Genomic DNA, 119,581 nt, shown 5'->3' with positions numbered 1-119,581 from the left:
ATCTCTCACCGGAAAGAAAATCTAGCACCACCAACAGGAAATATACACCAGCCGTCACTGGAAATATCCCGTGAACGACTTAACTGGCCCCTCTCCAGGAATACACATCATCAACCACCATCAACCGAAAATCAACTCCAGCCGTCATCACCACGCCTATGGAGTAACCTATCAGAGATGGCCGGAACAGGATGGGGGTATCGGCGGTTACCCAAGAGGATGGTGGGTGTTGGCTATCGAAGGTGATGTGATGGGCGGGTGATGTATACCAACGGATCTTAGACAGAGAAAAAGAAGAAAAGAAGAAGAAGAGTAGAAGAAATGATTACCCCACCCTTCAATTTGTCGAGTAATGCTTCATTAACCACTTCTAGGTATTGATTATCTTACCTTACTCCTACCAAACATTGGTATTCATTGCCTTTGCCATTCCCCACCCCAAAAAACCCCAACCAGGCACCCCTTCAGTTATTGCCCTTATTTTCAGTTATTGCCCTTAAATGAATTAATTACAGAAAAACCTCTAAAGTTGATCAATTTTTTCACTTTTCACTCTGTGACTAACAACCGTCTATTAAGTCCGTTAAGTAAGGGGTAGATTCGTCATTTCACCATGATCCCTTCTTCTTCTTCTTCTTCTTCTTCTTCCAAACTCAGATAAAAACCCATATTTTGAAAATCTCAACAGTCGAAAAACGAAATGTCTAATGAAAAACACACACTAAGCGCGCGCGCACACGCGCGCACACACACACACGTATGCATACACAAACACACACTCAAAACACATACGTCTGAGATCGGAAACAAGGGTTTTTGGATCCAAAATTGCTTTGATCGGGATCAGTTTTGGCTAGATTTGGTTGGATTCGAAGTTCAATTGCTTTGTTTTGTCTTTCTTTTCGATTTAAACAAGTTTTTTAGGCATGTCAAGTTTTTCCGGCGAAGTCTAGATTGGATTTATTTTGGCTAAAGTTCGTGCGCGACTGATTTCTAAGTTAAAAGCAACATGTTTCGAGTTCTAATTCGAATAAACATGAGATAAATCTAGATTTGAATTTTTCCGGCGTGATTTTCAAATTTCGGTCGCAGTGATTTCAGTTGATATTTCGTTTTTCTACAAACCTAACGAATCTGAGTTTGTGTTTGAGTTTGGAAGAAGAAGAGAAGAAATGATCATAGTGAAATGACGAATTTGCCCCTCATTTAACGAACCTAATAGACGGTCGTTAGTCACTGAGTGAAAAGTGAAAAAATTGACCAACTTCAGAGTTTTTTCTATAATTAATTCACTTAAGGGTAATAACTGAAAATTCTGCCAACTTAAGGGACCAAAAATGTATTTTTCTTTATTATATAGTTTGTGATTTGGTCTTTCTCTTAATTTTTGGTAAGTGGTAATACCAAAGTCGCAAATATGAATAGATATATGTTTATTGATTATATTTACATAATGATATGGCTTGGATAAATCATTAAATCAACTATTATTGTATTCAAACAATATAATAAGATTAAATATTATTTTAAATAATAACACAAGATGTAAAATATAAAAGACAAAACAATTAAGCTATTTTATTATAAATCGATGGTGATCATTGACCAATGGTTTTTCATAGTAGTCATAAAATTGCGTATAAGGTTTAATAGTAGTCATAAAATTGCGTATAAGATTTAATAGTGTTAAAGATTTCATTCTTCAATCAACTCGCTCTTCGATTATTGTAAATGGCTGCCCCACACAAGAATTCAATTGTGAACGGGGCATGCCTCAGGGAGACCCCCTTTCTCCGTTCCTATTTATTATTGCCATGGAAGCTTTATCCAACGTGATCCAAAGGGCTTCAAATTTGGGCCTGATTGCCGGCATTCAACTTCCAAATTACGGCCCATCCATTTCCCACTTTCTTTTTGCTGACGATGCAATTGTTATTGGAGCATGGTCACCCACTCATGTGTTGAATATCTCCAGAATATTGAGGGTTTTTTACATTGTGTCTAGACTTAAAGTTAATTTCCAAAAATCCAGCTTTTTTGGCTTGACCATCAACCCTGAAACCATTACCTTAGCTACCCGAATCTTAAACTGCAAAAGCGACCAACTTCCAATGTCCTACCTCGGTTTAATTGTTGGAACAAACATGAATCTATCTAAGAATTGGAATTCTGTGATTCGTACTTTTGAGAACCGATTGTCACAATGGAAGGCATCTTCTCAATCACTAGGTGGTTGTATCACTCTCATACGCTCCGTGCTTGACAACCTCCCAACCTACTTCTTCTCTCTGTAAAAGGCCCCGGTATGTGTTTTATCTAAACTTGAATCCATTCGTACATCCTTTTTCTGGGGGCTCTATTTCTCATAAGATAATCCCTTGGGTGGCATGGGAAAATGTCATTGCCTCTGTGGAGTCGGGTGGTTTAGGGTTGGGTTGTTTAGCTTCAAAAAACCTTTCTTTACTTGCAAAATGGTGGTGGCGGTATCGCAAGTCCCCCTACTGTCTTTGGGCTCGGGTTATCTCTTCCATAAACTCATCAAAACGTAATTGTATGCCCGTCCCTGTAAAATCTGGTTTGGTGAGAGTTTGGAAATCCATTGCCAAACTAAACTCCCACCTTGAACCGTTTGATCTTTGCTTGGAAAATATGTTCACAGGTACTATTGGTAATGGAAGCACACTCCGATTTTGGCTTGGCAATTGGTTAGATGCTGCTCCTTTCTATCGAACCTACCCAGACCTTTACAAACTCGAGAAGAACAAATGTTGCCTCATCAGTGAAAGATGCACTGGTAATGGGCGATTTTCGCAATGGGAATGGAACTGGGTGAAGCCTCCTTCATCTAACGAAGAAATACACCAGCTATAGGCACTTTTATCTCAAATCTCACACGTTTCTCTTACAAGCTTGGAAGACAAATGGTCATGGAATCATGATCCCTCGGGTAATTTCACTGTCAAATCAATGCGACGCATGATTCTGAATTCAGCCAAAGGCCCTCACAACTGGATCTTTCCTTGGAATCGTATTGCCCCCCTAAAAGTAAATATATATTGGGGTGAAGAATCCAACTAAACCGGCAGCCAACCAAGGACTGTCTTCTTCTACGAAACATTCAAGTTGGATCCCCGTTGTGTCCCTTCTGCAACAATGTTGCTGAAACCGCAACTCACCTTTTCCTTCACTGCTCTTTTGCTGATACCCTTTGGAATTTCATATTATCATGGTGTAAGCTCCCCATTATGAAGCCAGGCAACATCAGGGAGCTTTTCAACTTGCATAAGGACCCCATTTTCAATATGGAAACCAACAAACTCCTTGGTCTAATCATTTGGACTCATTGTTGGGTTTTATGGAAGATTAGGAATGATATTATCTTTTCAAACAAGACTTCTTCACTTCGTTATGCTGCAAGAGAACTCAAGTCTGTCTCCTTCCGGTGGATCACAAATATATGCCCAAAGCTCGACATTGATTGGCAAAGTGGTGCCAATTTAACCTTTAATACTCGTTTTTTTTTTTCCACTTTGTATGTGATGTTATATCTCTTCTTTCTTTGTATTGTACTTCCTTCAAACTCTCTTGTATCACTAGCATTTTGCTAGTTCGTTTTTTCTTTCCCCCAATTAATTATAAAGTTGAACGTTCAAAAAAAAAATGTCATAAAATTGCCCTTGGGGCATGTTTGGTAGAGGGAATTCAAGCAAGAGAAATGGAAATAATATAATTTCCTTTATTTGGTACAACAAATAAATATGGAAGAAATTGGTACACGGAGAAATTAATTTACACTAGCTTGATTTTTTTACTTTTTGTGAAGAAATCATTTTCTTACCCTTTTAGTTATATATTAGAACACGGAAAAATCTATTTCTCAAGGCGGAACTGTTCCGATGAATTAAAATGTTGTATTAATAAACGAATTCATTCACAACTTAAGTTATGCATAACTTATTTGTTGCTCAATTTAACAAATAGAACGATCAAATGGGAAAAATGACCCTTTTCACAATTCTTGCATACTCCTGTTTACTTTAATTCAACATTCATTTAACAACTATATAGAAGTTTAAAGAGCTAATTTACTTCAAAATGGGACATGACTATACTTGTTTTGACAGAATTACGAAAAGGCCCGTACAAGCCTAGACCGCTTAGCAATTACTAATTAATAGGGTCTTAATATGTTTGAAAACTAATGAAAACATACTTTTAGTTTTGTATGTGAATAATCGCATCGAAAAGTAATTTTGTACATCTAGCTTTGCTATCATTCATCATTCGTAAAATATCGTTAAAAGTGGCGACAAACAAGGGGAAGATGGGTTTGTAGGGCCCGGTCGATGTGGAGGAAAGGGGACATAACTTTATCTTTAGGATTTCATGGAAGTATCTTGGGTTTACATTACATTCATAACTCAATCATGGGCGTAATTCCGGGTTATAAACTTAAAAAAGAAAAGTGGGTCAACATTGAAGAAATGTTTGAACTTTGAATATTGAACACTATACAGTATACACTATGTAACAAGTACATATATGACATTATTTTTGGGCCCAACATAAAGTAAGAATATATCTTTTTATATTAATTTGTGATTTAAGTTTCGTGTAATTTTCTTTTTTAATCTCAAAAAGTATATTTTTGATAGGGGTGAGTATGGGTGCGGTTTTTAGTTAAAACCAAACACCAAACCATTATTTTTGATTTTTAAAATTTCAAACCATGTGTAAATAGTTTATAGCGGTTTGGTTTTTTGATTTTTCAGATTGGTTTTTGGTTTCAAATGGGTGGGGTTTGGGTTTTTTTAAATACCGGATCAACTAAAAACTAAAAAGCAAGATATTCAACTTTATGGTTTATTCATGCAAATATTAATACTAAAAAACTCAAAGTCTATCCATAACAAAATTCAAATTTTTAAATAATAATAATAAAAAATATTAAAGTATCAAGTTCAACTATTATCTTGAAATATATATTAATTAAACTAATATTAAAAATTTATTTTATTTATTGATAATATAGAATGCGGTGCGGTTTGGTTTTTGTGTTTTTTTTATATGCAATCAAAATCCAAACCATTAATATGGTTTTTCTAAATACAAGAACCATAAATTCGGTTTTTCATCATGGGACGGTTTTGTGGTTTTTATGGTTTATAGTTTGGTTTTGCTCACTCCTAATTCTTGATAGTATTTTCGGGGCACCATGGACACAACAAATTTTCAAAAATTACCAATATACAATAAGTCCTTTTATATTAACAAATGTCTAAAACTAATTTTGTTTTGAATATAACATTTTATAGTTAGACATGAAACCGTGCCATGTAACCGAAATGGTACCACAAACGATATATGGGGTTTTACTCACAAGTTTGTGAGTGTGACTCGTTGTAGTGACATATGTTGTGAGGTTTTTCTTGAAGATGCTACCGGAACATATCTAAGACATTCACATTATCTTGTAGTAATTGTTGTTGAAAATGTATCACTCTAGAAAAGAAAAATATCATGACAACCAAACACACTGTTAAGAATGAGAATATATATAACTTTAAAGCAGACGACCCAACCCATTTGGGACTTGTAAGTGAGCTTGAAACTAAAAGAACTATGAGCCCAATCCAAGTTTGATGCCAACTACTCAAAGTTTGGTATCCAGAAGAGAATAAATGAAAACACCAAAAGTCATCTCAATGTTAATTAAGCCCAACTATGATGAATTTACATTATAAACTTTCCTTCATAATGTACAAATTATCAATATCAATGCACATAATACTATCTATTATCCTCCTCCCTTTTTATTAACTCCACCAAAAAATCATTCCAAGCATCAATTGGACCAGGCAAGCACCAATGGACACAGTCATTAGCCATGGTCACATTTTGGAAAGGCCCATGACCATATTTGCTAGGGTGTCCATCTGGTCTCAATTGCATAACTTGGGTCATGTCCATAAACTTAAATTTAATACCTTTTCTTCTACCTTCACGCTCTCCAATCTTGTACTCTTGCAATTGAGTGTTGTACATTTCCAAATTATAATCTGCCATCACAGTTTCATTGCTCTTAAAAGGCTTTGTTCTTACACAATCCCCACCTTTATCCCAATGTCCACCTTCAAAATGTGATGGTACAAAAGATCTCAAAAAAACAATCCCCTTAAAATTCTTCAAGCTATTTATTGCTCTGAAAGCACTTCGCCATGCCCTCCTGTAGCTGAAGAAGGCAGAGCGGTGGTGAATAGTGCTTTCAGAGCAATAAAGACAACCAATTATTACACGGTTTGAATAGAATAACGTGGGTCGAAAAAACCATTGACCCGAAGAGATGATGACATAGTTGAAGTTTTCAATGTGGGATGTCCAAGATTCGTCAAATTCGTCGAGGTAGAGTTTGAATGGCTGTGTTATATCTAGCTGGTCCGTTCTTTCTGTGTTCACTAAATAAGGTGACCAAAAAATCGAAATGTTGAAGTTGTAGTCTGGGTACTCGTAGCTTTTGTAATTTTGGTCACTTGAGTTTGAAACATCATTCGGATATGTAACCTGGATATCGAGTGTAAATTACATAAGTAAATAATATGAAAGACATAAATGTTTCGTAGATACAAGAAACTACCATGTAAGTATCAGCAAAACAATGATAAAATGCCGATGTAGTATGTAAATATGTAATACGAGATGCTATATAAAATAAAATCCTCTTATTTTGTGTATATTGTTATACTAACTTATACCTATTTGATGGACAAAGACACTATAAATAAAAGTAATTAATAATTATTTATTATGAGCGTTATTTATCAAATGATAAATCAAATCAAATGTAAAACCAAATATCTCCCAATAATAATAAAAGGGCATCTTAAAATCATTTTTAAAAAACCACAACCCTTAAATGAAAAGCAAAATTGAATTTTAACCTTTAGATTGTTTTGCTTACATCATCTATCATATTTAGATTAATAAATAAATAAACTAAATCTTTAATATACTAAATTAGTAAATACTAAATTGCATTATACATTTACGTTAAATGATATTTAAATGCATGTATTGATGGCTAAGTCCAATAACATATTATTGGTTGATGTTTCCGTTAATGATTATTCATTATTTTTTATAAAAACTTTTGCGTCTTCAATATTATACTCCAAACATAAATTTGTATAGTGTATACATTAGAATATTTAGGATAATATATAGTGGTTCATATCTTCCAGGGAAAATACTAAGATTTAAGTCTTGACATAAGAATATATAGGATAATATAAGAGTAAAATAGTTGGTCTAAATATAATACTTAGTTAAAAAAAATATATACATTAGTTTTGAAGTATATATAAATCAGGTCTTTACCCGTATGATGTGCGACTATTGAATTAATTTTTTTAAAACTTTTAATACATACGTTTTTATCGATAAAATTTATAATGAGTAACATTTAAATATAAAAAAAAAATATTAGGTAAACTGGATTGAAAGTATTTAAAAATCTAATATCAGACATATGAAAAAACCATACTTGTAAATTTAACAAACAAAAACTTTAAGTTAGTTTAATTTTTTAATTACATCAATACATTGCCACGAATGATATACTATCAAACTAGATTTTAGACATGTGTCCAACACTGGACATGTGGTTTACGATATTATTATTATTAGATCTTCATACATTTAAGTCATAAAAGCTTATAATTTTGAAGATATACAATTCTAAGTGTTATATTTAATAATAATTTAGAATTTGTTGTTCAAAAAAACAAAAAAAAATAGTTAGTAATTATTAATGATTGGCTAATGTAGTAGTTTGGAGTTCTCATGATGATTTATAGGTCCTAGGTTCAAATCATTGTTCAACCAACTTTGAGATATAGGTAATCTTTCTATGAAAGATTAACTTGGTTATACTCAGGTTAGGAGGCAGAGTGAATAATGATATCATTAAATCTCAATATTATAAAAACTTAATGCTTTTATCCCGCGTATTACACGAGAAAATAATCTAGTAGTTAATAAAGATATTAGAATTTAACACTTTATAAAAGTTGATTGTATTATTTACTATAAATTTTACAATAAAACTAAAAAGATTTTTAATGATATTATACTCTTATTATGTATGTAAAATCTGAAAAGAACATGAAGTAGATTTTAAAAAATAATGAAAAAGAAGATATAAAAGTGAAGAGAGAAAATATAAATCGAATATAAAAACAAATATAAAAAATATGTGTGTGAACTTGATAAGTAAATATCTAATTTAATATTGATATTTTATAAAGGTAGATTAAAATTAGAAAATAATATTATTGGTTAGTAAAAATATTAGATTTAATTATCAAAATAATCTAATTTTATATTACACTAAAAATATGGATAACGATATATATATCTAATTCATATGCCTAAAAATCAAGGTTGTAAAACTCTTCCGAGTCGGCCGAGTACCCAATATAAACTCTTGACTCTCCACCTCGTCAAGTCGAGTCCGAGTCACGAGTTCTCCAACCTTGATACGGATAAAATGATCATGAAGCGTGAATCTATCAATTAATCTAACGTTTAATCTTCAAGTTTGAATTATTATGTTAATGATTTTAAACAATTATGTTTATATTTGAAGTTTGGAAGATATTTTTAAAGTTTTATCACATATAATTTATGTTTGTATATAAATTTTCAATCCCAGTTCTCCCTGAATAGAGTTTGAGTCTCCAAAAATTTCTGACTCTCCCGGACTCCCCCTCGCCGAGTCTAGTCCAACTCATGAGTTCTCAACCTTGCTAAAAATAGACCTACTCGATACATCACATGTCACACTTTTTCCACTCATTCTCTGTCATTATCTTTACCTTTGATCTTGACACACGGCTTAATTTCTCTTTTAGGCCTAAAACATATAAATTAGTCACATTAATCATTTTCCATCAAATATTAATCCTCTCATTTTGTTTAAGCGAAGCCGAAATGATGGATTTTGGGTTACTCAGTTCGGTTTGGTACGTAGTTGGGCTGCAACCTTGATTTAGTAATTTAGCATTAGCTGGCCCACTAGTAAGTAGTAGGATAGTAACAATAGCAAAAGTAGCCCAAAAATAGTAGGGCCCGAAGCAGCAAATCAGATGCATTACCTCCAATTCAAGTTTTATGAAAAATCAAAAGTTATTGTTACAGTAGAGTTCTAGTGATTTTTTGTTTCTACGACAGTGTTCAATATATTATATAAGTTCTCACTTATTCAAGAAGTAACTATGTATTCCTTTCGATACCCTAAATTAAGCCTCAAGTTAGTAACTTCTTAATTATAATTTATGTATTATCATTAATTTCTAGCCTTAAAATGCACATATACAATTATACATACATACATGCATAAACACATTCATGAAAAAAAATCAATGTGAATTAAAGAAATGATAGACATACCCTTGATAATAGGCAAAGAAGAGATTGCATATGATTTCTTGATACAGAATCACCAACAAATGCAAGAGACTTCCCCCTCATCATCTCAAGAAATCGCCATGGATCAAAAACCGGCAATTCACAATTATAAGGTTTCCATCTCCATTTCAAGAAATCCCTATCTGGTCTCCCAAATTTCATACAATTTTGATGCTCTTGTATAGCCCAACACGTCTCATTCGTGTAATAAGGCCCCTCGTCGTTTTCAACCCATTCACCCGAAAATAAATCACAAGACTTGTTAGTATTATAATTACCACCACCATCAACACCTCTTGGAGGCTCTAATACCACCTCTCGACGCCTCTTTTTCTTCGTCCCTCTTTTCCTCTTATCCCTCTTACGGGTTTCCTTATTCTCCAAGATTGGTACCACCACATTTTGATCATTCTCTCCTTTATGTGTCGCGGGTAAAAGATGGCTACGATATAGAGGATGGTGATGGGAAAGAGTTGTGGATTGATCTTGTAAAATATCATTCGAAGATGAAGATATTGAAGTTGGTTTTTCAAGAATAATGTAACGAATGTAAGGATAATATATAGGGACAATGGTGACAATTAGAGTTAGGGCTACAATATGGGCTATCTTTGATGAGGTCTTTCTTCTTGTGAAAAGTTGTATTTTTCCTTCATTGATGGCATGAAGCTTCATGGATGATTTTTGTGGTAATGTTGGTTTGAGTTGAGGGTGGAAAAGAAACAGAATCTTTTATTTGCATTCGTATATAATGGTTGGTTCATTAACAAAGTTGATGGTTATCTCTTGGTTTATATTTATAGTAAACTATATTAGATATATTTGTTTGATTAGTCACTTTTACATTTTAAACCTTATCCTTTCCATTCAAGCAATTTGATAAAGATAATAATATACAATGTTCTAATTCTTTTAGAATATTTGCTAATATAGTATATATTCAAGCCAGTATACAAAATAAAATGTGAATGTGTGACTAGTTCACTTGGCAAAAAATTTTATCTTTTAGGATATCATGTAAGTCCAAAATTTTATCCCAGGCACATGGTATTTAAGATTATTTAGAAGTAAAAAAGCTAGATGCTGCAATAATCTTTCATTAAAAATAAATATACATAAAGTTATAATCTTATAATTTATTGTCTTACTTTCATAGAGGTACTCTATATATATGCTTCCTAACCAGCTACTTGTAGGTTTATGCATTTTTTATAAAAAATTTTTGCATGGGAGATAATGCGATATAATACTAAATAAACCTATATGCAGGTCCGGTGATTTATAAGTGCGAGCTGCTCAATTGAACAGGACACCAAAATTTGCAATGCGTTTATATATGTATTTACTGATTAATTAATATTAAATTAATTTTGCTGCCCAAGTATAGTCCAACAAAAAATTGATGAGGTTGACTATCTTATTAAAGCCCATTAGCCATTTATCTATATCTTAACTTTTATATATCAATATTATTAATAATAATTATAATTATTATTACTATTATCATTTATTTAACGTAAACGTGTTTGTATTAATAATTTTAAATTATTTTATTTTAATTAGTCAAAGTTAGATGAGGTTTTTATCTTTTAGTTTTGATAAATTTAACAATAAGTCAAAATTTTCTTTTCTTATAGTAAAATTTTTTAACGCCATTATTTTTTTTTTTAATGACCATTTGTGATGTTTAATGGGCACCATTGATATATTATCGAACCAGACACCTAAAATTCATGGGATGAGCCTGTCTATATGATACCTAAAAGTTTCCTTAACTATGATGCAAATCATTAACATTTCATAAGTTAAGACATACAACTAGTTCATATTTCTAGTTGTTCAAGAGGATGATAAGCAGGATGTTACATCGTTTGGTGTTATATTTTCATGATAAAGTTAATTAAGGGAGCCAAAATGTTAATAACAAAAGTATGGTGCTATAAAATTAATTCATCAAAGTTGATAAAGGTCAAATGGCCAGCCGGCCAACCACGGAGTTGCCTTGTTTGTTCCATCGTTTTGTAATGTTACATGTTGTATTTGACATGTGTTGACGTATTGATACTACAATCCTTTTTGACACATTCCACCATTTGACTTTTATTTTTTACATATCATGCCTTGTCCTTTTTACAATAATATCAAAATAGAATTACGTGTATCCATCGACACGGTCACTAATATCAGTCTCAAACTCTCAATATCAACGATACTGATCCTGAAAATCAAAAAAACATGGTATCAATTTTAGTTGCATATCAACCAGATTCCGGTACCAATCCCGTAAATCACCAAAAGTAAATACGTTCTCGGTCCTATTTAAAAATAATTAATACTAATTTCTGGTACCGAAATCGAAACATATCAGGATGGAATTGAGACGTGAGAAATTCTCCATAATTTTTTGACTGTTAACTAAAAGGGGTCGACAAAAACAAAAATTACCTAGGTTGTATAAAATTGAGAAAACTAAATAAGAGATCGGGGAAGGAAATGCAAATGGAATAAAATTATACTAATTTCTCACGCAAAGTTAACACTCTCTTTTTTTCATCTAAAAGGAATCAAAATACTCACTTTGTTTTTTTCCCAAACTACATTAGCTTTATTAACATTTAATTGTTGACATATCAACATCGAGCTCTAAATTATATATTAAATGGTCTAATAATAACAAATCATATATTTAAGCATTTAATTGTTTATGATAATCTTTCACTGTCTACATGACATATACAATACTCGTGAGCGCTCTGGTAATATGTCTCATTCATGCATTACGTAATCTATCTTAAGAAAAATAAATAAACATCATATCTTTTACTGTAAAAATGTTTTAAAACAGCCGTTCCAAAATAAATAAATAAAGAAATAAATAAAATGTTTTAAAACAAATTTATCAAAGGTATTGTTTTGTAACAAAAAACAATGTTACAATTTGTTTTTGTTACAACATTTTGTGCATATACACTGTATATATATCGTTAAGAAAAGTTTAGAGATATGGAACATAAAGCTATTTCAAAAAAAATATGTTTTTTATAACTTTTTCGTAATCCAATAATTAAAAAGAAATGATATATAATTAAAAGGGTTTGTTGATAAAAATTATTTTGAAATTTGAACTTTCAATGTTTTTCATTTTCGATTGCACCAAGTCAACAATAAAGCTTCTTTGAGGTGAAAACCATATAATGGGGCTAAGATTTTTATGACCTTTTTAGTAGCTTGGCCCTAAATCAAGGCACGACATGGTTTTGTACTTTCATTAAAGTAAAAACCAAAAAACCCAAACCCTTCTAATTAATGGGCTACACCTGCAAAAGAGGCCCACTAAATGGCTTTGTTTCGGCTCTTTTTCTTATAGGCTCCATGAGTCCATGCTATCAAGAATACAATTTTCCTAATCAAGCATCTTGAGGCATTTGCTAAACACAATTATTTGGGGTTAATATGTATTACTTTTATGTCTTGCTACGATCAAGATAATCTAGTAGTTAGGTGTTCAGATGTTTTCACAGCAGGTCATACCTTACTAGGTAAACATCTTTGTAAGTACAATTACTGTTGGGTTGTCGGCTATACTATTCATGTGGTTTAAGCAATGGCTTCAGGTCTCCAAAAATTTAGGCCTCAATATGTTTTAATTTTTTTTTATGTATAGTGGGTTAATGTTTTGGACTTTTAGGCTAGATACCAACTTAATCATGTTATTATTAGCGGCTAAAGAAAAAAAAATAGCAGGCCCTCACCTTAAAAAGTAGGCAATGACAAAAATATTATTACAGGTGTTCAAGAAAAAAAATTAAACAAACATGATTTTTTTTTTCTTTTCCTTTCACTCTAGCAGGAAGTTGGGTATATAAGATGAGCTACCCTTTTTTTGTTTTCTGTATTTACTTTAATTTGTATGCTAGTGAACTAGGCTTCCAAAATTAATCTCACTTAAAATCATCAAAAAGCTTAAGCCTGCACTGAGTACAAAATCGTTCTAACTTGATAAATATGTATCTCACGTGAATTTTTGCAAAAGGAAAATTGAAGTAAGTAAGATATATAATCCCGTTAGGTTGGCCCAGTTAGCCCTACATTAACTATTATAGTGCTTTATATAATCCAGATTACCTGTTAATTAATGTACATTGTCACTATATTTTTCAACTTCCCATGCCGATTTAAGTCATTTGTTGTTTGTACAGCGGATTGGGTATGATGTTTTGAGGTGTTTAAGATGATTTGTAGGCGATTCCCCATTGGTAGGAGGGTTCCTCCCTTGTACGCCAATTTAATGTGTATTGTTTATGTGAGTATCTGTCCCTTGATTGCGTGTCTTGTCCTATACTCGATGTCATATGCCAAGCTCAATTGCCCATTTTGCCATCCTTCCCGATTTTTCTGGTTTTGTCAATATCTGCCTTAGTAGCTTGTCTTAGAGTACCACTATTGGGTGGCCTTGAAAGTATCTGCGCAATCTTCTTGCTGCGTGTACGCGGGCTAGCACAAGTTTCTCCATATCCGGGTAATTCATCTCTGCTTCTTGAAGGATCCTACTCACGAAATAGATCGGCATTTGTTTTCTTTCTTTTTTGGTGAGCAACACTGCGCTGATGCATTCTGTGGAGGCAGCGAGATATATAAACAGGGTTTCTCCTTTCTTAGGTGACGTCAAGGTGGGCAGCTCCACTATGTGTTTCTTCATTTGTTCGAATGCTTCGTCAGCCTCCTTAGTCCATTCAAATCCTTTCTTTACCCTACAACTTTTTAGCGTTTTGAAAAATGGCAATTGTCTATCTGCTCCTTTTGAGAGGCCATGGCTTAGTGCTGCAAGTTTGCCATTGAGGCTTACTGTGTGAAATCTATTAATAAAATTTATAAACACGAGTTACCAATAGACTGACTACTACACACTCACAGGCAGTGTACCTGATCGCATGCAATATAGTAAAAATCCGTAAGCCGAGATCGTTCACAAGGACTTTTATAAGCAATTGTAGAAATTTAGTGATTCAAGTAAAATGGGGGGGTTTTGTGGCCGAATTGCCACGTTGCAAGCAGTTAGTGGAAAGAGTCAGTAATCCCTCAGGATTAATCGAAAGAAGATTTTGTTGTTTAAAACAATAAATTAAAGGTCACCCATCTTGATTTCGCTCGACAACATGTTAAGATTGCACATTGGATGAAGTTCAAATTCCATTTATTTGATTCAATAACCGAGATTCAAATTGATCGCTAACCCCGTACCCGTCAAGTTAACAACTTCATTTGACTCTCTTGTTTAAACTAGTTCCATTATTAAGACCGGTACCCCAAGACGCCTTTTTATAACTTCACTAATTCAACAATGGTTTTGGTCATTTCGGATAACAAATGTGTCTATTGATTGTACCCAACCATTAACCCGTTAATTCTTATTAATTATTAATTACGTTCTACCGTACCCGTCATAGAACCAATCGCTTCTAACCAAGTGATCAAAATAACTTTTATCCAACCCGAGTTACTACTAAGATTGTGCAAAAATTATCTGCAACCAATAATTAAATGATAAAGAATTAATAAACTAAGATCACGACACAACGTTAAATTAAATCAACTTGAATTATAAAATATTGTGCAATACGTACATATTGTCTCACTCCATCAAGATGGATGAAAAGGCGATTAGCCACTCATATGAAAATACGAATATCCAATCAAATAAAGAGAATTCATCGTTACCGAATACAAAGGAATGAAAACGAATAACGGAATTGATCCAATCGTAATGAAGTTCTTTGAAAGAGAATAATCGGATGAAAATCTGCTCCCAAGGCTGCAAAAGTCGATTGGAAAGTGAAGGTAGGGTTTCAAAAATGTTTTTGCAAGCTATTTATACTTTCTAAAAAAAGTTGTTCAGATTCGACCCCTACTGCGTCGCAGTCTCTTGTTTGACTTTCTTGACTTTGACTTCCATTGAGTGGTCTTTGGCAGTATATGGTACGACTGCGTCGCAGTCTCAGCACGCTGCGAAGCAATTTTTTCCTCGGCATGAATTACTGCGATGCATCACAATAGTGTGTCACAGTGCCCGTTGACTTGCGTTGACCAGCATTGACTTTCTTTGACCAGCTTCCAATCTTCATTCTCATGCCTCGTAAAACATCCATAAGCACTCATTTTACTCCAGAAACTTTGTTTTCTTCAAATTATTGCTTAAATACCGGTTAACTCCTGAAACACTAACAAATACCATAAACGTACCAAATATACACGAAAACGACTCGTAAACCTTACTTAAACAACTAACTAATCCGTGGGAAATGGGTATAAAATACGACATATCAAGGCTTTGCACTTCTTTGACTGTTTTTGGGGCTGGGAGTTCAAGTATTTTATTTACCTTCGATGGATTTGCCTGGATACCCTTGCTTGTGACACAATATCCTAGGAATTTCCCAGCCTCCATTCCGAATGAACATTTCTTGGGGTTGAGTTTCATGTTTATTTCCCGCAGGGTGTTGAAGGTTTCTTGGATGTTTGCGAGTAGCTCTTCCTCCTTTCTGCTTTTGATGACCATATCGTCTACGTAAACTTCTAGGTTGCGCCCAATTTGTTTGTGGAAAGCTTTGTCTATGAGTCTCTAGTAGGTTGCTCCTGTATTTTTTAAACCGAATGGCATTTTTGTGTAGCAGAACGTCCCTTTACTTGTGTGAAAAGATGTTTTTTCCTCATCTTCTTTTGCCATTTGTATTTGATGATACCCTTTATATGCATCTAGGAAGCATTTCCATTTATGATCTGCTAGGGATTCGACCTTCCAGTCTATTTCTGGCAATGGGTAACAGTCTTTCGGGCATGCTTTATTTATGTCTGTAAAATCTACGCACATTCTCCAGCCTCCGTCTCCCTTTTTTACCATTACTGGATTTGCGATCCACGTAGGATATGTAGCTTCTCTTATGATTCCTGCTTTTACTAGTTCCTCTACTTCTTTGCATGTTGTTTCGTCTCTTTCGTTTGACAAACTTCGCTTCTTTTGCCTTACTGGTTCCATGCTCTTTCTTTCATTCAACCTATGCTCCGTGATAAGTGTGCTTCCCACCAGGGTTAATGTTCTGGGCACTCCTGTCATATCTGCATATTCCCATGCGAAAATGTCGATATTTTGTTGCAATAATTTTTGCATTCTTTTCTTGAAACTTTCTGATAGTCCTCCTCCTATAGTTATTGTTTGATCAGGGAAGGCTGGGTTTACACGTACCTTGTCGCTATCTTGTGTATGATTGGCTTGGCTGTGTTGTTCTTCTTCTTCCGGTTCTTCCTTTGCCTTCTTGACTTCATTTACTTGTTTTATTTACTCGTAGGTTGATTTTATCATTCCTACGCCCATCTTCGTTTGGAATAATACCATGGCTTTAATCGTAGAGGGTACCATTTCCATTCTTTGAATTGCTGGTCTTCCTAGGAGAAAGTTGTGTGGTGAGGGTGCTCGTACCACGGTGAAATCTAGGGTTTTCGTTCGACAAAACGGTGGGTCTCCCAGAGTAACGTCTAGGTCTATTTCCCCTAGGGGCCATACACGATCTCTGGTGAATCCTGCGAGTAGGCCTGTGGGTTTCGTCATTCTTACCCTAATCGCCTTTGGTAATTGTAGAAAACAGTGTTCATATATAATGTCACACTCGCTTCCATTATCGATGTATACCCTTCGTACGGAGATATTAAATACTTGTGCGTGTATTATTAGTGGATCTTTACTTGCTTTCGCATTTCCCAGGGCAGGAAAACACAGGTCTCTTGACGGGATTTGCGGGTTTTGTGGATCTTTTCGCTTAGTGGTTGTTTGATTATATTCGGTTGCGGCGTACATTTTGGGAATCTAGTCTCACTATAGGGAATCGAGATGAGGAAAAAGAAAACTTTTGTGGCTGTTTTTTTTTTTTTTCGAGATCTGTAATAGTATAGAGTAGGCGTCCCGCGGATGGCGCCAATTGTTTGTACAGCGGATTGGGTATGATGATTTGAGGTGTTTGAGATGATTTGTAGGCGATTCCCCATTGGTAGGAGGGTTCCTCCCTTGTACGCCGATTTAATGTGTATTGTTTGTGTTCTCCTTTGAGAAGGAGTCTTCTCACGCGTCTTATGTCTCCTTAACTTTAGTAACGATTTCCATCATATAAGGAAATGATATGGTAACAACTCTTTCGTACTTATCTTCTTTCCCCAGGCTATATGGAATATGCGTGTAGCCTAGGTGTAGTTTGCGTCCTCTTGGATACTGGTGGTCTAGGTAGGTACATCATCATTTGTTGTTACCCGTGTATATACAATTATACATGAATATCCGTTAGTTTATATTTTTGTAGCGTGTTCATTCATAATTAAAAGATTTTTTTAGTGGTTTTGGTGATAAAACATGTTCCTAGCAAGTGTAATGATCATTTAAAATACATTTAAATTTAACTACATATTAGCAAGCATGGAGTTATTTTATTCGAAGTAGAATAAAAGTTTTAAAGTAAGATCTTTAGCCAAAAGCGACATGCACTGAAATGAATTCTAAGAAAAAAAAAACTTTACATACTATTATTTTTCAAGGATATTGAATCATTACACTCATAAGTATACATTACCGCATAGAGCGACGACAACTTGTGGTGGATGTGGCGGCTGACGGTGACAGCGGCAAGTAGCGGAAGCTATTGATGTAAAACGGGTCATGTAAAAGTATGTCGTATGAGGAAGTGTGATCACTTTATCAAAATCCTATTTACAAGGTCGGCTGGGAGAAGAGGCGCGATTTTAGGGATGACAAAAATATTTGTACCTGATGAAAAATTCGATATTCAAACTCGATTTGACCGGGGAATCCCTGAATTGACCGGGGATAAGAACGGGTATGGGGATGTTATTCTATTCCCCGATTGGGATGGGGACGGGAATAGGAAATTGTAAATCCCCAATCTCCATACCCGAACCCGAAATTACTATAATATATTTATTAGAATTACTTTTTTTACATATGTTATATGCTAAAATTATTTTAGGTTTAGAGTTTCTTTTTTTAATACATTTTATATGTTATTTTTTATTTATCATTTATTTAACATAAATATTAGTTTATATATATATATATAAAAGGTTGAACTACACGTTTTACTAGTTATCTTACATTACGATAAATTTATGTTTATTCAAATATTATTGTTAATGTTAATCATAAACAACTATTAAAATAAAACAAATAAAATAATAGGTTTTCTTAATTGATAATCATTGTGCGTCATGAAAATCATCTTACATCAATTACTTCGTGCATTAATTTAACCATGATCTAAGAGTCAAGTTCTTGTTTTATTTATTTTACTTTAATACTTATTTTACAATACTCAACCCCTACATATTTAACATTTCTTATTTCATTTTGCTAATACTCAACCGGTCAACCCTACATATTTAACAATTCTTATTTCATTTTGCTTTTATGTATGTATACCATAACCATATACATCTATAAGTTTTCTCAAATTACAGTCTAGATCGATCTAAAGGTTTTTCAATCTTACGTTATACTAGAAAGTCTTTAATAGCTTTTTATGTGTGTTTTTACGTGTACGATATAGATAAAAGAGTTCCTTCGAAACATTGGATGCCAAGTTGAAAAATTATTTCAAAGTAATGCAATACTGTTGTGGGGGCATTTGGTTCGCGGAATGTTTTTGATGGAATTGGAATGTGTTAAAGGAATTGAAATTTGATGGATTTGGAATCTGAATGAATTGGAATCTAATGGAATTAAAATTTGAATGAATTATAATCAGTTTGTATTTGGTTAATCGGAATTAAATGGAATTCATAATATTAATTATATTAGTTATATAGTAATAGTAAATAAACATATATTTTAAACAATGATAATATAAATGTTTTTACAAAATAAAAAACTAGATAAAAGTTTTTTAAATTTAATTTTTTATAAATTAATATTTTTTTTATAAAGAAATATTTTAAATTATTTTATTTTATAAAATTATATAAGTTTTTAAGATAATATATTTTTATAAAATAATAGTATATTATAAACTAAAATTAATATTTTTATAAAATTAAATGTTTCTTATAATTTAAATTAAATAAATTTTTTAAAACAACATTACTTTTTATAAATTTGTAATTATTTATAGTTTTATAAAATATTATAAACTAAAATATTATAAATTAGTATATTATAAACTAAAATTAATATTTATAAAATATAATGTTTCTTATTATTTAAATTAAATAAATTTTATAAAACAACAATTTTTTATAAATATGTAATTATTTCTGATTAATAATTAATGAAAAAAATTGTAATTAATAATAATAATAATTGATAAATATAATCTCAAAAATCATAGTAATAATAATTATAACAAAAAAAAGTTAAATTTTATCAAATTTTGAATTCCTTTGGAATTTCAAACATTCCATCCATTTTGCCAAAGAATGTTGAATTCCTTCATTTAATGGAATTCAAAGGAATCCAATTCTATTTCCTTGTGAACCAAACACCTCATGGAATGAAATCTGAATTTCATTATGTCAACCAAACAGGATATGAAATGGAATTTAGATTTCAAGGAATTCCGCGAACCAAACACCCCATGTATGTTTTTAATTATAAAAAAAAAGTTTGTTATTCTAAAAATAACGTCGAATCGATCAATAAAAAAGAAAAATGATGAGTTTGGCGTCATCTAACATCCACGACGTGATAAATTTAATGAAATAGTAAAAATTGATATAATTCACCATCGTCTCGTGTACTCCAAAAGAATACGTTTCCATGATTTCTAGTGGATTTGACTTGTAATATCAAAATTACGTGACTCGATCGTCATGGGTCCCAATATATAGATGCAGAATCCAAGGCGAAAATGACAAAATTTTGATTGAAATTTGCATGGAGACGAGCAAATTAAGAGGACCCATCTTGGCAGTGTCGGGGTGGAATATAGCGACACTCGTGGTCGTCATTTTCTATTTAAAGTCCACAAAACAAACTTTCTTTTACATGTCACTTATTTGGCCAATCTCTTCCCACTTGTTTATATTAAATCCACCAATTAATATTGTTAATGTTAATCATATACGAGTACATACTATCGGTTTTTTCTCTTTTCTTTTTGGTTTAAAACCAATAATTCATTATTATACTTACCAGTTTCTCTATCTTTGAGAAGCAATATTTACTTGTAATAGCTTAATTTTTTTTTTTTTTTTTGTCATATTGGGACTGTTTAATATGTACATCACTATTATGATGATAAATTCACAAAACAATTAATATAAATTGTCTTTAAAGAAAAAGATACAGGTAATTAGGTTAAGTAAAGATTTTATTTATAATAACCATAGCTATCTAAAACTATAGCTATTATCAAAAACACACTGGGCTTTCGTCTAGTGAAGGTTTTTTCCGTGTTTTGGACAATTGTAATTGATATGAGTTTTTTTTTAAATCCTTTTTGCAATAGTCGCAATTCAAGGCATAGAATGCATTTAGGTACTAGTTTGGGCCAAGATGGCGTGAATGGTGAATGTAATTGTAATTATATTTTTTTCTTGTACCTTGATTTCTAGTAAGCCTTTTATATTTTAATATACTAGTCGTTAAAAAAAAAAACAAGAGATTATACTAGTTGGATCTCAAAATACTTGTCCATTGAGGAAAAACTTACAAGTTAAAAAGAGTATAAATATTAGAGTTAATTACAAAAATCGTCCTTATGGTTTTACCAAAAAATCACGTTTCATCCTTTAAACTTCAAAATGATACTGATAATCCTTTATACGCGGATAATGGTCACGTTTTCGTCCTTTATACGGTCGACTAAAGGATGAAACGTGACCATTATCCGTTAGATTAAAGGACGAAACATGACCATTATCCACGTATAAAGGACTACCAGTGTCATTTTGAAGTTTAAAGGATGAAACATGATTTTTTGATAAAACCACAAGGACGATTTGTGAAATTAACTCTAAATATTATAGCCTTTTTTTTTTCTTGCTAGTTGTTAAGGTGACAATTTTTACATTTTATAGTTACTAGCTAATTAAACCGGATTCAATCCGGGTATATTAATAAAAGTTTTATAAAAAACGTATTTTTGTCACTGAAGTTGCGACAGTCTAATGATACTCATAACCTCAAAATAGTACTTTATAATTAGCTTATCAATCCGCATAATATACGGATAATTTATAAATATATTATGAGAAAATTATTCAGATGATGAAATTTAATAGACCATGTATAAATTATTAGAGTTTTTGAAAGAAAATAAAAACATTTTGTTTGAAAAAATAACAAACTAAAAATGAAATAAATTTTAAGAAGGAAAATGTGTGTGACATCATAAATAAATTAAATAAAAAAAAAACCCTTTAAGAAAAAATTTGGAATTGACAAATAAGCAACTTTTATTAAATAATGATGTCACAAATATTTTTTTTTTATTTAGGATAAAAATTTAATGTATCATTGATGTTTGTATATACTAGCTAATATTAGTAGAAGGTAATATGGGGATATTATATATATATGGTCATATGTACGTAGCTATTCATTCTTAGTAGTGGACGATATAATCATATGCATTAATGAAACAATATGTAAGTAATACAATACGATGATAGTTAATTTGAAAGAAAAAACATAATAAAAACAAATAATACCTAACATTATGGGATTAAATTAATGGAGGATTGGAGTTCCATTATGGAAATGAGATTAGATGACATAAGTATACACGTTTCTTTTGTTACAATTGATGTATAGTTTTTGTATCTATTCATTGTTGTTTTGGAATGTTTTGGGTTTTTGTTTTATGATATTTGACTTGATACAATGAATGGAATCATTATGATTGATGATCTTGTTGTGGTTGCTTAGAACTCTTTGAACATAGCTAGCATAATATATTAAGTCATAAAAAGTAACTAGCTAGTATGGATTAAAAAAATCAGTGTGATATATGATACATGATTATGATTAGTTTTTTAATCTTAAGATTGGTATTGTGGTATATAAACTGTTTTCCGAAAATCAGATTTAAACTAATTTTTTTTAAATGTTAGTCGGTATTCGACATCAGAGAACATCTCATTGTATAATGGTAAAGCCTACACGTACTTTAGACTACGAGTTGTAGACCATAAGTCATTACAGGTAATTCGCGGAAAAAACTCATAAACGTTTTACTCATGAGAATCGAACCCAAGACCTGTGAGAAAAACTAAAGATACATCTGCCAGTTAAGCGTTTCATTTGCAGATTTACACTAAGATACTTCCTAAACATATTTTCAAATACACTCCAAAATATTAAACAAAGAGTTGTTACTTGTTAGTACAACTTTTCAACTAAAAAGTCAAATGTCAAAACTCTCAACAAATGCATGGACTATCTATATATCTTTAATATATACGTCCTCTGTGACATCCAATACATTATCCTTATTCATCCTTCTTCCTCAAACACACAAAAAAAAGAAAAAGCACACACACAGTTTCCATCTCCATTCTCCTCAGGTACTTACTCTTTAACCCTTCCTCTTTCTAACTTTGTCATTTTAACTCTTAAATTTTGTGTCTTTGTTTCTTAATTTTGATATGCATGTATGTTTATGGCCATTTCTCTTTCTCTTTTCCAAAGGGTCTTTTGTGAACCAATAAAGCTTTTATTAGAAACATGGTTTTTGGGAAGTTGATGACAACATTGAAGACAAAACTAAGCTCTTTCAAGATAAAGAAACCGGTTGTCGATGATGATAGCTCTTGGCATAGCTATGACAAGATTGAAAAGAGTGAAAGCATGCGAGTTGAAATTCGAAGCAAGAAAGCACGCAAACTTATCGAGGAAACTCTCAAAGTTGCCGATTCTCCAAAAACCACCAAAAGCTACTCTTTCTGATAGATTTTAATTATCTGTTAAATTAGTGTACGTGTCGTTACCACTCAAGTCTTTTTGTATAAAATGTATCACCTATTTAAATTTATACGTACTCCTGGTACTAGTTAATTAAGTTCGAACATAGTGTGAGATAATTCTTACAAAACTAGTAGTTATAGTCGATCTCATAATGAATCTTGAATTATGTTGGTTAATTATACATATATTTAGGCTATATATGGCCAATGTTAATTCTTCCCTTTTTGGTACATATATATATAGTTTTGGGCTTTTGGCAAGCCAAAATCATATTAATTAAGAATGACACACAAAAAAAAAGTGATAGTTGTTCAATTTAAAGGCTAGCTACTATATTCATTTCTAAACGGTTCCTTAATTAATCAAGCTTGTTATTATTGTAAAGATGTTACCATATATTATATCATGTGTGTTGTGTTCTAAAGTCTAAACATGCATGGTTTGTGTACCTGTGTTACTTATCTTGATTGTACGAGTTGCGTCTAAAAATAATATTACTGTAATGAACTAATGATTAATTAATTAACCATTGAGTAAGTATCTACTCATTTAATTTTTATTGTCTAATAATTAAAGACTAATCAGTTGGTTATGTCTTTTGAATAGAAAAATCCGGGGTTTGATGCATTGTAAAAGATATAGGTAGAAATTCTTTTAGGATAGTTTAAAAGTAAAAATAAAAAAAAATAATGTAAGATACATAACCAACAAATATAAGGAAAAAAAAAAAGAAGTGTGGCTGCTGGGATTCGAGCCCAGGTCTCCACGGCCACAACGTGGAATTCTTACCACTAAACTACAGCCACATTTTGTTTGATCGTTTATAAGTTTTCCTTAAATATCCATTACCTATTTACATAACATAACAGAAACAAACAATGGTGTTCGAATACACTATTGTTATTTCCCTTCCACGAAACATTTATTTACAGTACTACATGCATAATTATAATTTCTTTTTTAGATATCGTATTTATTCATCAACAATGAAATTCGAGTTAACACTTAATTGAATATTAGATAATCTCAAAGACTGTTATAACAAATAATAATTTACATGATACTAACAATACCTTTTTACTTTATCACTTTCTTTTTCAATTAAACAAAATAAAAATTTAAAACACATGCGTATAAACTAAAAACATTAAGTTAATAAGAAAACATTACATTAATAAAAAAAAATACATTATCAAACAAATAAATAAAACTAGTCCTCATCTTCGTCATTACACAAACAAATTGCCATACTTTAGCCACAAGTCTTCTCGTGCTCTTTCGAGTATTCTTTGATCCTTTTTACTCAAACCATCGACAGTTGGTATGTGGAGGAACTTGAAGGTTTCGACCAGTTCATTTTGTTTTGCCTCATCTTGAATGCTCTTCAAGTTTTCTCGTTAAATCTTGACGACTTGCATAAATTGATCATGAATTTCATTGCTCGAAATTCTGATGAATTTGCATCTGACGAACTTGCAGTCTTTTGGCAAATGTTACAACCGGGTAATCAACGGTTCTGGTTGTTTTGGAATAATGCTTAAGGTCCTAGGCTTTGGAAAAATCCATCAGGGTTCGATTCCCACTTTTTACATTTATAAAAATGGATTATTAAGGGGTGAAATTCTTTGGGTTTCATCCTAAGCATACGTGGTTCGAACACCGCAACTGTCTAATTAGATATTACTGTGATGTCATTCAGTCATTGTTAACTGCTAAGTCGCTTTTCAAAACAAAAAAAAATGCTATAAGAAGGAAAAGCCTACAACTTAAAGGAACTTCTTTAACCTTAAGCACATCATATAAATGAAAATTTATGTGAAGAAAAGTCTAAAAAGAGTAGTATCCTAAGTCCAAATATCAAAGGGCCCCAACGGTAAACTCTCTCACATTTTCACATATCATATGACATACAAATAAAAAAAAAGGATAACAATCACATGTGATTTGTAAGGCGAAGATTGTAAAGGGGAGCATATTTGTTTTTCCATAAAAAAAATAATAATACTCCATTTATTCTCATGAAATTTTTAACCTGAATTTGTATATTGTATATTGTATTGTAGTGTATATCTGGTTCTAGGTACTCACATAGACACATACCAACCATCTCTCTTTCATCAATGATCATTGAAGGGGACAAAATCATCCATTTATTCTCATGAAACTTTTAAGTTTTAACCTGAATTTTAACATATATTATACTTCTTTGTTTCCTTTCCAAGTAAGAATAAACCACAAAAAGGTGTCAAATTTGAGGTTGGTTTTCTTTGTTTTTCTTTGATGGTTATTGAATTTCTCACATAGGATCCCGAAATGCTTGAAACTTGATGCTACATTTCAATTTGGTATTTTTTGATCTTGTATTTAATCTTAATCAAGGGATGTTTCTTCGATAACTTATCAAAACTGTTGTTGAAAAGTTTGAAACTTGATGCTTTATTTCAATTGGGTGTTTTTTGATCTTGCAAATTTATTAGTTAATTTTGTCAAAAATGACATTTCTTAGATTATTATTACAATTCTTGTTTAGGTTCTTAAAAAGTTTGAAACTTGATGCTTTATTTCAATTGGGTAATATTAATCTTGCAAACTTATTAGTTAAGTTTAATTAAAATTATGTTTATTTGATTATTGTGGTAAATGTAATAGGATCATGTGTTTGGTTGCTTTGATGAATGAATTAGGGGTTTTTTGCTTTGTTCCTTTTGTTTTGATTGATAAAGTTGCAACCTTTTTTTGGGCTTGATTCTTTCAAAAGATGTTGTTGGTATATATCTATCTATTGAGACCACAATAGTATTCTCAATTCTTTCTTTTCTATGTCTCACCTTTCTGTTTATCTAATATATAAGAAACAATCATTTAAAATGTGGATCTTTTATGGTTGATGATCAATTTGTGGAACTCTTGAATTTCTTTTATTCGTGTGATTAATATTTAGAAAAGATTATTGTGAACACCCATTAAAGGCCCTTACTTTGATGGAAAGTATAAGTTTTTCTTGATGATCTTTTAACTAGGAGTGATTGTTCAAGTGTTTTTATGGTATTTCATCACTATTAGTCAATTTTATTAGAAAGTACTGTTTTTCTAGTGATTTCGTAGTTTTTCGGATGCCGTTTGGACGCTATATTGGGAGGTGTATAGTTTCTATTCTTGTGTTTCCCTTTTCAACTGAAAAAAGAAGCAACTTTTCATGATGGGATTTTGGATATTTGTAGGTTAGGATGTAATGCTGTATCATATGTTTCTATATGCATAGTAACTACTATTAGTGGTACAAGTATTTGCCTTTTGTTTTTACATCCTTCATTATATAAGTTTGAATGCTTTTTGACTGACCAAAAGCTTTTACAGGTTACTCTTGATAGCATCGGCAATCAACATTGGTCTTTAAGTGATTGTCTCCATCTCTTTCCACACCAGGATTGTAATTCGGTTTTAAGCCATTTGGTTGATGGTAACTACCCCTACTTTCATTTACTTAGTAAAGCTTGCGGAAAAGATTAACGAATAACAACCTTCCTAAATCCACGACTAAAACTGAATTGTGGTATCATATGTTATGGAATTCAGTAGTGGTTAAAAAAGCTAATAATAGATGGATGATAATGGCTATGCTGTTTTTTTCTATACCTCCGCTATACTGTTTTTTTCTATACCTCCGCTATACTGTTTTTTTCTATGTAATCTTGAAAGGTAACACATTTCTCTAATTGCTTATATTGCAGGCGACCAATGAAAATCTTCCTCCAAATGTAATAAAGCAGCTTGCTAGAGAATTGAAGAATCTTGATGAAACCCCACCGGAAGGAATTAAAGTGGGAGTAAATGATGATGATTTTTCAAAAATATATGCAGATATTGAAGGCCCAGGTTGCCTTTTCTTTTCTTGTTTATATCTTTTAGAGGGAGTCCATTATGTCCAATATTCTTACTCAATAGCCCTGTTTTGCAGCTGGAACACCTTATGAAAATGGTGTCTTTCGCATGAAGTTGATTCTATCTCGTGACTTCCCGCAGTTACCACCTAAAGGTTTTGCCGCAGTTTTAGACACAATGGTCTTGCATTTATTATATCTTCTTGTTGGCATGCTAAACTTATACAGAATCTTCAAGAATTTTTAACTTATGGACATACGCAAGTTGTGTGCCAAATTTATGTTATTGCTATAATAATTTGGTTTTCTGCATACAGTGATCTAGGAGGATCTAAACTTATATGTATATTCCGGGTCATGGCCCATTTGACTCGCTAGATATAAAACATAACTCAGTCACTTAGTTTCTAATTTTATCACTGGATTTAAAAAGTCACCACCAAAATCCAATTAGTTTTCAAAATTGTTATTTTGAATGTTGTGGCTGGAAGACTCTGTGAAAAAGTTAATTTGGCTGGCTGAATGGTTTTTGTAATAATTTTTAAAAGATTGATAATCTGTGAAGGTTTACGAAATCAGTCACCAAACTATTAATAAGCCGTTAGCGCGTGGCTATTGTTGCAATTTGCCTGAAGTCAACTATGTTAAATGCTGGATTTTTGATTCTTAAGCCCTAAATTCTGAATTTGTTTCATGTGAATGTTGTAGGTTACTTTCTGACTAAGATCTTCCATCCAAATATAGCAACAAATGGTGAAATATGCGTCAACACATTGAAAAGAGATTGGAACCCGAGTCTTGGCTTACGCCATGTTCTAATTGTAAGTTTAGTCGTCTTGTTTTATTTTGATTTAGAGCTGAAATTCATTCAGGGTTAATGAACTCTAGAGTCATTGTACTATATCAAACAATTCATTCAAGTCACTCCTCAATTTTTTTTTATAACAAACTACTACTACTTAAAAGAAAACTTCAAAAGCATAACTGATCTTTTTGGAACACATGATTAACTCACCAAGTTAATATTTGAATGCAGCATAGGGTCAATCCACTCTTCCAAATATCTACTTGAGTTTCTTACTTAATGCTTTCTTAACAAGAAAAGTAACCAAAAATACAAGTTTGATCAAGTGATGGTTTAAAATTTTTTTACAAAAATACAATTAGTTTGTTATAAATTAGTTTTGTACAATGACTTAGATGGATTATTCTGTTTTATACTGGAATAATTCAATTTGACTCGATTAAAAAAAAAAAGGGTAGATGGATAGCCACCCTCTGGGGCCATGTACCTATTGGTACCCATGCACGTTTACCGCATATACGCATGCCCTGTGAAAACCCCTGAAGACTTGGTTGGGGACGAGATTCGAACCCAGGCCGTATAGCCCCCAAGCCCCCATTTTAGGGGTACGGTACCACTGGGGTGTTACCCCATTGGTATTTGACTCGATTAATATATGTAGGAATATGAATCTCCGGGCTAAGTAGAAATAGAAAGCGATTATCAATGCTTTCCTTATGTACAACTATAATTGGATTAGGTACATAATTTTTCAGTCATTCATTGAATGATAAATATAAATCATTACAAGTGACGGAGATACGCAATTTCAATAACGGAAAATTAAATATTCTGGTAAAGTTTTTTTTTTTTTTCAATGACCCTAGATTTTGTTTCTATCTTTTTTGGGGGCAAATTTAATATCATAGGATTAGCATCAAACTTACGGAACTGTGGAGACCACATAAAGACTTAGCCAACAAGACTAGGTGCATACACATGAAAGGCTATGTGCATGAACTCCCTAAAACACCAATACACCCTAGAATTCATGGAACTTTCAGTAAGTTATGTAATTGCCGTATATCGTATTGCAGGTAGTCAGATGTTTATTGATCGAGCCATTTCCAGAATCTGCGCTAAATGAACAGGCTGGCAAATTGCTGCTTGATAATTATGATGAGTATGCTAGACATGCCAGGTCAGTAAGTGTAGCCATGCTATTTTGTGGTTTGTTAACAGTTGCTATTTGAGTAAAAAGCCTCATCTTTTTTCACATGTCAACTATGTGGCTAAAGAAATCTTAAAGAGCCTTTAGAAATCTTTAAAAATGCCTTCAGAAATCCTGAATATAACAAGAATGCTAGATATGCTAGGTATTCAGGCAAGAGCTATAGTCATGTGGTCTTTTGGAGTTTTACTGTTGATTTTTGTTTTAGTAAATAGTGTTTATTACATTTCAACTATGTGATTTCAAAAAATCTTGAATGACACCATTAAAATTTTTGAATATGCCTTTCGAAATTAGAATAGTTCCTTTAAAGTGAATAATACCTTTTACGCTTGAAGAAACCTTGAAAAATGTCTTCATGAAATTCAATCTTCAATAATGGCCAAACGAATACATGCAAATTAAAATATGCTAAAAGAAACTTACTTTCTTAATAATGGTTTAAACTGATATTGAGTAATTGCTTGAAATGTTGAATAATTGACACGAAGGAATCTTGTAAAAAGGTTGCATCTATAAGAGGCTTGATTCATAAATAATGTGCTCATGTTGTAACAATTATTTACAGGCTGTACACTGGAATTCATGCTCTTAAGCCAAAACAGAAGTTTAAGGCAGGGGTTATATCCGGGTCAACTACCTCTGTAAATGTAGACCAAACCTCTTCGATTTGTAGCGTTGACCCTAAAAACGCGGTATCTGGTGTAGTGGTGCCTACGCCTTTGGCACCATCATTGAACACCATGAAAGGGGTAAGTGGTCAGGATCATCCAACAACTGCTTCCAGCCTGACCCCAACAATTGAGATTGGAGTTGGAAGTGGATCAAGTAATGGGCCGCCATCCATGACTGCACATAAGAAAGAATGTGGGTTGGTCAAGCCTCAAGCTGACAAAAAGAAGATTGATGCCAGAAAGAAAAGCTTGAAAAGATTGTAATATTGATGTGTTTGTTGTATTGTTTATATGAACAAATGTAGGTTGAGCTCGCAACTGTTAAAAACAGCCTTGTATGAGTTGTATCATTGATTTGGTTAATTTAAAACATGCTTCTGATTCTTTTTGGGTTTGTGGGACTTCAACTTTTAAGAAGTCGTACACTTATGGTTATAAATGTCACAAATTATTTCTTAATTACGTACTAAAGACTTGTGCTGTTATGTTACTTTCATGTTGAAATTGTAACTAATGAATCGATAAAAATGGACGCTAAAAGATGACAAAACTTTTTTAGAGGAAAACCTCAATTGGTTAGAAACCACGGACAAAGGGAAAAAAAGTATCTTATGTAGAAATATAGAATTACATGTTGTCGTGTGGCACAGAGTATAATAAGAATTCTATCTCATTTAGGAATGCTAAACAGACATCTTTTGGGCATAAATGAGTTCTATATATGGGTGGTGGTTAAGTTGTATTATTCAGCAGTAATTACAACAATTGACAGATATAGTTAAGCATTATATTGTAAAGCCACATTTGGTGTCATTCAAACTCCACCAGCTTTCACACTTTTGGAGGTTTAAACAAACATCTGAAAAACTTTGAGCCTAATAGTTCAGCCAATAAGTCAGGATTTATTATGTACCTGTACTATCTTAAAAATTAATTTTGTGGGTGTTTAAGAGAGGTTTCTCACTTAAGGTCTTGGGGTTAATCTTGTATAAAAAAAAGGGGGTTTGAAAGATGTTTTAGACTTGTTGGCGATTCCCAGCTGGTATGAAATCAAGGTGTTGATCTTACGCCACCAAGTGTAAAGTGTGTGTGTGTTTTTGTGTGTTGTTCATTGGTCCTAGAAGTAGGCCAATGAAAGGGTATTTATAGGGGTTGAGGATAAGTCAGCACGTTGGTCCCCAACCGTGACGTTCGTCCTGCAGGTAGACGTATGCGTTGGTCCCAAGTTGTGACGTTCGTCTTGCAGAGACGTTATTCGGTGTGTCGTTTTATACGTAAGCATTTGTCCCTTGCGAGGAAGAGACAAAGTTGTTGCAGAGTTTGTTAGATGTCGTTATAACCGACGTCATGAAGTTCCAACCTAGAGCTTTAGTAGTGGTCACATTCAAGTAGCGAGCAGGCTGCGGCCAGGAGGAGGAGGGCTACGGCCTAGGTAGCTGGCCATAGCTATTCCCAAGCAACCAAGAAGGCTGCGACCTACATGCGACCTGGCTGCGACCTGCATTAGGTTAACTAGCATTAGTGAACTTTGGCTTATTTACTAGCATTAATAGTGTTTAAGCTAGGTACGTCATCAAGCCTCCCAGCTTAGCGGTGCATGCTTGTAACAACCGTCTTAGAAATGTAGTAAATAACTTTCTCAAAATTTCATCTAAGTTCTTGACGTGCTTTAGACTTAAGATATGTGCTCACATGAAGGTCAATTTGATCTTAAACCTTGAATTATAAGACGAGTCTAGGATATAATACGGTAAAATACTAGGTTTCAAGTCGAAAACGTTCGTATTTATGAAAGTTCTAGTCCTAAAATATTCACAAATAGTCCCTAAACTTACTAAGATCATTTAATAATGGAAAACTATAAATAGAGGGTTAGAGTGAGAGAGCTTCATTCATCATCTTCTCCATCTTTCTTCACTCTCTCTCTAAAACACATAGTGCAGCCACCATAAACACACTAAAATCATCTTTTGATTTTGAGTTGTTAAACCAAAATTTCTTGTACCTTTAGCATCCTTGTGATAATCAAAACATACTTCTAGCATCAGATTTCAGGTAACAACAACAAATTTTGAGTTTTTGATCAAAATAAAAGTGTACTTTTTCAAGTTTATGTTCTTGATGATTTGGTCCGATTTTGATATGAAAAACGTGTTAATAACTAATGGATTTGTGTCTAAATGTGTTTAGTAATCTTTTTGTGAACAAATTTGGGTCATAACATGCTTTAATCTACAAAACCCATTTTTGAAAATAAGGGAAAACTTGTTCTTGATGTGCCACACCTTAATCATGTTATAGATGGTCTTGAAATCGTTAAAAGTGTTAATGGTTAGTGTTATTATGTATATATGTACTAGTTTGATGTTCTAACAAGCCCCGGAATCGATCTAGATCTTCATGATACAATTCAGTTCTTGTTTCAGCTCGTTTTGGTGATGAAACGGTCTCCCTAGGACGATCTCCCTGGGACGATCTTGTCAAGATCGTCCTGGGCAACCTTTTGATTTTTGGTTCCTGCTCGTATGTTCTTGTGTGATGTGTGTTGTGTTGGTACGTTTAATGGGTAACCGATCCTTCAGATTGGTTTAGCTCAAACACACGATCATGAAACGATCTTGACGCTTGTTTTCTAAAACGATCTTGACGCTTGTTTTCTAAAACGATCTTGATGCTTGTCTTCTAAAACGATCTTGAGTCATGAAAATGAGACGATCTTGGCCTTTGTTCAGTGGGACGATCTTGGAGGACGACCTTGTCCTAGAAGCAGCTAGGACGAACCTGACTTGGCAAATGGGACGATCTCGATTGTCCAGTGAAACGATCTTGGCATCCAAAACCCTAGACGATCTTGTGTTCATCATATAACAACACGTACTTGTTCTATATCATACCACATTTGATCCTTAATCATCTAATCAGTTCATAACAACATCATTACTTGATTTAACACATCAAAGGCTGATTATTAACACCAAGGCTAGTTCATAATTCGATCTAAGACGACGTACAAAGTGCAAACCCTAATTAAGTATAATAAGGACATGTTCTATCTCGATTATCCAAGTACGAGTTCTATGATCAATTAAATTGAGTTCTAAAAACTAAAAGCTCATCATTAAAGATATGTTCAACTCAATAAAACGATAAGTACTAAAATGTGAGTTCAAAGATGTCCAGATCGAGTCCAGTTCATATATTTAAAGTTCATTCAAACTCTTTTCGAGTCAAAATGTTCAAGGATTTTCAAAGGACCAAATTATCAGTTCATCAAGGTTATTTCAATGATTAATTAACCACATGAATTAATATGTGTATGATTTATATTTAGGTTTTCATCAAGGTGTACTTGGAGTTAATAGATATAACCTATCTATTTTGGTGATTGTTCTCTGTACTTATAAACCGTGCTTGTACCAGATCACTGTGAGTTTCATAGCCCCTTTTTACTTATATAAATATTTTGGGGTGAAAGGATACTCGTGCCTTTGTGTCTATCATTATTTATGGCTATTTGACTGTACTGTGTGATGTGCACCATGATACTTAATGCTTGATACTTGATACTCGATGCTTGATACTTTTATTGGAGTTTGAGATGCTTGATACTTGATACTTATGGTGGAGTTGGAGGCACCAGTTGAGATACTTGATACTTGCACCGTTAGGCCTGGTATACCGTAAGTGCTGGTGGCATAGAGATACTTGATTCTTGCTATCATAAGTAAGTTGATAGCCAAATTGTTGTGTGGATCTTGATGATATTTCGACATGGCACCATACTTGATACTCGTTTACAAAACCTACGAACTCACCAACCTTTGTGTTGACACTTTTGAGTATTTTCCTTTCAGTTGAACATGTGAATCGCATTAGAGGAGGTTAAGGAGCTTAGCATGATGTCCTGTAGCAGACCAGGCTAGGATTTTGGTGTTGCATGTGTACTTATGTGTTTGATGGCACATGCCTGACTTCTTCCCCTGCGTGGGAGCTTATCTCGTACTTTATTTGATTGCATCTAAAACTTAGGGTTGTACTCTATGTTTACTTGTTTGAACTATGTGTTTGTTTATCTCTGTTTAATCTATGCATACATTTTGTTATTCCTATGTAACATCCATGTGCGCGTGTACTTTATCTTGCATCCCGAGTTTTCCGCCTTAGTCGGGGTGTGACAATGCTTGTGTGGCGCTAGGTTGAATTAGGAGGAAAAGATTTTTGAAACAAACAACTTGTTTATTCCAGCTGCGTCTCATTATTATTATATATTATCATTCCCCCCCTTTTTTTTTCGGGCCCTAGGTGTGAACACGTGTCATGATCCGAATAGGGGCTCCATCACGTGACTTGTTGATTGTCCGACCCGGCCCACTTGCTCGTCTATAAATATGGGAAAATTAGGTTACTTTGACTTTTCTATTCCCACTTTCTCCACTCTTCTTTCGTATTTGTGTGTGTGTGTGCCCGCAACCTTGCTGGAGCCAATCATAGCCCGACCGCAGCCGGTCATAGCCGCAACCGATCACACCTTAACCGCACCCTTGTCTTCTCTTTTTCTTCCTCGAGTGTGTGTGTGCCGCAGCCTTGCCGCAGCTGGGCCGTGGGTGTACTGTGGCTGCAACCATCTGTAGCCTGTCCCGCACCCTTGTCTTCCCTTTTTCTTCGGGTGTGTGTCGCAGCCTATCTGCGACTAATTGGACCGCAACGACACCCGATCAGCAACTAGTCCTCTTACTGGTCTTATATAGATCAGCCATACCCTCCCCCCTATCTGGTATCAGCAGAGTCCTAACGTCGCTCCTGGTATCCCTTTCTAAGATTGGTATAGTATGCTCTGCGTCTGGAGCCTTAGTTGCTGATCTCTCGCATCAGAAAAACAATCTTACAAGGGTTTTATCAGACTGGTCCGATACACCGGATTCTTATAGAGTCGGTAGAAAGCTTGTTGTGTGCGCAGTGAGGCAGGTGGCTGTGGTAAGTCGCGATTTGGTACGAGCTTGGAAATCTCAGTAAGTATTGCAGAAAGTATCTAAACCTAGTTATGAACACAGATAATCGCCTATCCCGCTCATCTTCTTTTTCTAGTTTTCGCCGCTCCTTTTCTCCTAGAAATAATCAGCCGTATGATGTCTCATACTTAGCTGATGATTCAAGAATTCCAATCACAAAAGTCCCAGTTGTTAATCCTTACGCCGTTTTCTCTAAACCACATAATAACTTTACAAAAAGAGTTAAAAACATCATTAGCCCATCGGTAAACTCAGGTGCAAGAGAGATAATTCAAACATCTAACTTCTGTTCACATCAACTCCCTGCAACAACCTCCGAACACCTTGTAACCATAGAACTACCCCCAGATCTACCAAGAATTAGTCTTAACCATGGTTACACCCACATCCACTTCGGTGCAGTAAAGCTTGCGCTCACGTTTCACGGTAGAAAAGGAATACCAGCGTTCTCCCGCATAGCTTTGGTTGATACTAGATTCAAAGAATACCAACACACATGTATTGGTACAATCCAAACAACCTTAAATGCTGGGACAGTCTTCGTGACCTTTTACCCTAACTTCAATATGCCACTTAATGATCCATCATTGATGACAGCTTTAAAAGCTCAAATTCAAATTGGTGGAACCCCACAAGTTAATACCTTTCAAGCCACTTTTCATTATCAGATTGCATACAGAGTCCAAAACCACTGTTTGGATATCATGGTACCTGGCCAAGACAACTCTGGTGATGCATTGCTCATAGATGTGGATTCCAACGCCACACCAACATGCACGTACGTTCCTAAGAAGTTATCCAGGGAAGAGCTCATAAAGCTACTCCCAGAAAAATGGATCACTAATTATGAACAGATCCATCAAGCAGCACCGATCCAAACTACAACAACTCCAGATTTTGTCCGACATAATGATGGTCTTGTTGAAGTTAAGTTTGCAACTCAAGATCGACGGGATGTATTTCCCTCGATAAATATGATCCAACCGGTCGAAATGCCCAGTAATGATATACACTTCCCTTATGATGTGTGTAACTGCAAGACATGCTTAGATGAGGTAGATCAAGTAAAATACAATGAAGACATTCCCAAGAGAAAGAAAAAAGGATCACAAACATCTCTAAAAAAGAGGTATGAAGCTGGAGACCCTACTGTTGGTCTTCTTGGTGAACCGTCTGGAAAGTTTGACTTTTTTGCATCATATGAAGACTCACCACCTAAACCTTTATCACCCACAAGACCCGAGATCCAACCAGATTATAATTGGAAAGAATGCTTCGTCATTACCCCATCCCCAACATCCTCAGAATACCAAACAGAATTCCCCCCGCTGTCCTCCTTTGAAAATCCCCAACAGAAAACCAAACACAGCTGGAAAGTCCAAACACCAAATATTGTTGGTCCTAATGGTGTCACAAATAACATCTCTCCTGCTGAAGCCACACTAAACTGGCAAAGTGAAAACGTTGTTGCTCAGAACAAGGCCCTTCAAACAATCATTATCCAACAACAGACGGCCTCAAAAGAACAACAAGCAATACTAACTAGAGTACAAGGCTTAGAAGGGATCATTTATGATCTTAAGTCCAAGATTCTTGAAGTCCATGGTGAACTCTTTGAGATGGTAAAAGATATTCCATTCTCTCATAGACCTAAGCATCTTGTGAAAAAAGAGGAAGAGATGAAGTTCCTTAAAGCACAACTAACTGATCTGGAAAGACAACACAAACAACAAAGGATAGACTCTTGCTGATGATCCATGGAGGATGTCTACTACCCCATTTGTTAGACCAGCTTTTGATCCGCAACCGTTGTCAACATCACTGTTTGCAATGCCGTCTCCATCAATGAAACTATGGTCAAAAGAGCAAACCAAGATCAAACAGAGAGCCAGAAAGGCTTCCCCAACACAGAACCCTCCCAGCCATCATCATCAAGCAACATAAAAGAGCAAGTGATTGATGATAGCATGATGATAGCCTCCTCCAAGGCTCCAGTTTCCCTGCCTAAAGAAAAAGAGAACCCCATCTCATCTTTCCTTTATAACTTATGCCGGGAAGATCAAAAACCACTGAAAACGGTAGCTCCCGTTATTACTCCAGAAACTGATGATGAAACAGACTCCTACTCTGATAATGGCTCTTATGAAGACTTACCACCAACAACTGCTTTCGAACATCTGTTCATGGCAGAACCAGAAGAAGCCACAGAAAAGAACGCTTTTTACTCTGAGGTTGATGACGCTATGTCTGGAACAGCTCAAAATGAAAACACTGAAAACGTGCACAGGCATCCGAGCAACGATTCAAAAATACAGTTCACTTTTGATGACATCCCGCCATCAAAATGGAAAGAAAGAAGTATTGAAATGTTGACTTGGTGTACAGCTGAACTCCAGTATTACAACATAGACATAGTCATCAAAAGGTTCTTAACCAGATGCCAAGGCAGGCAGAGACTGGTATATGAGTCTTGGTGATTACAGAGCCCATCAGCTGCTTTCTGCACAATCTACAGAAGTTTTTATGAACTTTATTATATTAGAGTTCATTGGAGACCCGACACAACACACTGTCCGCGCCAGAGAAGAATTTCTAAAAATGAAGTGTTGTTCGTTCCAACTAAAAGACTTGGAGAAACACTACAATAGAATGTCAGAAAGGTTCTACTGCTTAAACGGCATAGATGATGTGAACCTGAAACAAGTTTTTCTAAACTCCTTCCCAGGATCTCTTGCAAATGAAGCTTATAGAGCATTGGAAAACAAAAAAAGGACAGTCGCCAATGTCACCCTGGGTGAACTCTTCCAACTCATAAAGAATGCTTTATCTAAGCTATGTAACCAAAAGAAATTTTTGGTTGAATTTGAGAAAACTGGAAAGAGTCTTGGATCTGCTTGTGATGAAAGGCATTTGAAAATAAAATGCAAAGATGAATCATCATGTAGCTGCTCCCGTCTTTCAAAAAGGTCCCCTATCATAAAAAGGTTTAGTAATTACTACTCATCTGAGAAGAAGAATAAAAAAGACAAAAAAGATTGGAAATTCCTTAGCAAAAAAGAATACAGAGGAAAAAAAACTAATCGATGTTATGTCTGCAATAAAAAAGGGCATTTTGCTAGAGATTGCAAAGAAAAAAAGAAGACCCAAGCATTGATTGAAGCAATCAACAAGATTGAGGCAGTTGATGTTTCAGATCTAGAGTCCTTGTATTCCTTAGATGATAACCCCGGAGAAAAGACGATCTGCTCAATCCGATACAACAAAAACGAGTCAGACACGGACGAGTCAGATACAGACGAGTCAACCAACTCAGAAATAGGTCCTAGACCTATCTACATGGCACAATTGGCGCTCATTGAACAAGAAGATCGCCCGCCCCTATCTTTTCCCCAAGGGGCATCACTGTTCCTTGACAATAAAAACGCTAACAGCCAAAAAAGGGACCCCCCAAATAAGTGGAGAGAATGTGTCATGCGACAACTCACAAATGAGGTCCTACGAGTTATTGATAATGGACCCCAAGGCATGATTGCACCTGCAAAGATTCCCAAAGGTGAAAGCAGGATAATGCTCAGACAAAATGCCCATACTCTCAACAGTCCCCTGATTAGACAAAAGATGCCGCCCTTCTCGAAGAACCAATGGACATTTACTGTTCAACACAGGTACATGAATAATCCTGAAAATGATAGTTATAAAAGGAAGTACAAAGGTATGAAGAGCCATCCACAAACTACAATGAGTACATCCAAACCAACCAAGCCACTTCATCAACAACTAAAAGAAGAGGGCGTCCCAGAAGAAATTACAGAAGTGGTCAAGAAAAACAACATAAATGACCCATCCCTCTTATCCTGGAAAACATTTCTCACCATCACCATAAAAACATGTGGCAGACCTCTATATGGCCTTCATTTCCACCCAGACCACCCATACTTAAGTACTCTACGTATCAAAAAATTAGATGCCCTGCCAGATGAAGCTTTAAGTTTCCTTTGGTACCTCACTGAAGAGTTCTGCACAGCTTTCGCCTTTAACTCCCAGAAACTTGTAACCTACCTGGTGAGTTGCGAATTGGGTGAATTGACCAAAAATGAACTCAACACCTACCGTCTTCTACAGTGGTTTCTCCCGATGGATGAATGGATTTATGCATTACGAAGAGCCCCTAGGAAACATTGTATCCTTACTCTTTACAAGCCTAAATACCATAAAACCACCCAACGATGCAGCCCAGATGAGTTCATTCAAGGATGGATGGATATGACTCCAGCAGATTCATTTTACAGACAAAATCACTATGAATCAAGGATAAGAACCCGCATGGTGTTGGCAGAAGCAAACAAGTCTGATGTTGCAGAGAAAGACCCAGAGATTCTGAATGGGACAAAAGATATTCATAAACATCCGCAAGTACGTGAATGGGATCAAGCTTATACAGATTATCTCAATAAGCTTCCAAGATTCACCAAAGTGCACTATTTCCAAGTCCCAGCTACAACAAGTGATGAAGTTTAAGGGTCAACAATGGTAGTCCGACATCAAGATACTTAATCCGCAGAAAGAAGTTTAGTAATGTGTGTCGTTTACTTAATATCGTCTAAATAAGGTCTTAAGTATGTCTTAAGTGTTAAGTGTGTCTTAAGTGTGTTTAATAATTAAGTAAGGTCTTAATCACTTTTAAAGTGATTAAAGAATATCCTAGGAATATTCCATCTAGATAAGTATATCTAGATTTTTATATTATTGTTATGTTGTCATGGAGTCTTTTCCTTTGCCTATAAAAGGAAGTCTCCCCCATCATTTGTAAATCATCCAAGAAAAGAAATAAAAACTTCTTTCTATACTTCTCTCTCTAGTTCTATAATTCTCTCTTGGTTCCTAAGAGCTCCTTTGAGCCTTAGTCTTGCATAGCTCCTTCCGAGCTACTAAGAACTCCTTCCGAGTCTTAGTGTTGCATAGCTCTTTCCGAGCTACTAAGTGCTCCACTCGAGCCTTAGTGTAGAAGTTCCGTCAGCTTTAAGATCCTTCAAGATCTTCTAGCTCAAGAGAACATCTAGTCCTCTTTTTGATGGCGGGATGTCATCAAAAGTGAACTGTATTTTTGAATCGTTGCTCGGATGCCTGTGCACGTTTTCAGTGTTTTTTAGCCGGACCGTAGCTAATCCCATCGCAACTAATCGTGGCGGCGCATGATCTGTTTCAGATCGCGATCTTGAATTTGTTGTAACAACGCCTGATCCCGATCGATCCGTAAGTGTGTCTTAGTGTGGCCTTGTTTTTTGCACCGTCGCCGCAGCCTACTACTTGCTGGCTCCAGTCACGCCGTGACCAACTACTTATTGCTTCCGAACTCCGCCGCGGTCAACTGCTTATTACTTGAGGTTGGTTTTGCCTTTTTGCTTTGTTTTGATGCTTGCAAGATGGGTGATAGGAAAGATTCACATGTTCGCTTTTGTTCTCTTAATAAGGATGATTTTGCCGCATTTCTTTCAAAACATAGGTTTCCCCGCCATAAGGGTTATACCCTGCCGCGGCCTTCCGACACCGTAAAAAGTGTTCTGGAAGGGAAAGTGGTTCTTTATTGTGCTACCTTTGAGAGGGGAAATGTTCGCCTTCCCTTTACTGCATTTTTCTTAGATGTGATCCATTATTATAGTTGTCATATCTCTAAGCTTACTCATTTCGGTGCATTGCAGATTTCCATGTTTGAGGCATACTGTCGTGCCCGCGGGGGCGAACCTACCGTTGCTCTTTTTCGTTTGTTTTTTAAGTTGAATGTTTCCGGTGATTGGTATACTATCGAGAAAAGAGCTAAGTCTCCTATGGGTAGTTGTATGCATGTCGTCAAGGATTCCATCAAGGAATGGAAGTCTAGGTTTTTTTATGTGAATTCCGATGTTATTGATCCCGACCATTATCTAGCTTTAAGTAAGCGGGACGTTGGGAGTTTGCCAGCGGATCCTTTACGCACTACTGGGTATGATGCCGCGTTGGCCGCTAGGTTAGTTGATCCGCCTGTACGATGCCGTACCCTTCCCGAGGGGGCCTTATATCTTGCCAAATTGAGCAACACATGGAGTTTTCATCCTGCTACTCCCCGCGTTATTAGTGCTGATGGGAAGGGTATGGAGGCTTGAAACTTGTTCTCATGACTTTTATTATTTGCATTATATATGTTTCTATATACTCCACTTATCATAAGCTTTATTATATTTGTCCTACTTGTTTGCTCCTTGACGTACTTCTCTTTTTTCATTTTGTAGTTATGGATTTTGCTGCTCTCATGGCATCACCTTCCGATGACCAGAGGTTCGAGCTGGATGTCGCGTTGGGCGTCTCTATTCCAGAGATTCAAAGTGTAAGGATGGATAGAGAGATCACTGTGCTTCCAGACGATCCAAAAGCAAATGAGTTAAAGGAAAGAACCCTCAAAGCACATTCTGAACAACTCCAAGCTAAGAAGAGTAAGAAAGGGAACAAGGATGCTTTGGATGAGGCTGCGTCTGACAACATAGTTGTCCGTAAGAAAGCCCCAGCTAAAAGGAAGACGGAAAGTGCGGGTGTTATCGGGGGTTCGAAAAAGAAGAAGTTTTTTAATGGGATTGAGTTGACAGAGCCTAGTGGTGGTACCTCGTATAGGTTGCGGAGTGCTGATGTTGATACTAGTGGAAGTGGGCTGGCTTCGGGTATGGGTAAGGATATTAAAGCTTATCAAAGGGATTAAAAGAAAGAAAAGAAAAAACTACAAGAGCAGAAAAAGGTTATAGATGTCCATTCAGGTGATGAAGGGGATTTTGAGAATGAGGAGGAGAAGGATGGAGACGTACCTGGGATGGAGGATGATGGTACTGGGACGGAGGGAGATGGTAGCGAGGCGGATCCTGACTCCGAGTCTGCTGGTGGTTTTTATGCTCCAGATATGGATGCCACTATCTATGTTCCTTTACCCCATCCTTTGCCGGCTATGCCTACTATTGATGATCCTTTCTCCATTGAGTTTACTGGTATTTCTTTTATGAGCCTGCTCCGGTCTGATGTTGATAACATTATGGTTCCCGCTCGCCTGCGTGAGGATGCTAGATTGCCTTTGCCTTCATTTCGTGACCTTACCAGGCAGGCTGTCATCAGCCACATCATTGCTCAGGTTTGCTCAAGTTTTCCTTTCTCTCTCTTTTTTTTTGTTTATTATAATGTTATCTATTTTCTAGCTATGAACTTTTTGCTTTGTCTTATTTCTTGCCTTTAGGTTGAATCTGATAAAAATTTGGAGCATTTTGCCAAGGAGATCTCTCGACAACGAGGTTTCATTGAGGCCTTGCAACGCCAAGTGAAGAAGCATGAGTTAGATACTTCTCGGGAGATTGTGGAGGTAAAGTATGATGAGCTCCGATCTGCTACTGCCTTCGAGAAGCAGAATTCCGCTTCCCTCGAAGAAGACCTTCATAGGACTCAAGAAAGGTTGTATCAGCCTGAGAGTGAAAAAGAAAGTTTGAGGAAGGAATCAGAGGATTTGAGGAGCAGGCTGGATAGGGTTATGTTAAAGATTGATGGTTTCAAGGATAAGGATAAGTCATCACAAGAGAAGATCAAGTTACTCGAGGGAGAAGTTGAGAAGCTCCATTATGACCGCAGCGAGCTCATAGGAGGTATGCCTGAGGTGGTGCGCAAACTGTTGTGCAGTTATGAGTTTATGAAGAGGATGGCTGATCTTCAGAAAATAGCGGCGGGTCATGGTGGGCATAAAGTATTGGAGAAGCTTCAGCGTAGGAACCCATCTTTGGACATTGCAAAGCTTCCCGGGTACAATCCGGAGGCTTTGATGGATCTTGATCGAGCGGCCAAGTGTTTTGGTGATGCAGATTTTGACTTCATTCGTTTGATTGCCACGAGTACCGACCTTTCAGCAGGGGAGATCTTATCTCTGGACCCAGCCCTGGCTTCGTCCACCGGGCCGCAGCCTTCCAGATCTGCCACCACTGTTGTTCCTTGATTTAGTCATTTTTCTTTATTTACTTTGGATGTTTGTATTGCCTTTGTTGGCATTCTGGAACTTTTATTTGAGTACTTAACTTTTATTTGGTCCTTCATGGCCTTGGCTTGTAAGATCCTTTGGGGTCAAGACATCTTTATGTTTTCTACACTTTATGTTGTGTGAAGTATGTGTGCTTGATATGTTCTTACTCTTTTATTCTTGTTGCACATTATAACATTGTTTGTTGCTATGACAGTTTGTATGTGTTTAGACCCCTGCCAAACATGTTTTTGGGCTTATTGTTTATGCCAAGTTGTTTGGGCTTGTGCGGCTATATATTTTTTCTCTTCCTGGCCGGAGCGCATGGGAAGGTTACCGCAAGGTATCTAGGGAGTTTGTCCCCTTTCATACCAGCAGACTTAAGTATGCGGCACCAGGTTGCGAGCCTTCGTGCAAGTTATAGTGACCTGAGTGTCGGCTATAACTTTTTTTTTAGAGCTCTCTTTTATATATACATATAGATATGCATATATATGTAGTCATAAAATAATGTTTGTAAGGAAAGAGGAATGAAAATTTTTCAAAAGGGGCTTTCAGTTGTTGTCCTTTCATTAATCAATCAAATGTTAGGCTAGTGTTAAGCTTTGAACATTAGCTACTAGAGTTTACAATGAGCGTATACTATGATTGCTTGCCTTTAGATATGACATTTCTTCAATTGGTTGCTGTTACATGTTCTTGGTAAATCTTCTCCTTGGAGCGTCGCGAGCTTGTATGCTCCATTTCCATATGCTTCCGCGACTTCGTATGGTCCTTCCCACTGGGGACCTAATTTTCCTTGCTTCTCCGCTTTGCTTGCATCGTTGTTGCGGAAGACATAATCTCCTGGTAGGAATGTTTCTTTCCGTACCCTTTGGTCATAGTACCTTTTCATCTGCCTTTTATAAGTTGTTTCTCTTTTGGCTGCCAACTCTCTCCTTTCTTCTAACAGATCCAAGTTACTTCTGAGTTGGTTTTCATTTTCTTCTTCAATGACGGTTCGACGGAGTGTGTGAACACTTGCTTCTGCTGGTATCATTGCTTCTGAACCGTACACCAAGCTGAATGGTGTTTCTCTGTTGCTTACCTTAGGTGTTGTTCGAATACCCCAGAGGACTTGGTGTAATTCATCTAACCACCCGTCTTGGCATCTCCCTAGCCTTGCTTTGATTCCGTTCACAACCTCCCTGTTGGTCACTTCTACTTGCCTGTTAGCCTACGGATGGGCTCCGGAAGTAAAAGATTGTTGGATTTCTAAATTTTCACAAAAGGTTCTGAAAACTCCTTCACAAAACCGTTTGCCATTGTCGCTCACGATTACTCTTGGTATCCCAAATCTTGTCACTATTTGCTCCCAAACAAATTTCTCCGTCTATTTTCCTGAGATTGTCGCCAAGGGCTTTGCTTCCACCCACTTGGTAAAGTAGTCTACTGCCACTACTAAGAACTTGAGCTTTCCGGGAGCCTTTGGGAAAGGACCCACGATATCGATTCCCCATTTTAAAAATGGCCTTACTGAGGTGACAGGAATCATTTCATTCTTGGGGGCTTTGGGAACTGGAGCATGTATTTGGCATGAGTCACAACTTTGAATTTCTTCCACTGCATCTTTGTGCATCGACGGCCAGTAATAACCTAGAGTTGTGATTTTTGCCACCACTGTTCTTGGTCCGGAGTGTAGTCCACAGGCTCCGTGATGTATCTCCCTTATGACTTCCTTTGCTTGCCTCGGCCCTACGCATCTGAGAAGGGGCCCAAGGTATGACTTCCGGTACAGTACTCCATCCTTTAATGTATACTGAGGGGCTTTAATTCTCACTTTTCTTGCCTGGTCTCTATCTGCTAGGAGTGTTCCTTCTGCTATATACGTCATTATTGGAGTCATCCAAGTCTCACCTTCTTTTTCAATTGGAGCTGCTACAATCTCTTCTTCAATGGAACTTTTCTCTAGCATCTCTACTAAGACTTGCTTAGTAAGGTGTGCAAATGAGGTTGATGCTAGCTTGCTCAGGGCATCGGCTATTTTGTTCTTGTTTCTGCTAATGTTTTATATTCGAAAAGACTTGAATTGTTGTTTCACCTCTCTTACTTTCTCTAATTATTTCTTCATTATGGGCTATTTTGCTTCATATGTTCCGTCCACCTGGAAGGCCACGATTTGTGAGTCTACAAATGCATGGATATGCTCTACTTTCATCTTTTTAGCGATTCGGAGGCCCGCAAGTAGGGCCTCATATTCTGCTACATTGTTCGAGGCTTTGAATTTGAAACGTAGAGTATAGGTGAACTTTTGCCCTTCCGGGTTTGTGAGTATTAGACCGACTCCAGAAGCATCTACGCTGGAGGCTCCATCAATGAATAACTTCCATGATTCTGCTCCAGACTCTTCTTTTACTTCTTTGACTTTTTCTTCTTCAAATAAAATTTTCCTTTTAGCCTTTGGCTCTTTGAAGGGTGTTTCTGCCAAGAAATCTGCAAGTATCTGCCCCTTAACGGCGTTTCTTGGTTGGAACTCGATCTTATGCTCCCCCAACTCTACAGCCCACTTGGCCAATCTCCCGGATACCTCCGACCTGGTAAGTACTTGCTTTATTGGCCTATCTGTTAGCACCATGACTGGGTGTGCTTGGAAGTACCGGCGAAGTCTCCGCGCTGCATGAACAAGAGCTAAAGCTAGCTTTTCAATTTCTGGGTATCTGGTTTTAGGGCCTTGTAAGACTTTACTTATATAGTATACTGGTACTTGCCCCTCTTTTTTGTTTGTCATCAAAACAGCACTGATTGTTTCTTCTGAGGTTGCCAGGTATAACACCAAGGTTTCCCCCGGGGTTGGTGCGGTGATAGTAGGGAGATTTGACAAGTATTCCTTCAACTCTGTAAAAGCTTTATGAGCTTCCTCCATCCATCTGAAGTTATGCTTTCCCAAACAACCTTTCAGCGTTTTGAAAAAGGGAGCGTTCCGCTGACTTAGAGAGAAAGCGGTGGAGTGTTGCAAGCTTTCCATTAAGACTTTGTATTTCCTTTAGGCTACTTGGTGGTTTTAGGCTAAGGATGTCTTTTACTTTCTCTGGGTCTGCTTTGAACCCTTCTCTCGTGATAATGTGGCCCAAGAATTGACCTTCCTCTGCTCCAAATGTACATTTCTTCGGGTTCAACTTCATGTTTATGGCTCGGAGTGTTTTGAAGGTTTCTTCAATATCCATCAACATGTCTTTTTCACTTCTACTCTTAATGACCATGTCATCTACATAAGCCTCCAGATTACGCCCGATTTGCTTCCCGGATGCCTTGTCTACTAGCCTCTGATATGTTGCTCCTGCATTCTTTAACCCAAAGGGCATCTTCTTATAGCAGTAGATACCCCCAGCAGTGTAAAATGTTGTTTTGTCTTCATCGTCTGGGTGCATCTGTATTTGGTGATACCCTTTATAGGCATCGAGAAAACATTTCAACCTAAAACCCACCAATGATTCTACTTTCCAATCGATTTCTGGTAGTGGGTAGCAGTCTATAGGGCAAGCCTTGTTGATGTCAGTGAAGTCGACGCACATTCTCCAGCCTCCGTAGTGCTTCTTCACCATAACTGGGTTGGCTACCCAGCTCTGATATTTGACTTCCCTCAAGATACCTGCTTTGACTAAGTCTGTTACTTGTTCTTGCGCAGCCTTGCATCTATCTGGAGCTAGACTTCTTCTTTTCTGTTTTATTGGCTCCATGTGCGGTCGAGCATTCAGCCTATGTTGAGTATCAAATACTTCACTTCCTATCTTCAATTGCCTTGGGACACCGGTCATGTCAGATGGTGTCCATGCGAACACATCTTTGTTTCTTTCGAGTAATTCTTTCAACTTTCTTTTGTACTCTGTTGGGAGTTGGCGGCCTATCAGAATGTGCTGGTCTGGATACTTGTCATTGATGAACACTTTCTCCTCTGATTCTCCGGACAGTACAAGTTTTTCTTGCTCCGGAGCTATGTCTTGCGGCTCTACTTTAGCACAATATCGATTGAAAAGTGGCTCTGACTTCACATATCCGATGCCTAGCAGTGTTGGGAATTTGATTGCAGCGTGTATTGAGGAGGGGATTATTCCCATTTTCCTCATAGCTACCCTTCCCAAGATGACGTTATATGGGGATTCGGCCCGGATGATGGTGAACGTTAACACTTCCGTACGTTGCTTTGGCCATTCTCCAACAGTTACTTATAAAGTGACCTCACCTTGTGACCATGCTCTTTCCCCCGAGAATCCAATTAGGGAGCTTGCTGAACCTTTCCTTAACTTTTGGAGGGTTGGCGATAATCTTTGGAAGCAATGGTCGTACATAATTTCACACCCACTTCCGGTGTCCACATGCACTCTTTTCACTTGATGTTTCCCTATGATCGCTTGGATCACAATTGGGTCATCCGATGCATCTTTCTCTTCAATGGGTGGGAAGCTTACTTCCACCGACTTCCATGGCTCACTTTTATTTGGTATCTGCTCTTCTCGTCGAACTTCACCAATTATCATAGTTATGGGAGCTTCCATTACCTCCGGTCTTGCTGCTTGAGCTTCGGTGTTATCTTGCCTTCCTTGATTATCTTTTAGCCCTTGTTCTTTCAAGCCTTTTAAGAACTGGGCCAGCCTTCCGATTTTGGCTGCTTCCTTTACCTTGGTTTTGAATACTTTACAATCATTTGTGTAATGCCCGCGGACATTATGATAGTCACATAATTTGCTCATGTCTTTCCCCCGCTGTTGTGGCTTTGGTGGTGATCTTTCTGCAGCTAATACATCCCGTGGGGGTCTTTGTGTATTATTCCAGGTGCCATGATTGGCAGGAGCATGATCCTACGTTCGCTGATATGGAGAGAAGTGATTTCCTCTACCTCCACGACCCCTCCGGCCTCGTCCCCCGCCCCTTCCATAAGGCTGCAGATTGAAATACGGACTTCCTTCTACTGGTTCCGCCCTTCCCAAGTTACCAGTCGTGTCCTTTGCAAGCAAGAAACTGTGTGTCTTGTCAGTTATAGCTGTATATGTCTGTGGGAGGTCGGTAGATAAAAATTCGACCAATGGCTTGAATCTCAGTCCATGCACGAAACCGGATATCTTTTGACTTTCAGCCAGACCTTTGATGAGTGTTGTTTCATCCGTGTATCGCGTAATGAAATTACGTATGCTTTCACCTTCTCTTCTTTTTATGTTGTATGCTTCTAAATGGATCTTCTGGTATTTCCTCTGCTGGCTGAAGTGTGATCTGAACTTTCTCTTAAGATCTTCAAAGTTTACTACACTCCCGACCGGTAGTCCGTCTACCCAAGCGCGAGCTACGTCCTTCATAGTAAGAGCAAACATATGGCAAGCAACCGGAACATTCCAACGTTGCATCTTGATCATGCCATTGAAGTGCTTCAGGTGATTGTCGGGATCACCCTTGCCATCATACATTTATATTCCCTTCAGCAATCCTCCGGGTGGCAACGGGTAGTCTTCAATCCATTGTACGAACAGTCCCGGCTCTGTTTGGATCATCATGTCTTGCTCGCTTGGAAACCATGAGGGTTGAGACTGCCCACTGGCTGGATTGGTAAACATTGTCTGTTGTTGGTATTGGTTGAAGTTTTGCATGTAGGTTGGAGGGTGAGGATGTGTATTGGTTGTATGCGTCGGTTGTGGTCCGGTAGGTTGCGGAGTGAAAGGTCCGGCTGTGTGTTGCGGCGTGAAATATTGACTCTGGGGAGTGAAGTGGTCATTATGTGTGGGGTATGGTTGGCCATAGCCATGGTAAGTGGGATTGTACGTCTGCCCCAGGTTGTGTACTTGCTCAACTGCCATAGGTGGTAAGTTTGGACCTTGTGGCCGGAAGTTCCTAGCATTACCATTGACACGTCTCCGCGGTGTATCGCCAAAGTGTACTCTGGCTCCGGACCTGTTTCCACGGGGTCCCGGAGGAGGTGTTTCCATTTCTATTTCTTCATCCACGTCTTCACTCTCGTCTGAGTAGGTCAGGCGAGTACGTACACTATCCATATTCATCCTCCGGAGATATTCTCTCATCAACGGGGCTAACTCTTCCATCTGCCTAGCCGTTGGTGTTATGCGATATGAGTTTCTGTTTACAGATGACTCGTTTTGAGGGTCGAAGCCCGGAGGCTCCGTTGGGCCCTCCGCTGACATTTTTTTTTTGTTTTTCGTTACAAGATTATGTAGATATTGCGGATGGCGCCACTTGTTTAAGCGAGGTTTCTCACTTAAGATCTTGGGGTTAATCTTGTATGGAAAAAAGGGGGTTTGAAAGATGTTTTAGACTTGTTGGCGATTCCCAGCTGGTATGAAATCAAGGTGTTGATCTCACGCCACCAAGTGTAAAGCGTGTGTGTTTTTTTGTGTTGTTCATTGGTCCTAGAAGAAGGCCAATGAAGGGGTATTTATAGGGGTTGAGGATAGGTCAGCACGTTGGTCCCCAACCGTGACATTCGTCCTGCAGGTAGACGTATGCGTTGGTCCCAAGTTGTGACGTTCGTCTTGCAGAGACGTTATTCGGTGTGTCGTTTTATACGTAAGCATTTGTCCCTTGCGAGGAAGAGACAAAGTTGTTGCAGAGTTTGTTAGATGTCGTTATAACCGACGTCATGAAGTTCCAACCTAGAGCTTTAGTAGTGGTCACATTCAAGTAGCGAGCAGGCTGCGGCCAGGAGGAGGAGGGCTACGGCCTAGGTAGTTGGCCATAGCTATTCCCAAGCAACCAAGAAGGCTGCGACCTGGCTGCGACCTGCATTAGGTTAACTAGCATTAGTGAACTTTGGCTTATTTACTAGCATTAATAGTGTTTAAGCTAGGTACGTCATCAGTGGGAGCTTAGAATTTCTTTTGTTGCCAGCAATGAAAGGAAGGTTCAGATTTTCTAATTTAGCCATTACTCCATTAGGATTCAAATAATGAAAGAAATTAAAATATTTGAATTTATTTCTGGCAGCCCAAACCCAACTAGTATACAAACCAACGGGCTTTTAGCAGGCTAAAACTTCTAGAGACTTAAGCAAATTGTGAATAGCATTTTTAGTTTTAAGAGATAATGGTGTTTAGTGTTAAACATTTTTCTAATGATACCCATTTGACCATGTATAGAGACTACTAATCCTAAATAAAATACTGTAGTACTTTGCATTGACCAGCAGCCCATTACCAGGTTAATGGTACCAAGAACTTAAACAAAAGATTAGTAAAGAAACACTTTTCATAAAGATTAAACAAATGGAATACAAACTTATTCCAAATTTCCCATTTATTATGATGACCACATATATTTGGAAACCATAACTAGATTTACCAAAACAACATTTCTTTACTCTTTTTCTAACAAAGGCAAGCAAGAGGCCCTCAAACTAAAAATACTATTTACAATTTGCATTAGTCCTCTTGTCCCCTGCTGTTATCTTCAATAGACAATTGGGTCATGCAAATTCATTCACTTTCCCAGTTTCCCCCCTAATTTAACTTCACAATAGAACCAGCTTTTGATGTAAATTGGCTTTCAGTCTCTGCCAAACCTTGTCCAACATAAGCTTTCATTCTTCTCTTCAACTCCTTCATCATGAGTTGTCTATCGAGACTCGACGAAGACAGCAGCCCTCTATTCTCCTCGGCTCGTCTTAAAAGATAAGGCATGATCTGGTCAACTGGCCCGAAAGGCAAATACTTGCTAACACCAAATCCTGCATTTCTTAACCCGAATGTCATTGCCTCTGACATTCCATATAGTGAAGCAAACTCGAGCTTTTCGCTGTCTTTACCAATGCCCAATTCTCGTGCCTTTAGTGCAGCTAGTTTTGCTGCGTAATTCATTCGATATACAAAGTTAGTACAAGCCCAATTCGCGTTAAAGATCTTGAATTTCGTCTCAAGAAATACCTCAGCTTTCGAAATATTTGTTTTCAACGACGGATTTTCAAGTAACCAAATCAGTACAACCCTGATTCAGAATGCATTTTTATCAAATTTGGTGCAGTATATTTATCTTTTCATCATCTTAACAACATAAAAAAAATGTAACCTTTATCATCAGACAAACCTAACTAAAATAACTATGTAAATACCCTTGTAACAAAAACTCTAAAGTTTCTAACTTTTACCTGATTCAAGGTTATGGGTTGCAAGAATGAGACCACCAGGACCATTAGAGACCTCATCAAGCATAAATGAAGCACACCCATTGTAACAATTGTGTGTCTCATTAATACTATTATGAATCGGCGATTCGACCCCTAACGAATTCGCCAACTGGCTTTCACTCGACATATAAGCACCTCTAACAAGCTTAAAACCAACTGGCAATCCCATTTTATCAGCAGCTTTCTTGGTTTCAAACATCCTTTCACCAGCATCCTTCAAATATGCTTGAATTGTGCCGAAAATCATGGCCTTTTCGCCTTTGTTGTACATAACAGCAGCCGAATACGTAAAGTAATCGATACCCGGTTGGATTGAAGTATCTTCTGCATCAATGACTACAGGTACATTGCACTCTACACTTTTGTTACAAATGTTGATTAGTCTTTGATGGGCTAATTCAAGATCATGTTCTTCTTGGGCAGTTAGAGGTGTGGGCTTTTCTAAAGTGTGGTAAAATGGGCTGGATTCTGAAAAAATCGGAAGGGCTTTAAGCTTCCATGGAAGATTTGTGGATGTTGGATTCTTGTATTCCCATCTAAGAAGATCACTCACTCTTTTTAGTAGAGAAACTGGAGTTATTGCTGTGATCTTTACAACCACAAAGCTGACCTGTTTGAAAGAATATGTTACCTGAGTTAGTTATAAGGTTGGATACATATATACACATATATAATCAAATATTTATAAAAACATAGACATGACATATAGAAAAGCCAAATACAGCTTTGAAAAAGATTGTAAAGCTAAGACCTTTTACTGGTTTTGCAACTCATTCAAGAAATGCAAAGTGATCAAAATAGGCTTAAGAAAGAACCATGAATTTTTATGAAAGGGTTAAATTTGGTGATAAAAAAAAATGTTACTTGAGTTAGTTACAAGGTTACATACATATATATAATCAAATCTTTATAAAAACGTAGAAATGACATAGAATTGTCAAATATAGGTTTGAAAAAGATTGTAAAGCTAAGACCTTTTACTGGTTTTGCAATACATTCAAGAAATGTAAAGTGATCAAAATGAGCTTAAGAAGATGTTAAAAAAAAAATGAGCTTAAGAAAGAACCTTGGATTTTTATGAAAGGATTAAAAAGTTTTTGATATAAGTGTCATATCAAATTAAAAGATTGGATCTTTCTAGAGAAAATGAAAACAATTGGGTTCACATGTTATAAATCTCGCAAAAAAATAAGCAAGAATTTATAATCCTATAATAACAGATAACAGAGTAGTACTATATACAAGTTGGGTTTACATGTTGCAAGTATAAATTCCCCAAAAAATTTAAGACAGCATATTCAGTTTTTTTAATATATATAAAATACTTATATAGAAATAAAAGATGAATATTCAAAAAGAATATATAAACAGGGGAAACCCATAAAAGTACAGATCCGTACTGAAAACAAACTTTTCTTAAAAAGAATCTGATTTATATACAAAAATAATATAAAATGCACCTTATGATATACGGGTACTACGAATATTATAACATAAAACCACATTCATAAATACAAATATAGATATATATATATATATATTAAAAAAAATTGTAAATAAAAAGGGAAATGAAAAGACATACAGAAGAAGGTGGCAAGAATTGTGTAGATTCAACAGTTTGAATAAACTGTTGTGCATTCTGATCACAAGATTGATTATCAACAGCATGTTCCAGCCCATAATCCAACATCCCTCTCAACCCGGATTCCCATAACTTCTTTACAGTCCGACCCGTTTCATTTAAATCCGAACCCGCAACAAAATGTTCATAAGAAGTATGTTTAATCACATTCATTATCACATCTTTAACCAAACCAACTTCCATAAGTTTTGACTTCATGACCCACATGCCCATATCAACAACCGGGCCCACAGCCGCTAAATTAAGGTTAGCCGCCGACCGTAAAAGTTTCCCTGTTTTTACCGATGAGAACAGCCCTTTTGTGTCATTGAAATCAAAGATTGTTTCGTCGTCACGTGTGGTGTTGATCACGCTGTGAACATTTGTGGGTGTGGTGGGTGATGTGTCACGTGATGGCAGCGTGGTTGTGGCGGTGGTTATGATGGTTGTTCTTTGGGCGGAACGGAATTTCGGCGTGGTGAGAAATGGTGATGAATTGACACGTGTGATTATTGATCGGATTATCTTGCCATTGGTGGACATAGCCTGACGGTTTTTGACGGTGGTTTACGACGGAATAAAGGTGGTTGATGGATATTATATTGTTATTATGTATAAATATAAATATGTATATATGTATGTATAGACGGATCAAGAAAATTACGAAAATGGAAAAAGAATGGAAATAATGAAAGAAATGTTTTGGAAAATAGAAAGTTTTTGAAAGGGGCAAGTTTTTAGGCAGAATGTAAGCAAGAGAGTTTTTTGTTTTGTGAGGATTGTCTTTAAACAAGGTGGTGTATATATAGGCAAAAAAGAAAAAAAAGTTTGAGATTCGGGTCGGGTTATGGGTTGGGTTAGGTGTGGAAATGGGTTATGGGTAAGAACGGGGTTTTATTTTGGGTTTTTGAAGTGTGGGGTCCGAAGGATTTGAGATGGGACCTACAAGGGTAAAAGGGTAATTGAATTGGGAAGTGGTGAAGTCACGCGTGGTGGAGGGATCAAGTTGAGATCCTGTTAAGACAAAAAATAGTCGTCGGTATCCCGTCAAAGATTCCGTTCTCCAAAGTTCCCGGAATCTTCAAAAAATAACTATTTTAAAAAAATGTTTTTTTAATGGGTTTTGCTAGATAAACCCCTAAGGGCTTTTGTTAAGGTGCATTAATTAGTTGTACACTTATCATAAAATTTAGGGATAAATTTTTAATATGAAATAGTACAATCTTTTTATGCACGTTAAGTGAAACCTTAAAGGGACGTTTGGTTCACAGAATATTTTTGAAGGAATTTGAATCTGTCAAAAGATTTGGAATTTGAAAGAATTGAAAACTGAATGGATTGAAATTTGATAGAATTGAAATTTGAAGGAATTATAATTTGCATTTGGTTGGTTGGCCGGAATCAAATAGAATGGAATGGAATTCATAATATAAATAATAATAATAAAAATAATTAATAAATATAATTTCATAAAATTTTTAAGTTTTTTTATAAATGTATATAAAATATTATTAGTTTTTATATAATAATAAAAAACTATTATAATATTATAATTATATTTTTATAAAATAAATAACTATTTATTAATTAATTATTTTATATAAACAAAAAATAAACTTTTATAAAATAGAAGTAAATTTATATAAAATACTGACTTATTGCTGATTAATAATATATATTAATTTTTATAATATTAATAAATAATAATAATAATAATACAATTATATATTAATAATATTATATTTTTATATTATTATATAATATATATAAATAATAGTAATAACTATTATTATAATTTAATACAATAATAATAATAGTTAATAATAATTATTATTTTATTATTATTATTATAAAGAATAGTAATAGAAAAATATAATATCTATTAAATAAAACATAATAATAATTTTAAAAGTGTTAAATTGTGAATTCCATTGGAATTCAAAACTTTCCATCCAATTTGCCAAGGAATCTTGAATTCTTTCATATGGTGGAATTCAAAGGATTCCAATTCCAATTCCTTACGAACCAAACAAGTCATGGAATGGAATCTGAATTCCATTCTGTCAACCAAACATGATATGGAATGGAATTCAGATTCCAATTCCTTCGAATTCCAACGAATCCTGCGAACTAAACACCCCCTAAGGGTTTTGTTTAACATTTTCCATTTTTATTTTGAATATTCAATAAGATTTTTATTAAGAAAAACTAGCGAGAAGCTAAACGAAGTACAAGGGTGTTCAATACATATGTGCGGAATAGAGTACCAAAACAGAAATTAAAAGCAGGAATTACACCATTTCTCCTAATCCAAATGAGAGTTCTGGGACTGATTCGAAATCCATAAGAAACTGATGGACTTGAGCTCACTAACTGCAAATCGGAGGGAGGGTTGTTGGTTAGAGAAAAAGGCTTTGATTTCTCGTTTTCCAAATTATCCAATAGTAAGCTAAAAAGATAATGTTGACGTATTTGCGCTTTCTGGGAGTGATGATCGGGTCGCAATGTAGTGAGAACAGCTCTCTTATGAATGACGGCTTAGGGACCTGAAAATTACACCATAGTTGTATATACGTCCATAGAGCATCAGCAAAGGCATAATCAAGAAATAAGTGACTTGTTGTTTCGTTGATGTAACATCCCAAACTTTTTATTTAACAATTGACCTGAGTCGTTAAGTCAATATTACGTGTCCGTTAAGCCTATACATGATTTAATGACTATATGTGTTTAATGTGTTATATGTGTCAAGCTTTAGTGCCTTAATGATTAATGTGCTAAAGTGCTTAAGATATGTTTTATATGTCTTTTGATGTGCTTAAAGTATTTAATGTGTTGTAAGTATTCCCAATAGGTGTTTTGAGTTAAATATGAGCCATAAGGAAGCCTAAGGACTAGTTTGACATAGGTGGAAACTAAAAAACGGGATTAGGGTCTTGGAGCAGGTCATTAGCTTCTAATTACTCATATTATCCTTTTCTCTTTGAGCCTTAACCATTCCCCATTGCCATAATCAATTCCTTGTTCGATTTCATCTTCGTTTGGTTGATTCGAGAGTGTTTTGATCAAGTTTTTACATTCTCCTTATAATCTCCAGGTATCCCAGGTATAATAACATTGATTTCATGTCCTTTCAATCCTTTGATTCGATTCATAACTGATCTAGGTCTTTAGAGGGTTGATTGGAGTCAAAAACGTGAGTTTTAATCGATTCGGTAACCTAAAATGATTCTTGTTGTGTTGCAAATCAATTGGATGTTGATGGTTGTTTTCATGACATCATTAGAGTCTTAAAATGATGAATTTTGAGGGTTAAAAGTCGTTCATAAGGTTTGGGGTCGTTTGGGGTGTGTTTGGTTAAGTTTTGGAGGTTAAACAATGATGTTTGTGCAGAAACGGGGCTAGCTGCGGCGCAGCTACTAAGCTGCGGCGCAACTGGAATCCAGTGACACATAGCTGCGACGCAACTTGGTAGTTGCGACGCAATAGCGACGGAATTTTCAAATGGCCATAACTTTTGAACCGTAACTCCGTTTTTAACAAATAAGCTATCCACGGAATCGTAAGAGAGTCTACTTTCTAATGGTTATGTTTTCAAAAGATGATTGTGATGTCAAGTTTCCAGAAAGGTTAATATAGTGAGTGAATGTCGAGTTTCGTCGAGTTTTGTAAGCTTTAAAGTACTAATCGAATGTCCGATGCATCAAGCCTTGTAATGGGTCATGTTTATAGATACTTAGGCTTGATTCATGAACAAAAGTAAGTAGGTACTTGTTTAGCTTATTATATCGTTTAATGATTATAGGTAGTCGGGAATACTTGCAAAGCTCGGTAACTTACGTTATCATTTTGTACGCTTCTAAGAGGTAAGATACACTACTTTGACATGCTGAGGGTTCAACAAAAGATGGTTTCTATAATAGCTTCCATTTGATATCTTGATCGTTTATGGGTAATCGGATACATGGGAGGTGATATGGGCTATGTAAATGACATTTGAGGCCTGATATGCAGTCCCTATGATATGAAATGAAATGAAATGATATGATATGATATGTTTTGAGATGTATTGTATGGTGCATGTTTGTATGGCTTATTAATCTAGTTCACTAGACTCTTTAAGTTGCCATGTCACGTGCACGTTTAAGGGCCCAAACGTAAAAGATGATTATGTGTTATGTTTAGGTAATGTAGATTCCTGAACTATATGTAATGTAAATCGAGCTCGTATATGATATGAAAGTGTTAAGCTTAACCCGTACTTGCCCTTGCCCGGTGAGTACGTATATGGTTGCTTGGGTGGCTCCTTGCAACATAATTACGTGGTTAGAGTATCTCCGGGTGGCGTGATTAACCACCAATGTCTTGAACATACGGACTACTCCTGGATTGGCTTGCCATTCCTTAACGACACTGATGGACCGCCGTAAGGCTTATCCATCCAGTCGGGTGTGAGGTCCCCGTTAGGTCTTTTGACCGCCTACACACAAACTTACACCTTATATGATATGAGTAACTTATGTCACACCTGAAATGATGTTATATGTGATGATGAAAAGATGATTAGGCACATCTAAGACGAACAATCCTATACGAATGATGTTTATGGCTATATGAGATGTTATGTGCCTTAATGATGAAATATGACTTTTAATACGTTTTAATTGGACAAATGTTTTTATAAGCTCGTGTTATCTTACTTAGCTAATTCGTTAGCTAACACTTGTTTCTTGAAATGTGTTGTTCCTTCAGGTTTAGAAAGCTTTGAGTGTTGATGAATAAAGAGCGAGGCATGGGTAGATTGTTTGAAAAGGATTATAGTTTACCCATAGTGGCTGCTCCTTTAGACCTTTGAATTTTATGTTTAGATATTTATGAATTGTATTGACTTGTGATCGGTTGTTTTATGTTGGGCAACCGATGGATTTCCATTTAGACTTGTTTCAATGATATGGCTAGTAACACCGTTTGATGAATAAACCAAACTGAAATTATTGGTTTGTACTTTTAAATGTTTTTCCGCTTTCTTTGACACCGTTAGGTGAAAGCTCTTGGAAATCCTTGTTTTTAAATGATGGGTGTTACAGTTGAAGATCTTGTAAAGTTGGCATAATGTTGAAGCTAGTAGGACATTATTGAGCAGCAACTAGTCTGTGGTAGGGATGCGATTTAGCTTGAGACGCCAACCCAAAATATTAACCTTGAGTGGCGCCATTCGATTCCATGGGAACTTCCAGCATTGGGGTCCAAATGGTGCTGATTGAATGCGAAGCCTTAGAGATTTGACAGAAAAACACCCGGAAGAATCGCCTTTCCATGTCCAAGAATATGATGCATCAGTGAGTGATAAGTTGATGATCCGGGATAGCATGTCTCGGAGTTGTTGGAGTTCAATAGGATTCGATGGTGGTCTCGTCCAACACCATTCCCATTGGTAGAGAGGTCCTCTACCAGTGCATCTATCTTTGATACGACAGCCTTTGTGTCTTTCCAGTCGAAAGAGATCGGGAAACGAGATGTGAAATGGAAATTCTCCATTCTAGGAGTCCATCCAAAAGCGAATTGAGGCACCATTCCCTACTTTACCTGTGATCAAATGCTCCAAAGAAACGTTAAAAGGGGTAAGATGAGAGTTTAGATTAGCAATGCTTTTCCAAACTTCCATCAGACCGGCTTTAAAAGGAACTGGCGAACAATGGCGACGTGAAAAGTGGATGGAGGAGATAACGGGAGCCCAAAGACTATCAGGTTCCTTGCGAAATCTCCACCACTATTTAGAAAGCATGGAGATATTTTTAATGTGTAAGCATCCCAACCCAAGCCCGCCCGATTCCGTTGGGGAAACGATATGATCCCAAGAGATCCATGAAATCTTATTTCGAGATGAATTACCACCCCAATAGAAAGATCTTCTAATAGACTCGAGTTTGGAGATAACACATACCGGGGCCTTAAACAATGAGAAGAAGTAAGATGGGAGGCTGTCAAGCACGGGGCGGATAAGGGTGATACGACCAACAAGGGAAAGAGTTGATGCTTTCCATTGTGACAGACGACTTTCAAATGTCTGGATTACAGGGGACCAGTTTCGAATAAGATTCATATTGGCGCTAACAGGGAGACCAAGGTAAGTGATTGGAAATTGGCTAGGCTTGCAGTTGAGAATGTTTGTGGTGGTTCTGATGGTTTCTTGCGTGAGATTAACACCAAGAAAGCATGATTTTTGGAGATTTACCTTGAGACCAGAGGCAATGTAAAAACATCTTAGAAGCCTTGAAATATTGGCCACACGTGTGGATGACCATGACCCGAGTAAAATGGTGTCATCAGCGTATAAAAAGTGGTTGATAGTGGGTCCAGAATTCGGCAACCTAATTCCGGATATGATACCTAAGTTTGAGGCCTGGTGAATCATGTTAGAGAAGGCCTCCATGGCAATAAGGAATAGAAAAGGAGACAAAGGGCCACCTTGAGGCATACCGCACTCACAATTGAACTCTAGGTGGGACAACCATTTATGAGAACCGCAGACCTAGTAGAGATTAGAATGCCTTTAATTCAGGATAGCCATCTAGCAGGGAAACCCATTTGTTGTTTGATATCAAGTAAAAAATTCCAATTAACTCTCTCGAACGTTTTTTCGAAGTTAATTAAGAATTTAAGATACATTCAATATTTATAGACTAATCATAAAAAAATATATATATATGGAAAATAGGGGTGAGTACGGTTCGGTTCGGTTCGGTTTTTGACTAAAACCGAAACGAACCGTTATAATTCGGTTTTTGAAAATTAAAACCATTGGGTTTCGGTTTTTTCGGTTTCAGTTTTTTTGGTTTTGGTCTATTTCGGTTTGGTTTTTCGGTTTTAATCGGTTTTTAACCACTTGTGGTTTGGGTCAAATTGAGCTTCAAAGTTTATAAGTTTATACCTTATAATTACACCTTAATTAATTTCAACAAGTTTTCAAAACAATATTAGTAACAATAACACAACAATAATGACAACAAATCCATAAAAGTGAGTTGTACAAACTTCAAACAAATTTTATATATAACTATTTATATCTTTTACGCGTTGTTTAATTATACAATTATTAAAACAAATTAATTTTGTTGTGTATTTTCACTTAAAACATATAAATGATATTATTATATACACCTAAAAATGCAAATATAATAACATATTTATCAAAAATTAATAATAAAATGATATAAATATAAAATAAAGTAAAAATATATATTTTTGGTTCGGTTCAGTTTTTATGGTTCGGTTTTACATTAGAATTCAAAACCAAACCATAACTTTTGGTTTTTAGAAAACCAAAACCAATGGTTTTTGGTTTTTTCGGTTTTCGGTTTTTTTGGTTTTCGGTTCGGTTTTTGCTCACCCCTAATGGAAAATATACATTTTTTATACACATTAAGTATAATCTTAAAGGTTATATATAACATTTTCAAAAAATGATTGTAAATTAAATTTTTGTCTTTTTTACCAGTCAAATTAAATCGAATTTAAAAGTAAAGCTTCATAAATTTAATTAACAAATAAAACAAATAGTCGGCTTTAAGTCGTCTAATACATGAATACGTAAGAATTGTTGTCAAAATTTTAAAATATTTAAATATAAAAATGTTATATATTTGCATTTTATCAGTAAAATCATTAACGCAATGTGTCCTTTAGGCACCAATTCACTTTTCCTCGAAGTTCATCTCAGACAATATTCATCTATCTTTGATTACCTTATTATAGATTAAGACAGTGTTCATCTATCTTTGATCATGATTTATTTTTATACAGATACTCCGTGGTGTAACATTTGCGATGAGAAATTAATTAATGCTAGTATGCGGAACGGGTCGAATTATCTTATTTTATCTATCTTTCACAAAATTTTCTCTAGAAATGATTTTTCAGATCTTACGTCAGATGATTGTAATTAGTCATGCCGCCAAGATAATTGAAAATTCTGAGTGGTTAGAAATTTAGGTGTTTACTAGTCTATTGAATTGGATAAGTGCATCTTTCATTGACATCTGATTATTTATTCCATATGGGAATGATATATTATATGGGATTATATATTTGGAACGTATGTGAATCTACGTATTTATTATTAATGTAAAAATAATTGATGTAAAAAGAGGTAGTGTATTTATTTTAAGGATTAAAGTAAAAGAATGTATATTGTAAATAAATTTCATTAAGAATATTATAAGTATATTAACTGAAAATATATTTAAATTAGTGGCGAAAAAAAAGGTAGTTTGGATCGATAGGGTTGAATAATATTTTAGAGATTTTTTAGGTTAGATGCAGTGTGTGAGTTAAGAATGTGTTGAAAATTAAGAGTAGTTTAAATATTTTGAAGATTGAAAGTTAAAAAAAAAAAAAAAAGAAGGACTACAGTTTGTTTTATAAAGGAAAAAAGATAATTATATAATACAGGTTGTCCATATTTCAAAAAGAAAAAAAATTATAAAAATATGTGTGGTGAACATTTGGAATTCTTGCGAAACTAGAGATTATACGTATTATACGAGTGGCGTATTGGCGCAATGCGGCAGCGGTGGTGGTGGCAACAGCGGTGACGGTAACGTACGGTAATTATTGTACAAATAATTGATGTAAAATAAGGTAGTGTAGTTATTTTAACGGTTAAAAAATGTATATTGTAAATAAATTTCATTAACAATACTATAGGTATATTAGTTGAAAATATGTTTAAATTAGTGAAAAAAGATCGAGGTAGTTTGGATTGATAGGATTGGAAACTATTTTAGAGATGTTTTAGGTAGATGTAGTGTGTCAGTTGAGAATAGATCAAAAATTGAGGGTATTTTAAGTATTTTAAAGATATAAATTAAAAAAAAGAAGAAGAGAAGTATTAGTTTGTTTTATAAAAGATTTGTCAACACAAAAGTTATTGGTTAACACAAAAGTATTTGTCAACAACCCATAGTATGTGTTTCAATTTAAATTACAACATAATTTAATGTGTAACGAATATATTTACAACCTAAAATCGTACACCCGTAATGCGTAAGATGGTGAATGGTTTGTCAAAAGATTTTAATTTAGACTTAAATCAAATATTAAAAATATACTTAATAAACTTTTATCCATGAAAAGGGTGAAGATGACAACAATCGACTTCACTGGTTGTCGTTTTTAAAAGTTCCAAGTGTAAATAATTTTACCGACCTTTTTTTTCTCTCAGTTTTTTTATTTATTTTAACGATGAGGTTGATTGTAATAGGTTTTTGGATGATGTTAAGTTAGTAGACAATAACATCACTAAGATAAATGAGCAAGTATGTATTTAGAAGTATTATATATTATTTGAAAATCTAGAACTTTTGATTTCAGGAATCTCATGTTTGGGTGTTTCACGTTTTATGTTATCCGTCACTAATAAAAGTAGGATATGTGTACTTTAGTTATTATTACATACTAGCATGGTGTCCGCGCAAATGCGACGTTGGTGATGAAAATGCGGTGGTGACTGGTGTCGGCGGCGACTAATAGTGGGGACAACAAGTAATGTAGTCTATTGATGTAATTAATATAGTGGTTAGTAAAGTTATTTTAAAAGTTAAAGGACTGACGGTGTAATTTATTTCATTAAGGGTATCTTAAGTATATTAGTGGAGATAATTAAATTAACGAATAAATAGAGGATGATTTAGAAAAACAGTAAGGGGTATTATTGTCATATTGCATAGAATAATTTCAACACTTCCATAAATAAAAGAGATTATTCTTTTTATATGTAGGTATAGATATAGATAGAGTTTAACATGTTTTGTGTACATTTAACTATATATATGTGTGTGGGGGGGGGGGGGGGGGGGGATCTTATTTTTTTGTAAGAACCGTGAGAAATACTAAATTTCATATTGTATCACATGTTTTTATTTGTTCATTCACATGTGAAACATTATAAAAAATAATGTTGTAGAAGAATTGTTTTTAAAACCTCATATACAACCGTTTGTCACATGTGAACAAAAAACGTGAACAAATTCATTCACAAGCTCACAAAAGACTACTTTGAAGGTTTTTTAAAAAGGTTTCTTTTACAACATAAATTTTTATAGCATTTAACATGTGAATGAAAAAAAAATTCATTTGAACAAGTACATTATTTATGAGTTCTCATGCTTAAAAATATTCATTTATGGTTAAATATTCTTAAAAAAGTTTGTAGGCGGTTTTGAACCTACACTCAATTATTTTGGTACGTAACCTGTGAACATGGTGAGGCCTGATTTTGTAAGAAGTGATTGGCCACTTAAGCTAATAGTGGTTTAATTTCAAGTTAACGAGCATGGTACCCGCGCAATGCGGCGGTGGTGGTGGGGAAGACGGTCCGGTGGTGGCAGTGAGAGTATTTTTTTAGAGATGAAAATAGTTGAAGGGCATAGTTGGTATATCACATGAGAAGGTGCCTAGCAAGGAAGATTATTTAAGGGTATTTTTGTCTTATCAGGTTCTTAATTAAGTAAAGGGGAGGAACCCAGTTTCCTCTATAAGGTATTATAGATAGTGAAAATCACATTTATTTAAATTAATGGTACAAAATGTGTAATCAACTATTAATTCCAAATAAATACGCCACATTGTTATCGTAACCAAATAAGTAACATCATAAACCTAACATGAATAAAACGTGAGAGACAAGAAAAAAAGTTGATAGATTTATTATTGTTAAAAAGAATTTGAGAAAAAGCTTTTAAAATAGTGGTAGTAGTATAAAATAATATAATTATTACAAGAATGAAGAAGCCAAGGAAAGCTCAGTATCTGGTCCTGGACTCCTGGTGATCACTTTATTGATGCAAGTAGACCACTCGGGCAGAACGTGGGGCCAATTTTCTCATTTTTGGGTTCCAACTGTGTTCTTATTTTGTCATTTTCACTGCTTTCTTTATGTTTCTTAACTCATCAACTCAAATACGCTTATGACTTATCTGAGTTATCTCCAATCATCTCAAATAACTGAATAAGATTTATATCCAATCATGTACTTTTTTTACTCCAACTTTGGAATTTTAGCGTAATGATATCGCTCCACTCAAATTATATATAACAATTTCTATGTATATATATATATATACACTATAATATTGAGCGATAAAAATAAATTACAGTTTTCAGTCTTTCAAACTTTTAATATATTCACATTTAGTTTGCTATAGCATATGGAATTATGGATGTTAATATATAACTCATATTACTTATTACATGCGTATATAAAACATGTTTATTTTTTTATATTTAAGTTAAACTCGTGAGTCTAGTCGATGATTATGATGTTTGAATTTGACTTCAAACTCTATGCTGAGTTAAAGTAAACTCCTCCGTGTTTAGCTTTGGCTTGATTTGAATTACTAAAAAATCGAGTCTAGGTGTTTTTTCATAGTCAAACTCATAATGGGTTTTTTTGGTGTGAGAAGTAGTGGAGATTATTGAGTGACTAAGTGATCTATCAGTAACTAGATTTATACCCGGTCGGTGACCGAGTAAAAAGATAAATTGATATCTGAACCGATCAGGTAAAAAGATAAATTGATATATGCATCATACATTGCAAAAAATATACGTCAAATTATTAGAAAATGTAATGTGAAAGAGAGAGAAAAAAAGCGTCTAGTTTAATGGTAAAGATTGTTCTATTGATATTTTTATGAGTCTTATGATATTAGTATTTTTTTTTGTATGTTTATTGTTATATGAAGTTTAATATGATAGATTGAATATAAAGTTTAGATAAAAGTTTACACACGTGTAATTTTGGGTATATCATGTTAAGGTTGTCAATAGTCAATCTAACCCGATATTCAATTTGAAGAAAAACAGTGTTAGGTCAAGTATCTCAACCCGCCAACCCAACAATTTTTTTCAGGTTAGTTCGGGTTGACTCCTTTGATTGTCAGGTCCACCTAGTGGTGTACAAAAACGGTTTTTTACTCAATTCGACCCGGTTTTTTGGTCAATGAGGCCAAAACCGGATTTGACCCAACCCGGTTTGTTACCGGTTTTTGGTCAAACTTTGACTGGGTATTGACCAGGTTTTACCAAAAAATTTTTACAAAAACTCATGCCAGACCCGATCTCAACCTGATATAAAAACGAAAACCCAAACCGGTTAGTAACCGCCGGGTTGGGTCAAACCCGGTTGTTGACCAATTTTGGATTCAGTTTCGGGTTTCAACCCGGTTTTTTGTACACCTCTAGGTCCACCTCCCAACCTGAAATATTTTTATATTAATTTGTTTTTAATTAATACTGATCCGTTTGACAAAAAACCACACATTTGACATTTCAACCCGTCAACCAATTTGTCTACAAAACAACTAATTTGACTAAATTGATCCAATAACAACTCATTTAACCTAATAATCCACAAACCTACAGGTTGACGCAAGTTGGGTTTTGATTGTAATTTATTATATTAAACTTTAGTGGGTCTGACTAAGGTTAAAGATTTATAACCTGTCATCCCAATTGGGGTGGTCCTAACTAACAAACGTTATGATATATAAAACTTTCTGTGAATATTTATGTAGGCTAAAAAAAACTCTTATTGTTAAAAAAATTTAATTATAAATTTGAGAAAAATTATACACTATAAATAGTTATCATTCTTGCATGAACAATAATTGTGGAGTACATAATCCCATCTCTTTTAAACGAACTTAAAAAAATCACATGTTTAAAAATATATAGTAATAATGTTTTCTCATTATGTTTCACAATTGTGTTATAGTTATATAGACTGCAGTCAATTTACCAACCCATATATTAATTTGGTTTTTATTATGTTCAAATTAAATTAAAAATAAATAAAAACTATTATACTCCGTATTTTTTTTAAATAATTTGTTTGTATCTAGTATTAAGCATCTTCTTTAAATTCCAAATATAATTACTAATATATTTGTTTTATATTTAACTTCACTAATGAAAAGATTCTTCTTAAATAAATTTTAAATCATTTCTAAAAATAGACTCAACCAATCAAAACACAAGAAAATAAAACCATCAGCCAATCAAAAGCTAGAGAATTAAATCTTTTTTTCTCTCAGCTCTACCGGTAATATATATATATATAATTTCAGTTTACCATTATTGATGAAATAGAGTTTTGAATTCTGTTATAACTAACATTTTAAATTCATTTTTCATCAAATATGTTATAAATATTAAAGCCAAAAAGATTGGATTTTTTCACCTCATGTGAAGGTTGGAGGTTTTTTTTATTATGTAGATAAAATCTGAAAACAGTCTCTCTATCTAGATAGATCTATGTTGTATATATCTTGGACCTCTCATACACCATTAAATTATTAAGATCCAAAATCCATAAAAGACGATAGTGCCCGTTACATTTACATTTACATTTCTTCAAGCCCAGAAAGTCGAGATTTTTCTAGAATGAATCGATTTTAAATTTTAAAATATAGTTTGGTGAGGGGGGGCATGCAAGGAGGGGAGTGAGCTTAGCTGTTTGAAGGTTGTCGGTCTATAACTCTATATGGTTAGCTGTCAAATCACGCGCACATCCAAGTTCGAGTTCCAACATACATTTTAACTCGTCAAAGCCAAAATGAGAGATTAAATATACCCCGTAATATACAAATTTGTGTCGTCGGCATTCTTATTGGTATTGTATACTGGCATGTGATAAGTAATAACATCTCGGTTTATACTTCATACCGTGTCATCTTTCGACATTCGACATTGCCATCAAAATTCGGCATATATATGAATATATCCCGATCGATACAATAAATCGTTGGACCACTTTTTTTTTTTACCCTTTATTTTCCTTTCTTCTGATTTTAATTATTGTTTTAGTTTTCGTATTGGAAGAATTTGTCAATCAATCTTTTTTCTTTTTACAAATGCAGAGGGTCTAAATTATATTGTTTTAATTAGGTTAGAGTTTTCTAACTCAATACCTAGTAAAAAGAAAAAAACCATAATACTCTAGTTTTCTTAATTAAGGTCATTTATAGACAAATTATGTTAATTTCCTTTACATGGCAATATGGCATTCACTCTAGAAAAAGAAACAACAGAAAACTATTTTGTAATATAATTTGTTTTCAAGCTAGGGACCTTGATTGTAATATCCAGAAGACAGACTGGAAAGTGGAACAGAAGTAACAGAGAAATTTATACGTGTTTTTTGATAACTATAACAAGGTGTACATATGAGCACCACCGTGTATACACATCGATATGAGTCATGCATCTACTATATTCCAATTAAAATAAGTGACATCTTCATATAATAATAATTTTGATAACTAAGTACCTATCTTTACTTTTTTAAACGAAGCGCGTAACCCGATCAGGCGAAAAGGAGTAACCCGACCACCCACTATTAGCGGCGACGTCGCCGTAAATAGTGGGCCCCTCAGTCGCACCTGCAACACCCTGCCACAGCACCTCTGCTAGTTGACCGTTTCACGTGGTGGTGACCCCCACTATTTGCGGCGGCGTCGCCGCTAATAGTGGGGCCCCCACTGCATTCTGTCGTTATAAACCACGCTATCTCTTCTTCTTCGATTATTCCTCCTTTTCCTCCGTAAGAACTTCCTCACTTCCTCCATAATTTCTTTTCTTCTCCAATCGTTTAAGTCACAAAATCCGGCCATCTATCCCCTCATCATCGTTATCGACAATCCTTTTTACACGACCCACGTTTTCCGGCCTCCCGTAGTCCATTTTCAGGCGCGGTTTTAGCGGCGACATTTTTCCGGCGAATAAGTTTTCTGGCCAACAAGTTTTGCGGGGAACGTATTTTCCACTGATATACGGCAAACCCGATTTTTTTGTTTTCCGGCGAACTCCGGCGATTTACTTTTCCGGCGACTAAATTTTTTCCGGGTAGCCATACAGTCCGTTTTTTGTTGTACTCATTTTTACGGTGAACCATTTTTCAGACGAGTTAACACTCATTTACCTTTAAAATAGTTTTTTTTATTTTAATATATAATAATGTTATCAAATATTTGTTTGTTATAGAAATGATTAGTTATAGAAAATAAATGTTATATATGTTTGTTAGAAAATATATGTTGAAAAAAAAAGTTAGAAAATATGTGTTAGAAAATATTAGTTATATAAATGTTATAGTTTAATGTTATATAAAATATATGTTTGTTATAGAAAATATATGTTAGGAAATGTATGTTAAAAAACAAGTGTTAGTAAATATATGTTAGAAAGTATTAGTTATAGAAATGTCATAGTATTATAGTTAGGAAAGATTACTTATGTTATTATAGTTAGGAATGATATGATTTTTAGAAATTCATTAGTTTTTAGGAAAACATTTGTAGTTATAATTATTGTTTATTATAGTTCAAAATTAGATGATTGTTAGAAAAATTATGGTTATTGTTAATATGATTGTTAGTATTATCTTTGGTTATTGTTAATATGATTGTTAGTATTATCTTAGAAAACATTTTTTAGTATGATTGTAATTGTTAATATAGTTGTTATTAGGTTAGTATTAATGTTAGAAACGAAAGTTTGAAAAAAAGTTTCAAAAATGTGGGCATTTTAGGTATAATAATTTTGAAAAACAATTTTGTATCCAAAATATGTTAATTTAATTTGCACCTTTTTTATGACATTTATGTTTGTTTATATTATTTTATAAATTGTGTATAACTGATGTAGGTTAAAATGGCTACACTTCATGGCGGAGATGGTGGCAACGACCCTCCAAATTGGGGGTGGAACCCCGAATGGGGTTGTAGGCGTACGGGTGGTAAGTATATATATTAATGTACGTTGCATATAAATATATGGTATATATGTATAGAGTAGAGATATTGCGAGAACTAATAAATTGTCGAGAACTGCAAGACCATTAGATTAGTTAAATCAAAGGCTAAAAAGACTTGGTGGCATTTATGTAATAATTTTGAATGCAAATTAATTTATTAATAAAAAACAATTAAGAAAGGACATAATTGGAATATGAAATTAAAAGTGATAAAATGAAACGGAAAACAGGTCGTTCGAAAAACTAGGATCTTACCTTTTAAAAATTGTCAACTTCTTCTAAATATTAATTAATAATAATAACAATTGATGCCTTTTATTTTCAAATATATTTTTTAATCGTTTTACAAATTAATTAAATTAATCAACATAAGAAAATTATTGATTAAAACATTGATTAATAATATAAATATTATTTTTAAATGTATTAATTTATTAATATATGGTTATGAAATATGAAAATGTAATTATATTTAACATATAAACATGTGAAATGAAAAAAAAATATATAACATAAAAAACACATATTTTTAATTGGTACACATGTGAACGTTAGCTGGTACATATGTGAATGACCATATTCACAAGTATATAAATATTTTTTTTATTATAATAAAATATATCTTTTAACTGGTACACATGTGAATGACCTATTTCTTTTTATCTTAAACATAGGTGTTCTAAAATGTATAACCTTATTCAGATATTTTTTAACTATAGACAATTTAATTGGTACACATGTTTTAACTTGTACACATATATAATAATTTTAACAACTATAAATTGTATAAGTTTGTTTATGTTTGATTTTAGTGATTTGTTAAACCTACACATATGTTAATATAATGATAAAAGGAAAACATTTGCTAAATTCATTGATGTTTACGCATGGATTTGGAGATAATAAGCTTATATAAAAAACTTAAATTCTTTTTAACTTGTTAGTAACTACCAAATATTAATGTGCCGATTTTTAATGAAAGAGGACCAATTCACGAGGAAATTTTGTTTATGATTGATGGTTAACTAAAATGTATTAATTAAAATTTGTAAAAATGCACTCGTTATTAAAAAAGAAGCTTACAAAATAACTTTAAACGAAATAATGCTTTCTAAAAAGCTATCTTTCATTTTGTTACGTACACATGCACGTGAATCCATTTCAAGTGTTTGTAACTCCACATTTCAAGTGCATTTTTAATTTAAATTATTATTAATCTAAATTAAATATGTAAATTACAATATTATCCCTATACATAAGAGTTCTCGTAATTCTCGACAAATACTTGGTTCTCATTTTAACTTTTTACTATATGTATATATATATATTTGTTATTTTATTTTGTTTTGCAGGTATTAGCACAGGGAGAGCTGCTGCTGCTAACAACGATCTGGAGCGCGAGTTTCAGAATTCGGGACGCCGAATATCGCTTATGTTGAATAACGATCTTAGTAGGTGGCAGGCAATTGGGGACCACGCCAAGTGGTACAAGAGCTATTTGGGGACCTATGTCGCTACCGTCCCACATAATTTCGAGTCGTGGGATCAGGTGCCCCAGCCCATCAAGGATGGACTTACTGACTGGCTTATGGTATAAAACTATCGTTTTTTACTATTTAAATACGTCATTTAAAAAATATGGGAGATGTTAACTATTACTTGGTACTATTGCAGAGACGGTTCTACTTAGAACCATATCTAGGTCACTCAGAAAATCACCCGTTACGCGAGGCCGTGACCAGGATGATTCGTCAGAATGCCCTGAAGATATACAGGGATAAAAAAGCAAAATTCAAGAAGACTTGGTTCACTGACAGGGGTGGGTCTCAGAGGCTGGCATAACTGGAGGGTCAACCTCCGTATGGGATGCCCTTGTAGCCAGCCAGCATTCGAGGCCGACCCTAGCACGTCACGGGCCCCCACACAACAGTTGGGTAGTGATAGTGATAGTGAAAGTGATTAATTTTCCATTTTTGTTTATGTTTGTATTCATCGTTTAACTGAAGTTTGATTTCCGTTTGTAATCTTGATTTTCGTGATCTAATCATTTGTATTTTTTATGTTTGTAATCTTGATTTTCGTGATCTAATCATTTGTATTTTTTATGTTTGTAATCTTTATTTTCGTGATCTAAATAGATATTAAATTAGAAATCAAAAAATCTGAATGCTTTTGTTTAAGTATTATAACATTCCAAACAAATTTTTTATTTGCTTAATAATTAATTAGAAAAATTGTATTTTAATATTTTATTTGTTTCTAATACTTTCTAAATCTTCCTTCTAATACTCTCTAGACCTAATTATATATCTCTTTCGTTTTCTCTTTTACTAACCCTAAACCTAATTAACTATTTAAGCATTCTCATCTAATATCCAAGACTAAATAATGCTTCATTTTCATATCTATTATATAAATAAACAAAATTTTGATTCTTTCTTTCTTATTTGGCATTTTTAGATTCTTTCTTATTAATAATCTTTTTTATATAATTGTATTTATGACATCATATTAAATTTAATCCCCCATTAAAAAGTTTCTTAAAAATAGCCAAACTTAATGTAAATAATATATATTTATACTAACATTTTTTTAGAATAAAATTTTATTTATATGTCATTCATTATACTTGTTTTAGTTTTGTTTTCATAAATTATGCCTCGTCATTCATTAGCACACGTTGTAACAATTTTGTACTTAGACTATGTAGCAAATTCACCTAAGTTATTAAACAATATTAATACTTATATTAACATTTTAGTAGGTTTATATGTATAACCAGTAGATTAAATTTAATTATTTCATCTTTATCAAATATACCCTTCTTAATTATATAATATACCATAAATAAAATAAATATATACGTTTTAAATAAATATTAATGTTAAAAAGTGTAAGTTAGTTGTGGAATGCAAAAAAATTATAACTTGTAAATTACAAATATACTCTTCTTAATTATTATAATATATCATAAATGTATGATAATATGTAAATCTTTCAAGTTTCTTGTTTATATATAAATCCACGTATTGAAAAACTAAGTTAGGCAAAATACTCCAAATCCCACTCATTTATTACATTTTTTTTACTATGCTCTTTTTTCACTTAGGTTATTTTTATATAATATATTACATTTTCATTACTTTGAAAGAGACAAATATTATAAAAATGTTTGATGTACTTAATTTATGTGAGATAAACTTTTATTACTTTGTAATAATAATTTTTTTTAAACGACGTACTAGTTTATCACTATCGTAAATCCGTAAATCCTAAACCTAAAGCATTCATTAAACCGTAAATCCTAAACCTGCATTCAGCAAACCAGTAACGATGTACGAGGATGTCACGTCATCCGTATTTGCGGCGACGTCGCCGCAAATACTGATGACGTGGCATCCTCGTACATCGTTACTGAATGCAGCAGTGTGTCGCAGTGTGTCTGTTTGTCAGTAGTCGGGGGTCCCACTATTAGCGGCGACGTCGCCGCTAATACCTGGTGGGCACAATGCCTTTTTAAAGTTCATTTCGTATTATGTAAATTTTCTAGGAAAAGAAAATTCCGATTATTCTTTAAAGTTTATTAAATGTATACTCTGAATCATTCGGGTATGACGGCAACAACACTTAAACTAGGAGCTGTTTCAACATCTATGATTCTCTTTCTCTTTTTCTTTTTTATTTTATTTTTTATATATGATAACTATCCAAAAACTTAATTAATCAATTAACTTTTATATCTCAAGAAATCTCTACAATTCTGACAGATTTCTAGCTTAAAGTATATATACATTTTTTCTTGTAATGGTGTGCTTTGTTAGGCCCCTTTATTTTTAATAAGAGAAAAATAATCTAAAATACAAATCAATTTACAGAACATAAAATACAACATAGGAAATAATGGCTCATTGGCTTGACTTCAATGGGCAGTTTGGCACTTATCGCGGAAAGGTAGGACCTTAGCCATGATGGAATGATGTGTATATGACTAGGAGTATTTAACTTAAGATTATACCAAACTCCAAGATATTATTTTCCGTTTTTTTCTTCTTATTTTTGAAGTTAAAAGCCGTTACTTTATTATCTCAAAAATAATGCATAGCCAATTTTAGTCAAACCGTCCAAACTTGATAATTGAGACGTACGTTATAAGAAGAATGTTGATACGAACAGTCAATTTTCTTTTGTTAATGGCGACCCACTTTTACAAGTTATTAAAATTCTATATTTATTTATCAAGATTATTATGACATCTAAACTAATGTCGTCCCAATTGCTCTTCTTAGTATAAAGGGAGTGAGGCTACCCACGGATGGGGACTTGCGCCATGTGGCTCTACATCACCAAGTGAGTAGCCCTTTAAAACTGGGGGAGTGAGGCTATCTAATTGTGTTAGGGGACTTTTGACAAGTGTCTTTAGATAATTGGTTGAGAGTGATAGAGAGAGAGAGAGAGAAAGTTACTTGCACTTTTTGTTGGAGAAGGAGAAGCTTTGGGCGACTGATATCTATCGCCTTTTTCGGTTTTTTAGGATATCGCTACCTCAGGGTGGTGTTTTGGGCGACATAAGAGGCGAACAAGGCCAAAAAATTATATATTAATGTTTTAATAGATTGACTAGTTGTTTAAAATTTAAACTAACCAGAATTATTTTCGATCAAGATAATAAAAGTTGTCTATAGTTTACAAAATGAAACAAAATATAATATCACCTTAACATTATTAACATTATTTTTTTTTAATTTATTTTTTTAGAACAACATTCTAATCCACTCTTATTTCTAAATTACACGCATACCTGAAATGAAACTCAAAACTCTGGGACTCGAACTTAGATGGATCCCCAAGGTCAAAGACCTTACCAATGGGCCACCAACCCCATTGGTAACATTATTGTTATTATTATCTATTAGGGATTTGCTAACTAGTGCCCCTAGTGCACCAGTTAAGTAACATTTAATGAAGTCCAATCTTCTTAAAATATGAAAATATGTATTAATTATTCATTTAAAAATAGAAATTGTTAGGTTAAATTGATACACATTAAATATAATTTTTGATTAATAAGGAAATAACAAGTTCATTGACTGCTTCTTAACTAGTGCACTAGGGGCACTAGTTAGCAAATCCCATATTATTATTTATTATTATTATTATTATTATTATTATTATTATTATTATTATTATTATCAAATAGTTTTCTTCATGTATGAAGATGTTTGAAGATGTTTTTTTCTAATAAAAAAAATATATAAGTTTGTCAACCATAAAACCAAAACTTAAAATTAATAAATCATCTTGAATATTACTGAAATTAACTTCTTTTTTTTTTAATAAAAAGATATATAGTATTAACGATTTGAAACAAAAACATAAATGGTTAGACTTAAGAATTACGAGTGTAGGTTGGTGCACCACTGATAAGGTTTTTGATCGACAATGGTATTTCAAGGTTCGATTCTCATTATCTGCATTTGTATGGATAGATTATTGAGGGGTTTTTAAAAGTCTTAGTTTGCATCTCGGACATTCATGTAATTTAAGAATAAAAGTATAATAGATGTTGTTAAAAAAAACAAATAACAAAGAAATATATACTTTAGCTAAGTTTGCATTTGCAATTTAATTAATATGCTTTAAAATTAGTATCTTGCAAAAAATAGTTATCATGGCTATCGATAAGAAACTATATAATGTTGTACATGACTGGGTGAGGGCTTTTCTATATTTAGCCTTTTGTTATGTGTTATATATGACCTTAAGTGTTTTTATTTTTTATAAAATAAACTACGCATTCTTTTTTAAAAAAAAAATTATCTCTAAAAAACCCTAAATACTCCAAATTTCAATACCTTCTCAATCCACAAACTACAACAACAAATGGTACCCAATCCCTGTAAGTGGGGTATGAGGATATGAGATGTAGATAGTTTTGCCTCTACCCAATGTTGGCTTAACCTTTTTAGTGGCCTTAAATAAAACCAGTTTTGGAGCCCTGTATTTGAAAGCCTCTAACAAAAACTCTCATTGTTTATCAAAGTTTGAAACCCGTAAAAATAAACGAAAAAGTCTATAAATGGGCAAAGTTACCTGATATCACTAGTAGATACAATAAATTATCAAAGAAAATGGAATATTTGCAAGTTACCTTTAAATTTTAAACTGGGAGACTGCTTTTTCGATCAAGAGAAAAACATATGATACTCTAAAAGCTTAAATATATTTTATTAAAGAATCTATAAGCCTAAAACAATAATTAGATGCCTGATGAAAGAGTGTTTTTCTTTGAAATTAAAAGTAATGATTAGTCTAAATATAAACCCAAAACTAATTATATCTAAGCCTAAAAGTTCAAAAAATATGAGGCTTTCACATTTAGTGGCTTCAAGCCCCTGCATAGTCTAATATATATATTAAGTCGGAACGGAGTAGCTCGACCAGCGAGAGAAGAACGAAGTAGCTTGTCTAGACTCTGCAAATGCCTAGAGGTAGGGAAACTGTTTCCATAAGGACCTCTAACCAAATGAGACAAAAGTATGAGGGTGTAAGGGGTTTAGTAACCATATATGTCGGTCGAGTAACGCTTGACTTGTAACACCCCGCTAAAGCGGAATATACAGGATGCACAGATAAGCACAATTGCGCACAGTACAAGTTCCAACACAGCCATTAACATTGAGAGCAGAAGTACGATAGTTATTACAGAACGTGGGTTATACCCAGAATAGTCAATATCCGAAAGACAGAACAATTGTCTTAAAGAACCAAGTCTTGAACTGAACAAGCAAAGGAAAGTCTTCACAGCTCCTGATCTTGAACGCTCGAACAATCGCCAACTGAATGAGCTTATGGAGGAGGACTCCTATGCTAAAGAGATCTACTTAGCCTAGCCTGAAATACATGTAAGTTCAAAAGGTCAACTACGAAAGTAGTTGGTGAGATTCACAAATAGTATGATTTAGTTTACATATATGTATATATGTATAATAAGAACAAGATCACAAGTTTTGTACGTTGAACCAAAGTACTTTGTAATAATAGAAAAGTAAGAACTAGGTCATAAGATCTGCACGTTTAACATAAGTACTTTGTAATAGTAAGAACAGAACAAGAACATATAATGAACTGTGAATATATATTGTCACTGCTAACCCGATTGGCCAGAACTGAACTGTAATGTAATGATATGCTCATAAAGTTCAAGTACGTCAAGTAAGATCTAGGTCTGAACAAGAACAAGTAATATGCATCCTCCAGAACTGCGGAGAATGAGGGTGGGCCTACCCTAAACAGCGCTGTCCATAATTACCTACGGTTCAATCCCTGAACTGTGGGATATGAATTGATAGCAGTAAACAAGAACTGAACAAGTACAAGTACGAACTAGAACATGTTAAAGATCAAGTACAGAGATATGAAAGTATTTAAGGATGCCCATTCAAGACCTAAATACTCTTTGTAAATAGTGAAGAATCATTTCGTAAGTATCTCTAGATCATATAGTAGTACATAGAATAGTTCAAGAACATATGTACAAGTACAAAATAGTTTTCATGTTTTTCAGTCCCCGATAAAAGAACTTGAACAAAATGTACGAAAGGGGGAATAGTGAACTCACAGTGGTCTGGTACAAGCACGGCAGTATAAGCACAGAGAATAAGCACAAAGATAGATAGGTTATATCTATCAAATTCCAAGTACGTCTTGATGGAAGCTTAAGTACATGTCATTGATCATAAATAAGTACGCATATTAGTTCATGTGATTAATTAATCACTGAAATGTCCTTAATGAACTGATGATTTGGTCCTTTGAAGATCTTTGAACATTTTGACTCAAAAGAGTTTGAATGAACTTTAAGTACTCGAACTGGACTCGATCTGAATGTCTTTGAACTTACACATAAGTGATTACAATGTTAATGAGTTAAACGTGTCTTTAATTAATGAACTTTAGTCTTAAGAACTCAATTTAGTTGTTCATAGAACTTGTACTTTAATAATGAAGATAGAACATGTCTTTAGTGTACTCAATTAGGGTTTGCACAATGTACGTTGTTCTAGATCGTTTTAGGAACTAGCTCTTTTGTTAATATGTAGCCTTGAATGTAATTAATCGAATGATAATGAAGCTAAGGACTTGTCTAGAAGTTATGTACAAGATCGTATTGAAGTTTAGGTATGATAAGTTATAGGAAAAGTTTGTGTTGTGTTCTGATTGCACAAGATCGTTTTAGGGTTTTTGGCACAAGATCGTTTTAGCTCCTGAGTCAAGATCGTTTTGGATGTTCAAGTGCAAGGTCGTCCTAGATGTTTCAAGTACAAGATCGTTTCACAATGCAAGGCTCAAGATCGTTTCACAAGACAAGGTTCAAGATCGTTTCACAAGACAAGGTTCAAGATCGTTTTAAGGAACAAGCTCAGGATCGTTTTACTGCCACTTAGCCAAGATCGTCCCATCTTCCAAATCAAGAACAAAGGTACAAGATCCTTTCTAGTTCAAGAACAAGTGTTTGAGCGAAACCGATCCAAAGGATTAGTTACCCAATAAGTGCACCAACACAACAACACAACACACAATCAAACGAGCAAGCACAAGAGTACCAAAGGGCTGCCTTAGGACGATCTTGGGGCCAAGATCGTCCCATTCAGGACCGTCCCAGCCTCCACACGAGTTTGAACAAGTTCAAGTACACCAACAAACGTCTAGATCGATTTCAGAACTTATTTGGACATAGCACTAGTACGTATATACACAATAACACTTACCAATAACACTTTTAATGCGTTTCAAGATCAAATAACACATGAACAAGTCGTGGCACTCAAGAACAAGTGTTGCCTTCACTTTCAAAAATGGGTCTTGTAGATTAAAGCATGTTATGACCTAAATTTGTTCACACAAATGTTATTAAACACATTTAGACACAAACCATTAACTATTAACACGATTTTCATTCAAAATTGGACCAAATCATCAAGAACATGAACTTGAAAAAGTACACTTTTAATTTGATCAAAAACTCATCAAATGTTGTTGTTACCTGAGATTTGCTTCAAGAAGTATTTTTTGATTATCACAAGGATGCTAAAAGTACAAACGATTTTGATTTAACAACCCAAAATCAAGAGATGAATTTTGTGTGTGTTTTTGTGGCTGCAAGTGTGTGTTTTAGAGAGAGAGGGGAAAGATGGGGAAGATGAAGAATGGTTGTTTCTCTCACTAGGGTTCTCCATCTCTTTCTATTTATACGTTCCCATAATAAATGAACTCAATAAATGCAAGGACTATTTGCGAACATTTTGAACTAGAACTTTTATAAACACGAACGTTTACGAACCGAACATTAGTATTTCATCGTACTTAAACATGAATTCATCATGTAGATCATGAATTAAGATCAAATTGACCTTCATATAAGCACATAATTTTGGTCTACAGCACGTCAAGAACTTAAATAAATTGAACTGTCTAGTCGTTCTAATAGCGAAAGTACGTTTCAAAGAACTTATTTAGAACATTTCTAAGACGGTTGTTACATGACTACGTTAAGAGAAGAAAAGAACAGAAAACATACCGCATAACACACTTTAACGGAAATCAAATAATACATAGTAAATCGAACATTTGATCACATTAAATATCAACCTAGAATAGTAATTTACGAAGATATCCTGCATAAAACCAACCATGTGGAATGAGATCAATCCACACATTACATCTACCTAAAATACCCTCAAAATATTTTTAACTCCTATCTATTGAAACTAACCCCTTAATTACTTTATTCATTAATTTAAATATTTTTATCTAATCTGTCTATAATACTCTTAATGAAATTATTACAACATACATCTTTGACTTTTAAAATAACTACACTACCCTTTTACATTATTAACAACACCGCTACCGCCACCTTAGCTGTCACCACCTCCAGTTGTCACCGTTGTGGCATTGTGCGGGTACCCTTCTAGTTATGTTTAATACAATTAAAAAATAGTGTTTACTTTATGAATTTGTTTATGTAATTATTTAATATTGAACGTGATTTACCAAAAAAGAATAGTTTAAAGCATAGTTGTTAAAAAGCGATCGCCTGGTGTGCCTAGGCGCAAGGCGCAGGCGTGGCGGACCTCCGGCGCCTGAAACTCTAGGCCTAGTCGTTTATAAAAGAAGGCGGTCAACGGCGGTCAATGGTGGTCAGCGGAGGTCAACGGCGGCCACCAAAGGTCTAATCAGTCAAGATTTAGCGAGATCTATCAAGATCCGGCCAAATCATTGTTGAATCTGATTTTCCGGTCATTATTTACAGAAAGTAAATCTGGAAAAAATGTAGAAGAAGAGAAAGAGATTAAAGGAGAGAGAGAGAGAAATAGAAGATGACAAAAACTGAAAAAGCATGAAGATGTAATGAGAAAGTTAGAGGACAAAAAGACAAAGGCATCTTTATTCTTATTTTTGTTCCCATTATTTCTATTTTTATTGCAAAGTTTATATTAACATTATTTTTATTCTACAAATAAGACAAAAACAAGTATTATTAGTTGTATTAGTATTATTGCATTATAAAAACTATAGTATTAGTATTAAGTTATTAAAAAATGTTTTCATTGTTATGTTTTTTATTTATAGTCTATTTCTAGTCATACAATTTCAAAAATTTTAATATTACATATATATAAAAGTAAAAACCTCATTCGGATTTGAACAATTTGGTTATGAACAACTTGGCATAAAGTTTTTGGTTGAATGATTTACGGTTTTTTTTTGAACGATATCTGGTTTATAAAAGATATTTGATTTGTTTTACTATTATTTTCACTATATATAAATATTTTATATTTATTTACTTGAATGCACTTTTTTTTCCCGGGCGAGCGTTTTTTTGCGCCTCTCGCCTTCGCCTCATTAGGGGTCTTTGCGCTTTGAGTTCGCTTTCGCTTTTGACAACTATGGTTTAAAGTAAAAAACCTTTAAGCACCATCAAAATTAATGTATCTATATATGTGAAAATGATATATTTTTTAAAAAATTAATCTAAATTTTTTTTCTAAAATCATAAAATGATGACATATGGATTTTACTAATTTTTTTTTAATTTTATCTTTTGATTATATTACTTGTAATCATTTTATGGTTAGATAGATGGATATATATAAGTAATTATTATTATCTTATCAATAGAAAATTTAAAGTTGATGAAGACTTCACCTAATGGTCTAGGAGTTAAAACATTTGTTTGTTTATTTAACTTTTAGAGAGTAATGGTACCTGGAAATGACTAATTATTTATCTAACATTAATGATATGAAAAATATATGTAAAGGGGCTTGGTAGGCCTAACCAGCTTTTTGGTAAGCCAATCAAATTTTTAGTAGTGACGTTGCTGCTAAAGTTCTTGTACAATGCAACAATCACTCAAGTTATCCGGAATGATATTGTCAGGGGTTGGCTATTCTCACTACGTCGTGTCATGGTACATTTTGGGTTGTCGGGGGTTGCCTTGAAAAAAAAAGGGAGTGGAGTTGCCTGAGAGGTGAGGTAGACTAATGATAGATTGTATTTTGTTTTTACTTTTTTTTCATTAAACATTAATTATAAAATATATTATTTCATTTGTTACTCTTAAAGTCCAATAAGAAGACAAAAAAAAGAGAAGTAAAATACGAAAAAGATAGGTGGCTCATAAATTAAGGGAAAAAGGACAAAAACAAAAGGGAACCAATTTGCTACATACAAGCGATATCCACATATCGCTCAAAGCGGAGATCGCCTACCAGGGGCAGTGTTCCCGGTGACTTGCCCGCGAAATCCAGTGGATTACCCTCCTTTATCACCCTACTCCGGATATCCTTATTGACATGCAAACAGTATTGATATCCGTGATACACTTTTAGCAGTGACGTCACTGCTGAAAGTGTATCATGGATATCAATATTGTCTGCAAAACATTAAGTTTTGGTGTCTAAAAATCTATTTTGTGGCACACTTTGTTTATGTGGTTCTTCAGTATTTTATTTATTTTTCGTTTTTTTTCTTCTTTTCTCGCTGATTCTTCATTTGTGGTAGCTCAGCCAATCACGTTTCCAATTCTTCATTTGTGAAACTCTAGTTTTTCATATACAGTAAGTATATATATATATAGTTTTGATATAAATATAGTGTATTGAATCGTTTTTAGATGGATTATTTCGAGGATATCCGAGTTGATGTATGTGACGAAAATTACAAGTTTCAGTACGAAGAGCCTGGCAATGAATTTGACTTCACAGAGGCAGGGCCAAAATTTGACTACGCATTGTCGCATGCAACTACTAACTCGTTGTTTAAAAAATGTATATATATATATATCTTATATATATATATATCTGGGCAATGGAAATAAAATAAATATTTTTAAAAAAAGATGATGTTTAAAAAATCAAGTTGAAATAAAATAATGAAAAGGGAATATAAACACTCGTAAAAATTGGGTAACACTCCGGTGAGAACACTTTTAAAATAAGAACGGTGAGAACACTTAAAAACATCATTTTGATGCATTAAAAGTCCATAAAACTAACATAGTGCTTAACTAACTATCAATATTTAAGTGTTTAACAATACATTGATCTTTCAAAATCGAAAAAATCAAGTTTTTTGTTTTATGCATCCATCTTGGATGCATATTATCAAAATGATGCATCCAACAAAAAACGTGATTTTTTTCGATTTTGACGGATCCATGTGTTGTTAAACACTTAAATAATGATAATTAGTTATGCACTATGTCAGTTTTATGGACTTTTAATACATCAAAATGTAGTTTTTAAGCGTTCTCATTTTAAGTTGGTTCTCATTTGATTGTCACCCCGTAAAAAAAAATATATCTATATATCTATTAAAAGAGTAGGAATCCTAGCCTTCTAAAATACCTTCAAATGTAAAGTTAATCTAAAAATATGCCACATAGGATTTATCTTATATGTCATCTTCATATTTTTTTTTACAATACATACTTAATATATGTCTAAATAATAAATATTTCATGCAAGTTTAAATTAAAATAAATACTAAATATATATTAAATAAATAAAATAAATTGCATATGCAAAAACCCCGTTGAGAAAGTAAATCAAAACTCATATAAATATTAATTAATAGCTATACATAAAAGATTTTTAAAAAATGTCTAATCTCGTACAAAATTTCTTCCAAAATCTCGTATGTGAATAACTATATGGCTAAGCCTATAAATAAATATATTACCATAGTTCATCAATTTAATTGAAGAGATGGTAGCTTTACACTTATATGTAAAAGAAAAATATCATGACATATACCACTTTTTAATCTGCTACTGTAAGTTTCAATTTTTTAGTAATCTTATTTATCCACTATTATGCATATATATGAATGTATCATCTACATACAAACATTTATATATATTTATACGTATTTTTATTTGTAAGGTATATATATATATATATTGCATACAAAACCATGCTTTTGACAACTAAATAAAAACTATATATATATATATTACAAAATTATAGAGAAGAATTCATAAACTTCAATGGCAATTAGTTTTAAATAAAGATATAAAAAAACCTTATAAAAATAGCTTTTGATTTTTAGGTATATTTCTTTTAACAACGATTATTAGACATATTAACTATCAAAACCCTTTTTAATTAAAAACTAGCGCCACTTTATTATTTATATAATAAAATCACAACAATACAATATCAGTTGATTTTTTAAAGTTTATATGCTATTAAGTAACAAGTGTTATACTTATCCTAAAGGGTTTTAAGATTGTGAAGAACTTCCTTCAAACTAATAAATTATCATCAAGAATTACAATTTAAATGCTTGAATAGATGGTGTGATTGGTGTCACCACTTAAAGTTTAGATTAATTTTTACCGGTAAACAAATTATTAATAATTATTGACCTAGACATTATAACCTTTTAGCCAACTTAATTTATCTATATTTTGAAATAGCCACACACCTTGCGGGTAAAAGACCTATTATATATATATATATATTATAGCTTTATGGCGCACTTTAATTCCCATGTCGATGACGGCTGGATACCACCCAATTCTTTCCAACTTATTTGGAGTCCCTATCCACCACTAGTTTAATTTCCAAATTGAAAATGATAACGTCTTCATCGAAATTAATAATAATAAAGTGCTCGTTTATTTATAATTTGTTTATATTCTACATATGTTTTATTTATTTCATAAAGGCAAATAAAGACAAAAAATACTATTCACATCCATTAGCTTTATTATAGTAAGGAATATTCACAATCTATTTTAAAAAATTGGGAGTGAGAAAGAATCGAACCAGGGACCTCCCCTTTAGGGATTTGCTTTATTATAGTAAGGAGTTTTAAAAAATTGTTGGGGGGTGGGTGGGTGGGGGAGAAGGAATCAAACCAGGGACCTCCCCTTTAGGGGGAAAGTCTTTACCACTCAACCAAACTCAATCTTTTGTTTATATTCTACATATGTTTTATTTATTTCATAAAGGCAGGTAAAGACAAAAAGTACTATTCATATCCATTTGCTTTATTATAGTAAGGAATTATATTTTGTTTTATTATTCTATAGAAGTCAACTTCTTTCTAAAAAATAGTCTTTAACAATTAGTTATTCTTTTGATATACAGTAATTGACATTAGCATTCATGATTGGATATATGACTTGAAAAATAATTGTATGTAAAAACATTCACACGTAAAAAAAATTTTCAGGAGTCGGGCGTCCCTTTCCGCCTGACCCTTAATAGCTGCACCAATATATATATATGTTGGAAAATGTATATGTATATATAGTGAGTAATATAGTTGAAAATACACGTGAGAAAAAAAGGGTTCACTATTCAAGATTTGGTGGTTGTCTATTATTTTTGGTAAAGGTCGATCCATTTGTATCAGTGGCTTAAACACCATTAATAGTGCTCACTCGTCACCCAATATAGCTAAAGTTGTATTCTATTTAAAAACACGTTTAATTTCAGCTAGGGTTAAATGCAAATTTCGTCCCTGTGATTTTTGAAAAACTTGTTTTTATTTCTCTGTTACTTTTTGAATTTTTTTCATCCCTGTGATATAACTTCCGTTAAAAACAATTAGTCTCTATCGTTAAGTTCGCCCAATAGAGGACACTTATGTCATTGTACCTATCTTCATCCTTATTCTTCTTCAACCTTAAACACAACCCATAAATTCCATTTTTGTTTCGTATGAAACAAATTTAAAAACAATGAATAAAACAATATTTATAAACACACTTTCATTACTTTCACTCATCCATCCATGAGAAATTCAATGATAAGAAATGCAAAAACCATTGAATGTTATTAGTGGGTATATCAATCTTAAAAAACCATGGAAAATTCGGATGGATTCAGATAGATTTTCAATTCCATCTACATCAATCTTCACCGATTAGATACTGGGTATTTTTATTTAACGCTTGACTTAATCAGTTGCTTTTTTCTGATTCAGCTAGTATATTATTTATTCAATTTCTTTCGGCTGCAATTAATTGTTTTATGGCGGTGGCTCAATTAATTTGTATGTTAAGTTATATTGATGGATGTTTGAGTTTATTTGTCACTGTATATGTTTCGTACTTCTTTGGGCTTCTAATTGGTTCATTTGTCACTATAAATATATTATATATCATCATCATCACAGTTATATAATACTCGTACATACATACAACATGGATGTTTTTTAGTTTACCGAAAAGAAACACATATCAATCTAAATCCAAATCCATATACATATAGACATCCACTTTTGTCTATCTGTTTCTTTCTCTTTATACATGTATATACATTATATATATATATATATATTAAGAACAGATGTACATATTGAGTAACCAGCAGAAGAAGTGCCGCCACACAACCACCGCTGGCCGGAGATTTTTTTTTTTTTAAATCTAAAGATTGGGTTTGTTTGTAACAAATCGCATGAAATTGATGTTAGCGATCAAGTTGCTTGTAATTGACTATAGTTGTATACGAGTATATAGGTTCATGTATCTCAGAAAATAATATTTTATTAACTTTTGCTTCAACATTCCTCCTTCCCGTTGTTGTTGATTTTTTATTTTAATATTGGATTTGGATTGGATTGATTTGAGTTTGAATTTAGAATTGGATTGCAAAAATGATAGAGGAAAAGCAATATGGGTTTAAAGGACAAAATTCTGGAAAATGAAACACGTTCAAATGACGAGAATGCCCCTCGTGTGACTTTCACGTGGGTAGCACTTAACAGAGACAGGGACGAAGTCGCATCACATGGATGAAAAAAACTCAAAAACTAACTGAGGGATGAAAGAAAATAATCACAAGGACGAAATTTGCATTTAACCATTTCAGCTATCATAATATTAAATTAAAAATATATGTTTGTATTTATTATATGTTCTTATATATTTTGCGCCTTTTAGTGGGGCACGTAAGTAAACATATACGAGTATGATACCCGCGCGTTAAGGTGGATATCATTGACGGGGCGTTTAATTAATCAGTGGATGATCGGAGACACTTATATCAGTGGAGGAAAAAAATACGGCATAAATTAATCGAGAATGGAGATAGAGATAATGGTATACAATAGTTATATGTGTAATGGCAAATAAGTAAATTTGCATGTCCTAAATAAATAAATATATAAACTTTTCAACACCACCCCATAACCTTTAATAGAGAGTATAAAAGTATAAATGTGTAAGGACAAATGAGTAAATTCACATGTATCAAATTTATAAATTTTTTAACATCATCCTATAATTTTTAATAGGAAGTATAGATATAGATAATCATGTTAATAAACATTTTAATCCTTTGGCATCCATATACATTTTGATACGTTATATTATTTCGAAAACAAACAAATATCCACATATCTTAAATGGATCGATGGTTGTACATTGATAAATAGTTTTTTTTATCCGCTTGATCATATATAAAAGGAAAATGATATTCCTATAACACATTTTTGCCATTTAAAACAATACTTGCATGATGCAGTTGTATTCTGTGCATAAAAATTTATACATATATTGTAGATGGCAAAATTTTATTGTACAAATATCACTTTTATATCAAATGATCGCATACCACTTTTTAATTTATACGGTTTTAGTTATGGAGAGAGCCTAATAAAAAAATTGGCTCGGGTTCCATCTTCGTCTAAGACTGGATGTATTGATTAACTGCATTTATCTTTGTACACTAAAAGCTTGTAGGGTGATTGTGTAGATATCAATGCGATGTAGGGGATTAATTAGTTCCTTTCGATTTACCATATTTTTTTATTTATAAATTTTTTAAAAATTGAGTTCCATGTAGTCATTATCTTGTTATTATGAGTAATAAATATGAAAAATTGGGGAATGGTACTATGGGATGGGTGTCGCACTATCCATGAGAGTATTATGTGTAAATAAGAAAGGAGAGGTGGAGTGGTGAGAGTTATGGTGAATTTATGGGCTCATATCGGCGGTAACATCATCGCCGGTAGTGAATTTATGGTTTAAAGGGTTGGGTAGAGGGTTTATTACCTTTGGAGCATAAATTGAGAGAGAAGAGAGAGTGTGTGGGGACCAAGACTTTCAAAGAAAGAGAGAGAGTGTGTGGGGATAGGAAAAAGTACTAGGGGTGTTTATCAAACCGTCAAACAGTGAAAACCGGACCAAACCGAGGTACTTGGATTGGTTTGGTCAGATTGAGTTGTTAAAGTCTGGTTTGACGTTTTAAATTTTGAAAAACCGGGTTCCTTAGTCCGGTTACGGTTTGAGCAAAACGTAAACCGTCAAAAACCGAACTGGACCAAAAGATATATATGTATATATATAATATATTTACTTCACATATTTATCAACTTTTACCGAAGATATTCTATTTAACATTTACATATTTTAGTAGTATGCGTAATATATTACCAGTTATTTTAGTTCAGATATATTATAAAAGATCTTTTGGTAGATAATTATAAGGTCTATTAAAAATTTATTTATATTATATAAATCTACATTTTCTTTTATTCTTTTCTACTTTTAATTTATCCTTCTATTTTTTTCCATCTTCATTCCTTCACTATTTTCCACTCAAAGATCAAAATTATAAGACTCGAGTCCTTCATCACCTTTAATATTTCATATTTTGTAAGTATAAAACACAATATAATTGTAACTTTATTAGTGTTTTTATTAATAATATTAAGATCATAGTGTTCGTGATATTTATTTGTGTAATAAAAGAAAGAAAAAAAATATACATACGGAATATATGCATAAAATTATTTGGAGATAAAAATGAAAAGAAAAAAAGGTCACGAAACCGTTGAACCGGTCAAACCGGACGACTTACATGGTTTGGTTTGGTCCGGTTAGACAACACGCTTGGTGAGGTTTGGTTTGAAATATGTTGAAACCGCAAATCCTGGTTTGGTTTGAGATTTAGTCAAAATCAGACCAAACCGGACCACGAACACCCCTAGAAAAGACAGAGTGTGTAATTGGTGAAAAAATTAGGAGGGTTGAAGATTTATGAGGCGCCAGTAAAAATGGTTGGGAGAGTTGATTGGAAGAGTTAAAAGATTAAAATGATTTGGATGGATGTTATTGGATGAATTTGGAAGGGTTGATAATTTTTTTTTCCACTCCGTCTCCCCTAAATTAATAGGAGCAACTAATTTCTGGGGTAAAGAGTAGGTGGTCAATTTCCAATATATGCTAAATTGAAGGTTAACTTATAAATTTTAATGGACTTTTTGTGTGTCATTCATTATATATATTATCTTTATTCAAAAAATATATTATCATTTCGATTGAATCAGTAAGAATCTTATGAAGTAACTTTGATGACATATCAAATACGTGTACATATTTTGTGTAAATGTGATTTTGTTTCATATGATATTATCCCATGTTGATGAATGACAAACCGATGTTTTTGTAATATATGGAGTAATCAGTAATGAGTCATGAGTTAGTAATCTTATGAGTAATGAGTCATGAGTTAGTCATTTGTGCATTGCAGAATTATTCTTTCTAGTATGCAAAATCAGATGGTTAAATATCTATCCTTATAAAATAGGACACGTTAGATGTGCATAATTTGTTACAAAAAAATAATACGTATCTGATGCACATTTCCGATCTACACTTTTCATGCCTCAAGTTACATATAGAATAAATCATGATCTAGGGATGTGCATGGTTTGGCCCAAACCGGCTAAACCATTTAAATCGGGGTATTTGGACGGATTGATTGGTTTTAAATCTAAATTTTAAACCGTCGGTTTGTTTTTTCCGTAAACCATTTGTATGGTTTGGTTTTGGTTTTAGATATTATACAATCCGGTAAAACCAAACCGGACCATTTACTTTTAATAAATGTAAGTTTATATCTATATTAATAGTTAATAATGTAAATTGTATATACTTATTATTTGTCAAAGTTGTAGACATGATATATATCGAATCTTAAATTGTTATGTTTGTTTGTCTTATAAGACTTATGAATATTTTGTTATGTCATGATATCGAATCTTAGATGCTACGTATTATTTTATGCTTTTGTACATTTAATTTCAAAAAATAAAAGACCGCTTAACCGTCCAAACCAAACCGGATTAATTGGTTTTGGTTGGTTTGGTTCGACATAACAATTTGGACGGATTGGTTTGAAAAATCATGAAACCGTATGTATTGGTTTGGTTGAGAATTTTGGCTAAAACCGTCCAAACTGGACCATGCCCATCCCTAATCCTGCCTATGCTAATTCTTATTCTATGCAAGTTATGTGCCTTTTTGAACTTTGGAGGTCATTAATTTAATTTCAAAATTTGACTTTTAATTACTAATTTAAGAAAAAAGAAATGCTAAATATACAATCTAATTACAAACAAACATCTACAAACTGATGTGCTTAGTTAAGCGGACTAACACATGCAAAATCATTTTTTCTTTCATCATTCTCTCTTTTCATGTTATTGGTCACAAATGAGTTTCCGTAAATGTATTTGTAATAAGTTTGTCATTATATCATTGTTCGAAAAGAAAAATAACTATTGACTAGTAACATCTACCGTCAAAAAAATACGGACTTAAATTTTTTATTCAATATTATATAATCAAGTTGCTAAAAATGGTGCAAGTTGCTTAAGTAATAGTGGCTCTCAATGTGTTTAAAGATCATGTTACTTTCTTTTAAACGATGGGAGCTGATATTCATACCATAAATTTTGATTAATATACCACAACATATAACTTTTATAGCTGACTGTACAAATTAATAATGCACAGTAATAGTAAAACTATAAAATAAGTGGTACAAATCTCACTTATCTTAAACTATTGCCTTTGATAACAATTTGATATTCCGTACGAGAGTTGTCGTAGTTCAACATATTTACTATAATAATTAACAAATTACTCGAAACAATTAAAGAAGTATTAATTTGGGACATATCGTCAAAATAGCATATTAAAAAAAGGTCAAAAGTGTTAGATCATGTGACAACATATTATTCTTTAAATGATTCTCAATTCACTGGTAGAAAGTCTTTTACATGGTAATGAGTTAAGTGATCCATTAACAAGGTTTTAGATTTTGAAAGAATCTATTAGAGTTTGAATCTCTTTTTTTTTTTTATATTTGTAGAGTTTGATTATTAGGGTAAGTTTTCGAAAGTCTTTAGTTTTATTCTAGACATGCGTGGTTCGAGTTTCATATAACGCACAATTGGATATCACCCTATGGTGTCTGGAATCTTAATTAGTAACTACTAACTCGCTCTCTAAAAAGAAACATTTAAAACAATATATATATATATATATTAAAAAGATAAAACGAGAACCAATATATATCGTTTTATCTTAATTAGTAACTACTAACTCGCATCTCGTATACTATTTTTTTTATACGTAAACATGCAAAATTTATTAAAATAAAAATATGTACACATATTAATATTAATGAGGTCAATCACATGTGTTTTATAATGAAAATCTATAATTCTTATGTTCACATATTAACAATAACGATCATGTGTTCACAAGTTAACAAGCGTAACTTTTTTTTGTATTTCCATATGTAAATGAACAATTTATATGTGCGTAACTAGAATTTTTATAATTTTTTTTTATCTACTTTATACTTTTATGTTACACTCACCCGTATGTTAACAAATACGATCACGTTAACAGATAAGTTAACAAATGTTCATTTAAATGTAAATTATAATTATAAGGAACTATAGAAAAATAATGGCTCTAAAATTCTTTTTTATTGATTCACAGCAATGGTCAAATAAAATATATATTTATTGTTATTGATGATAAAAAAAAACAATTTTTTTAAACGTAACTATTAATTGACGATAAAGTTAAAATTGACACCCTAAAAATGATCCATAATTGTCGTGCAACATCGGTTTCTTTTTTTTATTCCATTTATACCCTTCCTTCACGTTTTATGCATTTATGCATTTATGGTGATTATTTTAATTACATAGAATGCATAATTTAATATTGACCTTTGATCTATTTAATCTAATGGATAAAATTAGTTCTCCGTAGTTCAATAATTTGTTCACGTAATAACTGAACTTTCTCTCTCTATATATATATTGTAGATAATATCTCGCATCATCGTATCTCTACCTTTATCACTTGGATACCACATCCTTTGTCGAATCATTTTGGATCACATCATATCTTTGATTTGACACTCACCTAGTTGCCAATGATGTTTCATGTTTGTATATGCATAATATTTTCTTAGACTCGCACAATTTTGATCCTAAAAAACGTTCAAATAAAAACCCACTCAACTTTCAACTTTTCAAGATCAACTATTACAACCAGGGATCATCTAATAATTCGGTTTGCAACTTGTGCCCAATTATCCCTTTAATCACTTAGCTGTATAAACTCCATGATATAAATGGATTTGATATGTAAATCTATATTTGTATGCATAAAGTTGGTAGAACTCATGAACCAGAGCAATATACAATTTTATAATCTTTAATTAATAATTAATTGGTTTAACTTTATCACTTTATGTGAGTCCTAGACAGTTAGAAATGCTGGTGACGTACTACTCATTTTAGATTTCTATCTCCAAGTTGGAACCTGTCTCTTTTCTAACCTTAAAAAAAAAAAAGAAAGAAAAAAGATTTAATTTTGATTGTGTCCAAAAATAGCTGTCAAGCACTTACATGTATGCGTTACATTCAAAATGTTTAGCTGATATAAGATTAAAAACTTCTTGCAAAGACATCACGACGGAACGATTAAATGCTAGGTAATCTTGATGATGCTTAAAAAAATAAAAGTGTCGATTGATATAATTATAGTTGTGATTTATGCACTCAGCATTATGAATGCCTACTAAAATAAGCGTCACATTGGTGAAAATTGACAGTAAATATTTTCTACGATTAGTTAATTATTTTGTTTGCGGTGAACTTCGTGAAGGTTTATAGATGTTTCCAGCAGTTTTCAGAAAGCATCTTATATAAAAATCAAATAGTATGGTTTAAGAAACATAAAATGTACGTTATATATGATATCGTTGGGATATGAGTTCATGAATGATGGTGACACAAACTATGGAAGTTGTTACAGACATCACATGTAACATGAGATCCTCAAAAGTGGGGAGACTATTTTGTAGCTCAACAACAATAAAGTTTGACCTTCAGAAGGTCAAAGTGAGATCATATACTAGAAATGGCAAAAAAAAACCCCCCCTCAATTACATAGCATACATGTCTCAAAGAAGAAAGCTAAAATGAGAACGAGAAATGTGCTCTCACTAGCTTAGAGTTTGGTAACCCCCGAGAGAAGGAGACCCGTCATTCCTTGAGTCGTACCGTGATTTAAATGTGGGCATCCATGGGAACATCTTTCCGATTTCCTTGGTTAAGTTGGAAGGGCTCATTTGTCTATCATTTATCCCAAACTTAGCCCGTTCTATAGCTTCCATTATATCTTCTCTTGCCACACATTCACCACCTAATAACCATGTCGAGACGTTAGAGTTAGAGTTGTAAAACTGAAAGCAGCTTGAAATGCAATGCAAACTAATAAAGTTCGAGATAAAAACCTCGTCTAGCGGCAAGCAAAGCAGCTTCATTGACAATGTTGGCCAAATCAGCACCTACGAAACCATGAGTAAGAGAAGCAACTAGGTTGCAGATAATGACACTGTCTTCTTCAAGAGGGATGCCTCTGAGATGTACAGCTAATATCTTTCTTCTTCCAACTTCATCGGGTTCTCCCACAAACACTTTTCTTGAAAACCGACCAGGCCGACAAAGAGCAGGGTCCAGTGCTTCAGGCCTATTAGTTGCTGCTATCACTATCACACTTACATCTGACTCGAACCCATCCATTTCTGTCAGTAACTAAGTAGCCAAAAAAAGAGAAGAAACGAAAGACAGCTGATCAGAGATATGATTGGCTTCAACGTGGTGAAATATTACTAAAGAATGTATTATTCAAACTATACAAGAAGATCATTAGCCTTGATAAATCCCTGCTAGACTCGTTCAACTTAAAGCTCATTAGTTAATGTAGTATACAAGAAGATCATTAGCCTTGATAAATCCCTGCTAGACTCGTTCAACTTAAAGCTCATTAGTTAATGTAGTATACAAGAAGATCATTAGCCTTGATAAAATCCCTGCTAGACTCGTTCAACTTAAAGCTCATTAGTTAATGTAGTATATATAGGTATTATCATAAACAAAGATGTATTATCACAACTAAAAGCTCTTTTTCAGTGAGTAATTAAGATTTTAGATACATATAGAGGGTGTTTGATTTTGTGTCTCGAAAGTGCTTATGTTATAATACGAAAATCAGATTATAAATCCTATCCAAATGTGTTATGATTCGGATGATTGAAGTTGCATATGTCAAATTCATTTGCACTTGATATTATTTAGAGAACTAACAGATAAATGACCAAAAATGATATTTTTGTGCATAGTTAAGAAATCTTGTGAGATTGGAGTTAACGTCTCACAAACTAGGTTAACAGAATAGGCAAAGTAAAAGAAGTGAAGTCACTTTTTATTGCAGCTAGGACGAAACTAACTATTTAACTGCTAAGTGCCACATTGTTTATCTACACACGGAAAACTTATTAGCGGGACTAATAAGTTCAGAATAATCAAATACTCAGTTCCAACACGCAAATCCAAACACCCCCACCATAATACGGAATAGTAGTACGTATGCATCTTACCTTTTAGTATAAAAAGAACTCACAGTTTAATAACTTGAATACTTGATACATCATTAAGAAAAAGGCCTTCAAATATAGAACTTACGTCTGTTTCATTTTTTATTTTATTTTAATAGGTTTTTTGTTTTTATTTTTTATTTTACATAGTTAATTTTCATTTTTAGTGTAGATTAACTTATACTAGTATTAATATATAATATTACATTTCCCAGACTAATGTTTGTAAATATTTTACCTTTTAATTTACATCTGATGGACACTTGGTTTATGCTTCATAGATTTTGTTGATTAAGTTTTTTTAAATGTTTTTTAGTTTTTACATTTTGGTTTATAACTATATATTCAATGAGAAACAAATCCTTTAATTTCTACGGATTTAACTTGAATTTTGTTTCTCATTAATAAGGTTAAATTTGATTTCTATCTTCATTTTCAGATATTAAATTTAGTATGACATGTATACATGAGTTTCAAATGACTCTCATATGATGTTTATGAGTTGAGTTTAAATGTGAGAAGTTACAGATAATTAGTTTAGATAGCTTGTATATATTTTTAACATGTAATATAGACTCTAAATTATTTATATCATTTAAGCTTCATCATTTTTTAATTCTAATCCATCTTTCTTAAAGCTTATTATGAAATTGTGTCCAGTGAGATGATATTCATTTTCTATCTTTTTGTATCGTATCACACTACAAAATGATTGAATATGTGTCGCAGCAAATTATATTAACTGTAACAATTATATAGTTCTTAAAATACTACTTAAACATTACATTATGTTTAAATGTCATGTTATGTATTATTACTATACTATAGAGATAGACTATCATTATATCATTAATATGGTAGATATATTAAGGAAATGTAGTACTTGAACTATTATCATAACTGATTAACTACATCGCATGCTACATTTGGTAGCCACTTTTGGTGGAGATGATTAGATCTAGGAGGCACGCTGTTTTGTATTATATTACTGGTGTTAGTTGTCAACACAATATCTTTTGGTTCCAACTTGCCATCTGATTGTAAATGGTTAAATAGATTAAGCAAATACATAAAGTCTATGTTATCAATTTTGGTGGTATACCGGTTTTCGGTGGTGGGACATAATTTCGGTATTGAATTTCGGTTTAGATTTCGTTTCCGAAATTTTCGGTGGTTTTGACCGAAATTTCCGAAATTTCGGTGAATTCTGTTTCAGCCCTTCCAGGTTTTAACTTTTACTCTTATTTATGTATATAAATATATATATATATATATATATATAATATTTGAATCACCGAAATACCACCGAAAAAAACGATATTTCGTATACCAGTCCGTGACCGAAACACCGAAATTTATGTCCTTGACTACTTAGCATAAAGTTATGTTTAGAGAAATATAGAGTGTACCTGGTTTAGTGTTTGGTCTCTTTCATCATTAAAACTTCTACCACGCTTCCCCCCTACAGCGTCAAGTTCATCAATAAAAATGATTGATGGCGCATTCTTCCTTGCAACATTGAAAAGATCCCTGATACGAGCGGCTCCTCTTCCAACAAACATCTCCACAAATTCACTAGCGGACACGGTGAAAAATGGTACTCCGGCTTCTCCAGCCACTGCACGGGCTAATAATGTTTTCCCCGTCCCTGGAGGACCCACTAGCAGCACTCCCCTAGGTAACTTTGCTCCAAGTTTGTTGTAGTTAATAGAACCTTGGAGGCACATCACGATCTACAAACAGGAAAACCACATATAAGCATTCAATAAGAAGCATTAGTTGACAAGCAAGTAGACTATTCACTATCTGGGATGGCAAATTGATATTAATCAAGTGGAGCTGATAGAGTCAGTTGGCTTGATCCACCAGTCAGTTTATTACTGGACAGAACATGTGTTGTTTGTTAAGCATGTGCATGGGTGTGTTACTTAGCCCCCTCTAAGATAACATTTTAGAAATTTCAATCGATAATTTATATTTATTGATCCATTTTTGTTCAGACGCTGGTGTTTATGGTAGTCCACCCAGAATCGTCATATGCTGACAAAACAGATAAAACTAAGATCTGTGGTGTTCTATATGATGTGTGGACTTGCAAAAATGAAAATCACTAAAAAGTCAAAACCCAGATTATATCGCTCTTCTATTTGCTTTACCAGATAAAACTAACTGGTAACTGGTAAGGCACCAGGCTTGGGTGCAGAGTTGTTGATTTTCAAAGAGCATCAACTAAACTGGTTGGTCAAATTGATGGTTTAGAAGTCCTATTTCTTGAGGTAGGCAATAAAATAAATGACGAGTTATATACTTCTTGATATACAAATCTTGGGAGGAATGAAACTGGACATGTGATTGAAAGCTTCCTTGCAGATTTTACTGCCCAGAATTCTCCCACACCTAATCTGTTATCCAGCTCTATATTTCTGCCTTCTATTCCAGCTATTTCACCCACACAGATACCGTGCAACTTGAGAAAGATGTGTTATCTGCGATGGCAGGTCAAAATCAAAAAAATTGGTATAGGTGTGTGAGATCAGTATTGGAGGTTAGCTAATTTAATGGTCATTTTTAAAGGCCACTCTCAGAAGCTAAATAGGATCTTCATCAGGATGTCAATGCAGAAGTTGAAGTTTGAAAACCATGCAAATAAAGTATATACTAAGCATTGCGGCTGAACCATATAACTGTTAGGATATAACTGAGTATGAAATGTCTCAGAAGAGATTCAATAAAAGAGGAACGAAGAATGTAGTATATCTAACGGATTATTGTTTCTCTTATTGGATGTTGCGATGTGTATGTGACCATTGGCTAATTATATGCCTATTTTTTTGGGGAATTGAGTTGGTTCAGGGAATCATTTCAGTGAGCGGAAAGAGTTGTGCTTCTAAGTGTTAATGTTTTTTTGCTATTTATTCTGGTCCATAGTAATACGCTTTGGAAGGAACCACTATTACCAGATCATATTTATATCTAGTTATGTGAGTCAAATATCTAGTATGCAAAAAGTACATGTTCTGTGGGTTGTTATAATTGGACATCTTGACCAACTGATTAAGTACTTGAGTTCAGTTAAGGAATTATGGCAATTAACAGACAGGGACCAAAAGGTATCCATAATATTATAAAACTTTGACTAATTTAGGTTAATGTATATAGAAGAGATTTGAAAGGTAACCCGACTAAGGGGTTCAAGCGTGTGATGAGTATTAAACTCTTATATGATAAAAGGACATGGTACAGGCCAGTTGGAGAGCTCATTGAGCTGATGTATAGATGGGTTATGGGTTGTTGTCATATGCCATTCACAATAATTACCTAAGCCTTGTATTCTGGTCCAGTATGCATAATTCAGCAAATCGGGAGTCGAGATATCACAAGAGGGTTAAAGAGCTACACATAAAAAAAAAAGAAAGAAAAATAAAATTAAGAGGCAACGCTAAATCTTATTGAAGTTATTTGCGGTGAACCAAAGAAACAAAGCTCCAGCAGAAGTCTTAATGTACTGGACTACTGGTCCAGTCCAGAATTAATGTACAAGATCACAAAAGAATTAGGTAAAAAACTAAAGACTAGCGGAAGTTATATGTCTTTAAATAATGGTAAAACTAGATTGACCCAATAGTCACCATAATCAAATTTAACAGTGGCATATTTGTATATGTTGCTTCTATTTGCTGTTCATAATATGCTATGAACTAGCAAAAAGATTCAAGTGGAGTGGGAACGTGTGTTACTACAAAATATATATCTTTCAAATTTGGAAAAAGGAATTGACTTTAACACCCATGAAGATGAGTGAACTTTTGGAAGAATTATGTTACGATCCCACATCGTCCAAGTATGGGATTGGTTGGTGGTTTATAAGGTGTCCCCTCCTCATTTGAGCTAGCTTTTGGGAGTGAGTTCTACACCTAGCTTATGGCATGATGCAAGCCTATTATGGGATGTGTTCCTATCAAATTAGGAGCTGTGTATGAATGCATAGATACTACAACTACAAAGTTAAATAAAGAAATGCATTCAAATTTTATGGATGATGATGGGAATTTTATTAAAGTACTACTTGTTATTAAGCAGTGTTGTAAATAACGGCCTTAACGGCCGTTATAACCGTAAAGGTCTGAGTCAATAAAGGTCAAATAACGGATTTAACGGCCTTAACGGCCATTATAACGGGATTTAACGGTTGTTATAACGGGATTTAACAGTCAAATAACGGATTTAACGGTCCTTTTTGACTAATTTTGTTAGGATATTGCTAATATATATATTTTTTTATATAAATTCCTTTATATTTTATAGTCTCCTTTATAACGCCGCGAAATGTAATTTAACCTTAAAGGTCGTCCGCCGCGAAGGAACCGCCGACCGTTATTTACAACCTTGTTATTGAGGTTTCCAAAACTTGACAACAGAAGGAAAGTAAAAGCAATATCTGTGGTGCCATTAAAGGTGCACGTATAATTGTCCCGCAGGATCAAGGCAAAGGAAGTCTCAAAATAACCAGCTCAATATTTAGAGGCATATTATGGGTTTTCAAGAATTCAAGAACCTCTTATTTTGAAATCCTTGAGGACAAGGATTTCTAATAGATAGAGAGCGTTGATATGGATCAAAGAGAGCAGCTAAGGTCATTTAACTAGAACTCCATGCAACATCCGCAAGCTGTACTTATGTGATCTGTGATCAACATCCACAAGCAGTAGTTATGTGATTTTGGGTTGAACTCATTGATTTTTGAGCTCATCACAATAGAACATTTTCTTGCAATAAACATGGACTTTGTTTTTTACATTTATTTCTTGCCTTGGGTTTTATACTCATGATAGAGTGTTTTAACTGGAGAGTGAGCTTAACAATTTATCTAGGCATAAGTCATTAATGAGGATATGAGATCTTTTAGAAGTAAAATTCTGCTAGGGGAGTTCCACCGAAGGTTATATTGTTGGACTCATTGATTAAAGGCAACCAAATGTCAGGCAATATTGGAATCCCTAAGTCAACAGTTAATACCCAAGAAAGTAAAGACAAATCAGATGAAGCAAAGACAAATCAGAAGATGATCATAAGTTGACGAGCGGTTGATATGATAATCTAGAAACTAGGTTTTGTGTGGCTCATTAAGTTGAGACTTGTTTTCCTTGGATTGTGATCCAATCTAGTTACTCTAACTTCATATTACCTTTTACCCGGTTTTTAACTATCTTTTGATATCTTTCTACCTTGATGGTTTTCTTTATTGTTAGCATACAGAGTCCAAAATGATTTAGTAGTAATTATGAAGTTGGATGTTACAGAAACAGGTACGAAAATGATTGGAATACCTTTTTCATATTTGTACCTTAATAAACTGAAAATTAGTTCAAAGATAAGATTCCTTGTTTTCATAGCTGTCATGTGTCCCTTAATAACATATTGAATGTAGTAATATCTCTATGTAAACGCAAGGTTGTAAATATCGCTTTTCGGTATCGTCTCGGTTGACCACCGATAAGCGATATATCGGGGATATATCGGAGACATATCGGATTTATCGGGAATATATCGGGAATATATCGTCTCGGTCGACCACCGATAAGCGATTTATCGGGGATATATCGGCCGATATAACTGAGATTTACAACCATGTGTAAACGTATAAATGACAATAGTTATCCCAGTTACATTAACAAAGAAAAATATAGTCACACTACATAGTGGATTATAGGCTTATATGATATAAAAATATTAGGCTGTAGGTACAAGACCGTTAACAAGACAAGATGCTTGAACTCTTGTGGACTTCTAGGACACATCATAACAAGATGACTTAAATGCTTGGGTATTTCATGTGACAGAAGGCTTAAAGATATGGCAGTTTCTTAATACTTGGCCAACGGATTGGCAATATTTATGTAGGTAGGAGTCACACGCCTAGTCTATGTGGATGATGGCATATAAACTCACACCAAAATGAACACTAGAAGTAGATTCTAAGTACAGTAAGTTCCTTAAAAACTCTTTTCTTTCCTGTGCATAACCTGGTTTTGTAATTAGTATCTTAAGTGATATTTCCTTCTCAATAGGATGGATGCTTACATCTTCGTAAAAAAATTCTGTGAAATATATCTTTACCATGGACAGTACCACTGATTTACAATGGATGCATAACCTGGTATAGTAATAAGTATGTTATACTGACGAGTTCTTCGGCACTGAGTTTTAGCATCACTCGCACTATATACTCTTTACTTATGTGACAATAACATTGATTTACCCCAGAAGACAACCATAACCAATCTCATAAGCTATTTGATGTCCTTCTCATAATCTATTTGATATCCTTCCATTTCCATATAACGGAAAGTAACATATAATTTATATAAAAAAAAATTCACAATAAGATAATTGCGTACCTCCATAAGCTCTACTTTTGCGGTATCAACGCCCTCTACATCTTCAAAATTAACTACTTGATTGCTAGGCCGTCGCTTCTTTGCAGGGCTATTAGCAGCATTAAGCTGGCGATAGAGAAGCCACATCAATGGAGTTAATGGAATCCAAAGTGATAGAATAGTAATCAGTGTACTTCTCATCGACATTAACATTGATTGTGGAGATGAACTATACGTAGTTCCTTTCTCTCTCATTAAACCAAGAAGATAGCTCTCATCATGATCAATCTTTCTCGTTGAAAACTGCCATTCAGGCACCGAAGTTTTTTTCTTTTTCAGTTTACTTAACACATTTGGGCTTGTAACCTGACTACTCTTCACATAATCATTGCTCTTCACTATATCACTCTGAACCAAATTTCCGTCATTATCATCGTTAATTCCCACCTTCTTATCTTCTTCTAAACTTTGAACTTTCTCTACATGAAATGATCCAGTATTATAATATATCCGTCGGGACCCCTCTTCAAACAAAACTTTCATCACCGACCCACTCTGCAGACTCGTTATCAAGTCTGAATACGGAACAACTTTAGGAGTTGGCATTGCTGTCAACTTCAAGAACAAGTAACACAACCCCAACACAACAGAAACACAAGTCGAAAGAGTAACTTTTTTCATATTCTTCCTCAAATAACTTCCTAGGTCATTTAACATCGAACGAACCGACACCCTTTTCAATCTTGTACTTAATAATCGCAACCTCGGCTGCAACCTAAGCCTAAACCCCTTCCTCAAAGAATTAGGTTCCTTATTCGCTAACCGATTTTCTTTGTTTCCATTTTCATTAACTAAAGACCTAATACACAACAATCTATCTTGAGACTTAAATTTTAGTGTAGAAGATGAATTCAAATAGTGGCATTTCATCAAACAGTTGGTGTGCATAACATGAAATCTTGAAATTTCATAACTAGTTAAAGATCCATTCTTTATAACAACAGGAAAGGCACCCATTTGTACAAACATAGAATTCAATTTTCCCATTTAAAAATTGTAGAAATCAACATAGGCCCAGTATAGATTTTAAGCCAAAGAATATATACTTACAAGAAAATTACCTGCTTTTAATGGTTAGAAATTGATATTAAACTGAATAGAAAAATACCCTTTTTTGTTATTAAACTTGAGATGATGAGAAATGTTTGATGATGTTCTAACAAGCTTATCTACCAGTTTTCAAGGAAATATAAAATCCAAGGAGTTCTACTAAAGAAAAAAAAATAATAATATAAAGTTTAATGTTTCACTGTAACCCCTCTACTATTAATTGGTGACGATTTGAGTGCTTCTAACTTGTAATTCATAACTCATGAAGCTTGTCAATATATGCATGCCCCAACCGAGAATCATTGGGCTGCTGGGAAACGGATTATGCGCTACTTAATAGAAGCTTGTGGTGTTGGACCTCCTGTAAATTTTCATGGCCCTGTTCCATAACAAAAAGTGGATCCGAAAATACATACATACGTAAAAGTGAAATGATAAAAATACCACAAAAATAATAAATTTATCATGATATATAAGTATTATAATCTTTATCTTTATCTTTATATATACTAGAAGACAACTGACTTCATATCTTTATAATCACTCATAGCTTTCGATTTTATCAAATTGAAAATTGATGATGTCATTATTAATTTAATTATAAATTTAAAATCTCAATAATCATTACCCAAATATATTAATATATTGGGGAAAGGGATTATGAGGCTGTTAAACACTTAACTTGGGTGAAAAACCCCTCACACACCTTTCTTTAAACCATAAAAATCATGGGGGATCATTTATTCAAAATATTAAAATATTGGTATGTGAGGGGTTTTTCACTCAAGTTGGGGGCATAACAGTCTCATACTCACTTTTCTCTAATATATTATATTTATATTAATATTTGTAGAAAAAATCTCACTAATTTATATTTTTTTTATTTTTTATCAATAATTTACACTTTTTAACGTTACTAAATGCTTAATTTATAATTATTTTAATTACACCTTTTTTTTTGTTTTCAATCACAAATCTACACTTTTTAACCATTAATTCTAATATAATAAATAATGAATAATAACTAATATATATCCAATAGAATAATATATAATATATAATCAATAGAATAATACAGAGTAGTTATTATATATCTTAATTATACGTTCTATCATATAAATATAAAAATAATAAAATCCAACGTAAATATTAAGATTATAAAAGTAATTGTACTATTATATTTTTTTTAAATATTGGTAGATGAACATGTAATCCACTTTAATTAATATAGTATTCATAACATGTATTTATCTTAAAGATTGACTGTAAATTTATTTATTGACATGGCAAAAAGATAAACCCCACTGAATCCAATATGCATTAGTTTCGAACTTTGGACATCTACTTGAAGAATGAGCGTTTCGATTAATCTCAAATTTTCAAGTAAAATCCACCCGCTCAATGTTCTGTTAGCTAAACATGCATATAAGCTCAACTTTTTGGATAAAACATCTATCTTTATTTTTAATTACGTTATTAACATCTTTCGGGATTATTTTTTTGGCTATTTATCTTTTGAGTTAATAAGACTTTTTAGTTTGCATATAGTTAAACTATGACAGTAATCTAATCTTTATAACAATGTAAACCCATGTATTTGACACGAGTCTAAAATTTAGTATATATTGCATAAATATGTGATGTATTGTTGTGGTAGATTTGTTCATTTTCGTGGTACTACTATCATCTATTATCTTGAACCGATAACTCATTATATAATGGTAAGTGTCATTCAGGATAGACAACATTGTCTTAAAGAGCATACGCTAATACAGTGAATCTTCAAGAAAAAAATCCCACGGACATGTTTATCCTATGATTCGAAATTTCGAACCCATGACTTTGGGGTAAAACCAAATGCATGTACATCTATCAGTAAAATAAAATATTTTTACAGCACTTAGTAAATAAAATTTTTTTACAGCACTTAGTATAGATATTTGTAAAACGGTTGCTAATGTTATATGAATGTTGATGACTTTACAAGATTGAATATCAAATTCTGCTGTTCATAAAAAGGTGGGAAACAAATTGTTCTATCATGCTTATAAGGTCAATTATATATATATATATATATATATATATATATATATATATATATGAGAAAATGTCACAAATGGTCCCTATGGTTGTTCATATTAGCATTTTGTCCCCTGTGTTTTTTTTTCATTGCTAATCATCCCTTAGTTTTTCATTTTTATTGCAAGCAGTCCCTAGCTCTAACACCTGTTAGTTTTGAACCGTTAATAAGGGTATAATTGTCCATTCAAGCCCTACAACCACCATATATACACTTTTATCTCTATCTTCTTTTTTGTCTTATTCATCATCACCAACAACAAGAAAACGAACAAATCCCAGAAACTATCAAAATAATATACACTATACATCAATCAGCCACTACAACCAATTCAATTTTGTTAATAAATCATTCTCATTCCACTCATCTCACCAAATGGTAATAAAAAAAATGGCAAAATAAGAGTTTCGAGTTTCGATGCCACTAACAATGGAGAACAAGAAGCACCACCACAACGCCGCCATTAACCACCATACCTGGGGTGGTCCCCGACCAGGTGGGGGTGCCAAAAACTAGGTAGGGGGTGGCCCAAAGTTACCCAACAAAGGGATTTCGAATCGTGAACCCGATTTCACAAAAGTTCCACCGCAAACAATGGAAGCAACCACAATCGTTCACCACCGCGGCTCATGTCGACGTTGGATGTTAAAAAAAGCTGCAATTAACACTGACGATGGTAGCCTTGGGTCCAGGGTATTTGGAAAGCAAGATTAATGAGTGAAAAAAACCGTAAACGATAAAAACAATGAAACTTCAAGAAAAACCCACTTCAGACGGGGATGATCGAACGGAAAAAACATGTATATATACACTAAAGATATACTCACTCACTCCAATAAAGCTTGTGATTCCTGTTCCTGGCTTCATTTATTGGTAGACTGCTATTTTGTTTTTTCCTTTTCAAATGTTTTTCTGGCAATGTGTATGCAACTATCTGTGCGGTCAATGGGATACCAATGTGTATATCTATATGTCCAAATGAATATGGACCTTAATAGGGGTCATTCTTCCCAAGGAATTATAGGCCACGTTATGTGTGGTGTGAAATTGATTTCATATATAAAACTATAGAAGCGTCATATATTGTTGTTTGTAAATTAATTTTATCGGATGCAAATCACTAGCATTCCCTTTTTTTCTTTACTGGTATTGGACTGGTGGTGTTGATGGAATTAGGTATATTATTTAATGATTAGATATATGTATGTATACATCTTATTTTGAACTTGTGTAGATCAAGAAAGAAATGAAAAAAAGATATTTCATCGGAGTTTGGTGGTGGTAGGAAAAGGGAACGAGGATGAGGATTGCATTTTGTATAAGTTATTATATCACAAATAGTCCCTATAGTTGGCAAAAAGACGATTATACCCTCACGTGGTATGCACGTGAGGGGTTTGACTGTCAAAAACTAAGAGATGTTAGTGTCAGGGACCACTAGCAACGAAAATAGAAAACCAAGGTACGATTAGCAACGAAAAAAAAGCACAAGGGGCAAAATGTGAATATGAACAACCACATGGACCATTTGTGACATTTTCTCTCTCTCTATATATATATATATATGAGAGAAAATAGCCTAGATACCCAAAAACCATCTTTAGTATACGAAAATACCCAACTTTTTTCGAATTCACCAAAAATACCCATAAAATCGCAAGACCGCAAGGAGGAGTTGTGGATCGCAAGGACTCCTTACGGATCGCAAGACTGTCTTGCGGATCGCAAGGTTTGCTTGCGGATCGCAATACTTCCTTGCGTTTGACCCGACTTGCTAATTTGTATATTCTAACCCGGTTCCATTTTAAACCTAAACCCTAAACGCAAATCGCAAGCCTCCATTACCAGTCCTCCAACCACTTTCCTCCACCCTAAATCACCACCGTCGTCCACCACCAATCACCACCGACTTCCGCCACCATCACCACCCAAGCGCGCCACCGCTCTCCTCCACCCCAAATCGTTGATGTTCTGGTATGTTTTTATTCTTTCTTTCTTCTTATATATCTGATTGATTGTTCAAAATTGGTAGGATCGAAATTGATAGTAACTTTGAGATAAAGCTGCAATATTAATAGGATATATATATATATCGCACGATGTGCGCCTGCTTTAAAAAGATGCTCAATAAAGTGAGATTTGAGTTAAACTTGCTTAAAAAAACATTTAATGAAACGCTTAATATATGAACAAATGAGTTAATGGAATGGATCAATAATGATTGTAAAAAAAACATATGGACGAACAATCTATTTAGTTTCACTTAATTAAATTAGCAATAACATATTCATTATCCAATCATTAAACTAATTGTTATATACATTTGTTTTGAACTAACTCTTCGTCTACCATCATAATATTTTTCTCATCATCACAATGAAAAAAAATGTATTGTTAAAAAACAAAAGAAAAAAGAGATTATATTAACCATTATCATAAAATTCAAAAAAAAAGAAAAAAGAATTAAACCAAAAATTGTACATAATTTTCATAGTGATATGAACGAAAGAATTAACATAACTCTTTCAGAAAGTTATGATATTATACAAAGCTCTAAACTCATATTAGATAAATATAATTTAGTGGTGATAAAAAAACTTATAAACTTTAAATATTGTCATTAATGATTAATGCGATGAGAGTTTCAACTAACCAACGGCCTGAGCAAACTTTCATATAATCACCATAAAAAACGAAAGAAACATCATATAAATGTTGAATAAAAAGATAATAAAATATCATTATGTATAGACGTGATTTTTTAAACTAAAGAGAAGATATCATATATCTAATGAGAAGATCTTAGATTCTTATAATATATATATTTATTTATTTTAACATATATACGTTCATTTGTTTTCTAAATATATAGTTTATTTAAAGAAAAATATGGAGTTGACACATAGGATAAAATCTTATGTGGCAATTTTTTAAATTAGTTTTAGATTGCAAGAGGGCTTTAAAATGCTTGGTTAACTGTTGTTTTATAAGAGTTATAGATATATATAAATCTGATCAAAATTGGTGGCATGTATACATGTTTGTTTATATATATCTGTATATGTATATATGTGTAAAAAAACCAACCACACAATTGAGAATCTGTCGTGATCCATAAAACAAAGAAGAACAAATTTCCAAAGACTTGAAAAAAAGAAGATTGAAAAAGCATTTTGTACACTGGTGTTGTTCATAGCAAAGAGTACTAGGTTTTGGTGGGCTTATGTATGGCTTTCTAGAAGTTGATTGAAGAAGAGTGGCAATTTTTGAATCGTTGACTGATGGAGTTTGCAAACGTGCTTCGTTCTTCATGATATATGGTGGAGATTATATATAGTTTCTGATTTTTCTATCGTTGCTTAGTTTTGACATAACTAGAACAGCAGCTCTTATGGTTGCGAATGTTAAGCCAAAATGCTTCAAGTTTTAGTTTGTGTTGTTGCTTAGTTCGTATTTAACTAAGATAGTTAATAATGGTATTGTTCAGTGTTTGGTTTATTGTGTAGTTAACAAGTTCGATTTAATACGCGATGGTAATATGAATATGTAACTTTGAATTTATTTGTAGGCACGAGCACACTTTTTTCAACCCTTAGAAACAAGATAATGGAAGAAAGCCAGGAAAGTCAAGAAGCACCACCACCTCCCTAAGGTTAGTTCGGTTATACTTGTATTATCATGACAATCATATTATTCTTTTTGCTACTATAACAATAATCGTATCTATTCTTTTTGCTATCATATATATATATGGATTGAATTCATTAGTAACTTGGTTTTTATTGTGTTTTAGGAATATATTCCGTCTTCGTTGACTTTGAGGGGTAGAATGAGCATAATCAATGAAATTGCAAGGGCTCTTATACCGAGACAGAAAGAATTGTTTCAGGGTACCAGTTTTGGCCCATAATTGCAATTACAACAAATGAGTGGGGACCCAACTTTGACAGGATGAGCTACCAATCAGGATCCAACGTGATGAACAGGAGTTCTGGTTTTATTTTCCACTATTTCACTATGCTCGATTTGGACGTGAAGAGTTTTGCTTAGTGACCGGTCTACGGTTCGGGCGTCATGACTCATTCGGTCCATATATCCAAAATATCCGCGACCCACTATGGGTGTTCAATGTTTTTCCGGGCTACAATAAGGGTGGTGATGGTCTAAAAGTTTCTGATTTTGAGAAAGTGTTGCAGGAAGGTCGTTCAGGTGGGCTGAGTGATATTGATTTTGTTCGACTATGCGTTATATTGCTTATTGAGGTTGGCTTTACTGGAAAACAATCAACCTAAAATGTTAGTCCCGATATGTTATCATTGGCCGAAAATTTGGAAGCATTCAACGTGTTTCCATGGGGTTCGTACCTTTGGCGAAAGGTATATGAACAACTATCTGGTAGTCGGGCCAAGATTAAGGAAGGAGAGGGGCGTAAATACACTATTATCGGCTTTACCTCGGCATTCAAGGTATCTACGAAATGTATTTATATATGTATGCATATATTATTTATTTAGATAATAAAATTGATGTGAATTTTGTTGTAGATTTGGATTTATGAAGCGTTTCCCCACATGAATAAGTATGCAAAGAAGATGAAAAATGTGATTCCGAGAGCAATTAATTGGGATAGAATTACACTATTAAAATTGCCTAAGTTGATGGAGATTATGCCGATTGATGATGTAAACTACCATTTATGTTCTCCCAAGACCCTCCATAACACAAATCTATCCAAACGTTGTTTCTTTCCATTATTAAATAAAAACTAAATTAAATACTAAATAGTTATAGCTAAGAAAAACATACCTTTTACTTTGCAAATTGAAAGAAAAAGTTAATTTTTTAACGGGCAATTTTAATGAACGGTTGATCGAGTTTGTATACTGTAAACTACCATTTATGTTCTCTCAAGACCCTTCATAACACAAATCTATCCAAACGTTGTTTCTTTCCATTACTAAATAAAAACTAAATTAAATACTAAATAGTTATAGCTAAGAAAAACATACCTTTTACTTTGCAAATTGAAAGAAAAAAAAATTACGGTGTTGTTTATGGTGAAAGGCTGTTGCTAGTTCATAAGTAAAAAAAAGTACATGAAAATCCTGATTACTTTTTATCCTAACAAGTACAAGAAAATCTCACAAAAAATCTTATCCATAAGTCAAAAAAAGTCAAAATCGCAAGGACTCTTTGCGGATCGCAAGACAGTCTTGCGGATCGCAAGCAAACCTTGCGATCCGCAACTCCTCCTTGCGGTCTTGCGATTTTATGGGTATTTTTGGTGAATTCGAAAAAAGTTGGGTATTTTCGTATATTGAAGATGGTTTTTGGGTATCTAGGCTATTTTCTCATATATATGGTTCGGGTAGCTCGTATGAATGTATAATATTTCATTCCATGAAAGTATGTATTAGATACAACATATATGCATTAAATCCAAATTATTTTTAAAGAAACAAATAACAAAGAAATGTTACATTTATTTATAAATATAAATCCTGACTGTTTGAACCGTTAGGTTGATCGAGTTGATGGAGATAGATCAACAAGCTTATCAATTGCTCAATCGCCGGCAACAATCCAGATCAACCGCAAACTTACATTGTTGACATTTGAAGATCATTTTATATTCCAACCTAGCATTACACTTCACGCATCGACCATCGTCGTTAATTCCTTGAGCGAACAAGAGAGGGTGTCGGTGACCTTCAACATTGTGAATACCTCCAAACTTTACATTAACAAACTCATAAATTACATAATAATTTATGTTATATCTAGCTCTTTCAAACTCAACTATTAGCGGTGCACAAGGCGAATGAATTGATTGGACACACTTGTAACAATGGTAGAAACATTGCTCCGGATCAAAATCCTCCTCACAAACTTCACAATAGTATTCACCTTTATGATTTTCAACTGGGAAGTAACTCAGGCTCAGAGGGTGTTTGTCACACTTGTGCCTTATTTCACGTGGCAATAACAAAGCACAGTTGACATGTACATATACGTTACAAGCGTAACAGAGGAATGAAAATGGATCACCATTATTATTTATTAGTACACATAGACGGCAAAACTTTGGGGAATGATTTTGTTGATGAACCCTTGATAGGATATGACCAGGATGAGCTTTATGTGTTATTTTTTCAGGAATGAACCCACATTTAACATCTATATGGTAGTCACATCCTAAACAACTATAGGCAAATCCATTACACGGAAATCCACAAACATCACAAAAAAATATGGAGAAAGACTTATCAGGGACGTTTGGGTGGAAAACGAGTGTATGTTGTGGGTGATCCTGATAATCTTTCAATTCTATAGGAACTCGAGTGCACCACTCATGAAGAACAAAGTTGCACTTCTCATCTTCATTCGCGCACTTGTAAAATGGCATACTTGTGATCGGTCTAACACATCCATTGCATAACAGTTCAATTTTCTTCATTGGGTTATGACAAGATACAACATTATTGGTTCTTGAGGAGGATGGCTTTGAGATATCATTGCACTCTGATGTATGGACTAGAGTAAGGGGGTGTTGATGGAAATTGCGTAAGTTATTCTCATTCGTTAATAACGTTCCATAGCCCTTTTCTTTAAAATATAGGTGTTTTAGCATGGTGTAACTTTCATCCGGAAATGGGAGATGGATGAGATCTGAATAATCATACTCTATATGATTCTTTTCGAGTCTATTTCCTGATGAAGATAAAAAAAGAAAAAGAAATAGTGTTTAAAATTTAAAATCAAAATATAATTAACCTCCAAATCAAATTTTAATTATAGATACAATTACTAAAACACAATGATCCAACATATATAAGTGACAATATAAGTAAAAAAATGCTTTTTCCAACATGCGGTTTAGACAACACAACACATGTTAACATACAATCAATAAATTTATCGTTTCCTTAAATAGTACGAGTAATTAGGTACTCATTGTTTAAATTACAATACTTGTTTTATAAAAGTTATTAATGAATATTTTCACTTTTAACATATTACGAGTAAGAATAATACTAAGTAAAATTATGTGAATCAAGATTTACCGGAAGATGAGATGATGGACATGAATGGCTCTTCTCTTGATATTGCGCAATCCAAATGAGTATAGTACCTGCATTTATCGCATTTATAAATCCAAAGGTTCTCATTAGTAAAATTTTCGTTACATACCCTGCACCTAGGCAAAAATTTAGCTTCTTGATCTGCTTTTGGGAAGGAATAAGAAAGAATGAGGGGATGATTATGAGAAAAGATTTTATCTGTAGTCTCTTGTATTCTCAATGTTTTTGGTAAAAAAGCACAGTCACTATGAATGCAAAAGTCAAAGCAGGTAGTACACATATAAAAGGCCCCATTATGTTTTTTTCCACAAGCATTGCAATCCGACAAGATTGGTTTAAGTATAGCCGCTAAGGGGTGGATATGGCTAGGGTAGTACATGAGCGGGTTTTCAGTCGATGCCGTAACACAATTAGCATGAATTTTGAAACCACACTCGAAGCACTCGTAATAGAACCCAGATCTATCAGATCTTCGACATAAAACACAATCCCACGTGAAAGAATTATAATGTGTAAGGGTAAGAGTATGATCGGGATGTGATGTGTGTTTTAATGTTAGAGGAAGATCTCCACAAAACTTATGGAGTGAGTAGTCACAGGAATGAGTTATACACTCATAGTAGTATCTATGAAACCAATTGATCTCTTTCTCGCACCGATTGCATTGGCGACGTCGAAAGTCTTTCTCTGAACTTACATATTCATCACCACTTTCGTCATCATCATTGCTGTCGTCATCATAATCTTCTTCATAATGTGGAAAATTTGGTTGCAAATCTATGAGCCGGAGTGGATGCTCATGTTGAGTAACGTCAACCATTTTGATGTTTATCTCTTACGAGGGAAGGAAAGTGTGTAAAACTCTGATAGAAAAATTGTATGATCGGTGCGTTTCCTTTTAACTGCTTTAATTAGAAGGTTTGAGTACTATACCTTCAGAATAAAGCAAAGTTAAAATCACAAAGTGAAATATACTAAACTTGAGAAATTAGAAAAGAACATCAAATAGAACCCATTCATCTACATTGAAATTTAATTACACTATCAAGATTTTAGTTCTTGAAAACAAGTAATTTAAGTAAACAGTAGTCATAAAAATGATGAAAGTTACTCAACAATGTTTTCACGACCTCACCGGATGTTGAATCGCTTACTGGTCCACCGGTTGAAGAACCGGATAACGTCATTAATATAACACTGAAATATATATATATAAAAGTACAATGATTAGTATATCTTGATTTCTTCCCATCATCCCATGCGATGCACTTCAAACTACATACAAAAGTTAAAATAGTTCTAGAAATTTAACGGAACTACTTGATTGATGTTCTTGGAAGCCCGAGTCCAATAAGGCGGTTGATCCTGGAGAAGAAAGGGACAAAGAGTTCGAACAATTCAAGAGAGATATAAAACAGAACCCTGAGAGGGTATTCAATATATCATTGTATGGAGAGAAAGCAATAGAAGAACTGTTCGATGACCTTAAAATAAGCGATGCTGCAGATGGTTAAGTTAAATGAATAGGAAGTAAATATATTAGAACCAAAATGTGTAATCATCACTACTTTTGGTGTTTTTTATTTGTGAAATCTAGCTTCCACACTTTTTCCAATATTGAGATCATTTATAGAACTTTATTTGTTTTTCCTTACTAAGTTATAATGGGTTGGTTTCAACTAGAAGAAGTGTTTAGCAAGTCTTTTACTTCTTTAATTACACAAAATGAAGAAATATGTATGCATTTTGCTTATCTGTGGCATTATTATTAGGAGGCATTTATAATGTTCCGTTGGATGGATTATATTTTCAGACCTTTTGTTTCTTAATTTACAGAAACTTCTTGTTGCTGTTTGTTCTTGCCTCTTAATCACTTCAAATGGCGTTGACAGTTTGGCATATTAAAAGTTTTACAGGACGGAAAGAAGATCGAGTAGTTAGAAAATGGGGGAAAACGATTGGTAATGGACCGGAAGCATTACGTAAAAAAGAAACCCCGGCCATTTTATTAAAAGGCGTCTAAGAAAAGGAATTTCTGATTGTTTGAGAGGTTTTGTTTGGCAGTTAAATTTCTAAAAGCCGGGATCTCTTGCTAATGAACCCTGGTGTTTATAAAGTATTTCCATTCCACTCTGTTTTTTCCTTGTAATATTCCGTCGGGTATTCTTCTTGATCCTGTTTGTTTTTTCCGATTATGTGTAAACTGAAACTTATGCCCAATCTCTTCACAACTAGACATGAGAGGACTATTAGATGGTGAATTCTTCTGTATATGTATTAGTTACAAGATTTTACTTCTGACAACTGTTTATGTTGCAGTAAATCTTTATATACGAGAATCCAGATTCGCATATGTACAGCCGTACAGGTACATCCCATGAATCACATCAAATGTCTAGATAGGCCTAAAATTGCATAGTTGTAGATATTGCAGTTTCAACCAGCTGGTACTACAATGGGGTTGTTTCTGGTTTGTACTCATATTGGGATTGCCTCTTTTACAACAATATATACTTGTTTCAATTTGACGGTCTTATGTGGGAGCAGTTGCCGAAGTTTATCACCAAATTATTGATAGCAAAGCAGATACTCTCCCATTCTGTTTTATATATAGGTACATACATTGACTGAGAGGTGGCAAATTTTGACCCTATCTTACTAACTAATGTCTTGTAAAACTGTTGCTAAATGCTATATAAATATCAATGACTCTAGAAGACCGATGATTGTCAAACATTCCATTGCTTTTTCATGACAACTTGCAAAAACAAATTGTACGTTCTATCATGCTAATAACGTCAATTTGATTTTATCAAAAATACATGGAAACAAAAAGTCAAAAGAAGAAGCTGATATAGCTAGTATAAATGGTGCATTCCGTGAATGTATTGTTTATTAGTTACAACCTATGTAACTGTGTTTGAAATCCAACTTATTATTCCAACAAAAGGACACAAATAGCAAAGATATGTTACAGTTACGAGAGATACTCCCCGTGCGTTGCAGCGGTAAGATGGTGGGTGCTAGATAATAGGAGGTGATAAGACATAGAGTGTGATAGCCAAATGCCTTAGCCGTACGCCCTCGAATTTGAAAATTCGTCAAAAGTATATCGAATGACATCTCTAATGAAAGAGTACGAAATTTTAAGAACACCCATACAATTTTTATAATTTATCGGTATATGGTTTTGAGATAAAATATCTTAAATAAATTATAGGAATAAAATGATTTATGGAGGAGAGAGAAAAAATGAGTGGTTTAGATTTGAGAAAAGGAAAAAAAATGAGTAGTTGAAATTTAAGTTGATAGAAATGTTTAAATTAGTGAATAAAAAAGAGGGACAATTTAGGTACTTCAATTCATCTTTTGAAAATTTAATAAAAAAGGGTCATCTTTTATAATAATATAAGTATTAGTATATAAACCCCTTCCTCAAAGAATTAGGTACCCTATTCGCCAACTAATTTTCTTTGTTTCCATTTTCATTTACTAAAGACCTAATACACAACAATCTATCTTTTAGTGTATGAGATGAATTAAAAAAAGTGGCATGTATGAGATGAATTAAAAAAAGTGGCATTTCATCAAACAGTTGGTGTGCGAAATCTTGAAATTTCATAACTAGTTAAAGATCCATTCTTTATAACAACAGGAAAGGCACCCATTTGTACAAACATAGAATTCAATTTTTCCATTTAAAAATTGTATATATCAACATAGGCTCAGTATAGATTTTAAGCCATAGAATATATATTTGCAAGAAAATTACCTGCTTTTAATTGTTGAAAATTGATATTAAACTGAATAAAAAATTACCCTTTTTTTTAATTAAATTTGAGATGATTGAGAAATATTTGATGATGTCCAAACAAGCTTAGGCCTCTGAGAAGAGTCTTTTGGCTTCTTTACTGCCATGTACTCTACAGTATTCCCCTGCCTATAAGACAAGCTTCCTCAACATTTTTTCGCCATATCATCAATTCTTTATTTTATAATCTTTTTATCATTTTTTACTATTTTTAAACAAAACTAAATAAACCCTTTATTATTAATAATGAAAACGGTAAAATAAAATCACAATAAATTAATAAAACTTAAACATAGAAAAGTTAAAATACTAAATTAATTTTGGGGTTAAGTTTAACATTTATAAAAATAGCAAACTTATTTATATATATGTTAATATATATCATGACATGATACTACGTTCGTCTTCATCAAAATACCGTCGGCGCCAAAACAAAAATCCGACCAAGATAATTTCAGAGACACACACATATATATATATATCATAAATATATATGTATATTAAAGAAAGAAAAAGAATAAGAAAAGAAACACAAACGGTCCCACATATCAAGCGTCCATGAACTTCTTCGTGGAGACGTTTGGAGAGGACGCAACCTTCAAGACTCTCCGTGTTGATAGGGTCGAGCGTCCCTGTGGTCTTGGACGTAACTCTAAGACTCTTACAGATACTTGTATAGATACTTGTAAAACCGTTGCTAATACTTAGTATGAAACCCCAAATGCATGTAAATCTACGAGTAAAAAAAATAATTTTTGGCACTTAGTATAGATGCTTGTAAAACCGTTGCTAATGCTATATGAACATTAATGACTCTAAAAGATGAATGCCAAATTTTGCTTTTCATAAAATGGTGGAAAACAAATTGTTCTATCATGCTAATAAGGTTATTTGTACAAAAAAAATATATATAGTAGTTCGGATAGCTAGTATGAATGTATAATATTTTATTCCATGAAAGTATTTATTGGATACAACATATGCATTACATCCAAATTTACTTTTTTACAAATATACAAATCCCAATCTGTTTCAACCGTTACATTGATTGACTATATATGGTGGAGAAAATAAAATGGAGTGCTTCCAATAAATTTAAGGCAACAGTTTACATTAATTGCAAAGTTGCACTGTGGACACCTGAGGATTATTTCATATTCCAACCTATAACCACACTCGGCGCATCGACCATCACTCTTGATTCCCTGTGCAAACAAGAGAGGGTGTGGGTGACCTTTAATTTTGTGAATGCCTCCAAATTTTATATTTATAAACCGATAAATTCCTTCATATCTAGCTCTTTCAAACTCAGATATTATTGGTGCACAAGATGCATGAATTGATTGGTCACACTTATAACAATGGTAGAAACATCGTTGAGGATCGAATTCCTCCTCACAAACTTCACAATAGTATTCACCCTTATAATTTTCAACCGGGAAGTAACTCAAGCTTAGGGGGTGCTTGTCACACTTGTGCCTGATTTCACGTGGCAATAAAAGAGCACAATTAACGTGTATAAATACGTTACAAGTGTGACAAAGGAATGAAAATGGATCCCAATAACTTCCTTTCAAACATAGGCGACAATTGTTTGGGTAGTGATTTTTTTTCTGAACCCTTGAGAGGACATGATTCGGATGAGCTTCGTGAGTTATTTTTTCAGGAATGAACCCACATTTAACATCGATATGATAGTTACACCGTAAACAACTGTAGGCAAATCCATTACCCCACAAGCCACAAACATCACAATTAAAAATGGAGAAAGAATTATTAGGGACTTTTGGATGGAATTTGAGTGTATGTGGGTGATTCGGATAATTTTTCAATTCTATAGGAAATCGAGTGCACCACTCATGAAGAACAAAGTCGCAGTTCTCATTATCATTGGCACACTTGTAATATGGCATACTAGTGATCGGTCTGACACAACCATTGCATAACAGTTCAATTTTCTTCATTGGGTTATGACAAGATACAACATTATTGGTTCTTGAGGAGGATGGCTTTGAGATATCATTGCACTCTGATGTATGGACTAGAATAAGGGGGTGTTGATGGAAATTGCGTAAGTTACTCTCACTTGTTGTTAACGACGTTCCATAGCCTATTTCTTTGAAAAATAGGTGTTTCAGCATGTTGTAACTTTCATCGGGAAAAGGGAGATGGAGGAGATTTGGATGATCGGAATCTTTATAGTTTTTGATGAGTCTATTGCCTGATAAACATTAAAAAAAAAAAACAAAAAGTATAAATAAATGTAAATAGTGTTTAAACTCAAAATATAATTAACCTCCAATCAAAGTTTAAATAAATATACAATCACTAAAACTCAAGGATGCACCACAAACAAGTGACAACATAGGTAAAAAAGATTTTTTTTTAACTTGTGTTTAACGACAGGTGTTAGCATTTAATACTCAAACTCAAGTATACTGTGGTTGCTGTTCTAAAAAAAAAAGTATGTTGTGGTTCAAAATTTCAGTTTATAGATAGTTCTACAATAAAACATATCTATGTATAGAAATTTTAATATTTTGTTAATCTAGTTTATAAACATATCTAGATATACTATAGTTTAAATATATAGTTTTTAATGTAACTATTTTTATCCGTATTATGAGAGAAACAATTTAGTTTATAAATATAATACAAAAAACTGGTAAATCGATATTTCTAATAAAACAACTTTTTGTATATTATAGATTTACTGCTGTCATCGATTAAAACTTGATAAGTTTTAGATTTTTGTGAAGTTGTGTTTTTATTATTTTATTTATTAATAATCATGAAAAGCTAAAAAAAATATAAATTAGTAATAGAAAACAAATAACATATGACAATTTTTGGTGATAAACAAAAGTCAAAATTGAAAGTCAAAGTCAATAAGACAAATCTCAACCACTCATTTTTTCCGGTCCCATTTCATCTTCCTTTCTTTCTTTTATATTTTTCTTTAAAATTTTAAAGGGAAGAGCCCGTTAAGTAGATCACTCCATTACCGATCAACCTAATGACCTATCACCCCATTAGCTACCCCTAATTAATACCGTAAGGGTGAAACCCGTACCGTATCAAATCAATTTTTTTTTAGAATGAGTTTTTATTTTAAAAATAGAAAAAATCAAAAAACGAAAAAAATATAAAACCTACCAAAATGCAAAAAAGAGAAAAAATCAAAAAATAAAAAGAAAATATAAAAATATACCAAAAGGAGAGACATGAAAAGAAAATGAAGTTTATATATATATATGTGTGGTAAAGTTATTTTGAGAACCTTTTTTTTTGCGATAGCCTTTGAGAACTTTTCAAATCAAGCTCAACCGATGATTATACTTTACATGAAAACTGTTTTTTTATTGTTTTCTGAATAACTTATGTGTAATTTTGAAGTTTATAATTGTATGGAGACATGGATTATCATCCGTTATACAATTATGTGAAGATTTGGATGCTTGATCACATGTGCACAAATATTGCTATGATCACATGTATGCTAGTCGTTCAGATGTAACCATAGCAATATTCGTGCACATGTGATCAAGAATCCAAATCTCCACATAATTATATAACGGATGATAATCCATGCCTCCACATAATTATAAACTTCAAAATTACATATAAGTTATTCAGAAAAAAATAAAATAACAATTTTCATGTAAAGAATAATCATCAGTTGAGCATGATTTGAAAAAAGTTCTCAAAGGTTCTCGCAAAATAAAAAGATTCTCAAAATAACTTTTCACTATATGTGTATATATATATATATATATTAATGCATATTTTTAGTTAATTTTTTTTTAGTATAAACTAACATCTACACTGAGGGTACTAGTTAGAATAATTAGAAATAAAATTATGTGAATCAAGATTTACCGAAAGATGAAATGATGGACATAAATGGCTCTTCTCTTGATGTTGCACAATCCAAATGAGTATAATACCTGCATTTCTCACATTTATAAATCCAAAAGTTTTCATATATGAAAGACTTATTACATACCCTACACGTAGGATAAAATTTAGCTTTTTGATCTTTTTCAGTGAAGGAATAAGAGAGAATGAGGGGATGAGTATGAGAGAAATAATCATTTGTAGTCTCTTGAATTTTTAATTGTTTTGGTAGGAAAGCACAATCACTATGAATGCAAAAGTCAAAACGGGTGACACACATATAAAATGTTCCGTTATGTTTTTTTCCGCAAGCATTACACTCGGACAAGATTGGTTTAGGTATAGCCGCTAAGGGGTGCTCATGGCTAGGGTGGTAAATGAGTGGGTCTTCCCTTGATGACATAACACAATCAGCATGAATATTAAATTTATTAAATTGACACCTGGAACACTCGTAAATGATCCCAGATCTATTTTTTTGACATAACACACAATAACACCAAAATGAATACGTGAGGGTAAGAGTATGAAAGGGGTGCGATTTGTGTTTTAATGTTAGAGGAAGGTCTCCACAAAACTTATGGAGTGAATAGTCACATGAATGAGTACATTCATAGTAATATCTGTTAAACCAATTGATCTCTTTGCTGCATAGACTACATCGACGACATCGGAATTTTTTTGGTGTACTTAAATTTTGATCACCATCATCGTCATCATCACTACTATCATAGTTTTCCGCATAATGTGGAAAATTTGGTTGCAAATCTATGAGACGAAGTGGATGACAATGCTGAGTAAAACCCATCTTTATAATTGGTCAGTTTCTGAAGAGTGAGGAAAATTACTTATTATGTGGTTTTAACGCTAATTTTTTGTTTGGAAAAATGTGTGTGGAAATATGATTGAAAATCAAAACAGAGTTTAAAGGTTGGTAAAGTTTCACACTAAGTATAGTTTAAAATGATCATTGTGTTTTCTTGGGGTTTTATATAGAAGAGTTGTGGTTTGATTGATGGATATTAGTTCAGGGTTTGGGTTGTTAGATTAGATGGGTATAATTTGACGGTGAAGATTTAGTTGATTTGTATCTGTTAGGAAAGATGCAAGTTAACGAATTTCTTGTTATTGACAAACAACATCTAACAAGATATCTAAAAAAAAAAAAACTAAACATTATTGAGAGGTTTTTTTAGTGGCATATGTCATAATCCTTCATTAACATGCGTGTGTGTGTTTTTTTTTTTTTTGATAATTAAAATACTTTTTTTTTTTTGGATTTTAGAATTGTAGTAATCTTTACCTAATATAATTATAAAATAGGGATAAATATTTGTAAATTTAACTATAATGTGAAAAAATAAAGTTGTGTTCATTGCATGGAATAACTTTCAAATCTATTGTATTGTATGTCTCTGACCAATGTAAAACTTACAAATGGCAGCTTATGTGATTGTTAGATATACTCGAATACATACAATGAACATGATTTGAAAGTTATTACATACAATTAACAAAACTTTAGTACTTTCACACTATAAACATTCGCCTATAGTTGTTTACATTCACAAATACTTATCCCTATAATATAATATTTTTTAAAATATACTTAGTCCTAATCAAACTATGTTTCTAATTATTATTATTAATCAAATTATTTAATAATATTATTTATACAAAAATAACAACGCTAACAAAAAAAAAATCCAACTTATATATCATGATAATGTAATTATATGTATAGATACCATTCTTTCTTTTTTTTTTTTACGGTTTCTATCGCACTATACGCACGGTCAATCCGCACATCATAAGGACATTATACTAATATAAGACATATACATATATATATATAAAATAATCAAATAAGAACAGTTATAAAAATTACACTATGTTAATTTTATGGACTTTTAATGTATCAAAATGATGTTTTTAAGTGTTCTAATTTTATGGGTGTTCTCACTATAGTCTTATCCCATATATATAATATATAGGTTTTAAGTAAAATAAAACAACTATTAAAGTAAAACAAATAAAACAATAAGTTTTTATTCGGTGATAATCACCGTGCATCATCAAAATCATCGTACATCAATTGCTTCGTGAATCTTCGTGCATCAATTTAACCATGATCTAAGGATCAAGATCTTGTCTTATTTATTTTACCTTAATACTTGTTTTACAATACCTAATCCCATAATATATATATATATATATATATATAATAAAGCAAGTTACAATCACAAAATGAAATATACTAAACGTGACAAATTACTAAAGAACATCAACTAATTGTATTCATTTACTTTTGGGATTAAGTATACATCAAGAGTTTTTA

General features: G+C 33.5%; 7 protein-coding genes and 1 non-coding gene across 9 annotated transcripts; 1 reads left to right on the top strand and 7 right to left on the bottom strand.

Annotated features, from left to right (window-relative positions):
- Positions 1–5,702: 5,702 nt before the first annotated feature.
- On the bottom strand, positions 5,703–10,153 carry LOC122580342 (protein trichome birefringence-like 19). Its single transcript, XM_043752613.1, has 2 exons — positions 9,448–10,153; positions 5,703–6,561 (listed from the first exon to the last, which is right to left on the bottom strand). The coding sequence occupies exons 1-2, from the start codon at positions 10,138–10,140 to the stop codon at positions 5,791–5,793; spliced, it is 1,464 nt and encodes a 487-aa protein (XP_043608548.1). The 5' UTR covers positions 10,141–10,153; the 3' UTR covers positions 5,703–5,790.
- Positions 10,154–24,156: 14,003 nt separating this feature from the next.
- Positions 24,157–24,228, bottom strand: TRNAH-GUG. Its single transcript has one exon. It is a non-coding gene; the product is annotated as a tRNA-His (tRNA).
- Positions 24,229–25,465: 1,237 nt separating this feature from the next.
- On the top strand, positions 25,466–30,376 carry LOC122579905 (ubiquitin-conjugating enzyme E2 22-like). Of its 2 annotated transcripts, none has more exons than XM_043752163.1 (7): positions 25,466–25,678; positions 26,780–26,882; positions 27,154–27,298; positions 27,381–27,458; positions 28,012–28,124; positions 29,185–29,288; positions 29,887–30,376. In XM_043752163.1, the coding sequence occupies exons 2-7, from the start codon at positions 26,880–26,882 to the stop codon at positions 30,254–30,256; spliced, it is 813 nt and encodes a 270-aa protein (XP_043608098.1). In that variant the 5' UTR covers positions 25,466–25,678; positions 26,780–26,879; the 3' UTR covers positions 30,257–30,376. The 2 variants fall into 2 exon arrangements, with proteins under 2 accessions (XP_043608098.1, XP_043608100.1); XM_043752165.1 differs by lacking the exon at positions 25,466–25,678 and adding an exon at positions 26,685–26,699.
- Positions 30,377–47,217: 16,841 nt separating this feature from the next.
- LOC122609762 lies at positions 47,218–48,450 on the bottom strand. Its single transcript, XM_043782704.1, has 2 exons — positions 47,889–48,450; positions 47,218–47,786 (listed from the first exon to the last, which is right to left on the bottom strand). Exons 1-2 carry the CDS (start codon positions 48,448–48,450, stop codon positions 47,218–47,220), a joined length of 1,131 nt encoding a protein of 376 aa, XP_043638639.1.
- Positions 48,451–50,248: 1,798 nt separating this feature from the next.
- LOC122578961 (proline dehydrogenase 2, mitochondrial-like) lies at positions 50,249–53,532 on the bottom strand. Its single transcript, XM_043751027.1, has 3 exons — positions 52,756–53,532; positions 51,135–51,783; positions 50,249–50,834 (listed from the first exon to the last, which is right to left on the bottom strand). Exons 1-3 carry the CDS (start codon positions 53,335–53,337, stop codon positions 50,491–50,493), a joined length of 1,575 nt encoding a protein of 524 aa, XP_043606962.1. The 5' UTR covers positions 53,338–53,532; the 3' UTR covers positions 50,249–50,490.
- Positions 53,533–91,172: 37,640 nt separating this feature from the next.
- On the bottom strand, positions 91,173–100,325 carry LOC122580072 (probable inactive ATP-dependent zinc metalloprotease FTSHI 3, chloroplastic). Its single transcript, XM_043752342.1, has 4 exons — positions 99,285–100,325; positions 94,296–94,619; positions 91,744–92,044; positions 91,173–91,652 (listed from the first exon to the last, which is right to left on the bottom strand). The coding sequence occupies exons 1-4, from the start codon at positions 100,308–100,310 to the stop codon at positions 91,453–91,455; spliced, it is 1,851 nt and encodes a 616-aa protein (XP_043608277.1). The 5' UTR covers positions 100,311–100,325; the 3' UTR covers positions 91,173–91,452.
- Positions 100,326–107,882: 7,557 nt separating this feature from the next.
- LOC122580206 lies at positions 107,883–110,360 on the bottom strand. Its single transcript, XM_043752484.1, has 2 exons — positions 109,518–110,360; positions 107,883–109,164 (listed from the first exon to the last, which is right to left on the bottom strand). Exons 1-2 carry the CDS (start codon positions 110,353–110,355, stop codon positions 108,011–108,013), a joined length of 1,992 nt encoding a protein of 663 aa, XP_043608419.1. The 5' UTR covers positions 110,356–110,360; the 3' UTR covers positions 107,883–108,010.
- Positions 110,361–114,398: 4,038 nt separating this feature from the next.
- On the bottom strand, positions 114,399–118,051 carry LOC122609747. The gene is made up of 2 exons (XM_043782693.1): positions 117,736–118,051; positions 114,399–115,567 (listed from the first exon to the last, which is right to left on the bottom strand). The coding sequence occupies exons 1-2, from the start codon at positions 118,049–118,051 to the stop codon at positions 114,399–114,401; spliced, it is 1,485 nt and encodes a 494-aa protein (XP_043638628.1).
- Between the last annotated feature and the right edge of the window lie 1,530 nt (positions 118,052–119,581).

Source organism: Erigeron canadensis, chromosome 8, assembly GCF_010389155.1.
Source record: "Erigeron canadensis isolate Cc75 chromosome 8, C_canadensis_v1, whole genome shotgun sequence".
NCBI classification, from domain to species: Eukaryota; Viridiplantae; Streptophyta; class Magnoliopsida; order Asterales; family Asteraceae; genus Erigeron; species Erigeron canadensis.
This window is presented reverse-complemented; position numbering and strand designations above follow the sequence as displayed.

Coding starts and splice junctions, on each gene's coding strand:
- LOC122580342 (XM_043752613.1), bottom strand. CDS start 10,140: ATGAAGCTTCATGCCATCAATGAAGGAAAAATACAACTTTTCACAAGA. Junction 6,562..9,447: donor TTCTTTGCCTATTATCAAGG/GTATGTCTATCA, acceptor CTCGATATCCAG/GTTACATATCCGAATGATGT.
- LOC122579905 (XM_043752163.1), top strand. Junction 27,299..27,380: donor TGCAGATATTGAAGGCCCAG/GTTGCCTTTTCT, acceptor CCTGTTTTGCAG/CTGGAACACCTTATGAAAAT. Junction 29,289..29,886: donor GAGTATGCTAGACATGCCAG/GTCAGTAAGTGT, acceptor AATTATTTACAG/GCTGTACACTGGAATTCATG.
- LOC122609762 (XM_043782704.1), bottom strand. CDS start 48,450: ATGTATGATGGCAAGGGTGATCCCGACAATCACCTGAAGCACTTCAAT. Junction 47,787..47,888: donor AGGCCGGAGGGGTCGTGGAG/GTAGAGGAAATC, acceptor GGGATGTATTAG/CTGCAGAAAGATCACCACCA.
- LOC122578961 (XM_043751027.1), bottom strand. CDS start 53,337: ATGTCCACCAATGGCAAGATAATCCGATCAATAATCACACGTGTCAAT. Junction 51,784..52,755: donor AATTCTTGCCACCTTCTTCT/GTATGTCTTTTC, acceptor TCTTTCAAACAG/GTCAGCTTTGTGGTTGTAAA. Junction 50,835..51,134: donor AACCCATAACCTTGAATCAG/GTAAAAGTTAGA, acceptor TGAATTACGCAG/CAAAACTAGCTGCACTAAAG.
- LOC122580072 (XM_043752342.1), bottom strand. CDS start 100,310: ATGGGAAAATTGAATTCTATGTTTGTACAAATGGGTGCCTTTCCTGTT. Junction 94,620..99,284: donor CAAAAGTAGAGCTTATGGAG/GTACGCAATTAT, acceptor TCCTGTTTGTAG/ATCGTGATGTGCCTCCAAGG. Junction 91,653..91,743: donor TTTGCTTGCCGCTAGACGAG/GTTTTTATCTCG, acceptor CATGGTTATTAG/GTGGTGAATGTGTGGCAAGA.
- LOC122580206 (XM_043752484.1), bottom strand. CDS start 110,355: ATGGTTGACGTTACTCAACATGAGCATCCACTCCGGCTCATAGATTTG. Junction 109,165..109,517: donor GTCCATCATCTCATCTTCCG/GTAAATCTTGAT, acceptor TATCTTCATCAG/GAAATAGACTCGAAAAGAAT.
- LOC122609747 (XM_043782693.1), bottom strand. CDS start 118,051: ATGGGTTTTACTCAGCATTGTCATCCACTTCGTCTCATAGATTTGCAA. Junction 115,568..117,735: donor GTATTCATTTTGGTGTTATT/GTGTGTTATGTC, acceptor AATGTTTATCAG/GCAATAGACTCATCAAAAAC.